The sequence below is a fragment of the Camellia sinensis genome, chromosome 12 (assembly GCF_055761805.1).
Source record: "Camellia sinensis isolate YWXY chromosome 12, ASM5576180v1, whole genome shotgun sequence".
NCBI classification, from domain to species: domain Eukaryota; kingdom Viridiplantae; phylum Streptophyta; class Magnoliopsida; order Ericales; family Theaceae; genus Camellia; species Camellia sinensis.
In genome coordinates this window covers 50,481,337-50,625,515 of record NC_138972.1, presented here as the reverse complement: position 1 = coordinate 50,625,515, position 144,179 = coordinate 50,481,337, and the positions used below count along the sequence as shown (strand labels likewise).

Here is a 144,179-nt window from a genome sequence, read left to right as displayed (position 1 = left end):
TTGAAGGAACATTCGGTCTACGCAAGCAAAACATGCGGTCTACGCAGGTAATGAATTGAATGAACATGCGGTCTACGCAAGCAAAACATGCGGTCTATGCAAGTAATGAAATTGAATGAACATGCGGTCTACGCAAGCAAAACATGAGGTCTACACAGGTAATGAATTGAATGAACATGCGGTCTACGCAAGCAAAACATGCGGTCTACGCAGGTAATGAATTGAATGAACATGCGGTCTACGCAAGCAAAACATGCAGTCTACGCAAGTAATGAATTGAACGAACATGCGGTCTACGCAAGTAATGAAATTAATATGCGGTCTACGCAAGTAATGAAATTATCATGCAGTCTATGCAAGTAATGAAATTAACATGCGGTCTACGCAAATAATGAAATTGATTACAAACATGCGGTCTACGTAAGCAATGAAATGAATAGATATGCAAAATGCAATGAGATGAGCAAAACAGCGCGATGCGTTAGACAACGCGAATGCACAAAACAGTGCCATGGTTTGACATGCACAAGACAGTACGATCGACTTGAAATGCACAAAACAGTGCGATTGACTTGAAATGCACAAAACAGTGCGATTGACTTGAAATGCACAAAACAGTGCGATTGATTTGAAATGCACAAAATAGTGCGATGATATGCGATACACATGGGGCAACTTTTGAGCTTTTGTAAAAGCTAAAAGGATATAAAAAGGATACACCTTGCACGAATTCGAGTGCCACGCATGGAAGACACGATTCGAGGTCACAACGGAGGCCGGTTGAGCGTCGGAAATGCACTGTTTTGCACTGTTTTGAGCACTAAAGGCCCTGGACCCCACACATAACTCAAACAATGGTGTAGGAGGCTCCAAAATCACTGTAGAAGACCACCGGATGTCCACCGGCCATCAAAATGAGTCACCGGCCGTCCACCGGCCATCATTCAATTCCATCGGCACAATATTCTGCCAGCCGGCACAAAATGTTGCCGACCAGCAAAAAGTTCCTGAGTCGGGGCAGATTCGACATTTCACCATGGGTGTTTTAAAATAGGGTTTCTAAACCCTATTTCTCACTTCCTCCTTCGCCGAAATTCCACACCCTCTCTCTCTAGAGTGTTTTCCTCTCTTCTTTTCCCCGTTTCTTCACGTTCTACGCCCGTTTCGTCGTCGGATTCGCGATTTTCATCGCGTTTCGGACATTTTCAACCGAACAAATCTTTGTTTCGGTGCCTCTTTTGCCGTTCCCACCTTTTTGGGGTTTGTTCCCCTCGCTTTCCTCTTGATTTTCGTACCCTTTTCACATCCCGCCCTTTTCGGCCATTTTCGACCTTCTCGGGGGTTGACTTTTCGGTTGACTTTCCATATTCTAGCCCGGTTTTCCTCCCTCCGGCTATTTTCTCATCATTCTTGACATGGTGGATGACATTCCACGTGGTGGGACTCCCCCGGATCATGAGATGGATCCCGGGGTCGAGCTCCTACCTCTGAGCGAGCGCCCGTTCGACCCGGCGACCTACCGGCCGGCGATTCATGTGCTACCTCCTGACGGACTTCGCCAGTTTCGGAGCTTCGAGAGGCACGTGCCACCCGAGCTATTACTGCGTAAGCCTACCTCCCACCTGTCCTTTGGCGCTTCCGAGGTAACTCTCTTTTCTCTACTTTACTTTCTGCAATGTAGGATACAAAACTGTCGTAGCTAGTTGTGCCCTTTAACTGCTTTAGCTCAGATACCCTGTATACTGTAGTTGATTGTAAACATTCGTACAACTGATACCTGCTTGAGACTGACACATGCATACACACTGCACTAGCCCTGAATCACCCAAACACACTGTATTTCACTGCATACACACTGGTACCCAGCATTTGCTTGAGTCTGAAAATAAGCACACATGCTATACTGTACTGAACCACCCAAACACGCTGACGCATCACACGTTGTAGTTCACTGTAAGCACACCGGCACCCGGTATTTGCTTGAATCTTTTAAACTTACACACATGCTATATCTGCTCTAAACCACCCGAACACGCTGACGCATCACACGTTGTAGTTCACTGTAAGCACACCGCACCCGGTATTTGCTTGAATCTGCCGAACTTGCACACATGCTACATCTGCTCTGAACCACCCGAACACGCTGACGCATCACACGCTGTAGTTCACTGTAGGCTTCTTAGAACTGCATTTTGACTGTTGCCTTGCAATTGTTGTTTTTTTTTTTGTTTGTTTACAGGAGGATTCCCAGACCATTCGTGGGTATGGGAACACCGGCGCCCGGAACTGGTATGCCGAGCTTCCCGATGCGGTCCGTCGCATCATGGACCAGGCGGGCTTCGGTGCTTTCTGCAGGGGACTATCCAGGCTCACGACTTGCAGGCCCTTGCTCGCCGCTCTAGTGGAGAGGTGGTGGGACACCACCGACTCGTTCCATTTGTTTGCGACGGGAGACATGACGATGACTCCCTATGATTTCTCGATGCTCACAGGCATCGGGGTAGGGGGTGATCCGATCCCCTTTGATACTGACATGGACCAGTGGACTGCCGCTCAGATCTATCTGCTTGGTGAGGTGCCACCTCTCGCGCGTCCTGGCTACGTCCGATATTCCTGGTTCGAGGTGCAGTTCAGGGTCCAGCCCACCCTTGTTGATGCAGCCCCGATGACTCCGGAGGCCGCGGAGAGATACGCACGCGGCTTCCTCATGTTCTTGTTTGGGACGACCATTTTCGCCGACCGGGCGAACACCGTGCCTCTCAGCCTGCTCAGCGCACTGGTAGACGTCAGAGACATCTTGCATTACGACTGGGGTGGCGCCGCTCTGGCCACTCTCTACGGATATATGAGCTCAGCTTCCCGCAGTAGCGGACAGTTGCTCGGGGGCTATTGGCGTGTTTGGGAGGTACATTTCTTTTTCTGCCTTTCATTCCTGTCCTATATTTTCTGTACTCTGTACACTGCACACACTGTAGTCTGCTTTATACTTGTTGTATACTGTTCACACAGCACACACATACTCTGCTTTACACTGACTGTACACTGCTCACACTGCACACTCTGCATAATACACTGCACAACACATGGCTCTGCTATTTCTGCTTTTATTCTATATTCTGCTTTATCTGATAAATGCACTGGTATTTACCTTGCAGTTGTGGGTTTATGCCTACTTTCCTAGGCTCGCTCCCGTACCGGAGGCGGAGACTCCTCTGGTCGTCCCTTTTTCGCGTCGCTTTGACGAGAGATGCACCCGGAGGCCGCGAGAGACATTTAGCTTCTTCCGCCGCTTCTTCGACACCATCACCCCTACCGAGGTATGTTTTATTTCAGAATTTATCTAAGCTTTGCTTTTCACTGCGTACTTCAATAGCGATAGATAACAAACTGTATGTCACTTTCAGATCACTTGGCAGCCTTGGGCTCCGTTGTCGGCGACGATTCGGGACCGATTTGCCGGTGCTGAGGAGACCTCGTGTTTCCGGATCTTACTAGAGGGCCCGGTCTGTCGGGCTTGCTACCTGGGTGAGTGTTTCCTACGCCAGACCCTAGGGTTACCGGAGTAGATAGTCCCAGTTCACCCTCCTGAGGATATGAGGGAGACCGAGAGGCTCACTACCGAGCAGATGGCCGATTATACTATCGGCTGGGAGGCGACCCGCTTCAGAGGCATCGGCGACTACAGAGAGTACGTGCAGACGTATATTATGCGGTCTCTGAGCGGCGGCCATCGAGCTGAGGGAGCCAGGCCCGTGGCGCCAGCAGTTAAGGCAAGAGCGGGAGCTGGAGCAGAAGCTTCGAGGAGGGCTCGAGTCCGTGGCAGGGGCGGAGTTCAGGGAGGACGGGGGACCGGTTGGCCTGTTCTGCCCACTTCAATAACTTTCTGAGGGCAGGGTGGGGCAACCTATCAGATCCCCTCCGCCCCTCCGCCGGCTGATCACGAGTTTGTTGGTGTCCCCGACTTGCCTCCAGTATGTATTACTGCATTTTTGTACAGTCATTTCATTTCAGTTTATTTGATATTCCACAGAATATTGATGCATCTGATACTTTTGTAGGCTTCTTCTGAGTACACCCGGCAGTCATTGGAGATGAATGCCTCCATGATGGGGATGCTACAGCGGACCTTTGATCTCCTGGCCCTCTACAGCATTCCGGTATGTTCTTCTGATCACGGCCTCAAATCACTCACAAGCTGATTCACGTAATCCGATGCACGGCACGACACCTGATACACTGATCTCACAGCGTGTGATACACTGCATACACTCCATTCTACACTGTACTCTGCACTGATAAACTGCCCATGGCATTCATACATTGTACTCATACACTGCATTCTGCATTGATAGATTGTTCACGGCATTCACACACTGTACTCATACACTGCATTCTGCACTGATAAACTGTCCACAGTATACTGATGCATTTGCCTTTTATGTACTTTTTCAGCCTCCCTTCCAGATTCCCGTAGTAGGAGGTGCTCCAGCTGGACCTTCCGTCCCCGCCCGAGGGAGAGATGAGGAGGGCAGAGTATTCTCCCGCACCAAGGCGGGGCACACTCATGTCAGGAGTAGTTCGCGGGCTCCCGTTCCTGATGATGACGATGATGATGATGACGAGTCGGAGGCGGAGGCAGAGTCGGAGGCGGAGTCATCGGAGGAGGAGACCGGAGGCGACACTAGCTCGGGCTCTAATGACGATGCTGATGATGCTCCTGGACCTTCGTCCAGGAAGAGGACTAGGACAGACCGATAGCCCTCAGAGTCGCTTGACATGGATACAGATTTTTGTTGTTTTTTCCTCTTTCTTGTACTTTTCCTTTTTGTTGGTAGTTAGGATACTCTGTACTGCCGCAGGCAGATTTTTGTTTTCCAAAACTTGTGTATTTGAAAAAGATAGATAATGAAATGAACAAACTTTTTTGCCTAAAAGGTGTTACATTTACATATCTCATGCATTGCATCGTATCACACCATATTACACCTCGATGTGAATGGAATTGACCTGTTGTCTGAAAAATTGAGCACTTGCACGGTAATAATCAGATAACTAAACAGCCAACAGCAAAATAACCCAAGCAACCCACTGCCTGATTCCGGACACACAGCCCTTACTCTACTGGGGATTAATCTGCATACAGCCCGTAACACAGCATTTGGTTCATTTTGCACACAGCAAACTTTAAACACAACAGCCCAATCTGACAAGACGGCCTTCAAAGGTGAAACCGGCTAGGGTTGAAACATGCTCAGATGCCCTAAATTTTCCCTTCCTTCTTTTGGTTCGCCCAGATGTAGAGAATGGCACAGCATTCTGAGCATAAACGATTTTTGAACTTAAATAAGGGTTTTCAACCGGGGTATCGAGCCTACAACTGAACACAGTGGGGAGGACTCAAACAAAAGGGTACACGACCTAAAACACAATGAGACACGCTCGGGAGAAACCTAGGACAAAGGTTGAGGTAAACAAAACAAAAGACACGACACACAGGCGCGTTGAACGAATACGGGGGACCTCAGATCACGAGGAGCCAATTTCTCTGGGTATTGTTTCCCACCCTTTCTGATTTGTGATTCTCCCATCACTCGACCCTCAAGCTCGGTTTTTCCTCTCAAAACCCTTTTTCTTACTTTTCTCTCAACTTACACCTCTCTATTCTTTATTCTCTCATTTTTCGTCCCTCCCCAGGGTGATTAATGAATGAATAGGAAGGTGTGGGTTCACGCCAGATGCCATTAGCTCACAGCTATTTCTTCTGGTGGGTAGAGTGCCCTCCTGGCAAGCATGTTGACGACGGGGGGGAGATAGGACTCCTGGCTCAACTGTGCCCTTAGTTCATCAATTTGACCAGTTTTTGTTTTTGCTTTCTACTAAAACAGTTTTGATCAAGATGAGAGTCGGATTAACGTACTTGTTCGATTTTTGATTTGAAAATCATGCAAGTCAGGCTATAAGCACTGAAAATTTTCCTTTTTGGGTCCAAGAAAATGGTCCAGTTTTGGAAAGTGGAATAGTTTTTGAGAAAATAGTCAACCTCAGTAAAAATTTTCAAAAACTATTTTTGCAAACGGCTGATGCTCAACGAGCATGGAACTTACTCTTTGAGATGTGCAACCTCGGATCGGAGGCAATGGAAAATTGCCCCTGGCTTGAAGAACGCCGCATGGCAACGGAAAGTTGCCCCTGGTTTGAATGGCGGCTCACGACGACTCGTGGCAACGGAAAGTTGCCCTTTGTTTGGATGGTGCCGCAGCAGTCCGCAAACAGTCTTCATTGGCGGTGGTCGAGCTCTTGGACAAAGAGATGACGAAGACAGTCACAACAAATATATGGACACAGTCGCCTTGGAGGGTGTTGGTGACTAGACTTTGGGATGAAATCGGAACCATTGCATGGACTGAGACGCTATGAAAGCGTTGGGGGCTGGACTTCATGATGAAGTTGCCTACGTATTCCAAACATGGGAATCAAGCCTTACGTAGTTCCGGTTAAGGTACACTCGGGGATTTTAACCTTCACTTTTCAGGCTCTAACTTTTGCCAAGGTGCCCGATGCGGGTTTTCGACCTCGCGAGCTTCTTTTTATTTTCTCATTTTTTGTTCATTTCTTTTTCTTTTCTTTTCCGCATTTTTTTTTCTTTTCTTTTCTTTTCTTTATTTTTATTTTTTGCTTTTATGTATTTTTCTCTTGCTCTAACTTTTGCCTAGGTCGCCCTTCCGGGTTTTCGGCCCAGCGAGCCTCTCAAAGGGTAAAAGTGTAACAAGTCCATGCCAAATAGTTTTTGAAGTTGAAGCCTCTCTGTGTCTTAGGAGAACGGCTGTTGCAATGATTTGCAGAAGAATCCATCCCGGTCGCTCCACGAGCTTCTTCCGGCGAGATCTAATCCTTCTGATTCGGCTTTGGTGCCCCTTGATCGAGGCCTGCTTCTGATCTGGCCATACAGACCTGGCATGACGTTTGACCGTTGAACTTGCTGAACGGGTTCAAGGTTCAAAACGGACGGGTTGAATCTTGAGGCTGAGAGCGATCTTAGGCTGCACAATCTCAAGAGCGGTTCCACACAGGTCTTCACAGGGCCGTGTAAAACATTTGTTTTTGAAAGTTTTTAAGAAAGCGACGAATCGCTCGCACCGAAGATAGTGTGGAACCAATCTGGATCAAGCCAGGGTCCTTCCCAGTACTCACGCTGACAAGTATGGTTTCATTCATTAAAGGCTTAGCATGCTTCTCTTTCTCTCAAAATAATCAAAATTTTGCAAAACCCGAGGAATTCCTTCCTCTTTGTTTTTATCACCGCGGTGTTCAAAAGGTTTTTGAAAAAAAACTCAGGTTAATGCAATGAGTTTAGCGCACAGGAGAGTAGGCGAGATGTACTGTCAGTCCATTCAAGTCCTCTGGCACAACTAACTTATACTGGGAGCAGGCATGAAAATGAGATAGCCACAACTGTTTCATTCAGATTTGTTGGTATAACTGGCCCCTCGGCAGGAATAGACTCAAAAACAAAAACGGGTAATTACAAAACAAAACGGTGTTCGAGGCAACAACCCCGGAATCACCTGGTATTCTATACAAAGGGGACTGACTCGATACAACAAGACAGACCCTTAAGCAAAAAGACTGACTCAAGACAAAGAGACAGACTCAAAACAACAGACTGACTCGATACCCAAGCCAGAATTTACAAAACTCGGTTTCACCGATGCTCAAAAATGCGTGCCAGACGCCACATCCAGAAATATACCGAATGCCACCCGCAGGTGGTTCACCTTCTGACTACATACTTGCAGTATCTGTGTCCTCAAAATCCAGCAACTGGGTGGTAACGGACTTGGCTAAGGTGGGCGGGAGGATAACCTCGTTGTCGATCAAATCTTGCACCTCATGACGGAGGCGGAAACAATTGTCAGTAGCATGGCCTGTCTGCTGGTGGTACGCGCAGTACTGAGCAGCATCATGCGTGGCAGGGAGATTCTTCGGGAGTGGCCGAGGCTCCAAGGGTTTAAGGTGTCCCCTCTCGGCAAGGATCTGAAGTGCCTTGGACAAAGGCATGTAAAGAGCATGAAAGACCCTGCGCCCTCGAGGCAGGTTTTTTGAAGTCTGAGCGCTCTTACTAGACGCACAAGCAAAAGGGTCGGCAGGCGCCACCTTAGCTTTCTGATCCTTTCCCGGTGCAGGGCTGGGAATAGGAGGAACTGTTCTGGCATGACGGGGCCTATCCCGATTTTCTGACTGACTTGAACTCCCCTCAGGTGGAGTGGGGAAAGCATCCTCCACAGTTTTTGCCACAACTGCGGATATCTGTTGCTTGTTCATCCCCCCGGCTTTCAAAGCCTCGACTGCCCGTAGCAGTTGTTCAATAGGATCGGTATCTGCCTTTACTTTGTCTTTTCCTCTGGCCTCAGCCTGATCGAGGGTTTGGGTTGATGCTGATATGTCATTACCATAGCTGGAGGCCATCTCCGGTTGGCTAAGTTCAATCACAATGCGCCCCAACAACGGGGGCTCCTGGGGTACAAAACTCCCGGCATACGGTGCGGCTGGAGGTGAAGCTGACATTCCGTAGGCGAGATCCGCCACAGACCTCTGGAGATCACCTATCATCCCCATTAATTCAAATGTAGTAGGCTCGCGAGCCTGGTATAGCTGGGGGGCCCAGACTGGGTGCGCAACAGGCGACCTGGGTGGATGTGACATATCAATGTTAGCCTCACTTTGCAGGGTGATCCCTTGATCTAATGCAGCTGTCATAACCACGATCTCTTCTGAATTTTGCGTCGTCATAGGCCCTGCTTCAGCAAAGGGGAACGTTAGCTATTCTGTTCCAATTCTCTGAACTCTCTGAACTGAAAGGGAAAACAAGCAGTACTTCAGCCCAAACGGATCAAATACAGGTGTAGCCGAACAACTGCACTCTACTGCTGATCACTGTTCCCCAGAATCACTGCCCCCAAAACTGAACCCTGATACCCGCAGATAACTGATTCTCAATAACACTGATACTGGTGCCCTTGGGCCCGATATTCAAACTTGCAAACTGGTATGTACATTCCTGTAGAGATACACTCTAAAAGCACATAGCAAGTAGAGAGAGCCAAAACACCCCTATGTTGGGGTAGGGTTTCCCTGTCCTATTTTGTCAGGAACTAGGGTTTCACTACGCACACAGCGGTTTCAAACAACCTATAATCGGGTAAGCAACCTGTCCTAGCTTGGAATGGTCACTATGGATCCGAACATACACTAGGTCGAATGGTCGAAAAGGGTGCCCCGGCAAAACCGGGGTTTGTCTTCCCATGCTGTCAGAGCCCATAACCGGTCAGCCTTATGGTCATGCCTTGACAAGACAAGCCTCCGGCAAACCGTTCAGGAATGGCAGATGGCAAACACGGTGTCCTAGGCGCACCAATGCACATGCAATGCAAAGAGACACATAAATGAAGTCAAAACAGGATATCACGAGTTCGAGTCAAGCTCTCTAAAAATCCCCAGCAGAGTCGCCAAAAACTGTAGACGTCCCCGAACGCCCCGGGAGGGTGGGTCCCGTTCCGTTCATTTGGGGTTACTACAGGTCGGACTCTCAAATCGTCACGGTTCTTAATCTTGAACCAAAGAGTCCAAATCCGGCAAATCGTTTTGAGAAAACAGATTTTTTTGAAAAGAAGTGCCAAACATGGACTGCTTCGCCAGATACAGAGTCGCCACCTAAATATTTTTTACGGGGGAATTTAGGAAACCCTGACTCGGTGCCGAAGGCCAGATGTCCGTCATCACCGGAGTTGTCTTGGCTCGGGAGCTAGGGTACGATTGGGGAAGGTCAGCTATGAGCACCCCCTCTCGCCCGATCCGAAGATCGGCCTCTACTAACCGTGATATCCGTTTTTGAAAACGTTATGTGTTCTTATTCCAGTTATTAGCCTAGAATTACTATATTATGCGCACAGCAAACAAGTATAGACTAGATTGCCTAATTTGGAAATAAGCATTGCATATCCGCTTGTTTTGGAAAAATGTTTTGGAATTTGCTACTCGTAAGTAGGCTAAAATACGGATTTCGACGGGTTTTCCCAACTCAAATAATCCAACCTTCACCCACAGGCATTCAAACAGTTTATAACACATAAGCATCTAGCCACATGGTAAGCATACTGTCATGATAGCATTCACACGCATGCGGTATGCTAAAGCATAAATACTTACAATGTACTCCGTGCCAAAACAATAAACTAGTTAGCAAACATGCATGGTCCTAGTTCATGTCAAATTGACTAATGCAACACATGCAAGATGTACTTAGAATAGGCTCGGCTAACCTAAGCATGGCATGTGAAATGCAGTCAATTGATGCACGTATTCAATTTGGAATTGAAGTACAAATGCAGTTAGCGTGATGTACCGAGCCTGATGCATGCAATATAAATGCATGAATGCACGCATGCATAGCATAAGGTACGCTAATTTTAAATATGCCCTAATCTACCATCATAAGCAGGTAAATAAAATGGAAGAAAGAAGTGGGGATTGGAAGACATGCACACACACGCACCCACCCTTATTACAGATTTGCCCTCGCTCGGAGGGGCCGAATAAATATTACAAATAATTAACCTACAAGCTAATTAATTATTACAAATTACCTAATTAGTTAACAAACTAACTAAGCTAGGAAAAACAGTAAAGCGCCTCGAGAAGAGAGCCTAATGCAATGCGTGCTCGGTCCTGCTCGGAAGTGCACCGCCATGCATAGGCTGCCTCTGTTTTCCTTGATATACTCCTCTGGAGGCTGCCAAAACCTCAGGATTGCTTCTCTGGGTACTGGGGAATGCCATCGACTGAGTAGAATGCCCACCGGCAGTGTCATGTGATCACCGGCCATTGGTGAAGCTACCGGCAGAGGGAGGATTGCCGGTCGGCACTTAGCACTGCCGGTCGGCAGAAAGCTCCTGCAGAATCTGCAATTGACAGCAACAGAGGACAAGGCAGAGCATGGCAATACAATTCAAGGCATATATGCACCAATCATGTCCCTTATCATGTTAGTGACTCAAAGGGACATATTCCTTGGTTCTTGGACCATCAATCGCGTATTTCCATGCGTGATGGCCCAAGGGACCAAGTGTGCGCACTTTGATGTCAAATGTAATACAAACCAACAAACCAATGAGACTCAACCTCTATCACAAACATTTCAAGAGGCCAAGCATGCATGCAAGTGAAATGCAATCCTAGGCATGTGAGCTAAGGATGCAACATGGGGATGCGAGATGCACATGCAAGCATGCAAACAAACATGCAAGGTGAGCATGCAAGCAAACAAATAATGGACTTAAACATGATTTGGGCAGCTCTAATAAGGCCCAAAACAGTGGCCAAAGTGACCAAAATAAAGGACCAAATACACATACACACATGCACATGTTAAAGGGCCAACACTTAGGCACAAAAGGGGGAACTCTCAAGCACACTTGAAAGAGGCATAATATAGAATAATGGCATGCAAGGTAAGCATTGAAAATCATGTCAAGATGGTGTCAAACCAAGCAAACAAAATAGACTAAGCATGCAATAAATGGCCCAAGTACTTAAAGCAAGTCAAAGGGGCTTGAACCATGACTAAGTCAACCAAGCCTCACAAGGCTAAGAGGACTTAAAATAGGTTCAAGACAGACCTAGACCATGTAAAAGGGGCCCCTTAGATGGCATCTAAGTGGCTCAAATTCAAAGGCATGTACAATGGTCAAAACATGGAGCATGCAAGACAAGCTTCCAAAGCTTGAAAGAGGTGTCCAAGGCAAAAATATGACCATGTCAAAGGGACTGAAATGACATGTAGGGTGGTTCCAAACCACTGAAATGATGCAAGCAACACATACTACACATTCACATACTTGAAGCATACAAGCTCAAATACAAAGGAGCTATACTACGCATGCCAAGATCAACCCAAACAACTATGGACAGACCTAAAACATGGCAAAATGAGCACAAAACCTTCACAAGGCTAAACCTAAAACATGCTAGAGCAAAGGCTAACAACCTAAGGCATATTAAGGCAATAACAAGGCATTACATGGTAGGTATGCTAAGTATGCATGGTGTACCAAAACCAACACACAACAAGGTTATATCATGGCATAATGAGCATGGAAAATAGCCAAGACATGATCAATACACACTCTAACATGATGCTCCCTCAAGAGGCCAAAAAGGGTCCCTTTCAAGGACAACAAGGAGAGGGGGTGGCCCTCCCCTTTTGGAGACTTCAAGGCACCATCCTTACCACTGAAATCCCTCAAGATTTCAGTGGTGAGGAGGCCCAAACACCAAAGTCTCGGAGCTCACTCAAAATAGCACAAAATGAGGCCTTTCAAGGCCTAAGAGGGGTCAAACACCTCCAAATCACAAAACACTCTAAACAAACTATTTAGAGGGCCTAAAAACAGAACTTTTTTGTATTATACAATAAGCATGAAAACAGCTCTAAGATAGGTAAAAAAGCAATGCAAAAATGGGGAATAAAAGGAAAGTTTCTCACCCTTGTAGATCACCTTCACAAATGATGCTCCAACAGCCCTCTTTGGCTTGAATCCAGCTCCAAAACCTCAAAAACAACCCTCAAGAGGTCTCAGCTCCAAGGGATGGTGTAATGGTGGGTGCTTGTGAGCAAAAGTGAGACAAAACACACACACTAAGGCTAAAATGAGAGAGAGGTATAGAGATAGAATATATATCAAACCCTAAACCTAAAACCAGAGCTCTCACAATGTTTTTCTCTCTTAAGTGTCTAACCCTAAAGCCAAGAGGGGAGGGCTCCTCTTATAGAGGAGCCAATCTTGTAAAGCTTACAAGGTAAGCTAACAAGAAGGCCATCCCTCCATACACGTGTATGGAGGGGAACAAAATGCCAGACAGCTGTATTAAAATATCTGCAAAAGCAGATGAACAGTAGTCGGCTGCTCAAAAATGCCATTTTGACAAAATGGACTGCCGACCGGCAATATACATTGCCGATGGCAACAAAACACCAGCCGGTGGCCTCTGGCCATGGCCGGTGATATGTGGGGATGCCTCACAAGGCATTCCCTGCCCCTCCAAGGCAAAACACAAGTGTTTGGTGCGAAACCAGACACTAAACAGTCGAGTTCGGAGATCCTGAGGCAAGGCGCGTAGCCGAGACCTCCGGGAACTTCAAACGAACACAAACATGGATGATCACCGGGCGTTCAAACGGTGACGTCCAAGTCTTGAGGACGGTCAAAAATGGGGTGTCTACAGTTGCCCTTCTTTGACAGAACTCGAAAGTCATAACAATGACGGGAGTGAATATCAAAGTCCAGAGACGACCCATTTTTGACAAGGCCGAAGACTCAGACAAACATGCAAGACAAACAAGATATGCGCCCGAAGGCAGGGGCAAAATGCAAGAAAATGCACAGAGCCGGACATAACTTATGATCATGCAAAGAAAGCTGTAATGAAGCATAACATGCGACAGTTTTAAGCCAGCATACATCAAACTACACTACAATGCAGAAAAGATGTAAGAGAACTATGTAATTCTCAATACGTCTCACTCGGAGGATACAATACCTGTGCGGCTCGTCTGGTTGCACCAACTTCAAATGAACCGTACATACAATATCGTGCCTGCAAAGAAAACAACTCAGCTGGTACGATGTTATTAGCAACATGCATGATAATGCAAAATGGATGCAAAATGATATGTGATATATACAAAACAATGTATAAACAATGTAAATGAAGATGCAATGTAATTGAAACAATGCAAACTATATGCAAAGCATTTGAACCATGATCCAATCACGAGCGGTTCGAGACCACACCTATGTCAAATAGATTGATGGAGGTAACGAGTCCGTCTACCATAGAACGGTCCACTGAACTATGAGTAATGTAGACGGATAGAAGAACAAGTATTGGGGGGGGGAATGACATACGTGGGGAAACGACCCGCTGGAGAAAGGACAACGATCCTAATGCTGGATGCGACAATTACACTACAATGTAATGTATGATGAAAATGCTGGGGAAATGGCAATGGATATGGCGCGCGGGCCAAACCAAATCTTGCCTAGGCAAGGCATGTACGCATACAAGCCATGTTTAACATAGAACGGTCTACTGAACTATGCTTCGACACGAGAAGTATGGGCACATACCAGACCAAGCTCAACATGGAAAGGCGCAAGCCATAGATGGAAGGTGATGCAATGAATGCATGCAATCTACAATGCAATGGATATGGCGCGCGGGCCAAACCAAATCTTTGCCTAGGAAAGGCATGTACACAAACAAGCCATGCCTAACACAGAAAAGGTGCCGCAACCCTCAAACCAACATACCAACGTGGAATAGGCGCGTACACATGCAGAACTGTGCTTTAACGTGAAAAGTAAGGGCACATACCAGACCAAGCTCAACCTGGAAGGGCGCAAGCCATAGGCGGAAGGTGATGCAATGAATGCATGCAAACTACAATGCAATATCTACAAATATGCAATGGAATGGAAATTTACAAAAATGCATGACAATGCAGTATGATGCGATCTACTGGGGAAAATGCAAGGGATGCATGTAAGCTATCATGGAAATGCATGACAATGCATGTTTATTTTCTACAATGCAACATTATCCATGTATGCATGACAATGCACTACTTACAATGGATGCCTGACAAGGCATTATGATGCAACGGTTATGATCGCAGCTTTCCCTATCTTACCAACAGGGCGATATACTAGGTTGGTTCAGTATCCAGAACTGAGGCGCGGACATACCGCCTCAATTTATGGGGCTTCCATATAGATTTCAAGCCGATGATACACCCCTGGGTATTTAAACCAGACTTTAGTCTCGGAACTCCCGAACCTTTGCGTTCTAGGCATAAGCCGTTCGAACTCTAGTTTCCACCGTCCCAGTTGGTCTTCTAGGAACTCACCACAAACATAGGCATGTGGCTTTACCAGACCACCGAAAGTCATTTGGGCACGACAAACACTGAAGGACTTGCACCTTCAGAGGATTTAGGGTCTCCTAGACCGTACGTATTTAAGGTCTCGCCAGACCATGGTGTAATACCTGTGCGGTTCGTCTGGTTGCACCAGCCTCAAATGAACCGTACATACAATATCATGCCTGAAAAAAAATAAACTTCACAGGTACAATGCATATTGATGTATTTGAAAATGCGTGACAACGCAAAGTAAGTGGGAAGTTATAACAATGTTGTGAAAGCACAGACATGTAAGTGGAGCACGCGGTCTACGCAGGCAACAAAATTGATCATAAACATGCGGTCTACGCAGGTAATGAAATTGAACATAAGCATGCGGTCTACGCAAGAAGAACATGCGGTCTACGCTAGTAATGAAATTGAACATAAGAATGCGGTCTACGCAAGCAACACATGCGGTCTACGCAAGTAATAAATTTTGAACAAACATGCGGTCTACGCAAGCAAAACATGCGGTCTACGCAAGTAATGAAATTGAACGAACATGCGGTCTACGCAAGCAAAACATGCGGTCTACGCAAGTACTGAATTGAATGAACATGCGGTCTACGCAAGCAAAACATGCGGTCTACGCAAGTAATGAATTGAATGAACATGTGGTCTACGCAAGCAAAACATGCGGTCTACGCAAGTAATGAATTGAAGGAACATGCGGTCTACGCAAGCAAAACATGCGGTCTACGCAGGTAATGAATTGAATGAACATGCGGTCTACACAAGCAAAACATGCGGTCTACGCAAGTAATGAAATTGAATGAACATGCGGTCTACGCAAGCAAAACATGCGGTCTACGCAAGTAATGAATTGAAGGAACATTCGGTCTACGCAAGCAAAACATGCGGTCTACGCAGGTAATGAATTGAATGAACATGCGGTCTACGCAAGCAAAACATGCGGTCTATGCAAGTAATGAAATTGAATGAACATGCGGTCTACGCAAGCAAAACATGAGGTCTACACAGGTAATGAATTGAATGAACATGCGGTCTACGCAAGCAAAACATGCGGTCTACGCAGGTAATGAATTGAATGAACATGCGGTCTACGCAAGCAAAACATGCAGTCTACGCAAGTAATGAATTGAACGAACATGCGGTCTACGCAAGTAATGAAATTAATATGCGGTCTACGCAAGTAATGAAATTATCATGCAGTCTATGCAAGTAATGAAATTAACATGCGGTCTACGCAAGTAATGAAATTGATTACAAACATGCGGTCTACGTAAGCAATGAAATGAATAGATATGCAAAATGCAATGAGATGAGCAAAACAGCGCGATGCGTTAGACAACGCGAATGCACAAAACAGTGCCATGGTTTGACATGCACAAGACAGTACGATCGACTTGAAATGCACAAAACAGTGCGATTGACTTGAAATGCACAAAACAGTGCGATTGACTTGAAATGCACAAAACAGTGCGATTGATTTGAAATGCACAAAATAGTGCGATGATATGCGATACACATGGGGCAACTTTTGAGCTTTTGTAAAAGCTAAAAGGATATAAAAAGGATACACCTTGCACGAATTCGAGTGCCACGCATGGAAGACACGATTCGAGGTCACAACGGAGGCCGGTTGAGCGTCGGAAATGCACTGTTTTGCACTGTTTTGAGCACTAAAGGCCCTGGACCCCACACATAACTCAAACAATGGTGTAGGAGGCTCCAAAATCACTGTAGAAGACCACCGGATGTCCACCGGCCATCAAAATGAGTCACCGGCCGTCCACCGGCCATCATTCAATTCCATCGGCACAATATTCTGCCAGCCGGCACAAAATGTTGCCGACCAGCAAAAAGTGTTTTCCTCTCTTCTTTTCCCCGTTTCTTCACGTTCTACGCCCGTTTCGTCGTCGGATTCGCGATTTTCATCGCGTTTCGGACATTTTCAACCGAACAAATCTTTGTTTCGGTGCCTCTTTTGCCGTTCCCACCTTTTTGGGGTTTGTTCCCCTCGCTTTCCTCTTGATTTTCGTACCCTTTTCACATCCCGCCCTTTTCGGCCATTTTCGACCTTCTCGGGGGTTGACTTTTCGGTTGACTTTCCATATTCTAGCCCGGTTTTCCTCCCTCCGGCTATTTTCTCATCATTCTTGACATGGTGGATGACATTCCACGCGGTGGGACTCCCCCGGATCATGAGATGGATCCCGGGGTCGAGCTCCTACCTCTGAGCGAGCGCCCGTTCGACCCGGCGACCTACCGGCCGGCGATTCATGTGCTACCTCCTGACGGACTTCGCCAGTTTCGGAGCTTCGAGAGGCACGTGCCACCCGAGCTATTACTGCGTAAGCCTACCTCCCACCTGTCCTTTGGCGCTTCCGAGGTAACTCTCTTTTCTCTACTTTACTTTCTGCAATGTAGGATACAAAACTGTCGTAGCTAGTTGTGCCCTTTAACTGCTTTAGCTCAGATACCCTGTATACTGTAGTTGATTGTAAACATTCGTACAACTGATACCTGCTTGAGACTGACACATGCATACACACTGCACTAGCCCTGAATCACCCAAACACACTGTATTTCACTGCATACACACTGGTACCCAGCATTTGCTTGAGTCTGAAAATAAGCACACATGCTATACTGTACTGAACCACCCAAACACGCTGACGCATCACACGTTGTAGTTCACTGTAAGCACACCGGCACCCGGTATTTGCTTGAATCTTTTAAACTTACACACATGCTATATCTGCTCTAAACCACCCGAACACGCTGACGCATCACACGTTGTAGTTCACTGTAAGCACACCGGCACCCGGTATTTGCTTGAATCTGCCGAACTTGCACACATGCTACATCTGCTCTGAACCACCCGAACACGCTGACGCATCACACGCTGTAGTTCACTGTAGGCTTCTTAGAACTGCATTTTGACTGTTGCCTTGCAATTGTTGTTTTTTTTTTTGTTTGTTTACAGGAGGATTCCCAGACCATTCGTGGGTATGGGAACACCGGCGCCCGGAACTGGTATGCCGAGCTTCCCGATGCGGTCCGTCGCATCATGGACCAGGCGGGCTTCGGTGCTTTCTGCAGGGGACTATCCAGGCTCACGACTTGCAGGCCCTTGCTCGCCGCTCTAGTGGAGAGGTGGTGGGACACCACCGACTCGTTCCATTTGTTTGCGACGGGAGACATGACGATGACTCCCTATGATTTCTCGATGCTCACAGGCATCGGGGTAGGGGGTGATCCGATCCCCTTTGATACTGACATGGACCAGTGGACTGCCGCTCAGATCTATCTGCTTGGTGAGGTGCCACCTCTCGCGCGTCCTGGCTACGTCCGATATTCCTGGTTCGAGGTGCAGTTCAGGGTCCAGCCCACCCTTGTTGATGCAGCCCCGATGACTCCGGAGGCCGCGGAGAGATACGCACGCGGCTTCCTCATGTTCTTGTTTGGGACGACCATTTTCGCCGACCGGGCGAACACCGTGCCTCTCAGCCTGCTCAGCGCACTGGTAGACGTCAGAGACATCTTGCATTACGACTGGGGTGGCGCCGCTCTGGCCACTCTCTACGGATATATGAGCTCAGCTTCCCGCAGTAGCGGACAGTTGCTCGGGGGCTATTGGCGTGTTTGGGAGGTACATTTCTTTTTCTGCCTTTCATTCCTGTCCTATATTTTCTGTACTCTGTACACTGCACACACTGTAGTCTGCTTTATACTTGTTGTATACTGTTCACACGGCACACACATACTCTGCTTTACACTGACTGTACACTGCTCACACTGCACACTCTACATAATACACTGCACAACACATGGCTCTGCTATTTCTGCTTTTATTCTATATTCTGCTTTATCTGATAAATGCACTGGTATTTACCTTGCAGTTGTGGGTTTATGCCTACTTTCCTAGGCTCGCTCCCGTACCGGAGGCGGAGACTCCTCTGGTCGTCCCTTTTTCGCGTCGCTTTGACGAGAGATGCACCCGGAGGCCGCGAGAGACATTTAGCTTCTTCCGCCGCTTCTTCGACACCATCACCCCTACCGAGGTATGTTTTATTTCAGAATTTATCTAAGCTTTGCTTTTCACTGCGTACTTCAATAGCGATAGATAACAAACTGTATGTCACTTTCAGATCACTTGGCAGCCTTGGGCTCCGTTGTCGGCGACGATTCGGGACCGATTTGCCGGTGCTGAGGAGACCTCGTGTTTCCGGATCTTACTAGAGGGCCCGGTCTGTCGGGCTTGCTACCTGGGTGAGTGTTTCCTACGCCAGACCCTAGGGTTACCGGAGTAGATAGTCCCAGTTCACCCTCCTGAGGATATGAGGGAGACCGAGAGGCTCACTACCGAGCAGATGGCCGATTATACTATCGGCTGGGAGGCGACCCGCTTCAGAGGCATCGGCGACTACAGAGAGTACGTGCAGACGTATATTATGCGGTCTCTGAGCGGCGGCCATCGAGCTGAGGGAGCCAGGCCCGTGGCGCCAGCAGTTAAGGCAAGAGCGGGAGCTGGAGCAGAAGCTTCGAGGAGGGCTCGAGTCCGTGGCAGGGGCGGAGTTCAGGGAGGACGGGGGACCGGTTGGCCTGTTCTGCCCACTTCAATAACTTTCTGAGGGCAGGGTGGGGCAACCTATCAGATCCCCTCCGCCCCTCCGCCGGCTGATCACGAGTTTGTTGGTGTCCCCGACTTGCCTCCAGTATGTATTACTGCATTTTTGTACAGTCATTTCATTTCAGTTTATTTGATATTCCACAGAATATTGATGCATCTGATACTTTTGTAGGCTTCTTCTGAGTACACCCGGCAGTCATTGGAGATGAATGCCTCCATGATGGGGATGCTACAGCGGACCTTTGATCTCCTGGCCCTCTACAGCATTCCGGTATGTTCTTCTGATCACGGCCTCAAATCACTCACAAGCTGATTCACGTAATCCGATGCACGGCACGACACCTGATACACTGATCTCACAGCATGTGATACACTGCATACACTCCATTCTACACTGTACTCTGCACTGATAAACTGCCCATGGCATTCATACATTGTACTCATACACTGCATTCTGCATTGATAGATTGTTCACGGCATTCACACACTGTACTCATACACTGCATTCTGCACTGATAAACTGTCCACAGTATACTGATGCATTTGCCTTTTATGTACTTTTTCAGCCTCCCTTCCAGATTCCCGTAGTAGGAGGTGCTCCAGCTGGACCTTCCGTCCCCGCCCGAGGAAGAGATGAGGAGGGCAGAGTATTCTCCCGCACCAAGGCGGGGCACACTCATGTCAGGAGTAGTTCGCGGGCTCCCGTTCCTGATGATGACGATGATGATGATGACGAGTCGGAGGCGGAGGCAGAGTCGGAGGCGGAGTCATCGGAGGAGGAGACCGGAGGCGACACTAGCTCGGGCTCTAATGACGATGCTGATGATGCTCCTGGACCTTCGTCCAGGAAGAGGACTAGGACAGACCGATAGCCCTCAGAGTCGCTTGACATGGATACAGATTTTTGTTGTTTTTTCCTCTTTCTTGTACTTTTCCTTTTTGTTGGTAGTTAGGATACTCTGTACTGCCGCAGGCAGATTTTTGTTTTCCAAAACTTGTGTATTTGAAAAAGATAGATAATGAAATGAACAAACTTTTTTGCTTAAAAGGTGTTACATTTACATATCTCATGCATTGCATCGCATCACACCATATTACACCTCGATGTGAATGGAATTGACCTGTTGTCTGAAAAATTGAGCACTTGCACGGTAATAATCAGATAACTAAACAGCCAACAGCAAAATAACCCAAGCAACCCACTGCCTGATTCCGGACACACAGCCCTTACTCTACTGGGGATTAATCTACATACAGCCCGTAACACAGCATTTGGTTCATTTTGCACACAGCAAACTTTAAACACAACAGCCCAATCTGACAAGACGGCCTTCAAAGGTGAAACCGGTTAGGGTTGAAACATGCTCAGATGCCCTAAATTTTCCCTTCCTTCTTTTGGTTCGCCCAGATGTAGAGAATGGCACAGCATTCTGAGCATAAACGATTTTTGAACTTAAATAAGGGTTTTCAACCGGGGTATCGAGCCTACAACTGAACACAGTGGGGAGGACTCAAACAAAAGGGTACACGACCTAAAACACAATGAGACACGCTCGGGAGAAACCTAGGACAAAGGTTGAGGTAAACAAAACAAAAGACACGACACACAGGCGCGTTGAACGAATACGGGGGACCTCAGATCACGAGGAGCCAATTTCTCTGGGTATTGTTTCCCACCCTTTCTGATTTGTGATTCTCCCATCACTCGACCCTCAAGCTCGGTTTTTCCTCTCAAAACCCTTTTTCTTACTTTTCTCTCAACTTACACCTCTCTATTCTTTATTCTCTCATTTTTCGTCCCTCCCCAGGGTGATTAATGAATGAATAGGAAGGTGTGGGTTCACGCCAGATGCCATTAGCTCACAGCTATTTCTTCTGGTGGGTAGAGTGCCCTCCTGGCAAGCATGTTGACGACGGGGGGGAGACAGGACTCCTGGCTCAACTGTGCCCTTAGTTCATCAATTTGACCAGTTTTTGTTTTTGCTTTCTACTAAAACAGTTTTGATCAAGATGAGAGTCGGATTAACGTACTTGTTCGATTTTTGATTTGAAAATCATGCAAGTCAGGCTATAAGCACTGAAAATTTTCCTTTTTGGGTCCAAGAAAATGGTCCAGTTTTGGAAAGTGGAATAGTTTTTGAGAAAATAGTCAACCTCAGTAAAAATTTTCAAAAACTATTTTTGCAAACGGCTGATGTTCAACGAGCATGGAACTTACTCTTTGAGATGTGCAACCTCGGATCGGAGGCAATGGAAAATTGCCCCTGGCTTGAAGAACGCCGCATGGCAACGGAAAGTTGCCCCTGGTTTGAATGGCGGCTCACGACGACTCGTGGCAACGGAAAGTTGCCCTTTGTTTGGATGGTGCCGCAGCAGTCCGCAAACAGTCTTCATTGGCGGTGGTCGAGCTCTTGGACAAAGAGATGACGAAGACAGTCACAACAAATATATGCACACAGTCGCCTTGGAGGGTGTTGGCGACTGGACTTTGGGATGAAATCGGAACCATTGCATGGACTGAGACGCTATGAAAGCGTTGGGGGCTGGACTTCATGATGAAGTTGCCTACGTATCCCAAACATGGGAATCAAGCCTTACGTAGTTCCGGTTAAGGTACACTCGGGGATTTTAACCTTCACTTTTCAGGCTCTAACTTTTGCCAAGGTGCCCGATGCGGGTTTTCGACCTCGCGAGCTTCTTTTTATTTTCTCATTTTTTGTTCATTTCTTTTTCTTTTCTTTTCCGCATTTTTTTTTCTTTTCTTTTCTTTTCTTTATTTTTATTTTTTGCTTTTCTGTATTTTTCTCTTGCTCTAACTTTTGCCTAGGTCGCCCTTCCGGGTTTTCGGCCCAGCGAGCCTCTCAAAGGGTAAAAGTGTAACAAGTCCATGCCAAATAGTTTTTGAAGTTGAAGCCTCTCTGTGTCTTAGGAGAACGGCTGTTGCAATGATTTGCAGAAGAATCCATCCCGGTCGCTCCACGAGCTTCTTCCGGCGAGATCTAATCCTTCTGATTCGGCTTTGGTGCCCCTTGATCGAGGCCTGCTTCTGATCTGGCCATACAGACCTGGCATGACGTTTGACCGTTGAACTTGCTGAACGGGTTCAAGGTTCAAAACGGACGGGTTGAATCTTGAGGCTGAGAGCGATCTTAGGCTGCACAATCTCAAGAGCGGTTCCACACAGGTCTTCACAGGGCCGTGTAAAACATTTGTTTTTGAAAGTTTTTAAGAAAGCGACGAATCGCTCGCACCGAAGATAGTGTGGAACCAATCTGGATCAAGCCAGGGTCCTTCCCAGTACTCACGCTGACAAGTATGGTTTCATTCATTAAAGGCTTAGCATGCTTCTCTTTCTCTCAAAATAATCAAAATTTTGCAAAACCCGAGGAATTCCTTCCTCTTTGTTTTTATCACCGCGGTGTTCAAAAGGTTTTTGAAAAAAAACTCAGGTTAATGCAATGAGTTTAGCGCACAGGAGAGTAGGCGAGATGTACTGTCAGTCCATTCAAGTCCTCTGGCACAACTAACTTATACTGGGAGCAGGCATGAAAATGAGATAGCCACAACTGTTTCATTCAGATTTGTTGGTATAACTGGCCCCTCGGCAGGAATAGACTCAAAAACAAAAACGGGTAATTACAAAACAAAACGATGTTCGAGGCAACAACCCCGGAATCACCTGGTATTCTATACAAAGGGGACTGACTCGATACAACAAGACAGACCCTTAAGCAAAAAGACTGACTCAAGACAAAGAGACAGACTCAAAACAACAGACTGACTCGATACCCAAGCCAGAATTTACAAAACTCGGTTTCACCGATGCTCAAAAATGCGTGCCAGACGCCACATCCAGAAATATACCGAATGCCACCCGCAGGTGGTTCACCTTCTGACTACATACTTGCAGTATCTGTGTCCTCAAAATCCAGCAACTGGGTGGTAACGGACTTGGCTAAGGTGGGCGGGAGGATAACCTCGTTGTCGATCAAATCTTGCACCTCATGACGGAGGCGGAAACAATTGTCAGTAGCATGGCCTGTCTGCTGGTGGTACGCGCAGTACTGAGCAGCATCATGCGTGGCAGGGAGATTCTTCGGGAGTGGCCGAGGCTCCAAGGGTTTAAGGTGTCCCCTCTCGGCAAGGATCTGAAGTGCCTTGGACAAAGGCATGTAAAGAGCATGAAAGACCCTGCGCCCTCGAGGCAGGTTTTTTGAAGTCTGAGCGCTCTTACTAGACGCACAAGCAAAAGGGTCGGCAGGCGCCACCTTAGCTTTCTGATCCTTTCCCGGTGCAGGGCTGGGAATAGGAGGAACTGTTCTGGCATGACGGGGCCTATCCCGATTTTCTGACTGACTTGAACTCCCCTCAGGTGGAGTGGGGAAAGCATCCTCCACAGTTTTTGCCACAACTGCGGATATCTGTTGCTTGTTCATCCCCCCGGCTTTCAAAGCCTCGACTGCCCGTAGCAGTTGTTCAATAGGATCGGTATCTGCCTTTACTTTGTCTTTTCCTCTGGCCTCAGCCTGATCGAGGGTTTGGGTTGATGCTGATATGTCATTACCATAGCTGGAGGCCATCTCCGGTTGGCTAAGTTCAATCACAATGCGCCCCAACAACGGGGGCTCCTGGGGTACAAAACTCCCGGCATACGGTGCGGCTGGAGGTGAAGCTGACATTCCGTAGGCGAGATCCGCCACAGACCTCTGGAGATCACCTATCATCCCCATTAATTCAAATGTAGTAGGCTCGCGAGCCTGGTATAGCTGGGGGGCCCAGACTGGGTGCGCAACAGGCGACCTGGGTGGATGTGACATATCAATGTTAGCCTCACTTTGCAGGGTGATCCCTTGATCTAATGCAGCTGTCATAACCACGATCTCTTCTGAATTTTGCGTCGTCATAGGCCCTGCTTCAGCAAAGGGGAACGTTAGCTATTCTGTTCCAATTCTCTGAACTCTCTGAACTGAAAGGGAAAACAAGCAGTACTTCAGCCCAAACGGATCAAATACAGGTGTAGCCGAACAACTGCACTCTACTGCTGATCACTGTTCCCCAGAATCACTGCCCCCAAAACTGAACCCTGATACCCGCAGATAACTGATTCTCAATAACACTGATACTGGTGCCCTTGGGCCCGATATTCAAACTTGCAAACTGGTATGTACATTCCTGTAGAGATACACTCTAAAAGCACATAGCAAGTAGAGAGAGCCAAAACACCCCTATGTTGGGGTAGGGTTTCCCTGTCCTATTTTGTCAGGAACTAGGGTTTCACTACGCACACAGCGGTTTCAAACAACCTATAATCGGGTAAGCAACCTGTCCTAGCTTGGAATGGTCACTATGGATCCGAACATGCACTAGGTCGAATGGTCGAAAAGGGTGCCCCGGCAAAACCGGGGTTTGTCTTCCCATGCTGTCCGAGCCCATAACCGGTCAGCCTTATGGTCATGCCTTGACAAGACAAGCCTCCGGCAAACCGTTCAGGAATGGCAGATGGCAAACACGGTGTCCTAGGCGCACCAATGCACATGCAATGCAAAGAGACACATAAATGAAGTCAAAACAGGATATCACGAGTTCGAGTCAAGCTCTCTAAAAATCCCCAGCAGAGTCGCCAAAAACTGTAGACGTCCCCGAACGCCCCGGGAGGGTGGGTCCCGTTCCGTTCATTTGGGGTTACTACAGGTCGGACTCTCAAATCGTCACGGTTCTTAATCTTGAACCAAAGAGTCCAAATCCGGCAAATCGTTTTGAGAAAACAGATTTTTTTGAAAAGAAGTGCCAAACATGGACTGCTTCGCCAGATACAGAGTCGCCACCTAAATATTTTTTACGGGGGAATTTAGGAAACCCTGACTCGGTGCCGAAGGCCAGATGTCCGTCATCACCGGAGTTGTCTCGGCTCGGGAGCTAGGGTACGATTGGGGAAGGTCAGCTATGAGCACCCCCTCTCGCCCGATCCGAAGATCGGCCTCTACTAACCGTGATATCCGTTTTTGAAAACGTTATGTGTTCTTATTCCAGTTATTAGCCTAGAATTACTATATTATGCGCACAGCAAACAAGTATAGACTAGATTGCCTAATTTGGAAATAAGCATTGCATATCCGCTTGTTTTGGAAAAATGTTTTGGAATTTGCTACTCGTAAGTAGGCTAAAATACGGATTTCGACGGGTTTTCCCAACTCAAATAATCCAACCTTCACCCACAGGCATTCAAACAGTTTATAACACATAAGCATCTAGCCACATGGTAAGCATACTATCATGATAGCATTCACACGCATGCGGTATGCTAAAGCATAAATACTTACAATGTACTCCGTGCCAAAACAATAAACTAGTTAGCAAACATGCATGGTCCTAGTTCATGTCAAATTGACTAATGCAACACATGCAAGATGTACTTAGAATAGGCTCGGCTAACCTAAGCATGGCATGTGAAATGCAGTCAATTGATGCACGTATTCAATTTGGAATTGAAGTACAAATGCAGTTAGCGTGATGTACCGAGCCTGATGCATGCAATATAAATGCATGAATGCACGCATGCATAGCATAAGGTACGCTAATTTTAAATATGCCCTAATCTACCATCATAAGCAGGTAAATAAAATGGAAGAAAGAAGTGGGGATTGGAAGACATGCACACACACGCACCCACCCTTATTACAGATTTGCCCTCGCTCGGAGGGGCCGAATAAATATTACAAATAATTAACCTACAAGCTAATTAATTATTACAAATTACCTAATTAGTTAACAAACTAACTAAGCTAGGAAAAACAGTAAAGCGCCTCGAGAAGAGAGCCTAATGCAATGCGTGCTCGGTCCTGCTCGGAAGTGCACCGCCATGCATAGGCTGCCTCTGTTTTCCTTGATATACTCCTCTGGAGGCTGCCAAAACCTCAGGATTGCTTCTCTGGGTACTGGGGAATGCCATCGGCTGAGTAGAATGCCCACCGGCAGTGTCATGTGATCACCGGCCATTGGTGAAGCTACCGGCAGAGGGAGGATTGCCGGTCGGCACTTAGCACTGCCGGTCGGCAGAAAGCTCCTGCAGAATCTGCAATTGACAGCAATAGAGGACAAGGCAGAGCATGGCAATACAATTCAAGGCATATATGCACTAATCATGTCCCTTATCATGTTAGTGACTCAAAGGGACATATTCCTTGGTTCTCGGACCATCAATCGCGTATTTTCATGCGTGATGGCCCAAGGGACCAAGTGTGCGCACTTTGATGTCAAATGTAATGCAAACCAACAAACCAATGAGACTCAACCTCTATCACAAACTTTTCAAGAGGCTAAGCATGCATGCAAGTGAAATGCAATCCTAGGCATGTGAGCTAAGGATGCAACATGGGGATGCAAGATGCACACGCAAGCATGCAAACAAACATGCAAGGTGAGCATGCAAGCAAACAAATAATGGACTTAAACATGATTTGGGCAGCTCTAATAAGGCCCAAAACAGTGGCCAAAGTGACCAAAATAAAGGACCAAATACACATACACACATGCACATGTTAAAGGGCCAACACTTAGGCACAAAAGGGGGAACTCTCAAGCACACTTGAAAGAGGCATAATATAGACTAATGGCATGCAAGGTAAGCATTGAAAATCATGTCAAGATGGTGTCAAACCAAGCAAACAAAATAGACTAAGCATGCAATAAATGGCCCAAGTACTTAAAGCAAGTCAAAGGGGCTTGAACCATGACTAAGTCAACCAAGCCTCACAAGGCTAAGAGGACTTAAAATAGGTTCAAGACAGACCTAGACCATGTAAAAGGGGCCCCTTAGATGGCATCTAAGTGGCTCAAATTCAAAGGCATGTACAATGGTCAAAACATGGAGCATGCAAGACAAGCTTCCAAAGCTTCAAAGAGGTGTCCAAGGAAAAAATATGAGCATGTCAAAGGGACTGAAATGACATGTAGGGTGGTTCCAAACCACTGAAATGATGCAAGCAACACATACTACACATTCACATACTTGAAGCATATAAGCTCAAATACAAAGGAGCTATACTACGCATGCCAAGATCAACCCAAACAACTATGGATAGACCTAAAACATGGCAAAATGAGCACAAAACCTTCACAAGGCTAAACCTAAAACATGCTAGAGCAAAGGCTAACAACCTAAGGCATATTAAGGCAATAACAAGGCATTACATGGTAGGTATGCTAAGTATGCATGGTGTACCAAAACCAACACACAACAAGGTTATATCATGGCATAATGAGCATGGAAAACAGCCAAGACATGATCAATACACACTCTAACATGATGCTCCCTCAAGAGGCCAAAAAGGGTCCCTTTCAAGGACAACAAGGAGAGGGGGTGGCCCTCCCCTTTTGGAGACTTCAAGGCACCATCCTTACCACTGAAATCCCTCAAGATTTCAGTGGTGAGGAGGCCCAAACACCAAAGTCTCGGAGCTCACTCAAAATAGCACAAAATGAGGCCTTTCAAGGCCTAAGAGGGGTCAAACACCTCCAAACCACAAAACACTCTAAACAAACTATTTAGAGGGCCTAAAAACAGAACTTTTTTGTATTATACAATAAGCATGAAAACAGCTCTAAGATAGGTAGAAAAGCAATGCAAAAATGGGGAATAAAAGGAAAGTTTCTCACCCTTGTAGATCACCTTCACAAATGATGCTCCAACAGCCCTCTTTGGCTTGAATCCAACTCCAAAACCTCAAAAACAACCCTCAAGAGGTCTCAGCTCCAAGGGATGGTGTAATGGTGGGTGCTTGTGAGCAAAAGTGAGACAAAACACACACACTAAGGCTAAAATGAGAGAGAGGTATAGAGATAGAATATATATCAAACCCTAAACCTAAAACCAAAGCTCTCACAATGTTTTTCTCTCTTAAGTGTCTAACCCTAAAGCCAAGAGGGGAGGGCTCCTCTTATAGAGGAGCCAATCTTGTAAAGCTTACTAGGTAAGCTAACAAGAAGGCCATCCCTCCATACACGTGTATGGAGGGGAACAAAATGCCATACAGCTGTATTAAAATATCTGCAAAAGCAGATGAACAGTAGTCGGCTGCTCAAAAATGCCATTTTGACAAAATGGACTGCCGACCGGCAATATACATTGCCGATGGCAACAAAACACTAGCTGGTGGCCTCTGGCCATGGCCGGTGATATGTGGGGATGCCTCACAAGGCATTCCCTTCCCCTCCAAGGCAAAACACAAGTGTTTGGTGCGAAACCAGACACTAAACAGTCGAGTTCGGAGATCCTGAGGCAAGGCGCGTAGCCGAGACCTCCGGGAACTTCAAACGAACACAAACATGGATGATCACCGGGCGTTCAAACGATGACGTCCAAGTCTTGAGGACGGTCAAAAATGGGGTGTCTACAATGGGTGACTTCAAGATCACGAGTTGTGACGTCAATCTGTGTGTTGTAGGAGTATTGAGCAATGAAAGCCTCAGCCATCTCTTCCCAGTCCTGTTTCACAGAGTTCTCCAATTTTGCATACCACATTGCGACTATCACAGACATGGTTCGACCGAATAGTGACAGCTTCTGGGCTATGGTAGAGCCCATTAGCCTAAGGATATCAGAAAACAGGTGGAGGTGCACCATTGCGTCTCTAGAGCCATCGAAGCGGTCGATATGTGGCATCTTGAACCGGTCCGGCAGAGTCACGGCCGAATCGGTGTATCCATCCTCTATGTCCGAAATGGATTTCACGCCTTGAGCCTTCTTGAACAGCTTTCAAGCTTACTCACTTTTAACACAGTTGGATCCACTTCGAACTCGAAAGGGGCCTCAATTGGGTAGGCATGTGCTTTGGAAGTCTAAGGTGGAGTGGGGTCCACTGGGACATCTGTATTCTCCTGGGCATTAGCGGTAGGGGCAGGAGTCCTTGGTGCAGGAGTTTCTACTGGAGGTGGGTGGGATGCAGAAACTGTTCCTTGTTGTGTTTGTAACTGCTGCTGTTGAAGCCTGGCGATCAGTTCGGCCTGCTGGGCCACGACCTCAGTCTGGCGTGCAGCATCCCGCTGCATGGCCTACATGGTCTCTTGGAGTTGACGCATCGTGTCCTCCATATTAACTGAAAACTGCGGATCTGACTAAACAGGCGTGTATTCCCTTTCTAAGGTGGAAGTAGATATCTCAGCCCAACTGTGCATAGGTGAGGTGGATAATGACCGCTAATCCAGAGACTGTTGAACTGGTGATCTGTGCCTGACTGGCCTTTTTACCCTGCCTCTGGCGAAGGAACACTGATAGCCCTTGAACTGAATCTCTGACTTGACAAAGTCTATCAGCACAAGTCCAATGTACCCGGGGCATGTTGAAGCCTTCTGAAACTATGGTTCCAGGACCACCCTAGCAAAAGAGAAAACACGCAGCATCTCAGCCCAATTTCACCAAAACAGATATGAGCATAGCTTGAATGACTATGCTCTCTACTGAATTCCGTCCAAAATTCTGGCTGTAAACTGATGCCCTCAGGCCTGATACCCAGACTTGCAAACTGATACATGCATTCCTGTAGAGGCACACTCTAAAAGCACATAGCAAGTAAATGAGAGCCAAAACACCTCTATGGAGGGGTAGGGTTTCCCTGTCCTATTTTGTCAGGAGCTAGGGTTTCACTACACACACAGCGGTTTCAAACAACCTACAACCGGATAAGCAACCTGTCGTAGTTTGGAATAGTCACTATGGATTCCGATATGCATTAGGTCGAATGGTCAAAAATGGTGCCCCGGTAAAAATCGGGGTTTGTGTTCCCATTATGGCAGAGCCCGTAACCAATCAGCTTTATGGCACGCGGGCTCCAGCAAACCGTTCAGGAATAACAGATGGTGAACACGGTGTCTTAGGCGCACCAATGTAAATGCAATGAAAAGAGACACATACGTGTAATCAAAACAAGATATCATGAGTTCGAGTCAAGTTCTCTAAATCCCCAGCACAATCGCCAGAAACTGTAGACCGCCCCGAAAACCCCGCTCTCTGCGCCGCGAGGGCGTGAATCGTTTTGTTCTTAGCTACTACAGTTTGGACTCATGTCATGGTTCTGAATCTAATCTCACAAAGTGCAATGTGAGATCGATAAATCACCAAAGAGTCTAAATCCGACAAATCATTTTGGAAAATTGATGTTTATAAAGAAGTGCCAAACATGGACTGCTTTGCCAGATATAGAGTCGCCACCTACATGTTTTATTTTTGAAAAATTTAGGAAACCCTGACTCGTGCCTAAGGCCACGTGTCCATCATCACCAAAGTTGCCTCGGCTCGGGAACTTGGGTACGAGAGGAGAAGGTCATGCAATGAGCACCCCGGCTCGCCCGATCAAAAGATCGGCCTTTACTAACATAATATGTTGTTTTTGAAAACACATGTGTTCTTATTCCGGTTATTAACCTAGAATTACTACGTGATACGCACAGCATAAAAGTATAGACTAGATCGCCTAAGTTGGAACAAAACATTTCATGTTTGTTTGTTTGGAAATGGTTTAGAGTTCCTACTCGCAAGTAGGCTAAGTCGCGGATTTCAATGAATTGTTCCAATTCAAGCAATCCAACCTTCATCCAAAGCCATTCATGCAATTAAACACTTAAGCAGTTAGCCTAATGGCAAGCATGTTAAACATGGCAACATACACATCTCATGCAGTATGCTAAAGCGAAAACACTCACAGTGTACTCCAAGCCAAAACAGAGAACTAGTTAGAAATCATGCATGATCCTAGTTCATGTTAAGATGGCTAATGCAACACATGAAAAAATGCAACTAAGTTAGGCTCGGCTATCTAGAATGTCATGTGAAATGCAACTTGATAACATGCTGTTGAACACGTATTCAAGTAAATGTATTGAAATACAATGCAGTTCGTATGATGCGCCGAGCCCGGTGCATACAAAACAGATGAATGAATGCGCGCATGCAAGCATAAGGATCCTAATCGAAATATGCCCTAAAACTAACCATCGTAAGCGGTTAAGTAAAAGGGAGAAATAAATGGGGGTTGGAAGACATGCATCACACACACACACACGCTTATTACAACAGTTGGCCCTCTCGACGGAGGGTCAGAATAAGAAGCTAACTAGCTAATCTAAGCTAATTAAACTAATTATTACATCACAAAACTAGCTAGCTAACAAGCTAACTAATTAAGCTATTACAACACAAATTGAATAGTTAAACGCATTAACTAATTAAGTACAAAACCAAAACATAAACTAGCTAAGCAAATTAGCTAAGTAAAGCAGTAAAACAGGAGCCTCAAGGCAAGAAGTGTATGCATGCTCGGTCGCCTCGTTGGGAAATCCATCGCGATGCCCTAACTTGCCTCTGTTTGCAATTGTTCTCAGAACCTTGCACAAAACTCCAGAAAGCTTCTAACTCACCTTGGGGACCTGTGGGAGGGCTACCGACCAGTTGTTGGTGTTGCCAACCACCTGCCGACGACTTGCTATTGCTGCAGACCGGAAAAAGTGGTTGGCCAGGTAGTTTCTCTGGTCGGCCGACCAGTTTTGTTGCCATACTTCCAGTTTACTGCAACAGAGAACAAGAAGGGGGCATGGCAATGTATTTGCAATGTATGTGTGCACAACCACCCTCCCTATCATTTCATGATCTCAAGGGAGTGCGGTTCTCGACCCTCGGGCCACCTATCACGCATCTCGATGCATGATGGCCGAGAAGCCAAGACTGCACGAGTCAATGTAAATGAATGCACAAAGAAACACATAAAGCCTTAACCTCTATCATGTATAATCAAAAGGGTCGGCGACCGAGAATTGAGGCACGTTTCACTACTTCAAGTATGAAACGTCCCTCGTTTCTCGTGTTCGGGTTAACACCTAATCCAAACAAATGCGATGCAACTCAAGCATGTAAACATGCAATGCAACTCAAGCATGCAAACATGCAATGCAACATGGCATACACAATGCAAAGAACAACATGGCATACTCAATGCAATGTAACATGGCATACACAATGTAATGTAACATGGCATTCATAATGCAAAGAATATAAGCATGCAAACAACATGCAAACAAACATGCTAAATGGACTTAAACCGAATGTGGATAGACCTCAGCCATGCCCAAAACAATGGCCATAATGATGAAAATGAAGACATGAAATGCAAGACAAAACATGCACATGCATTGGCTCATCAACTAGGCCTAAATGCACAACTCTGAAGAGTGCTCAAGGAGTGACAAATGTGGAAGTGTAACAACACTATATGTACTGAAATAAGGTATGAAATGATGCCAAATCATTCACATGTCACAAATGAAGCATGCTATGCTGTTCAAAACTCAAAGCTAGCAAGGCCAATTGCACTACAGCTATGCAATACATGAACTATATGGCCAATGCAACCCAAAACAATCCTAAAGCATGTCAAAATGATGCTAAAACATGCATGGAGCAAAGCTAAAACAAGCTAGCATGAAGGGTCAAAACATGGATCATGCAAGGGCAATAGGGAGGATTACTCTACACCTACCAAAACCAAGCATGAGATGGCTTCGCCAACAAAAATTAGAGTTATATCATGGCAAAATAACCCCAAAAACACACTGAAATGATAGCTCCCAAGCTTAGGCATGAAGGCATACACAATGGCTCATTCTTAAGGCATAAAGCACAAACTCTCCAATGCATTGAAAGAGTGAAAGATGTGAGTGTATGACCACACTACGTGCACTGAAATCACATATGAAATGATGCTAGATCATGCAAATAGCCCAAGCAACGTATTCTAGTGGCTTAGAGACTCAAGGCTAGTGAGCTAGAATACACTATAGCTATACAAAGCATGGCATGCATGACCAAAACAACACAAATCATAGCTTAATCATGGTAAAACATGAACAAAATCTTCTTGGAGTAAAGACAAAATCATGTTAGAATGATGGTCTAAAGTATGATACACATTAGGCTAGTAAATGGAATTGCACTACAAGTGCAAGGAGCATGCAAGGGGCTATCAAACCAACCCAAAACAGAGTCATGGAAGGCTAAAACAACACCAAAAACAAGCTGAGATGGAGCCAAAACATGCTAGAAAGACATGCTACTTCATGAGGCATACAAAGCTAGTTTGCAAAATTTATACTACAAGTGTATAAAGCATGCAAGGGATGACAAAACCAACCTAAAATAGAGTTATGGCAGGTCTTAAAAGTCACAAAAATGAGCTTAAACAAAGCCACAAAGAAATAAAAACACATGCTCATTTCGTTGGCCATCAACACATGCAAACAAGAGAAGAGGAGAGAGGACTACCCCCTCCTATTTGAGGCCTCAAAACCACATTTCTACCACTAAAAATCCACTGGATTTCAGTTGTTAAAAGGCCAAACAAAGATGGTTTGAAAGGATGTGAAAGATGGCTCAAAAGGCTTTACAAGCCAAGGAACAAAAGGGAGGGAACACCCTCTAGCCAAACAAGACTTAAAACAACACTATCAGGACTAAAAAATAGAGGGAAAAAAAATGTTTTTGTAGTTCAACACCACCCCAAAAACAGTTTACAAATGTGGTAAAACAATCATGCAAAGCAAAGGTTTAAAGGCACAAGTGCTTACCCTTGAAGCACTTTGAAGGACAGCAGCAAAACCAGCCGAAATCAGCCTTTTGGAGCTCCAAATGATCCTCAAAGAACCTCAACCCAATGCTGGTTAAGTTTGGTTAAGGGTGCCTAGGCAAAGGAGAGGTATAGCTTCAAATATGTCTCTTGCATGCACACAAGGTCAAGAGGGAAGGCCAACTAGAGAGAAAAACTGAGATTTAGCTTTGAAATTTCTAGAGAGAGAGAACGTTTTTAGAGAGAGAGGCTCCCAAAATAGCTTCAATCTTCTCCTCTTGCAAAAATGGGAGATATGGCTCATATATAGCAAAAAGCAAGAGTTGGTTCGAAATATCTATTTTTGGAAAAGCTGGAGGGTGTGGAAGACAGGTGGAGAGAAAATATCTTCAAAAAATCTGAGTTTGGGACCTGCAGACCACTTTTGTGGTTGGCCAACCACTTTTCTAGTCAGCCAGCTAGTTTTTCTGGTCGGCAGACAAAATTCTGCTTTCCAGGTCCAACTTCAAATGGCCATAACTCCTTCATCTGGACTCCTTTTCAGGTCATTCTTGTGTCCAAATTGAAGCCCCGGAAGTAAGCTTTCCAATGGTGTAAGACTTGCATTAAAATTACAACTATGAAAAAAGTTATGCCTATTTTGGTGAAGCCGCTCAGTTTCGATCCTTCCCGGATTCATGCCAAACTTCTCCCAAACTAGTTTTCTTCTCTCCTTTCCTCTTTTCTTCAACTCCGAACCCCTAAACAAAGTGTTTTGAAATATTTTTCAATGATTTCATCTCTCTTTCATTAATTTTCACTTTGTCCTTGCTCGGTTTACTGAAAAGCGCAACATTTAACGAAATGCGAGCGCCGGAACATCGTAGGAATTTTAATTCCAAAACATTTTGAAAGAAAGGGTTTCAAGGTCTAAAATCTTTTGATCAAGATTGTTTTGGTCCAAAAGGGGTATGAAGTTGGGATTTGACTCTCTCCTTGCCGAAAAAATTGAACCTTTGCCCTGCACACCTTTCAGCACCAAGTAAACCATTAGAAGTGCCCAAGTCTTAAGGGCAGTCAAAAATGGGGTGTCTACAATGGATTATGAACCTTAGGTGTGTAATCAATGGGAAAATTGGAATAAAAAGTAATGGTTTGGGAATTTTGGATTTTCTTGAAATCCTTGATTTTCTTGAAAACCCTAGGTTGATTCATGATAATAATCAAAGATTTTGCCCAAATTGAAAGTAGAATCATGAAATTGAGAGGTTGAATTATATATACACAAGTTTAATTGAATTTTGGAAATGTTTGAAAATTATGTTAAAAATTAGCGATTGAACCTTGTTATGGGCATTGTAAATCATGCTATAATATGAAATGTTTTGGGGGAAAAGATGTGTTAATGATATGGACAACATAAACTTGGTTATGGAATATTGAAATGGGATTCAAGAATTTATCTTGAACTATGTTGAATTGTAAATAGTATTGTTGAATTAAGTTGTGTTGACTTATGTTGAATTAAGTTGAGTTGACTAATATTGAGTTGAATTGTGTTGAGATATGTGTTGAGAAGTGTGTTGAGTTGAGGATGTCATTTGCGACTTGTGATGAATTTGCGAAATTGCAAATTGTTGTGTAATTTGGTATAAAGAGAATTAAACAAGTTAAGAATGGAATAAATTATATTGTGACCCGATTTCTACGTGTATTATGAATTGTGTAAGGTCAGCTACAAGGGCGAACCAGGCATCTGAATACTGTGAGTAATAACTTTGTAAAGCTATGTTCAGTTTTAAGTATTTTCTGAATGATATAAGATGATCTATTTCTGAAATATTAGTTTCTGTATAAATGAATGGTTGTCCAATGTTTCTGAAATGTATGCGTGGCATTCTTAACTTCAAATGACATCTGTTATCTATTCTGTCACGTCCTAATTATGGGCCAACTGTACGTCTCATGAACCAACTGTTATGGATCCTTATGTATACGTCCCATTTATGGGCCAACTGAATGTCTCATGAGTCAACTGTATCATCTCCGTGCACGTGAGTCAACTGTATGCCTTTATGGTCGTCCCTTTATGGGTCAACTGTATACCTTTATGGCCGTCCCTTTATGGGTCAACTGTATGCCTTTATGGCCGTCCCTTTATGGGCCAACTGTTTCTGCTAGTGCTAATAAATGTACCACGTATGATTAACTGCAAATTCTGATTATGAATATGATTCTGAATATGTATCTGTTAAGAACTATGACTTCTGAACATGATTATAAATTCATTTCTGATAACTACTGAATTATGTTTTCTGTAACTGTTATGGACAACATTCATTAAAACCCCTTTACGTTGTTATTATTCACTAGTCTCCAGCTCGCTGTGTTATTTATGTATGTAGGTGATCAGGCGTGTGACTAGAGCTGCTGCCTATATTCTTTGTTTGTCAGCAAGCCTATGTGCCTTCCGTGTAGGTTCCAAATATGTCTAGTGGTTATGGCTAAGTGCATAAAGTTTAAGTTTTGTTTTCTTGTTTGGTTAAACAAGTTTTCGTTTATTTTGTAAATAAGGCTAAGTCCCTTTTTGTCTAGTCTGTATGTATATGATGACGTAAGGATAATGTGTAGATATGTATATAAAAGTTTAAAATTTTTTTGTCTCATATAAGTCTGCACAGCTCAATGGATGTTGTATATTTGTTATTTGCTTCCGCCAGCCCCTATTATTATATTAATCTGTCTTAGAGGCCTTCGGTAATCTCAGGATTACTGGCCGCTTACGACGCTAAACCCATAGGGGTGGGTTTGGATCCTGACAGAGTGGTTTCAGAGCACGAGTTAATATCTCACACACGTGTCCATTGAGCATTAGATTGTCTAGAATGAATTTAAGTTGGCATGCATCTAACAAGTGAATGTTATGTTGAGCATTCAGAAAAATGTGTATAAGGTTGTTTAATAAACTAAGTATTGAAACTAAAAATACGGAGTTATTGTGAAATTTTGAAAATTGAAAGAGGCCGGGATGTGTTGATTCGATAAGTTTTGTATGAAGACCAAAAGTTAAAGCTATTATGGGACTTTGATGTTATGAGGAAATTATGATTTTTTGACTAAAACTTTGGTGGGCACAAGTGTAATGATTCGTAAGAATATAGTGTTACAAGAGTTAAGGGTTATTTTGACATTTCAATGATTAGGGAAAACTGGAATGTGTTTATTCAATAAGTTTAGTATTGAAGTTAAGAGCTGTTATGGAATTTTAATGCTATAAGGGAAATGCAATTTTCTGGTTGGCACATTAATGAATACGAGTATATTGATTTGTGGGAACGTGGTATTAGAAGGAATTAATGAAATCTTTGATGGAAGTTACGAAAGTTGCGTAGTTGAATGTAAAATTAGACTACGAGAATATTTGAGAAAATTGAGGAATTCAATGATTCAACGAGGTATGTGGAGCTGTGGTGATTGAGAATAAGAAAACTGTTTAGTATGTAAGAAATATATTGATTCAGTGAGGAATCTAATGTGTGAATCATAGAGTCTCATACCTTTGTTGCATGACCTTGAAAGTCCGATTGGAATCGCGTTCGGCCGGCGTAGCTTCAAATTGGAAATTCTCGGTCAACCCTATGGGAATGAATAGGTTGCGCCACCGATGACTTTGTATAATTATTTGACTTATAGTCAAATTTCTGATGTTATACTTTAAGCTAACCAGTTTTATTTCAAGTATTATCCACCTTTGCCTTGTGATCACATAATATGCCTAAGAAGCAGAATGTTAAGTGTTAAGCAAAATTTGGAAAGACAAGTAATTTTAAACAAGATATAAGTGCATTCTCCAAATGTTCGATTTGTTGCAAATATTATAACAGGTTTATTATCGAATTTTAAGAAGCAAACTTCAAATATGGAGAGATGGAACAGCTAACGAAGGATTACTCAGGAATAATAAAATTTTAAAGAGATTCAAGTCGACCAGTCAATTTAAAGATTAACACCTAACCCAATTGATAAGTCAAGGAGTACCTTAAGCATGTGTATGGAATTTTGAGTAGTTATATCATATGTTTTGGTTATGTGAATTTCTCCTACCTAAAGTTTGATAAATTTAGGATTTGTTTACTTAAAACTTGATCAAAATTACTAGAATTAATGAAGTGTGACTAAGGGCTAAACCAATGAAGATTGGCTTATTTAGTATTTGAAAGAGATCAATTTTATTTGCTAAGATTGCATTGTCAACATTAGAAATGAAGTTCACTTCTAGTGTTAGTCAAAAGAGTTAATGCGTAATAGAAAGCAAGATACTATTCTTCGTCGAAGTTGTAAATGTGTATTTCTTAAAGAACCCCATGGAAAAAAACATTTGAATTGACTAATTTGCAAAGGATCGAGAAGGTCAAAGTTTAGTTTTAACAATAATTTGATGAGTATGGAAATAATGAATTGGCTATTGTCTATGCCATTATAGTATTGGCCAACTAAGGAATCAAAGAATGTGTTCGGAAGTTGGTGGTAGAATGTCTAGTAAATGCAAAAAGGTCTTAAGTTAGAATTGACTTCCTATATTTGTTTAATTGATTATGGTAAATTTAGAACTCATCTACTTGGGCATATGGAACTTAATTTGAGGTTATTGAAACAATTGGGATGAGAATGCTTCAATTTGCCAAGACCACTATTGAGCACCCTTTCTACCTGTGAACGAACGTTTGTATAATGATTGATTCAGAACTCATTCTTTTATTTCGACCCATTTGATCATAAATGAGTTTATTATTGGGATTAGTGATATGTAATAAGTGTTTCTTCATTACCCGGAGGATCTATATTATTTGGAAATGCTATACTATGGATTTGACTCAATGCTTTTAATATGGATTATTGGGATGTAATGTTGAGTATGATGAGTGAATATTGGCCATATGCGATTTGTCTTTGACTTTCGGAAGTAAATGACTTTTCTTTTAGAACTAATGGAACAAAACCCCACCCTATTGATTTGTCAATAAGGCTATTGCTGTCAGAAACATTGTGGATTTGAATTTGTTGTTAAGGTTGCATCACATACCCAACCTATTCTGAGGACTTCATATGGGATGTCAATGAAAGAGTAAAACTGCCCCAATATGTCCAATGTGTCACAAGCCTCATAGACAGATATGTCATTGACTTACGGGAGCATGCTTCGGATGTGGAGAAATAGGACATCGGGTGAAAGATTGTCCAAAAATGAAAGGATGTCCCAAGTCACTTACTCAGAATGAAGGTCAGTACTTAATTAAGAGATCAATAAGAATATGTTTAGTTAAAAAAAAATATATCATATTATGTGGGATTGTTGTACCATGAATATGACCCAAAACCCCGATGAATGTGAATGAACCTTCTATCTATTAAGTGAATGTTAATGACACACTTAAGTGAGTTTCCTTTGACTTTCGAGATTAAATATCTTTCTTGGGGGACCAATGGAGTGAATTCTTTCACTTATTTGACTAGATGACTCATGAATTACATGGGAGCAAATATCCAAATCATTGGTCAAAGGATTTGTGGACCAAGAATTCGGGTTAGTTATCGTTGTATCAAATACATAAACCAATTTGAGGACTTCAAGTGGCTATTCACAATAAAATGTTGTGATTTATTTGAAATGAAAGAGTCGAGTCATGAACATCATTGGCATCAATCTCTTGCTATATATGAATTATGACTTACTATCTGTGAGTAACAACCTTGTAAAGATATATTTAATTATATGTATTCTCTAACTGATATGATAAGCTCTATTTTCTGAAATGATATTTTTTGTATAGATGAATGATTGTCCTATTTCTGAAATGTATCGTGGCATCCTTAGCATCATGTGTATCTGTTATCTGTTACCTAGTACTAGGGTTTCACGTGGGTTCCATTCATGGAACTGATTATGCATAATCATCTGTCTGATCTGAATCTGTATCTGTTAAGAACTATGACTTCTGAACATGATTATGAATTCATTTCTGATAACTACTGAATTATGTTTTCTGTAACTGTTATGGACAATATTCATTAAAACCCCTTTATTTTGTTATTATTCACTAGGCTCCAGCTCACTGTATTATTTATGTATGTAGGTGATCAGGCGTGTGACTAGTCCTAGAGCTACTGCCTGGATTCTTTGTTTGTCAGCCAACCTATGTGCCTCCCATGGAGGTTCCAGATATGTCTAGTGGTTATGGCTAAGTGCATAAAGTTTAAGTTTTGTTTTCTTGTTTGGTTAAACAAGTTTTCGTTTATTTTGTAAATAAGGCTAAGTCCCTTTTTGTCTAGTCTATATGTATATGATGATGTAAGGATGATGTGTAGATATGTATATAAAAGTTTAAAATTTTTCTGTCTCATATAAGTCTGCACAGCTCAATGGATGTTGTATATTTGTTATTTGCTTCCGCCAGCCCCTATTATTATATTAATCTGTCTCAGATGCCTTCGGTAATCTCAGGATTATTGGCCGGTTACGACGCTAAACCCATAGGGGCGGGTTTGGGTCATGACACTTTGTAAGTTACAAACCAACACTTACACACCCTCAAGAGCTAAATGTAAGCTCGAAAACACCTCAACAAAAATACCACAAGGTTTGGTTTAGAGTGTATAGGCAAAGAGTAAAGAACTTGCAAGAAAGAGAGAGAGAGAGAGAGAGAGAGAGAGAGAGAGAGAGAGAGAGAGAATTGTAGAAACAGAGAAATATTTTTTGCTCCAAAATTTCTAATCTTTTAAAATGTGAGAAAGGGTCTTCTATTTATAGAAAAACATGAGACTAGCTTAGAAATATCTATACAAACATGTATGGACTGGTGCATGCATCAGTGGAAACAGCTGGCGCAGCTAGCAAAAAGATATGAAAAAACACACAAGTGGCTGGCAGGTCACTAATGGTGGCCGGCAGGCCACATTAATGGCCAGCAGTCCACACTAGTGGCGCTGCAGGTCCTAGGATGTCTGGGCTTGAAAAACTGTTAGTTTGGTCCAAAAACAAGGCAAGAGGCGTATCAGGTTTTGAGGCTCAAAGCTGAGGCACTATGCTAAGGGCTTTGAGCATTTGACAACCATATACAAATTCAACATTGGGTACGCAATCGGTATTGCCCAAGTCGTAAAGGTAGTCAAAAATGGGGTGTCTACAATAACCCGATCTCAAATCAATCTTGGAAAAGCAATAAGACCCCTTCAATTGGTCAAATAAATCATCTATATGAGGTGATGGGTACTTGTTCTTAATAATTACCCAGTTTAGCTTCTGGTAATCAATACACAGTCGTAAGGTGACATCATTTTTATTAGCAAAAATAGTCGGTGCTCCCCAAGGCGATGTAGTAGGTCGAATGAAGCTCTTATCTGACAACTCTTGGAGTTAAATCTTCAACTCACATAACTCGGTGGGTGAAGATCTATACGGTGCCATGGAAATAGGTTCTGTACCAGGCACTAAGTCAATGAAAAAATCAATCTTTTGGTGGGGTGGCAAACTAGTGAGATCTTCGAGAAAGACATCCGGGTATTCACAAACTACCCTTGGCAATTCAACTCGGATCCCATCACTCTCACTACCCAAGAGAGTTGCAAGAAGATAACTAAGCTCACCCCTACCATGAAGGTTATAAACTGGCAATAGGACTATATCAGCTCGGTCTCCCAAAAAATAAAGACAGTCACCACTCGAGGTGCACACCGTAACTCTCTGATGGTAACAATCATCAACAACACGATATGAAGACAACCAGTCCATTTCTAGGATAATGTTGAAACTCGACATGTCTAATAATACAAATGCAAAAGAAAGTCAGCACCCGACAATCTCTATCTCACAACCACGACATCCCTAATCCAAGCCAACCTTACCCTCAACTAGAGACTCTACCCTATGTAGAGACGCTAACTGAGCCACCTCTAATCCCAAAACTAATGTAAATACAGACAAAATTAAAGAATGTGATGCACTATATCAATCAACACATTGGTAATAGAATTGAACAACAAGAAGTTACCTCTCAAAATAGAGGGTGTTGGTAACTGATCCAACGTCGTAATAGCATACACATGCCTCGTATGTCTCCGCTTCAATTGCTCACCCCTCGGAGCATAGGATTGATAAATCGACTGAGCCGAAAAGGCTCCTCTTTGTGGAAAAACCGAAGACTTGTGACCTAACTGGCTACAAGTAATCCCACCCTGACTTCCTATCCCCGAACCAAACTCGGTATAGGAAAACTAGATCTGAACTGTGCTGCCTGGGACTATTGTGGGGTACAATCCCTCTGCCTCTTGTTGTCCCGTGTCTCCCCAAGTACCTCTTTGTCTTCTCTGATTGGAGCCTCTCATCCTCTCCTCCTCAGTATGGATCACAATCTCTAAGTGAGCCGCTGCCTTTACTAGACGACCGTAATCCCTAATTATAGACCTGGCCACCTTGAATAGGAGCTCGATCCTCAGCCTCTTCTCAAACTCCATGCAACGACGTTCCTTCATCGCCATAAGCTTCGGTACAAACCTAGAGAGGCTAGTAAAAGCTGCTTCAAACTCAGCTACAGGTGTGTTCAGTTGCTTAAGCTTCAAGAATTGATCTCTCAAGTTCTCCCTAGTAGTGCAAGGCAAGAACTTGTGCTAGAAGGCATTGACAAAGCTCTCCGAAGTCACTCCAATGCGCCCATGCGCATATTTCCACCATTGATCCGCATATCCCTTTACCTGAAAGGATGCCAAGGTCACTCTCAAGCCGTTGTCCTCGATGCTAAGCATCTCGAACATCTTCACCATCTGTTATAGCCACTTATCTACCTTTAGTGGCTTCTTGGGATCCCCTAAAAACTCATCTGGTTTCGATCAAAAAATTCCGTCTTCAAAAACGATGGCTTGTCTCGGCAACATGGGTCTAGACTTGATTCTCAGCATGAGAATGTCCATGGATTCCCTCAAAGCACTATACATTTTGTAGGCCAAAGAACTCATGGCTTGCTGACTTGGTGGCTCGACTACATTGGCCTGACCAACTCCTTACTCCTGTGCCGAAATTTTAACCGGTAACGGCACCTCCTGCCACCTAGGCCTACCTCGCCTACTACCACTACGTCTATATCTTGACATCTTAATAAAGGTAACACAATAGATTAACACATTTACAAATGTGTCGAAGCTAATTCACTCACGTCCCAATGCGATGGACAACGAATAATTCACTCTACATAAGCACCTAATCACATTAATACAAACAGACTTCCCTTCTAGATAATAACCATCCCGCGACATTGCCAGAGTTCCAGTTAGAAATATCTGTGATCAAGTGCTCTTTTAATATGACTTCTAGAAACTTGTAGACCCAATTAATATCTAAGAAATTAAATCACATACTCACTTAGTCACATAAGCATCTTATCACACAGCATACCAGCTGTACTAAAAAATTATCTAGCAAGAGAACCCATTGAGGTAATAACCACTTCCCACGTTCCCAAAGTATTCATACTTGGTCGCTTTGATACCAAGTTGTAACACCCCAAAATAATTAACATTAGCCCATTACATAACAGTGTTACCATAAATCAACAATCTCATATCTTCTATTGATTATATCTTTTATTGTTACAAAAGATGGCATATGCGATATACATTCACAAATCCTAGATTCTGAATCTATAGCATATTGCATGATACAAGTGTAAAAAGGAAATTAAAATCAAATAAGGAAATGCCCCAATGGCTTACAACTTCCCAAGACGATGCTTGGTTACAACAAAATGAGTTTAAACTCAATACAAGTAAAGCCCAAGGCTTGAGCAAAAATATTTACATCAAGAAACAAAAGTGAAGCCTTAAGCTTCGAGTCCTCTCAAGCTATGTCCTTGGTGGAGGCATATCATCAGCACCTGAAAGTTATTTTCCACATAAGGTGAGCCAAAACCCAGTAGCAATACTCTAACATAGTATATGAATCTTAGCAAAATCATAAGGTGAATGCACGTGCATTCTCTTTTTCAAACATTCCTTGTTTTCCATCTCAAACAATGCAATGCCAGATTATATATCAATTCATGAAAATAATCCTTTTAATACAGAAAACAGCGCAGTGGATCCAAAACACTGGATCTAGGAATATGTCTGCCAGTTGGCTATACAAGCATTACCAAATCCATTTTACCCATGCTAACTGGAAAGATCGGCACCTAACCATGCGGGTTTCTGGACTTTCACCAAGGACACTCAAGCCAACATCATAACCACAACCACACCCCCTAACCAGATTCACCAAGGTATTCACCCATTTTTCTTCAAAACTGATACATTTACAATATTCAACGTATAACGATGCACAATGCACAACAAATCATAAATTGGTTGCAATTCGATCTAATCCTCATATAATGTCTACAACAATTAAGATTATTCTCCTCCAATAGCCCAAAACAGATATTTCTAAACAATAAATTATTTCCAATCAAAAGATACATTTTCATTAATTACTATGAGAGGATATTACATATCCAACTCCACCATTTTCATCAACGTAACCATTATTCCAATTCTCCAATATCCAACATCATTTTTTCATTTTTTTTCTTTCAAATTCCAATTATCCAAAAATTAGGGCAAAGCCCCTTTTCCTTCAAAAGCAATTCTAAGAAAATATTTTCATCATTTCCACACAACTCATTCGTAGCCATACTCCCACAACCTTTTTCAAGAGTCAATTTGGAAAACCCCTTTTTTGATTTCAAACCAAACCCTAGGTTTTACCAAAATTTTCCCAACAAATAACTAGTTTCAAGAGGCAAATAACTAAGCTAAGAATCATAAAAAGTGTTAAGGAAATCCCTACCTCAAAGTAGAAGGCAAGCTAGAATAATGGGTAAAATTTGACAGAGTTGAAAACACCAACTTCTCTAATTATAACGAAGCCCTCAACGTGCTCTAACTTTTACTCCAGTGGGCGAGGGTGAGGAAATGCACAGATTGAGGGTATTTGGTGCAAAAGCTCCAGAACTAGAGAGAGAAAGAGTAGATCTAGGGTTTTAGAGATGTTTAGAGAGAGAAAGGGATGAAAAAGTGACTAAAAGAGATAACCTCGCGGACTGATATACACACAGACTACTCAAGCGCAAGAATGATTGCTTGAGCGACAAACACAATAAGTGACACCGCTCGAGTGACCAAGACCATTGCTCGAGCGCACAATAACCACCTCTCAAAAGTTCGAACCTAAAAGAGTTCGCTCGAGCACAGAAAGAACCGCTCGAATGAAGATGCCAAACTCTCTAAAGTTTTACAGATTGCAAAAGATCGCTCGAGCATAATAATGATCGCTCAAGCGAACTGGCAAAATCTTGGGCAATAACAGTTTGAAAAAGCTAACTCCCAAACCTATTTCAAACACAACCAAAACTCCAAATAGCCAAACTCAATGTGCAATAGGATGGAAAATGAGTTGAACGACAATCTAATACCCTGTTTCTTGGATCCAAAGCAACAAATAGGTTGAGTTTAAACCAGGATCGTTATATCGTGGGACGCATTGGTAATTATGAAATTGAACTTGTTTAGCCTTCTTAACGTATTACCAAGTTAGAATTTTTTAGTTTCGAACGTAAGGACATAATTAGAGGGGAGTGGGAATGACTTAAAACACTTTTCTCTACCAAGGTAGTCCTGTATATGTAACAAGTGATGTTGCGCGTATGTATTGGGGCAGGCCCAAATTAGTGTTTTGGTTTGATGGCCGCACGTGTGGCGGAAAGGGCCCACATGTGTGGCGAGGGAGCGAGTTCTTTTGGTTTGTTATTGCAGCAATCTACACGTGCGGCCAAAGGTGCAACACGTGCAGAAGGGGGTCATTACATGTGTGGCCAAGCATGCCCCTGCCCCAAATTTTGTGCATTTTTTCACAAAATTGATTCCCCACGCTAATTTTTATTCACTTTTTCATCTCTCTCTCTCTCTTTGTTTCTCTCCTTCACCTTCTTTATTCATCTTTTCTCCTACCTCTCTCTACACGCCGCCACTAACCCTCACTAAACCCATTATCCAACCAAATCCATTGAGTTTTAGATAGTGTAATGCCCCAAAAATAAGAACCCCTGATAAACTTAGATATACGTAATATTGAGCTTCTAGATAACCCGTCCATCTTTCATGATATTCAAAAGAAGTCTTACAAAAGAGATCACATGCGGATATACATTCATAACCATACGATATGAATCTATAACATGAAATAGAAGAGTGTTTAAAATAACTTAAATACAAAATAATGCCCTAATGGCTACAAGTTCCAAGGCTTTGCCCGATTACAACAAAAATGGTTCTTAAGAACTTGTACATATTAGCCCTTGCTTTGCACAACAAAACAAAGAAAAGTTTGAGCCTTGTGCTCCCCGAAAGTTCCTCTATGCCATCACCTCGACGGAGGCACACCATCATCACCTGAAAATGATTTCCACTAAGGGATGAGCTCAAGGCTCAACAGAGATAATCTAAATAAAGTGCATGAACCTTAACAATACCATGAGGTGTAATGCATATGTTATACAATGCTAATTATACATTTTTTTCTTTGGAGGTTCACATGCCATTCACTTCTTTTTTTAATAAGCAACATCAAAATTCAAGATTGTTTAATAAATTCTTGGGCAATAAAATACAATATTGGAAATCCCCAGGCAAGATGTCTGCAATGTAGGCCCCTCGAGGTACTACCAAAACCCACTTTACTTGCTTCTAACCGGAAGGAACGTGGCAACCTATCCCGTGGTGTTTTCGGACTTTCACCGTGGACCTTCAGGCCATCTTAATTCTCAAACTACATCCCCTACTGGATTTCACTAAGCATTTACCCCATTTTCAATACCTATTCAAATATTCTTAATGAATTCATTGAAAATCAATATTTCTCAAATCCAATGCGGGGGTTAGCGTATGAAATTATGCAATGCTCAATGCCATGCATGAATTTGTAAATATTTCAATTTACTTAGTTCGCATGTGAGTTCTACAACAATCAACTCAACCCTCCACTGGTTGCTGAAACAATTATTTCTATACAAAATATAAATTTCAAGAGACGAATATACTCACAATCCCATGTCTTCAATAAATTCAACGAGTAACAATCATATGTTCAACCTCATCTTTCTTCACTTGATCAAAATCATAATGTTTCTTTCAAAGAGTCCTTCCACCACTTTTCTTTTCAAATTCAATAATTTAGCAAGAATTTCCCTAATGTTCAAAATATCATGTGTTTTTCCATTACATTTCTCAACATCTCAAAAACTCCAACAATCTAGGATTTTCTCAAGATTAGGGGTGTCTCAATTTTGAAGATAAATTTCCCAAAACCCATGTTCTATGTAACATGTAAGGTCAAAAATTTGAAAACATTAGGAAATCATAGGAATTACCCTTTTTTTTCTACATAGATGATACTTTATCAAAACTCTAATTTCATTAATTGGTAAACTACCAAAATAGCATATAATAAACCTAAATAACATGCACAATGTTTAGAAAATCCCTCCCTCAAATTCTAGAAGAGAGAGAAGAGAAAAGCCCCAAAATCAACGATGTTGAAATTCGATCTTCACAACACAAAGTTTAGCTCTAAATGAGCTCTCCAAGATTTCCCAAAGAACTAGGGTCAAGAAATCAATGGATTTTCCTAGATCAAAAGAATAAATGGAGTTTTGTAGTGGTATGTAGAGAGGGAAAAGAGAAAAGAGGAAAGGATGAGATGTAGAGAGATATATGAAAAGTGAAGAAAATGGGGATTTGACATCAGATTTGATGAGGAAAGGCAGGAGTTCATCCGCACGTGCAGGCCCCATTTCCGCACATGCAGTAATCCATTATTCACGAGTGGTGACTCTGGGCCACTAGAGCGGATCCTCTCAGGAACCCAGTCATCAGCCCTTTACTTCTGCATATGTGAGCCCAATGGCCACACTTGTGAAACTTGCACCACACATGGGGTTCTCACCTCTGCACGTACGGAAAGACCCACCTAGAAATCGACCCTACTTGACACAATCTGCAAGTGCAGGATCCTCCAACCACATGTACGAAAATGCCTGAAACCCAAAAATGTATCCGAGGCATTTTCTCACTCTCTGGTTCCTCTCCTATGCCCAAAAATTGAAGACTATAACTCAAGAATAATTTGAACACCGAGGACAAGTTCAGGAATGATGATAGAGACATCACTCGACCCTTAATTTTTTAGGAAACAAAAAAGTAGTTCAGAGTTGGGATAATAAAACCAAACAAATATAATTCAGTTGACTAGGAGACTCGAGGCATCACAGATAGTAGTTCTTAAGGCTAAATCGATGAGCTTGATGAGGGCTACATTTCAACTGACTGAATCGACTACCCGACAGATTCACGTTTTTGGGTCTTTTCTTCATCTTCCTTTCTAATCTTCAAGGTAGGGATTCCTTAAAGTTGTGTATATGTTTTGGCTTTATTATATGTTAATTTAAGGATTAAAGATGTTTGAAAGATTAGGGTTCTGACTATATATGTATATAAGCACAAATTTAAGCAAAAACTTTCAAATCTTTGTCAAATCTTGAAATTGATTTCTTTGTGGATGACTCATGATCATTAATTTGAGAAAATTATATTTTTAAGAGAAATTCCTAGTTTTTCTAAAACCCTAGGAAGGTGTAAATGTTGAAATTGAGATTGTGTTGATGAAATTCATGAAATTCTTAGAGAGTTATTAATATTGGGTATTGAGACGGATGAGGTTATGGCTTTGGCAAATTACGCCATCTTGGAATTGTTGACAAAATGTTAATTATGCTCTCTATGTGTATTGCCTATTTTGGAATATTGAGCTAGAGATAATTGTTTACCAATCGGTGGAGGGTTGTATTGATGTGTTGTACAAATTGTATATGAACTAGGTAAATTGAAACCCTTACAAAGTCATATATACCATTTAGCATCACATGATTCCACGACTTCAACATTTATCACATTTGAGAAGTGCATTGAGATTTTGATACATTGTGAGCTTTTGAAAATTGTTGAAAATGATTGAAATTTATTGAGAAATGGGATAAATGCCCTAGTGAATCCGGTTAGAGGGCGTAGTTGTTAGGAATTAAGATGGTTTTAGGTCCATAGTGAAAGTCCTAAAATATGCACGGAGTAGATCCCAATTTCCTTCTAGTTAAGAGCTGGTAAAGCAATTTTGGTAGTGCTTAATGAGACTACTTGCAAACAAGTAAGGATTACCAGAGTCGCATTTACTGCCCTTCTTTTTTATCGAAATGCATGATTGATTGGTTGTAACGCCCAAAAAATATAAATATCGAACTACACTTTATATTTCTCATTAAACATATGAAAGCCTAATCAATCTTAGTCATTCGATATTAAAAACATATCCAAAATTGTGTTTCATTCACAAATGTCCTTTAAATTTTACAAAATAGCATCACATGCATTAATACATTCATTAATCCTAGAACATGAATCTATAACATGTGATCTATAAGGAACAACAAGAAACATTTCCAAAACTTTGCTTGGTTACAACAAAAGTGGGCCATAAGCCCTAGGCTATACAAAAAAGAGAATAAAACAAAGACGAACTTTAAGCTCCAAGATCCTCCCAAACTATCACCTTAGCGTAGGCACTCCATCAACATCTGAAATTTGTTTCCATGTAGGGTGAGCATAAAGCCCAGTAGAGATAACTCAATAAAATGTATGATGTTTAACAATGACATATGGTGAGATGCATATGAAATGCCATGCTCAAAACATGAGTTTTTCCCTTTTTGAAACAATACCATGCAAGAGTTCCAAAACCATATTCCAACATATCTCTTCAAAATAGAACACAAAGCAATGAATATAACATTCTTAATCCCTAGGCTGGTGTTTGCAAGTAGGCTCTCAAGGCACTGCCCAATAACCACTTTACTGGCTCCTAATCGAAAGGAACTTGATACCTACATTTTGCATGATTTCAAACTTTCACCATGGAGCTAAAGCCAAATTAATTATCCATAACCAAACCCCCTAATTGGATTCACCATGGTATTCAACCATTTTTTTCAAAACAAAATCATTTCCGAGATACAAAATATAAAGTTCAAAAATCCATGATATGATCAATGAGATGCATGATTTGTAAATAGTTCAATTGCCTAAATCTTATGCAATTTCTATCACACGGCAATGCCATCCTCTCCCTGATAACCAAAACAGTTATCTCTAATACAAATTAAAGAGTAATAACAATGATATAATCCAACATAATATCAATATCTCTGAAAACATCAAGCTTTCCCCAAAGTCACAACATCACTTTGCTTTTATAAAAATCGAGGCTTCTTTCTCAAAACTCCATTTTCTTCCAAAAACCATATCACGAGGTAACCACATGAATTTCAAATTGAACAAAAGCAAAGCTAAAGAGAGATTTTTATTTTATGCACTAATCCATAGATTAATCAAACCCTAGCTTTATCAAATCTTTTGTTTAACAAAATAACACATAGGAAAGCTACAGAGCATACAAGTCATCAAGAAATTCCCTACCTCAAACCAAAAAGGAAGAAAGGAGAAAATTCCCAAAAGTCGAAAAACCAAAATGGGTAAATCTGAAGATCTAGTGTGAAAAGTTAGAGTTTAAAGAGAAAGATAGTGACTCCCGAAGTAGAGAGAGAGAGAGAGAGAGAGAGAGAGAGAGAGAGAGGGAAATGAGGAAAAAGTGAGGAAAAAGATGGGTGAAGGGTTTATTTATAATCTAGGTCAATTGTGGGATATTTTTCCTAAAGTCAACCAAAAGAATAAGCCAAAACCCCCTAGAAGTAGGGCCCAAATCATAGAGGGATTTTTGAAATTTACTGTCAAGTGGGCCCAAATCACAGAGGGATTTCTGAAATTTACTGTCAAGTGTCGACACTAAGCGCAGGGATGTCGACACCTTAAAGCAGTGAACCCTAGAGTTTGCACCAAGCAGGGTGTTGACACCAAAAGCCTTAGTGTTGACACCAGAAAGTAGTAGTGTACCAAAGAGAAACAGGACAGATAATGTCGACAACCAAAAAGGGTAGTGTTGACACTAGAAAACAGAATTGACATGGCAGCGCCCAACTCTCATAGTGTTGACACCAGGAAGAGGTGGTATCGACATTCAAAAACAGAACCAAAAGGGAAAGAAAGTAAGAAGAGTAGGCGTCAACCTCAAGAAGCTAGTGTCGACACCCAGAATAGAAATTCTAGGTTCCTAAGGCACTTTCTAACAAATCTAAGTGCGGAAGAACAATCTTAACAAGTTTAAATTGGATTTCCTTTCCCAGATACAACAATACACCCACTCCAAGATCCTAAAAAGAAAAGTGATGAAATTAAATACATTTTCAACTAGCTTAAAGAATATAAGTGTTACATTGGTTATGGTTTTGAAGAAGTGCATGGCTAGAGATTTTGTAACAACCTGTTTTGAGTGACCGCTCAAGCGGTCAATTGGTCGCTCGAGCGGATAAGCAAAGCTCCCAGTATCTTGCTTGTTTGTAGGAGAGACCACTTGAGCAGTATAATGGTTAATCGAGCGTAGATGTCAAGCTTTTAGTATTTTCACTATAGCTCTGGAAAACTTCTGAGACCTTGCGTTTATCGCTCGAGGGGTGGATAATTCGCTCAAGTGGTCTGCTTGTATTGTGTGCATCGCTTGAGCGATGGAAGCTCACTCGAGTAGTCTGTTCGGGATAGCAGTTTTAAATTTCGATCTAAACACTTTTTGGGCTCACTTTTTCACACTTTTTCACTCTTTAACACCCATTTCTAAAAACACTAGCTCTTAAACACTAGATTTCATCTATTTTTAGCTACAATCCATCCTTGCCCTTTCATTAAAGTCGCTAATCTCATCAAGAGCTACATTTTTAACCAATTGGATCATGTTGTTTTGGAAGCTCATTCCTTGGGTCTTTACCTCTTCATTCATAACTTTTGAGGTAAGAATATCTTTACTCTTGTATATCTATAATTTGATTTAAAATGTGTATTAATCTTATGGTATGGATGTATGATTTGGAATGGGTGATATTTATATATATATATATATATATATTTGGACATTAATGGTGATAGTGAGTTTTGTCTAAAATTGGTGAAAGATTTGATTATTTACTAATGAAAGATAATGTAAAAAACATGAATCAAGGAAAATGAAAGAATGGAAAAAAAAAAAAAAAAAGCCCTAATTTTCTTGTGAAACCCTACTTTTTGTTCATGGGTCTTGGTTAGTAGTTGAAGAGCAATTAGTGGGTAGAGTGGAGACATATTGAAATCCATGTTATTTTGATAAAGATTGAGTTTTGGATGACTTACTCGTTGTGTGATATGGTATTACCCAAGCGAGGAAATTGAGGTGCCTACTTGCCTGGTCGTGTGACGATGACAAATGTGGGAATGTTTTGAGGTGTGAGGACGACAAATGTGGAAGAGTTGAGGTGCCCACTAGCCATCCATGCGAGGATAGAGAAATGTGGAATTAAGTGAAAGGTTGTGCATTGTAATATGAACTTGTTGTGTTTATAGGTAAAAGGTCATGGTCATGCATATTTTAAATCAAATGTTTATATACTTGGTTAAATATATTCTCTACTGGGTAATTGCTCATTCCTATCTAATAATTTTGAAGACTTAGAAAGCAATAACTATCCCAATGAAATAGAAGTGGTCCAACCTTTAGTTGTTGCTAAGGACATGATGTATATGGAATATGATATTTCCAATGTTTTTACCTTCTTTTGGGGCGAAGAGTCCTTTTGTTCTTTTGAAACTTTGATCTAGAAACTTGTAAGCCGTAAGGCACTTGTTATAATTTTCTATAACTTTTTGAACTGTAAGGATTTCTGTCACGACCCAAACCCGCCCCTAGAGCTTTAGACTGTGACTAGCCATTATTCCCAGATTACCTGGCCTCAAAGACAAACAATCAATCGATAATTATTAACGAGGCTTAGCAAAAGCAATAATAAAATAAAGATAAGTGCATTGAGTAGTGCATACATGGCAAATTTCATAAATATTTAAAACCTCACTCTTTATACATACGTATACAATCAACAAACTTAAACATTGTACAACTCCCACAACTTAACAAAAACTCCCAAATAACAAAATAAAACCAAACAAAGAAAATGGGTAGACAAAGCTTGGGTCCGCTTGAATCCAAGTACACCACATCACGAAGGCACTTCAAAAATGGCTTCACAAGAGGGTGGACTCCTGAGGCATCTCTAAACTTGGTGTTCCACTTGCTCACCTACATATATATAAGGGAGATAGGTGAGGTAAAGCCCAGTGAGTAATATCATAATAAAGGGGTGTAGACACCCCATTTTTGACTGTCCTCAAGACTTGGTTGTGCTTGCAGGTACATCCAGCCATAAGTTTGATTGCTCGTCGAGTGCTCGACTTTTGCGGCGGAACGTCACAGGTTTGAGCTTTCCAAACCCTGTATCCTTTCTGCCCCATTTTTGGACCATGTGTTGGTCCTTCCAACATGTTTCTCATGGTGCACTACCGGCGATGCATTTGTCCCTGCCTGCCATTGATGAAGCCTGCCGGCCATCAATGAGGCACTGCCGGCCACTACTGATGGCCGGCAGGACACCTTATCTCAGCATATTTCACGCCAGATCTTTTGAGCCAGCTGGTTTTCACTCATCTCTCCTCCATACACGTGTACGGAGGTATGAAGCTCTTTTCAAGCTTGTTTAACAAGCTTTGCATTGCCTTCTTCTATATAAGCAGAGGCCCCTCCTTCATTTCAGAGGTTCAGAATTTTGAGGTTTGAGATATACATTTAGCTTTGTATCTATATCTCTCTTTTGTTCTTGTTTTGTGCCTTAAAAGTGTCATTTTGTCTCACTTTTACACATAAACACACACTCAAACACCATACTCTTGGAGCTGAGGTCTCTTGAGGTTGTTCTTAAAGCTTTTGGATCAAAAAGGATGCTAGAGTTGCAGCCTTGAAGGTGGTCATCAAGGGTGAGAAACTAACCTTTTAAACCCCCATTCTTGCTTAAGATTTTGAACCTATTTGCATGCTATTTTGAACTTAACTTCCTACTGCAAAAAGTTCTATTTTTGTGTGCTTAAGATCTTTGTTTAAGGTCACTTTTGTGTTGGGGGTTGTTTACCCCCTCTTAGGCCTTGTTTGGCCTTACTTTTGTGCCTTCTTTTTAAGCCTTTGGGATCACCTTGTTTTCTCCTTCTCACCACTGAAACTCAGAGGAATTTTAGTGGTGGGAAAGGTGTTTTGAGGTCCCAAATGGGAGAGGGTCATCCCCTCTCCTTGTGTCTTCGATACTTGTCTTGAATGCCTCATGTGTGAGCATGTTTGTTACGTTTATGTTGGCCATATCTTAGCATGTATTTGGGGTTATTTTGCTATGGCATACCTTTGTTTTTACTTGGTTTTGTCACTCCATGCATGCATAATACACTTGTAGTGTAAATCTCATAAACTAGCTTTGTATGCCTTAAGAAGTAGCATGTCATTCTAGCTTGATTTAAGTCCATTCCAGCATGTTTTTAGTGATTTTTTGCCATGTCATACCTTTGATTAGGTTTGGTTTGGTTGACCCTCGCATGCTCCTTGCACTTGTAGTGCATTTCCATGAAATAGCCTAACATGCATCATGCTTTGACATGTCATTCTAGCATGTTTTTGGCTTAACTTCAAGAAGCTTTTGTCCATGTTTTAACATGCTTTAGCTCTAATTTTGGTTGTTTTGGTCATGCATGACTTGCTTTGTATAGCCATGGTTCAATTTAGCATGTTAGCTTTGTGTATCAAGTCCACTAGCATCCATTGCTTGGCCTATTTCAATGATTTGGCATCATTTGTAATGTGATTTCAGTCCATGTTTCATGTCCATGCACTTGCATCTTTCACTTATTCAATGTGTTGGAGGGTTTGCCCCCTTTATGCCTTAACATGGGTCATTGCGTATGCCTTCATGCCTACGCTTGCGAGCTATCATTTCAATGTGTTTTGGGGGTTATTTTTCCATGATATAACTCTGATTTTTATTGGTTAAGTCATCCCACGCTTGGTCTTAATAGGTGTAGTGTAATCCACCTTATTTACCTTGTATGCATCATGCCTTATGCCCCTCATGCTAGCTTGTTTTGGCTTACTTCCATGCATGTTTTAGTATCACTTTAACATGTTTTAGGATTGTTTTAGGTTGCCTTTGCCATATTGCTTCATGCTTTGTATAGCTGTAGTACAATTGGCCTTGCTAGCTTTATGTTTTGATGACTCATGCATGCTATCTTTGAGCTATTTATATGATTTGGCATCATATAATACTTCATTTCAGAGCTTATAGCATGACTATATTCCCACTTCTTTCATGTTTTAAATGCCTTTGAGTATTGTGCGTTGTTGCCTTGTTTATGGGTTAGCTTGTATGCTTGCATGCCTAGGTCTTTAAGCCTCCATCTTAGCATGTTTCAGTCATTGTTTTGACCTATTTCAAAGCATTCCATGTTTGGCACTTCTTTATAAAAATCAATTTTTTAAAACGATTTGCCGGATTTGGACTCTTTAGTGATTTATCGATTTTGCACTGCACTTTGCGAGACTAGATTCAAAACCGTGACATTGAGTCTGAACTGTAGTAGTAGTCCAATAAACAAAACGGATCTCGCGCCCATTTCGCGCGTGGGGCCGTGGCGTTCGGGCACGTCTATAGTTTCTGGCGACTCTGATGGGGATTTAGAGAACTTGACTCGAACTCATGATATCTTGTTTTGACTACACTTATGTGTCTCTTTGCATTGCATTTGCATTGGTGCACCTAGGACACCGTGTTTGCCGTATGCTATTCCTAAATGGTTTGCCAGAGGCTTGTTTGGAAAAGCACGCCATAAGGCTGATCGGTTGCGAGCTCTACCACGGCGGGAACACAAACCCCAGTTTTTACCCGCGCACCCCTTTTGACCATTCGACCTAGTGCATATCGGAAACTATAGTGACTATTCCAAGCTAGGACAGGTTGCTTACCCAATTATTGGTTGTTTGAAATCGCTACATGCGTAATGAAACCCTAGTTTTTGACGAAACTAGGACAGAGAAACCCTACCCCAACATAGGGGTGTTTTGGCTCTCATTTACTTGCTATGTACTTTTAGAGTGTGCCTCTACAGGAATGCATGTATCAGTTTGCAAGTCTTGGTATCAGGCCTGAGGGCATCAGTATTTTGGGGGAATCAGTTTACAGGCAGAATTCAGTAATGAGTGCAGTCATTCAGCTATGTTCATGTCTGCATTGGTGAAATTGGGCTGAGATGTTGTCTGTTTTCTCTTTTGCAAGGTAGGTCTTGGAACCGTAGCTTCAGAAGGCTCCAATATTCCCCAAGGTTCATTAGATTTATGTAGATAGACTTTGTTAGGTCAGAGATTTAGTTCAAGAGCAGCCAGTATTTTCCTTCGCTGAGGCAAGGCAGAGAAAGGCCAGTCAAGGCTCATCGGTTCATCTGATCCGTTAGTCACCAGTCACATCACCTCTGTTCAGTTCAGCAGACTCGTGATGACGCAGAATTCAGAAGAAATTATGGTCATGGCAGCAGCATTAAACTAGGGAATCGCCATGCAAGGTGCGATCGATGTTGATATGCAATGCCCGTCTAGGTCACCTGCCGCACATCCAATCTGGAAACCCCAATCATTTCAAGCTCATGAGCCCACCACTTTTGAGCTGATGGGAATGATCGGCGATCTTCAGAGATCTGTGGCTGATCTAGCCTTCGGAATGTCGGCTCCGCCATTGATCATATCACATGCCAAGAACTTCATGCCAGAAGAGCCTCCACTATTGGGGCGAATTGTATTTGAACTCAGCCAACCTGAAGCCATCCCAAGTTCTGGCAATGACATGTCGACAACAACAGGGCTTCGCACTGATGTAGCAACCCAAACCTTCGACCAAGCTGAGGCGAGTGGTAAGAACAAGGTGGAGGCAGACACTGATCCCTATGAACAACTCCTGCAGGCTGTTGAGGCTTTGAAAGCCGGGGGACTGAACAAACAGCAGGTGCTTGCAGTTGCTACAGAAACTGTGGATGACACTTTTGTTACTCAGAACGAGGGCAATTCGAGCCAAGGGAAAAATCAGGAGAAGGGCCGTCATACCAAAACTGTTCCTTCCAACCCTAATTCTGCATTCGGGAAAGATCAACAAGCCAAGCCAAGCCTGCCGATCCCTTTTCTAGTGCACCCAGCAAAAATCCACAAACCTCGAAGTATTTACCCTGAGGTTGCAAGGTCTTCCATGCCCTCTATATGCATTTGTCCAGGGCTCTCCAAATTAGGGGCATCTCAAACCCCATAAGCCTCGGCCTCTCCCTAGTCATCTTCCATCTGGTCATGACGCTACCCAGTACTGTGCGTACCATCAGCAAACTAGTCATAGCACCGACAATTGCTTTCATCTTCGCCACGAAGTACAGGATTTGTTTGACAACGGGGTCGTCCTCCCACCTAGCTCAGCAATGTCTATCGTCACTGGGTCGGTGAACTTGGAGGATAGTGCAAGTATGTGATCGGGGGATGAACCACCTATGGGCGGCACTCAGTTTACTGCGGATGTGGCGTTTGGCACGCACTATTCTGAGAATTTGCGAATGCTAGTTTTTGTACTTTCTGACTTGGGTATTGAGTCAGTTCTGTTGTTTTGTTTTGAGTCTGTCTCTTTTGTTTTGAGTCAATCTTTTTGATTAGGGTCTGTCTTGTTGTATTGAGTCAGTTCTGTTATTTTGTTTTGAGTCTGTCTCGTTTGTTTTGAGTCAATCTTTTTGATTAGGGTCTGTCTTGTTGTATCGAGTCAGTCTTGTTGTACAGAAGTCGGGTGATTCCGGGGGTGTTACCTCGAACATCACTATTTTGTTTTGTGTTTGTCTTTTCGCTTTCTTTTGAGTCTGCTTTTGACTTGGAGCCAGCTGTGCCAACAGATCTGAATGAAACAGCAGTAATTTTCACACTTTGTGTTTGCTTCTGCCTTGGAGCCAGTTCAGCCAGAGATTTGCATGAAACGGCAGTACATTCCACCTGCTCTTTTGTGCCTTGAAATTATTGCATTGACCTAAGTTTTTCAAAACTTTTTTTGCACATTGTGATGAAAACAAAGAGGAAGGAATTCCTCTGGATTTGTGAAAATTTGATCAATTGAGAGAAAGAGAGGCGTGACAAGCCCTTAATGAATGAGATCATGTTTGTTAATGTGAGTACTGAGAAGGATCTTGGCTTAATCCAGATTGGTTCTGCACTGTCTTCAACGCGAGCGATTTGTCGCTTTCTTAAAAGATTTCAAAAAAATATTTTGCGCGGTCCTGCGAAGACCTGTGTGGAATCGCTCTTGAGATTGTGCAGCCTATGATCGCTCTCAACCCCGAGACTCGACCCCTGGCTTTTCAGACCTTGAACTTAGATTCAGAATGTTCAACGGTCAACCACAATGTAAGGCCCGTGTCGCCGGATCAGAAGCAGCCCATGAACTAGGGGCGAGAAGATCAGATACTGTCAAAAGAAGCTTTGCAAAGCTAGATCAGGAGCACCCCTCGAACTAGGGGCAAGAGATGTCAGATTATGCTCGAAGAGTCAAAGATGAAGGTTGGCAAGAATGCCAAATCCCAGAAGGGAGGAAAGAAGAAAGTATTACTGAAGGACAATTGAGTTCCTATCCACAACACTGGGGGCAATTCAGACCCCATTGGATGGACTTCTACATCATCAGCGAACAGCAGCCATTCTTCTGGATTCAGATGGCTTCGAGATCCTAAAACCATTTGACATGGACAAAGCTACACTTTTACCCTTGAGAGGCTCGCTGGGCCGAGAACCCGGAAGGGCGACCAAGGCAAAAGTTAGAGCAAATAAAAAAAAAAGAAAAAAGCTAAAAATGAAAAAATGAAGAAAAAGAAATGAAAAATTCTGAAAAGAAATGAGAAAAGATGAAAAGAATTGAAAACAAAGAAAAAACAAAGCTCGCAAGGTTGAAAACCCAGAAGGGCGGCCTTAGCAAAAGTTAAAGAGTAAAAGGAGAGGTTAAATACCCGAGTGTACCTTAACCTGAACTATGTAAGGCTTGATTCCCATCTTTGGGATACGTAGGCAACTTCATTTTGAAGTCCAGCCACAAACACTTCCAAATCGACTGTGTCCATATAATGGTTTTGATCATCTTTGCCTTCTCTGTATTCGAGAGTTCGGTTGTGATCATTACTCTGAGGACTGATTACAATGCGCAGCGCTGCCATTCAGACAAGGGGTAACTTTCTGTTGCCGTGCAGTGCCATTTAGACAAGGGGCAATTTTCCATTATTTTGGATCTGAGGTTGTGCATCTCAAGAGTAGGTTCCATGCTCGTTGAGCGGTAGCCATTTGTAAAAATAGTTTTTGAGAATTTTTACTAAGGTTGACTAATTTTCTCAAAAATTATTCCATCTTTTCCAAAACTGGACCATTTCTTGGACCCAAAAAAGGAAAATTTTCAATGCTCATAACCTAACTTCCATGATTTTCAAAATCAAAAAGTTGAACAAGTGTGTTAATCTAACTCTCATATTGGTCAAAATTGTTTTAGTAGAAAGCCAAAACAAAAAATGGTCAAAATGATGAACTAGGGGCACAGTTGAGTCAGGCTTCCTGTCTTTCCCCCATTGTCAACATACTTGCCAAGAAGGGCACTTTACCTACCAGAGAGGGCACAGTTGAAGCTGTCAGTAAAGGGCTGAAAGCTCTCTTATCCTCCAAGCAGCGAGGTATCAAGCCAAGTACGAAGTACGAAATGGAATGGATCAAGATACTCCACTCCCTCATCCGGGGCATCGACTAGACATCACCAGAAGAAATAGCCATGAGCTGATAATGTTGGGCATGAACCCACAACTTCCTGTTTATACATCAACCACCCAGGGGAGGGATAAAAAATTAGAGAGATTGAAGAATAAAGAGATGTGCGCTGAGAGAAAAAGTGAGAAAAAAGCTTTTTTAGAAAAAAAAAGAGCCTGAGGGCCGAGTGATGTGAGAATCACGAATAAGAAAGGGCGGGAAATAATACTCGAAGAAACTGGCTCCTCACAAACCGAGAGGTCTCTCATCTTTGTAATACGTCTGAGTGTCATGTTTGTTGTGTTGTTTGTCTCGATTCTTGTTTTGAGTCGTTTCGAGTGTTACTCGATGTGTTTAGGTTGTTTACCTTTTGTTTTTCTTTGTTGAGTCGTTCTGACTGTGGTCAGTTGTAGGCTCAATACCCGGTTGAGAACCCTTTTCTCGTTTCAATTTCAAAAATGAATCGTTTTGTGCTCAGAGTGCTGTGCCATTCTCCACATTTGTGCAAAACAGAATTTGTTTTTTCATAAACCGTAGGGTTCAACCTAAGTCATGTGAGAACAGTAAAACCAGGACCTATCTGAAGCTATATGGGTTCTGGACTGCGAAGCAAAAGAAAAGACGAAAAATTTGGAGCATCTGAGTGTGTTTCAACTTCTGCAAGTTCCGTCACTACATCCCGTGCATTCAGAATGAGCCGTATGTTCAAAATGAGCTGTGTGTCCAGATTGAGCAGTATGCTGTTATGGGCTGTGTGTTCAGAGTAAACGGAGTACTGTGTTATGAGCTGTATGTTCAGAATAAACAGTTTCCTATATGAGCTGTGTGTTCAAAATGACCAGAATACTGTGTTATGGGCTGTGTGTTCAAAGAAACAGAGTACTGTGTTGCAGGCTGTGTTCAGAATGAGCAGTGTGCTGTATGGGCTGTGTGTTCAAAATGAACCGAACATTGTGTCAACTGTTTCAATGCCAGAATGGCGATTAGAAGCACTCTCTCTGAGTACCATTCCCCGCCAAAGGTACCTTGGTTGTGTTTGCGATGAGTTCCTAGGAGATCAACTACGACGGTGAAAACTAGAGTTCAAATGGCTGATGCCTAGAATAGAAAGGTTTTGAATTTCTGAGACTAAAGTCTGGTTTGAATTCCCAGGGGTGTATCCCCGGCTTGAAATCTGTATAGAAGCCCCATAGGTTGAGGTATCAAGTTTGTGCCTCGGTCCTGGATACTGAACCAACCTAATCTGTCACCCCATTGAAGAATAGGGAAAGTTGTGAGTATAATCAGGAAGAAAAGCAGCATACGTGGTTTCCCAGCAGACGTTGCTCCTTGTCAGCATTTCAGGACCTTTATACTGTGAGTTGAAGATATGTGTTTGAAGAACCCAGAAGGGGGGATCCCCGTCAGAGTAGAGCGGTTTATCGCCACTCACCCCGTGAGGTACTTTCTAGAGCGCCGCTATGTTTGTTTATTGCATTCCTTAAACATCACGCATTGCATTGCATTGTACCTATCTAGTTTCTTTCTCGTTTGTGCACGGTATTGTATGTACTGTCCATTCAGAGACATTCCGGTTCAGTTTGACTGATACCTTTCTCCTCTCGCATTTGGCATGCGTTTGGATCTATCTTCCTCCTCTCGCGTTTGGCGCGCGTTTGGATACCTTTCTCCTCTCGCATTTGGTGCGCGTTTGGATACCTTTCCTCTCTTGCGTGTGATACGTTGAGAGGTTTACCTTTCTTCTCTTGCGTGTGATACGCTGAGAAGTTTACCTTTCCTCTCTCGCGTGTGATACGCTGAGAGGTTTACCTTTCTTCTCTTGTGTGTGATACGTTGAGAAGTTTACCTTTCCTCTCTCATGTGTGATACGCTGAGAGGTTTACCTTTCTTCTCTCGCGTGTGATATGCTGAGAAGTTTACCTTTCCTCTCTTGCGTGTGATACGCTAAGAGGTTTACCTTTCTTCTCTTGCGTGTGATACCCTGAGAAGTTTACCTTTCTTCTCTTGCGTGTGATACGCTGAGAAGTTTACCCTTTCCTCTTTCGCGTGTGACACGCTGAGAGATTTTCTTTCCCCTCTTGCGTGTGATACGCTGAGAGATTTTCCCTTTCCCCTCTCGCGTGTGATACGCTGTGAGGTGTGCCTTTCCTCTTGTTGCATTGTTATGCACACTTTTTTTCTTTCTGAAACACAGGGATACATCCCTATGTTTCTCTTTCTTTCCGGAACACGAGGATATGTCCCTATGTTACCTTCTTTTTCCAAAACATGGGGATACGTCCCTATGTTTCTCCCTCTTATTTTGAAACACCAGGATACGTCCCTATGTTTCTCCTTCTTGCCGAAACGCGAGGATATGTCCCTATGCTTCACCTTCTGTCCTTTTCCTCACACGATTTCAGCGTGTTTGGAATTTATCACAGGTTGCGTTGTGTACGCACCTAATTGTTTGTTTTGAACCTCCTCTCACGTTTTCAGTGTGGTTTGAGTGTCCCCTTCCTCACACGATTTCAGCATGTTTGGAATTTTTTTTTGGACCTCCTCTCACAATTTCAGCGTGGTTTGAGTGTCCCATTCCTCACACGATTTCAGCGTGTTTGGAATTTAACTCAGGTTGCATCATGCACGCTCCTGATTGTTTGTTTTGGACCTCCTCTCACGATTTCAGCGTGTTTAGAATTTGTTTTTGGACCTCCTCTCACGATTTCAGCGTGGTTTGAGTGTCCCATTCCTCACACGATTTCAGCGTGTTTGGAATTTGACTTAGGTTGCGTCGTTCACACTCTTGATTGTTTGTTTTGGACCTCCTCTCACGATTTCAGCGTAGTTTGAGTGTCCCATTCCTCACACGATTTTAGCGTGTTTGGAATTTGACTCAGGTTGCGTCGTTCACGCTCCTGATTGTTTGTTTTTGGACCTCCTCTCACGATTTCAGCGTGTTTGGAATTTGACTCAGGTTGCGTCGTTAACGCTCCTGATTGTTTGTTTTGGACCTCCTCTCACGATTTCAGTGTGGTTTGAGTGTCCCATTCCTCACACGATTTCAGCGAGTTTGGAATTTGACTCAGGTTGCGTCGTGCACGCTCTTGATTGTTTGTTTTTCCTCTTCTCATAATTCTAGCATGGTCGGAGTATGTAACACTATTTTGCGCATCGCACTGTTTGTGTACCTTACTTGCATTGTGCATGCATTTTATTGCGCTATTTTGCGCATCGCACTGTTTTGTGCACCTTACTTGCATTGTGCATGCATTTTATCACGCTATTTTGCGCATCGCACTATTTTGTGCACCTTACTTGCATTGTGCATGCATTTTATCGCGCTATTTTGCGCATCGCGCTATTTTTTGCGCCTTACTTGCATTGTGCATGCATTTTGTCGCGCTATTTTGTGCATCGCACTGTTTTGTGCACCTTACTTGCATTGTGCATACATTTTATCGCACTATTTTGCGCATCGCACTATTTTGTGCACCTTACTTGCATTGTGCATGCATTTTAGCATGCTATTTTGCGCATCGCACTGTTTTGTGCACCTTACTTACATTGTGCATGCATTTTATCGCATTATTTTACGCATCGCACTGTTTTGTGCACCTTACTTGCATTGTGCATGCATTTTATCGTGCTATTTTGCGCATCGCACTGTTTTGTGCACCTTACTTGTATCATGCATGCATTTTATCACGCTATTTTGCGCATCGCACTATTTTGTGCATTTTACTTGCATCGTGCATGCATTTTATCGCGTTATTTTGCACATCGCACTATTTTGTGCATTTTACTTGCATCGTGCATGCATTTTATCGCGCTATTTTGCACATCGCACAATTTTGTGCACCTTCATTCGCGCTATCTTGCGCACCTTACCTGCACTTGTTAGTGCATTGCATTGTTTTGCACCTATATAACTTGTACTGTCATGCACACATCTTTAACTTGCGTTGTTACGCATGTTACTTGCATTGTTTTGCACCTCATCTTTAACTTGCGCTGTTATGCACGTTACTTGCATTATTTTGCACCTCATCTTTAACTTGCACTGTTATGCACGTTACTTGCGCTGCCACGCACACATCTTTAACTTGCGCTGTTACGCACGTTACTTGCGCTGTCACGCACACATCTTTAACTTGCGCTGTTACGCATGTTACTTGTATTGTTTTGCATCTCATCTTTAACTTGCGCTATTACGCACGTTACTTGCGTTGTCACGCACACATCTGTATCTTGCGCTGTTACGCACGTTACTTGCGCTGTCACGCACACATCTCTATCTTGCGTTGTTACGCACGTTACTTATGCTGTCACGCACACATCTCTATCTTGCGCTAGTACACACGTTACTTGCATGGCTATGCCCATCTTTAACTTGCGCTGTCACGCACGTTCTACTTGCATTGTTATGTGCATCTTTACTTGCGTTGTCATGCACATTCTACTTGCATTGTTATGCACATTTCTCTCGCATTGTTATGCACCCCCGTTACTCGCATTGTCACGCACATTCTACTTGCATTGTTATGCTTGTTTTACCCGCATTGTTATGCGTCACACTTAGGTTGCGTTGTCATACACCTCTCCACTCGCGTTGTCACACACTTTTCACTTCCATTGCTATGCATGTTTCTAACGATATTATACCTGTTGAGTTTCTTTCTTTTACTAGCACGATATTGTATGTACAGTTCATTTGAAGCTGGCGCGACCAGATGAACCGGACGGTATTGTATGTACTCCGTGTGAGATGTAGCGAGAATTGTATAATTCTCTTACATCTGTTTTGCATGTAATGTAGTTTGATTTGTATTCACATGTTTAAAACTATTGCATTTATTTTGCATAAATGCATCATTATAGCTTTCTTTGCATAATCATAAGTTATGCTCTTGTATCATGCATCTCATTTGCATTTTGCCCCAGCCTACGGGCGCATCTCCACATGGTTATATTGAATGTTTGCCTGAGTCTTCGGCCTTGTCAAAAATGGGTCGTCTCTGGGCTTTGACATTCACTCCCGTCACTTTGTGACTTTCGAGTTCTGTCAAAGAGGGGCAGCTATAGACACCCCATTTTTGACCGTCCTCAAGACTTGGTTGTGCTTGCAGGTACATCCAGCCATAAGTTCGATTGCTCGTCGAGTGCTCGACTTTCATGGCGGAACGTCACAGGTTTGAGCTTTCCAAACCCTGTATCCTTTCTGCCCCATTTTTGGACCATGTGTTGGTCCTTTTAGCATGTTTCTCATGGTGCACTGCCGGCCACTCTCTGCCACTGCCGGCCATGCATTTGTCCCTACCTGCCATTGATGAAGCATGTCGGCCATCAATGAGGCACTGCCAACCACTACTGATGACTGGCAGGACACCTTGTCTCAGCAGATTTCACGCCAGATCTTTTGAGCTAGCTGGTTTTCACTCATCTCTCCTCCAGACACGTGTATGGAGGGATGAAGCTCTTTTCCAGCTTGTTTCACAAGCTTTGTATTGCCTTCTTCTATATAAGGAGAGGCTCCTCCTTCATTTCAGAGGTTCAGAATTTTGAGGTTTGAGATATATATATATATAGCTTTGTATCTATATCTCTCTTTTGTTCTTGTTTTGTGCCTTAAAAGTGTCATTTTGTCTCACTTTTACACATAAACACACACTCAAACACCATACTCTTGGAGCTGAGGTCCCTTGAGGTTGTTTTTAAAGCTTTTGAATCAAAAAGGGTGCTGGAGCTGATGCCTTGACGGTGGTCATCAAGGGTGAGAAACTAACCTTTTAAACCCCCATTCTTGCTTAAGATTTTGAACCTATTTGAATGCTATTTTGCACTTAACTTCCTACTACAAAAGTTCTATTTTTGTGTGCTTAAGATCTTTGTTTAAGGTCACTTTTGTGTTGGGGGTTGTTTACCCCCTCTTAGGCCTTGTCTGGCCTTGCTTTTGTGCCTTCTTTTTAAGCCTTTGGGACCACCTTGTTTTGTCCTTCCCACCACTGAAACTCAAAGGAATTTTAGTGGTGGGAAAGGTGTTTTAAGGTCCCAAATGGGAGAGGGTCATCCCCTCTCCTTGTGTCTTCGATACTTGTCTTGAATGCCTCATGTATGACATGTTTGTTAAGTTTATGTTGGCCATATCTTAGCATGTATTTGGGGTTATTTTTCTGTGGCATACCTCTATTTTTACTTGGTTTTGTCACTCCATGCATACATAATACACTTGTAGTGTAAATCTCATAAACTAGCTTTGTATGCCTCAAGAAGTAGCATGTCATTCTAGCTTGATTTGAGTCCATTCCAGCATGTTTTTAGTGATGTTTTACCATGTCATACCTCTGATTAGGTTTGGTTTGGTTGGCCCTTGCATGCTCCTTGCACTTGTAGTGCATTTCCATGAAATAGCCCAGCATGCATCATGCTTTGACATGTCATTTTAGCATGTTTTTGGCTTAACTTCAAGAAGTTTTTGTCCATATTTTAACATGCTTTATCTCTAATTTTGGTTGTTTTGGTCATGCATGACTTGCTTTGTATAGCCATGGTTCAATTTAGCTTGTTAGCTTTGTGTATCAAGTCCACTAGCATGCATTGCTTGGCCTATTTCAATAATTTGGCATCATTTGTAATGTGATTTCAGTCCATGTTTCATGTCCATGTACTTGCATCTTTCACTTATTTAATGCGTTGGAGGGTTTGCCCCTTTTATGTCTTAACATGGGTCATTGCGTATGGCTTCATGCCTACGCTTGCGAGCTATCATTTCAATGTGTTTTTTGGGGTTATTTTTCCATGATATAACTCTGATTTTTATTGGTTAAGTCATCCCATGCTTGGTCTTAATAGGTGTAGTGTAATCCACCTTATTTACCTTGTATGCATCATGCCTTATGCCCCTCATGCTAGCTTGTTTTGGCTTACTTCCATGCATGTTTTAGTATCACTTTAACATGTTTTAGGATTGTTTTAGGTTGCCTTTGCCATATTGCTTCATGCTTTGTATAGCTGTAGTACAATTGGCCTTGCTAGCTTTATGTTTTGATGACTCATGCATGCTATCTTTGAGCTATTTAGATGATTTGGCATCATATAATACTTCATTTCAGAGCTTATAGCATGACTATATTCCCACTTCTTTCATGTTTTAAATGCCTTTGAGTATTGTGCATTGTTGCCTTGTTTATGGGTTAGCTTGTATGCTTGCATGCCTAGGTCTTTGAGCCTCCATCTTAGCATGTTTCGGTCATTGTTTTGACCTATTTCAAAGCAGTCCATGTTTGGCACTTCTTTATAAAAATCAATTTTCCAAAATGATTTGTCGGATTTGGACTCTTTGGTGATTTATCGATTTTGCATTGCACTTTGCGAGACTCGATTCAGAACCGTGACATTGAGTCCGAACTGTAGTAGTAGTCCAATGAACAAAACGGATCTCGCGCCAATTTCGCACAAGGGTTTAAATGAATGAAGTCCCAAACATTACAAATCATGCTTTGCATTTTCAAATATCGAATAACGAAATCAAATCGAACATGTATCGTATCAAACACAGTAAGCAAATGTCATACAAGATCCATCCATTAGCTTTACAAAGAGGCCCGAAGGCCTAATCAAAGGGACCATAAGGTCAAGCAAAAAGACCACAAGGGTCTAAACAAAGGAACCGTAAAGGTCTAGCAAAGGGACCACAAGGGTCATCCATCAGAGATCTCCGTAATTTGAATAGCAAAGGGCCATGGTATTGTTTCCCCCAAGTAAGGGCCTCACTAAGGATGTCATGACTACTTTTATAAAAATGGACATTCATTCATTCTTATAAAATAGCATTTCAAAATAACATTCAAGTCATGAATTAAAATACTTTCAAACATATATTTATAAAGATACTACTCACAGTGGGATGGTACAGGTATTATGCTTTGGGTGACCACCTACACAGAACACATGACAAAAACACACGTTGAAATATTTGTACTAAACAACATCATGTCCTTATTTATTTTCCTTAAGTGTGTTTGTAATCTATTCCTTCATTAATGATGCCCCAACAATGCTTAAGGATGCTAAATAGAACATGAGGATGAATATGTGCACATGAGAGTGCTTTTCAAAAGTTGCTGAAAATAGAGTGTTCGGTCGAGTGTATCTTCGGTCACTCGAGCAGTGTAGTTTGACTGCAAGAGTACTGGATGGTGCTAAAGTGGGCTCGAGCCACAACTCGGTCACTCAAGGCAAGTGTAATGCAAATCTAGGGTTTGTTCGAGCGCACACTTGGTCGCTCGAGCTAGCTGTAAAGGTCTGCAAAAATGCTAGGAGCACACAAAGTGTGCTCGAGTGACGATTCCATCGCTCGAGTGAAGTGGTTGAATTTTGGATTTTCCATAATTAAATTTTGAGTTCCGAAGCATGAGTTTCACACCCAAAGGCTTGCATGGTTAGTAGAAACATGAAGAAAAACTCTATAACTCTTAGATACATGGTCATTTTCAAACCATAGCTTCAAAATCTCTTTCAATTTTCAAAACCATTCTAAAAAACTTCATGATTTCACCATGCATGTATGAATTCAATTCCTTTCCTTTCAAAACAAGATTATATGAGATGGTGAGTGTGAAAATTATGAAGACTCTTCAAAATAACAAATATAACTTCATGCAAGAAAGGACTTTGTAAAGAATCAAGCCTAAGGATGATGATATATGCAAGCATGTCCCAATTTAACCCATTTTTACTAAATTCAAAGTGATTCTAACCATTCTTTTTCAATTTCATCTTATTAATCCTATTTACATTATGAACTCAACTTTTATGAGGATTATTTACAAGAATTATGGTTGTAATTCATACCTAGAGCTTGAATTTGAGTGTTGCAAGTCTAAATCTTTCAATTCCTTTTCAATCTCTACAATTCTTTCTCTTCCTCCCTTTAAACTTGAGCTCTCAACTCTCTCTACAACTTTTAAGCCAAATTTGATGAAGAAAAATGAGTTTAATTAAGCATAGTTTGTATATATAGGCTAGATTATGTTAGGCTAATTGAGTAGGATTAAGGCTAGTTAATCGAACTTAAGTCTAATTAATCCTAATCAATTCTACTTAGTTTATTCTAATTATTTTGATTTGAATCAAATTTTAATGAGAAATAGAACTTTTGGGATTGAACTTGCAGTTGTCTTGGTATATTGTGTATATATATAATGTCATGTTAGAATTATTTTATTTTGAATTATTTGGGGCCGTTACAAATTGGTATCAGAGCTAACCGGGTCAAATACTTGGAGCTTGTGGGACATGACTTATGCCATAATGGATCTATTATGTTGGGGTGGGACGTTAGTACCTTACATGTTAATACGTTTGCGTACATGTGTGACTATGTGAGTCTGGGGTCAAGCTTCTAGGATACAACTGGTGTCCATAATATTCATTGAAGTCCCTTTGGAAAGGCACCTGATCAATGCCTCTTCCACTTGGAAATCTTTGAGCGTCATGGAATGAGTTGGTATCTTAGCAGGGTGATCCATAGGTGTTCTACTTGCTTATGTGTCTGTGTTTGGAGCGAGATTAAGACTTATTAGGGAGTAGAGTGCGAGGTGATGAACTAATATGTAGATTTTGAGTTAATCTTTCTTTACATCTACTTTTATATGGAATGTCTAAACATGGTAGAGGCCGTGGTAGACCCTATCGAGGCGACCGGGACATTTCGGTCCAACCTGAGACCACCCATCAGGAAGAAAGGGTGGGTCAAAATAATATGGTTGCTCCACCGACCCAAGATGCTATGGGGACGCTAGCCCAAGTGATAGCCAGGGCTCTTAGAGAATCTATGGATATTCTTAGAGCCGAGCAAACGGCTAGGACTATAGAAGGAGAGTCTAGGGCCTCCTTTCTGAAAATTGAGTTCTTTTGCTCTAATCCTTCCGAATTTCATGAAAGCATCGAACCATAGGCTGATGAATGGTTAGATCAATTTACCAAGTCTTTTGAAATCTTAGACATTCATGAGAGTGACCTCCCGGTAACACTTGCCACCTATCAGCTGAAAGGGGACATAGGCCAATGGTGGATGTATGCCAAGGGCCGAGTCAAGCATACTTGGGAGGCGTTTTCTCATACCTTTCAGGAGAAATACTTTCCTTCTACCGCAAGGAAGCATCTAAGGTGGGAATTTTAGGAGCTTGACCAATTTGATTCTATAGTGCAGAGTTTGAGGCCACTTTTACTAACATATCTCGTTTTGCACCTGACCTTGTAGCGACTGAAGATATTTGGTGTCTAAAGTTTAAGAAAAGGTTGAGGCCGTGGATTTTGATGAAAGTGATGGGAAACATGATCTGGGATTATGATAGATTAGTGGAGTCCGCCGCACATATAGAAGTAATGTTGGAGGCCAAAGAAAAGCGGTGACGACTTAAGAGACAAGGGTTTTTAGAGTCTCAGTGAGACACTAGATCATCCAAAAAGTCAAGGGGCTCTTCTCATTTTTAGTCACCATCACTACAAGTCATGTCATCGACTCTTATGCCAGGGAAGATTACGAATTATATGGGACAAAGTGGGATTACTTGTTATTGGTGTGGTGAGCAAGGGCATAAATCCATTGCATGTCCAAGAAGGGGCAGCCAACAACATCACACTTTGACTCGTTCTCAGAACCAGACATCGGATGGAGGTCAATCACCCATCTACTATCAGTGTGGTTAGTCTGGTCATATGAAGAGGTTTTGTCCACAGATTGCCAAGACAGCTAGTGCTTTAGGGTTCTAATCAATGGGAGGTTATAGACACCCCATTTTGACCACTCTTAAGATTTGGGCGCTTCACTCTGAACACTTGATGATGAAATGTTACGCTATGTAATCATTCGAATCTTCAGCAAAAGGATTTGGTTTCAAGCTTTAAAACCTAAACCTTGTACCACCTTTGGACCAAAACCTTATGTTTTCTAGCCTGACCACTTAGAGAACAGCTGGCCAATAGATGGCTGGCAAGCCATTTTCATTTGGTCGGTCGTACACCCTCTTGGTCGGCCGGCCATATTTAGCGAAAGTAGATATTTTGCAGCAGCCAGCTGCTCCCATGCACATGCTTTGGACCAGCTGTCTCTTTTGTAGATATTTCCGATGTGAGAAGTTGAAAGTCTATAAATCCAACACCCCTCTCATGGTTTGGGGTTAAAAAAAATCTCTAAAAGCCTAAAGCTTCTCCAACACACTTCTCTCATCTCTTGCAATATAGATACACAATAGATACACCATATAAGCTTGAACTTGAAGCTTTTTGTTGAGATTTTAAACACATTTTCAGATACTTGAGAGTGCTTAGATTGTGGTTTGTGAACTAAGAAGATCATCCTCTCTTTCAAGAGGTGAACTTTGAATCTTTTTATCATCTTTTCTCTATCTTTCTCTTGTTTTTACATACTGTTTTCAGAGTATTTTGAGGCCTGAAATATGTGATTTAAAGTCAAAAAAAAGAGGAGGGGTTAGCCACCTTTCCTTAGGCTTGTTGGCTAGATAAAACCTCTTGGTTTTCTTCTATTTTTGCTCACTTTTTCACCTCCTAAATTAAATTTTCAGCATTGTTTTTATGCTATTTGAATGTGATCATTTATGATTTGAATACTCTAGTTGTGTTGTTGTAAGCCCTCCCAGATTTGGCATGTTTAGGACATAGCGGCCAATCCGTTTGAGTTGATTGTTTTACTTATAAATTTCTTGCTTTCATATTATTGTTGTCTACCTTGAAACTAGGTAGTAGCTTTTGTGCTCAAAGTGTTGAAAAACTTTCTTATCGATCATTTTCGAAACATGGAAATGGATATCTCATCCTTGTTCCATGAAAAAGAGGAGTTGTCAACAACTTTGGCGAGTTGTGTGTTTAAGCTTTGATAGATAGCTTGTTTCTTGTTTTGATGCCTTACTTGCTTTGCTACTCATAGATAGCCCTTTATCGAGAAGTATTGAAAACTCTCTATGAGTAGGGGGATGAGTTGACAACACTTTTTGAGTTGTTACTATTTTTCATTTTAGTTGCTCCATAATCATCACATACTAGCTTGTGATGTTTGATGGTTTATAAAGCATGTCAACTTGATGTTTGATGGTTTATAAAGCTTGTCAACCTCTTCCTTGAATAAATTCATGATAGGAAGGAGGTAACCTTTTTTTGTGTTTAGCTAAGTCTTCTCCTACTGGTTTTATGATCATTATACAACAACTTTGCTATGGTTGATGATTTGGGAAGCAATCCTACTCCCTCCTTGAAAATCCTCATGATAGGAGGGAGCAGGGAGGATGAACAGCTTTTGGAAACACTCTGTTTTGCTCTGTTCCAGTTCTGTTGTGGCAAGGTATTCCTCAAAAATAGTGGTCGGCCGACCATTATTCCGTACGGCCGACCACCTGATCAGGTCGGCCAGCTAAGCATGCTCTACGATAGTGGTGATTTTCCAGCAAAACAGAGTAGATTTTGAGGCCAAAACAGAACTACTTTCTGACTGCTAACAACGCAACTTCTAACAGCAAACAGAAAGGTTTCCAGAGGATGTTCTCGCTTGTGCACACGCGATTCGCCGCTCATTCAAGTCCATTAGATTAGTAGCTTTGATATTCATATTTTGTAATAATTAGTTAGTAATTAATTAATTAGTTCATTCATCGGTGTTTGTAATAATTAGTAGATTAGGTCATTTGGACCTTCTTGTGCGAGGGAAAACTTATAATATTTGTATGTCTTCCAACCCCCATTTTTTTCTCCTTTTTAGTTACATGCTTACCGTGGTTGCATATAGTATCATGTTTTCATTTCATATCATTACCATGCTTTGTATCCATTTTTTCATGCATTAAGGTTCGGTTCATCATTATTGAATATCATTGTCATTTCATACTTACTTGAATACGTGCGTTACCGCATGCTTTAAGTTGATCCATGTGACATGTTAAAAAGCCGAACCTGGTAATTGCATTCTTGTATGTATTACATTAGTCACTTTGCATATTAGGAGCATGCATTTTTCTAATTATATTCTTCTTTTTGGCTTGCCTCAGTTGAGTACTACGTGAACATTTTTGCTTTAGCATATTACATGTGTGTTTGTGTTGCCATGCCAAGCATACTACCATGAGGCTACGTGCTTATTTGAAATACCTCTTTGAATGCTTGTGCATGAAGGCTATTTCGCTTAAGTTGGAATGACTTTGATTATTTTACATATGAGCTAGCTTTTTCTCCAAGTTGCACATATTTAAAACACTTTTCAAAAACGCATGAAATCAAAGCATTCCAAAGTAAGTGACGTGGTCTATACTTGTTTGCTTTACATAGTAACGTTAGTATATTAATAATCAAAACATGAGCATATAATGTCTATAAAAATCACATCATGATTAGTAGAGGCCAATCTTTGATCGGGTGAGTGGGGTGCTCAATTCATGAGGTTTCCCTCTCATACCTAAGTTCCAAAGCCAAGACACTTTGGTTATGACAGACAAGTGGTCTTTGGCATGAGTCACGAGTTTCTTAAATTTCCTAAAAATATTTAGGTGGCGACTCTGAAATATGACAATGCAGTCCATTTTTTGCATCTCTGATGATTAATGGATTTTCTAGGATTTGTCGGATTTGGACTATAACGCCCCAAAAAGAATCCAACATAAAACTAATACATCAACCCACGTCCACTAAACAATCATAACAATACTCCAATCATTTTACTATCAGTCAATAAGATTTACACAAAAGTCCCACATACGAATTATACATTCAATGATATAGAAATACATGAATCTATAGCATGTAGAGCATCATGTTCCAAAAATAATAAAATGCCCTCATGGGCTTACAATTCCAAGGCTTAAGCCCAGTTACACAAAAGTGGCCTCTCGAACCCATACATGAATAGCCCTTGGCTAGCAAAATAAAGGGGTACTTACGTGTAGATCCTAATAAGTGGACTTATTGTCAAATAGGTCCTATGAAAAAAAGTTGTCATAAAAAATGGTCACAAACTGTAAGTTTTAGTGACAATTTATAAAAATTATGACCAAAAAAAGTCACTAATTGTCAACTTTTAGCGACATATATAAAAAATTGTCACAAAAAAAATTATTTTTAGCGATAATTTTACTAAGACTTATTTTCAATAGAACTTGATGGGAATTAAGTCCAACAATTAGAACCTATTGGTAGTATACCCCAAAATAAATTACAAAACAGAGTTATTACTCTTCACAACATATTCACGCCCTCAACTTGGCAGAATCACCACGTCTTTTCCTGCACCAAAATCCCATAGGGGTGAGCATAAAGCCCAGTAAAGAATCCTTACAAATTATATACAGTTATGTAAATTTCCAATGTTAATGCAAATGCCATGCTATACCATTTAAAGAGAATTTCATTTGCATGCTCTTTTGAAAATTACCATGTTTCAATAATAACTTGGAATCTCAACAATTCCGATACTCCCAATTTTAATAGGGGCGGTAAATACGACTCAGGTAATCTCTAGGTTGGTGTCTACAAGTAGGCTCAACTAGCACTACCAAAACCCTACTTTACCGGTTGCTAACCGGAAGGAAAGTGGTACCTCCTCCGCGCGTGTTTTCGGTCTTTCACCCCAGATACTCAGGCCAACTTATCAATTGCATCTACACTCCCTATCTGGACTTACCAACATATTTACCCCATAACATTTCGATAGTTCTCATTCAAAATATTATTTTCTCAATGTAACGTTTCCAACTCAATTCAAGATGTGCAATAATGATAATAAATTGAATGAGTATATGATTCAATAATTAATATCTCATAACACTTCTCCATTTCTCCACCCTCCAATGCCATTTCACACAAAAATAACGATATGCTCAACTGATGCTATCAACACATAGCAATAACTTCTCATCATGCACAATTCTTAGCATTTTAGTCTCTTCAAGACTATGTGTAATTTTTCAAACATCAATTTCCAAGATTTCAGTTCTCATAAGCCATGGTACTCAACAATTATCATCTCACAATTATACATGTTCATGCATTTAACAATAGTTTGAAAGTAAATCCTCAACTCTCATATATCAAGAAGATTACCATTTTTCTTACCATATTATGAAATCTACACTCATTCATTCTTTTAACACAAGAAAAGAAATAATTCCATAGGCTTTTCCATATTTTCTAAAAAAATCCCCAATTTCTAGGGTTCTTCATTAAAACCAAAACATTTTCCCATTTCCTTGGTGAAGCCCCACCAAAATCATCTTTCTTAAGTTAATGAAAGAGAAACCCTCAAGCATTTACAAAAAGTTGAGATATAAACCCTCTTTTAAAAATAAAAAATAAAAATCTCTGCATTTTGAGCCACAAAAACAAAGCAATGTCATAACTTCAAGAAAACCCTTAAAAATACAACATCATAGCAAAACATGTATATATAACTCAAGGAAATCCCTACCTCATGGTTAAAGAAGAAAAGGAGATGAAACCCTAGAATTGATGGTGTTGAAAAGAGATCTCCACTGCACACAATGTAGCTCTTAAGGAGTTCTTAATCTTTGATGAAGGAGCTATGGTTGAATCACAAATGGATGGAAGAAGATCAAGGGCTTTGATCTTGTTTTGAGGTAGAAGTATAGAGAGAAGGGAGAGCAATATATTTTTTTAGAGAGAGAGAGATACATAAAAAGTGATACATACAGCCAAAAAGAGAAAAAAAAATAGAGTCCCTCAAATCCAGGCCTGTCCGCACGTGTGGCACTTGCCCCTACACATGCAGCTCTGATCCCCGCACATGCGGCTACCTTCGCACCTCCCCTTCCGTACCTGCAATTTAGGCAGTGTCCATCCTCCCAAAACTCACCCTTTCCCGCACGTGCGGCCTCATCCCCCCCGGTACGTGTGGCCCCACCCCGCACGTTCGGCCCAAGGCCCACACTTGCGGCCTTGGCCCAGCAGCCTAGAATTTTCTGGTTCGACCCCCGGGCACTCCGGACTTGACCGTTCATCCTCCGAAACAAGTGAAATTCAACACCAAACAAAAACAAGGAACAAGAATTTTATTTGAGGAAAAACTTCTGGATATCACAAACCCAAGGAAGACACAAGTGAAGTGAAGTAAAATGAAACCGGTCATCACAACCTCCTCACCATAGGAAATTTCTTCCCCGAAATTTAAACCAACGAATCAAACGAAGAATTCTATCAATTATGACTATGCTATCAAAATTCCAAATCGCAACATCGACATTCCACTAATATTTACCATTCTCATTATCATCATGACATCAAGACAACGATTGCTTACAATGGACCTTTGAAATGGAGCATTTTTAACAAAACATCATTCCTTCACAGTGTCATGCTTAGATTAACAATTTACACAACAACATATGATCAACAATTTAACATTTTTTCCCTTCAACACTAGGAAACGTTACAAATCAAAATAACTAAGCCTTGTCAAATAAATCCGGACACTTGGAGTGGACCTCCACTTCCCGTTCCCAAGTTGCCTCCTTAATCCCATAGTGCCTCCACAACACCTTCACTAATGGTATAGTTTTGCCTTGTAGCACTTGCTCTTGGGTATCTAAGGTTTGAACTGGTCGCTCTTCGTAAGTGGCATCGTCATCTACTTTCAAATCAACCCAATCTAGCACATGAGAAAGGTCGGGTTCGTACTTCCTAAGCATAGACACATGAAACACATTGTGAACCCCCGAAAGTTGTGGCGGTAAAGCTAACCAATATGCCACTTAACCAATTCTCTCCAATTTCTCGAAAGGCCTAATAAACCTCGGAGACAACTTTCCATTCTTGCCAAACCTCATTAAACCCCGCCTAAGTGAGATCTTAAGGAAAACATGGTCACCTACTTTGAAAGACAAAGGTCGTCTCCTCTTATCAGCATAACTTTTTTGTTGGCTTTGGGCTGTAGCTAACCTCTTCTGAATGAGAACAACTTTCTCAGTTGTCTCCCTAACAATTTCCGGACCCAACAACGGTGCCTCCCCTACCTCGGCCCAACAAACTGGCGATCTACATGGTCGGCCATACAAGGCCTCAAACGGTGCCATATCAATGCCAGCTTGATAACTGTTATTGTAGGCAAATTCAATCAACGGTAAATGCCTTTCCCAAGACCCCTTGAAATCTAGGACACAAGCTCTAAGCATGTCCTCTAAAATTTGAATGGTACGTTTCGACTGGCCATCGGTTTGAGGGTGGTAAGCGGTGCTAAAAGTTAGCTTAGTTCCCAATGCCTCTTGAAGGCCCTGCCACAACCGGGCAGTAAAACAATGATCCTTATTCGACACGATGGTTACCAGAACCCCATGAAGTCGAACTATCTCTCTAACGTACAACTCTGCTAAGTGCTCAACTGAGTCACCGGTATGCATTGGAATGAAGTGCGTAGACTTGGTCAACCTATCAACAATTACCCAAATGGCATCATTGCCCCGCTACGTTCTAGGAAGCCCAACTACGAAATCCATGGTTACGTGCTCCCATTTCCACTCGGCTATTGGTAAGGATTGTAACAAATCCACTGGTCTTTGGTGCTCGGCCTTCACTTGCTAACAAGTAAGGCACTTCGACACGAAGGATGCGACATCCCGCTTCATATCTCTCCACCAAAACTAACGGCTAAGGTCACGATACATTTTTTGTGCCTCCCAGATATACCGCAAGGCGTGAGTGATGGAACTCCTGAAGCACTTCCTCTCTACAAGATTCAGGTACAAACAAATGGTCTAGGTAACGTACACTCTGATCCGAGTGAATGTTCAAACCTTTCTCTTCCTTCCCATTGGAGATTCTATCATGAATTAACTCTAGTTCACGATCTCCTTGTTGTGCCTCTACAACTTTGCTAATTAAGACAGGTTGAGCACTCAAAGTAAACAATGTTGCACCCTCTTCGAACTCACCCAAGTGCAATTCAAACTTGCCGATTTCACCCAACATAACCTAAATGATAGTGTAACTCAAAGTCATAATCCTCCAAAAACTCCATCCACCTCCGTTGATGCAAATTCAAGTCCTTTGGGGAAAACAAATATTTTAGACTCTTATGATCGGAGAAAACCTCAAACTTCTCGCCATATAAATAATGCCTCCAAATTTTCAAGGCAAACACTACTACTACTAACTCCAAGTCGTGGGTAGGGTAATTCTTCTCATGAGTTTTCAACTGCCGTGAACCGTAGGCTACAACCCTTCCCCCTTGCATCAAAACACAACCAAGCCCATCCCGAGACGCATCACAATAGATGATATAGCCCAAACCTCTTTTCAGAATCATCAACACCGGTGCGGTAGTCAGCCTAGTCTTGAGCTCTTGGAAAGAATTTTCACAAGCCTCACTCCACACAAACTTAACCCCCTTTCTAGTCAATCTAGTCAAAGGTGCGGCTAGTCTAGAGAAATCCCTCACAAAACACCGATAGTACCCCCGCCAATCCCAAGAAACTCTAGATCTCAAAAACATTTCTAGGTTACTCCCAACCTTGTATAGAATCTATCTTTGAAGAATCTACGGTTACTCCCTCTCTTGACACCACATGACCCAAAAACATCACCTCGGTGAGCCAAAACTCGTATTTCTCAAATTTGGCATACAATTGATGCTTCCTAAGCAAACCAAGCACTACCCTCAAGTGAGCCTCGTGTTCGTCCTCAGAAGTCGAATAAATTAGGATGTCATCCACAAAGACGACCACAAAATGGTCTAAGTATGCCCTAAAAATTCAGTTCATCAAATCCATAAAGGAAGTCGTGCATTTGTCAACCCAAATGGTATTATAAGGAACTCATAGTGGCCATAACACGTACAAAAGGCCGTTTTCTGGATGTCCTCCTCCCGGACTCTCAACTGATGATACCTTGACCTCAAATATATCTTTAAAAAGCAACAAGACCCTCTAAGTTCATCAAACAAGTCATCTATTTTGGATAAAGGGTATTTGTTCTTGACGGTAACTCGATTCAACTTGCGGTAATCGATGCACAACCGCAACGACCCATCCTTCTTCTTTGCAAAGAGAGCCGGTGCTCTCCAAAGCGATGTGCAGGGTGAATGAAACCCTTGTCTAAAAGCTCTTGGAGTTGAATCTTCTACTCATGCAACTTCGCAGGTGGAAATCTGTACGACGCCATGGAAATTGGTGCCATTCCAAGCACTAAGTCAATGGTGAACTCAATCTCCCGGTTGGATGGCAAACTAGTAAGATCCTCGGGAAACACATCCGGGTACTCACAAACTACCCTTGGCAACTCAACACAAGTCCTACCACTCTCGCTATCCAAAAGAGTAGTGAGAAGGCCATTAAGCTCGTTTCTACTACGAGGGTCAAAAATTGGCAACAAGACCCTATTAACCCGGTCTCCCAGAAAGTAAAAACAATCACCACTCGAGGTGCACACTGTGACCCTCTGGCAAAAACAATCAATCACTGCTCGATACGAAGACAACCAATCCATGCCTAAGATGACATCAAAACTCGACATGTCTAGCAACACAAAAGCAAACGAGAGTCGAAGCCCAGCAACCTCTATCTCACAACCACGACACCCCCAGTCTAAGTCAACTATACCCCCAACTGGTGATTCTACTCTTAGCGGAGATGCTAACCGTGCCACATCTAACCCCAATGTAGACGCCAATGCGGCAGATATGAATGAATGGGATGCACCTGTATTTATCAACACATTAGCCAAAGAATTACACACAACAAAAATACCTCTCACAACTGAGGATCCCGGCAACTGCTCTGGTGCGGTAACAGCATACACGCGCCCCTGTGGCCTCTGATCAACATGCTCATCTCTCGGAGCGAAGGCCTACTGTACTGACTGAGCCGAAGCGGCTCCCTGATTCACTCGCAAACTCTGAACTGAGTGAGCCTGCTAGTGGCTCTGAGTCTGCCTCGACCCCGATGCGCCAGATGCGCCTCCTATTTGCGGGAAAACTCTCTTCATGTGCCCTAACTAACCGCACTGATAGCAAGTAGACCCCTACCCCCTACTCTGAGATTGACTCTTAGATCGGTTAAGTGGTGGTGGTGGCAACATCTGCTGTCCTTCTCCCTTCTGTGGACATGCAAAGGCCTTGTGACCCGGTTGGCCACATTTGAAACAAGAAAACCCACTCGGTGCGCTCTTTCCCAGGCTCGCACTAGGCAAAGAAAAAGTGGATCTAGACTGCTGCGGCTGGGACTGGGATGAAAAAGTGTTTCTGCTCTTCTTGTTGGGCCTATAGTCTCCCTATGACTCTTGGCCCCTAGACCTTGAACTCCGAAGTCTGTCCTCCTCGGCCTCCATGATAATCTCTACATGCGCGGCTACCTCCACAAGACGGTCATAATTTCGGATCATGTTCCCGGCAACCTTGAACAAGATCTTGGTTCTAAGTTTCTTCTCAAACTCAATGCAACAGCTCTCTTCTGTTGCTACCAACTCCGGTAAAAACTGGGATAAACTAGAAAAGGCCGCTTCAAACTCGGCCACGAACATATTAAGTTGCTTAAGGCCTTGGAATTCCTACCTCAACCTCTCCCTAGCAGTGGGAGGTAGGTACTTGTCTTGGAAAGCCACCACAAATGCTTCCCATGTTGGTTCTTTTCGGCCCTTGACATACTTCCACCATTGGTCCGCGTCCCCCTTGAGGTAGTAACTCGCAAGAGTCACTCTAAGCTCACTGTCCTCAATGTGAAGCATCTTGAAAGTCTTCACGGTTTGTTCGAGCCATTCATCCGCTTTCTTAGGCTCGGGGCCACCATGGAACTCATCAGGCTTGGTCCGCAAAAACTCTCTCTTGAGGAAACTTGCCCTTGTCTCTCCGGCGTTGTCCTTAGCTTGGTTCTCCGCCCTTAGTATATTCATAGACTCCCTCAAGGCCCCCTCTATTTCTCGGGCTAGGGCCCCCATTGCGGCTTGACCCGCTTGCCCCGGTATCTCAGCCTACCCCACTTGCTCGGCCATATTAGCTTGGCCTAACCCCTCTTCTTGCACCGGAACCTTATGGACTAATACTCCATGCACACCCAGGTGACCCCTACCACGCCTTCCACCTCTACCTTCACGAGACTGACCCCTTCCTGACATCCTAATTGAGAATCAAGATAAACAATTTAGCACATAATTCCAAATGTGCTCGCAACCTGCCTCACATGTTACACTACAACAATTATATATATATATATATATATTCAACCACACAAACAATTTAATTCACTCCACATAAGCACTTAGTCACGTAAGCACATACGGACTATCCTTTTGTGATGAGATTCGTCCCACGAAAAACAAAGAATTCTTAGTAGAACGAGTATTAATCAGGTACCCTTCTAATAAGACCTCAAGGAATTTAATAGGCGCAAATAACATTCCAAAACTCCAATCCCATACCCATATAGTCACATAAGCATGTTATCACATAATCATGAAATACAAGACACGTCCCCATTATGGTTTAACAACCACTCCCAGCGAGCCCCAAGTATTCAAACCCGGTAGCTCTAATACCAAGTTGTAATGCCCCAAAAATAATCCAACATAAAACTAATACATCAACCCACGTCCACTAAATAATCATAACAATACTCCAATCATTATACTATCAGTCAATAAGATTTATACAAAAGTCTCACATGCGAATTATACATTCAATGATATAGAAATACATGAACCTATAGCATGCAGAGCATCATGTTCCAAAAATAATAAAATGCCCTCATGCGCTTACCATTTCTAAGGTTTAAGCCCGGTTACACAAAAGTGGCCTCTCGGACGCATACATAAATAGCCCTTGGCTAGCAAAATAAATTACAAAACAGAGTTATTACTCTTCACAACATATCCACGCCCTCAACTTGGCGGGATCACCACGTCTTTTCCTACACCAAAATCCCATAGGAGTGAGTATAAAGCCCACTAGAGAATCCTTACAAAGTATATACAGTTATGCAAATTTCTAATGTTAAATGCAAATGCCATGCTATACCATTTAAAGAGAATTTCATTTACATGTTCTTTCGAAAATTACCATGTTTCAATAATAACTTGGAATCTCAACAATTTTGATACTTCCAATTTTATTCAATAGGGGCGGTAAATATGACTCAGGTAATCCCTAGGTTAGTGTCTGCAAGTAGGCTCAACTAGCACTACCAAAACCCCACTTTACCGGTTGCTAACCGAAAGGGAAGTGGTACCTCCTCCGCACGTGTTTTCGGTCTTTCACCCTGGACACTCAGGCCAACTTATCAATTTCATCTACACTCCCTATCCGAACTTACCAACATATTTACGCCATAACATTGCGATAGTTCTCATTCAAAATATTATTTTCTCAATATAACGTTTCTAACTCAATTCAAGACGCTCAATAATGATAATAAATTGAATGAGTGTATGATGTAATAATTAATATCTCATAACACTTATCCATTTCTCCTCTCTCCAAGGCCATTTCACACAAAAATAACCATATGCTCAACCGATGCTATCAACACATAGCAATAACTTCTCATCATGCACAATTCTTAGCATTTTAGTCTCTTCAAGACTATGTGTAATTTTTCAAACATTAATTTCCAAGATTTCAGTTCTCATAATCCATGGTACTCAACAATTATCATCTCACAATTATACATGTTCATGCATTTAACAATAGTTTGAAAGTAAATCCTCATCTTTGATATATCAAGAAGATTACCATTTTTCTTACCATATTATGAAATCTACACTCACTTATTCTTTTAACACAAGAAAAGAAATAATTCCATAGGCTTTTCCATATTTTCTAAAACCCCCCAATTTCTAGGGTTCTTCATTAAAACCAAAACATTTCCCCATTTCCTTGGTGAAACCCCACCAAAATCATCTTTCTTAAGTTAATGAAAGAGAAACCCTCAAGCATTTACAAAAAGTTGAGATATAAACCCACTTTTAAAAAAAATCTCTACATTTTGAACCACAAAATCAAAGCAATGTAATAACTTCAAGAAGACCCTTAAAAATACAACATCATGGCAAAACATATATATATAACTCAAGGAAATCCCTACCTCAAGGTTAAAGAAGAAAAGGAGATAAAACCCTAGAATTGATGGTGTTAAAAAGAGATGTCCACCGCACACAATGTAGCTCTTGAGGAGTTCTTAGTCTTTGATGAAGGAGCTATGGTTCAATCTCAAATGGATGGAAGAAGATCAAGGGTTTTGATTTTGTTTTGAGGTAGAAGTATAGAGCGAAGGGAGAGCAATATTTTTTTTTTTTTTTTGAGAGAGAGATACATAAAAAGTGATACGCACAGCCAAAAAGAGAAGAAAAAACAAAGCCCCTGGGATCCAGGCCTGTCCGCACGTGTGGCATTTGCCCCCACACGTGCGGAGCATGCCTCCCGCATGTGCGGCTGCCTCCGCACTTCGCCCTCCGCACCTGTAATTTAGGCAGTGTGCATCTTCCCAAAACTCACCATTCTCCACACGTACAGCCTCACCCCCCCTCACCCTCCCCCCTCCCCCCCCCCGGCGCACGTGCAGCCCTGGCTCAACAGCCCAAAATTTTCTGGTTCGATCCCCGGGCACTCCGGACTTGACCGTGCATCCTCCGAAACAAGTGAAATTCATCACCGAACAAAAACAAGGAACAAGAATTTTATTTGAGGAAAAACTTCCAGATATCACAAACCCAAGGAAGACACAAGTGAAGTGAAGTAAAATGAAACCGGTCATCACAACTCATTCATTTTTATGTTTCACATTGCACTTGTGAAATCAGATTTAGAACCATGGGAGTCTGAACTGTAGTGCTATCATACTCGGGGGGACTAAACCCCTCCGATTAGTATGAAAAACTAGCTACAGAGGTTTTCAATCAGGACCAAATTAGAGGCAGACTCTTCAACCATTTCAGTGTAGACAGGCATCTGTAGCAATACATAGGGCCACTTCCGTATAGTCAGTGCAACAGGCCTAGAATCAGAGGGGTGATCAGAGTGAGCAGAAAGCCCAAAGGTGAGTCTATGCTGTTATTGCATCCGAACATCATCTGGGCCGTCAGTAATGCGAGGTACATATCTTATCTACAATATTTGGGCAAATGTGTTGATAGATACATGAGCATCTCAGTCATTCAGAGGATCTGCATTTGCATCCATGTTGGGGTTAGAGATTGAACAACTAGAGTCTTCGCTTATGGTAGAGTCATTAATTGGGGGTAAGGTTATCTTGAATCGAGGATGTCATGGGTATGTGATTGAAGTTGCTGATCATTGACTTCCTTTCAATTTGGTGTTATTAGATATGTCGGGTTTTGATGTCATCATCAGCATGGACTAATTGTTATCTTACTGTGCCATCATAGATTGCCATCATGGGAGAGTTACTGTATACATGTCAAGAGATAGGACTGATAGATTTTTTCTGCCATTAAATGACTCTCGTGGTTGAGGTGAATTTAGTTCTCTTCTTGGACTTTCATGAATGATGCGAATGGTAGAGTCCGAGGGGTATTTCATAGAGTGGTTCATGAGTATTCTAATGTCTTTCTGGAGGACCTCACCGAATTACCACCTCACCGTGAGACCAAATTACCACTTCGCCGTGAGGTCGAGTTTTCTATAGACTTGGTGTCCTACACGACACCCATCTTCATGTCGCCATATAGATTTACGCTGATCGAATTGCTCATTTTGAAGGAGCAATTGCAAGAGTTACTAGACAAGGTCTTTATACGACCTAATACCTTGCCATGGGGAGCACCGACTCTCTTTGCTAAGAAAAAGGATGGTTCATTGTGGTTATATATCGATTACCACAAGTTAAATAGGGATACAGTTAAGAATAAATATCTGTTACCTAGAAGAGATGACCTATTTGATCAACTCAAGGGTTCCCGATGTTTCTTAAAGATAGATGTAAGATCGGGTTATCATCAGTTACGGGTGAAGGAGGATATATACTGAAAATAGCCTTTCGTACATGATATGGCCACAATAAGTTTCTTGTAATCCCTTTTGGCTTGATTAATGCCCTTGCTACTTTTATGGACTTGATGAATTGAGGCTTCCATGAATATCTCGATAAATTTGTAGTATTCTTCGTAGATGACATCCTTATCTACTCACCTTTCGAGGAGGAGCAAGCGAGACACCTCCGTATTGTTTTATAGTTGCTTAGGGAGCATCGATTATATGCTAAGTATGAGAAGTGTGAATTTTGCTTTCTGATGTGAAGTTCTTAGGCCATGTAGTTTTTGGGGATGGAACCACAATGGATTCTTAAAAAATAGAGGCCATATAAAATTGGGAACGACCAAGGAATGCCTTTAGCTTTTTGGGTCTAGCCATTTATAGACGATTTTTGTGAGAGATTTTTCTACTCTAGCTTCTCCGTTGACTAGGTTAACTAGAAAAGACATGAAAATAGTTTTGTCAAACCCCAAATTTTATTATCTGGAAACATTACAAAAGCCTTTAATTTAAGTCCTTTTTACCCAATACATTTATATATACAAGTGACCATTACACTTGAGCAGCAGAAAAGTGTTCTCTCTCGAATGAATACAACAATATTACATGCCAAGATTTATATTGAAATTCACATAATAATTAATTACATAAGAAAACGCTCATAACTTCTACAACACAAGTAGCACCTCTCATTTCCACTTTGTACAATCAACACACATAAAAGGTAGATTGACTCCTCAAATTATCAAATCCGATCTTTCTGACTCTGTCCCTGAAATGGTTAAAACACATGGGATGAACAAATATGTCCAATAGGAATCTTCAATGATTCTTAACAATAAGATCTATAGATATATGTGATCATGAATGCTAGATAATGATACATATATAATTAGTGTGTACTTTTCATACCCAAAATACAATACACATGGTTAACACCTTTTCCGAAAAATAATCCATGAAAAACATTTCAAAGGAAACTCATTCTTTTATTTCCATATCATTCTAGTATAGTTTAAAAGAAAAAAAATTCTTCGTAAGGATCCCTTATTAATATTACCTTGAGTTCTAAGTATAGAAACCATTCATTCTATTATAATTCACGACAAACCATCACCCTAATATAGTCCACATAAAATGATTCAACTCAACTCCATCTGCTTAACTTTACACAATTAAAGTATTGATTTCTAATTATCACAATCACACGTATAGATCTCATTATCATCATTTCGCAAAAATCCAAATAGAAACCGGCTCCATTAGCAAGCCACATCATCACACCCCACGTTTTTCTAGGCGCTACTCTGGAAGGAATACAGAACCTCAATTAAGCGCCACGCTTTACCAGTCACGAGCTGGAAGGAATATGGAACCTCATGCTTTACCGATCACAAGCCGGAAGGAAAGCGAAACCTTAACATATCTCAACAGACCACACGCTTTACTAAGCACTACTCCAAAAGGAATACGGAACATCTATTAAGCGCCACACTTTACCGATCACAAGCCGAAAGGAAACGGACCCTTATTCCAATGTCGTCACCCATCAATTCATCTTGTTATTTATTGTTACAAATCAGGCAAAACCAATAACATAATTCATTACTTCCATTACACACTAATTCGACAACACATCCATCTTAAGCATAAAGATTTTATCTTTAGAAACAATTATCATGTGAGTTCCATTTCAGTATTTACTTCTCCACATTATCATCAAGTCTTTATATTCAATTACACAACACAATGATTATCATATATATTACCATTATTTATTGATTTAATTTCCAATATTAATTTCTTCAACATAATCCTCCTATACTATAATCATTTTCCACAACAACTAATCATCATTATTATTAACACTCATCTTAACCAAACATAAACTTAATTTCATGAATCTAATGTCAATTAAAATATTCCTCATTTCAAAAATCAATTCCACAACTAGGGTTGGGCATAAATTAGGGCTTTTCACTTTGAGGCACAAAACCAAGTTCTAACTACTTAAAACTTCCTTAATCCACTTTAATCTCACATTTAAGTTCCCTATTTTGGAAGCCCTAACTTTCTTTACATGCTTTTGTGAAAATCTCCTCAAGATGAGGTTTTTATGCAATAGAAATCTACCACCTAGCTATCTATAAGAAAATATTAAAGAGAAGCAAAGAAAATCCCTACAGTAAGCAAGAAGAGAAGAAACCTAAAATTTCAACTCCAACGAAAATACGATATGCTTGGATGTGTAGAAAGCCCTCGACATGCTCTTCGTTTTTATATAAGGAACATGGGGCAGAAAATGAAAGAAAAGAGATGAAAACCAAGCTTGAAAGCTTGAAACCCATAACAATGGTGGAAAGGAGGAAGAAGAGAGAGAAGGAGCAAGAGAGAATAAAAAATATAAAAAAAGTGGACCAAAGGTGACTTTTAAATGTGCTGAATTTAGACACTTCGCTTGAGTGACTAATCCTTCGCTCGAACGAACAATACAAACTTCCGTAAGTTCAAACCAGATAAGGCAGACCGCTCGGGCGACCACTCTTGCAGTCAAGCGAACATCAACAACTCTCAGAATCTCAGACCTACAAAAGTATTGGACGCTTCGTGAGACTGCTGGAGTGACAAGTCCATCACTTGAGCGATGAGAAAAGAAAAAAAAATTGGAGTGCTACAAGTTTGGAGTGAGGCATGCGAGAAATCTTTCCTTGAATTGAAGTCTAGATTGACTATTGCACCAATCTTGATTATTCCAGAGTGAAAGTTGGGTTACACTATCTATTGTGATGCTTCTAAAGAAGGTTTGGGGTGTGTTTTAATTCAAGAGGATAGGGTTGTGGCATATGGTTCACATCAATTGAAAACTCATGAGAAGATCTACCCAACTCACAACCTAGAGGTAACAACAGTCATCTTTGCTTTAAAACTTTGAAGGCACTACCTATATGGGGAGAAATTTGACATGTTTTCAGATCATAAAATCCTTAAATATTTATTCTCTCAAAAAGATTTGAACTTATGTCAAAGAAAGTGGACGGAGTTTATGGAAAATTACGACTTTGAATTGCATTATCATCCGAGAAAGGCCAATGTAGTAGCAAATCCCTCGAGTAGAAAATCTGTACCATTACTAGTATGGCTATTAGAGAGTGGGAGATGTTGGGTGATTTGGGTGAGTTTGACTTGCATCTTGGCGAGTCTCTTGAGTATGCCACCTTATTTATAGTTCTTGCACAACCAACACTTGTCACACGGGTTATAGAAGCTCAACAGGGTGATCTAGAAGTAGGGGTAATCTGAAGCAACATCTCCAAAGGACAAGAAGAGAAAGGGTTGAAGGTACATTCCGATTCGCGTGTTCAGTTTTTAGAACAACTCTTTGTACCAGAATCCTATAGGGATGAAGTTCTATGGAAATTCCATCATTCACACTTTGCGATACTTCCGGGAGGCACAAAAATGTATCGTGACCTTAGTCGTCAATTTTGGTGGAAGGGTATGAAGCGAGATATAGCGTTATTTGTGTCTAAGTATCTAACTTGCCAACAAGTCAAAGTGGAATATCAAAAGTCAGCTAGGTTATTACAATCCTTACTTATAGCTGAGTGAAAGTGCGAGCACATCACTATAGACTTTGTTTCGGGCCTTCCTAGAACACATAGGGTTAATGATGCGGTTTGGGTTGTCGCGGATTGACTAAGTTGGCTCATTCTCGGGCTATGTGCATGGGGAGTTCGGTTGATTCCTTAGCTGAGCTTTACGTTAGAGAGATTTTCAGACATCATGGCATTTTGATGAGCACTGTCTTAGATAGAGACCCTCATTTTACTGCACAGTTGTGGCAGAGTTTGCAAAATGTTATGGGTACTAAATTGACCTTTAGTACTGCTTATCACCCTCAAATCGACTAGCAGACTGAACACACCATCCAGATCTTGGAAGATATGTTGAGGGCATGTGTGTTAGATTTTAAGGGTTCTTGGGAAAGGCATTTGCCTTTAGCAAAGTTTGACTACAATAATAGTTATTAGGCTAGCATCAGGATGGCACCTTTTAAAGCCTTGTATGGGCATCTGTGTAGATCACCTGTGTATTGGATCGAGGTAGGAGATTCACTCATGCTTGGACCCCAATTTGTCCTTTGAGACCACCGAGAAAGTGGCTCTTATTATAAAGAAGTTAATCACGGCTTAAAGTTGACAGAAGAGGCCCTTTTGATATTATAGAACGGGTGGGAGAAGTAGCTTATCGTCTTGTCTTACCACCACAACTCTCCGGGGTACACAATGTATTTCACATTTCCATGCTTCATAAGTATGAACCCAATCCTTCTCATGTTTTGGATTGGACAAGTCTAGAAGTAGATGAAAATGGCACCTATGAAGAGAGACTAGTAAAGATCTTGGATTTTGAGAGCAAGTTTTAAGAGGTAAAATTATTCCCTTAGTGAAAGTGTTGTGGCACCACTACAGGGTGGAAGAATCTACTTGGGAGCAAGATGTTAAGGTTCGTGAGAAATATTTTTAAATGATGTGTAATTTGGATGATTTGTTATTTTCCTGAGCATTATGTATTTCGACTTGTGGAGGGGATGTGATGAAAAAGTGTTATTTTCATAAAAGCTTGAACTTTTCATCTCATTATATGAATTGTGATTTGATTTTGTTCTCCCTTGATGATATTATGCATGTTGCGACGGTTATTAATATGACGTTAGTCTTCCTTGGGATTGTTCGTGTTGTTTTTAGTAGGAATCATGAATTTTTGGGGACGAAATTCTTTAATGGAGGTAGAATGTAACAACCTATTTTGAGTGACTGCTTGAGCGGTCAATTGCTCGCTCGAGCGGATAAGCAGAGTTCCCAGTATCTTGCTTGTTTGAAGGCGAGACCGCTCAAGTGGTACAATGGTCGCTCGAGCGTAGATATCGAGCTTCCAGTATTTTCGATATAGCCCTACAAAACTTCTAAGACCTTGTTTTTACCTCTTGAGTAGTGGATAGTTCACTCGAGCAATTTGCTTGTATTGTGTGTATCGCTCAATCGATTGGAAAGTTCACTCGAGCGGTCTATTCGGGATAGCAATTTTAAATTTCAATCTAAACACTTTTTGGGCTCACTTTTTCACACTCCTCTCTCTAACAACCATTTTTGAAAACCCTAGCTTCTAAACACCAGATTTCATCTATTTTTAGCTAAAATCCATCCTTGCTCCTTCATTAAAGTCGCTAATCTCATCAAGAGCTACATTTTTAACCAATTGGATCTCATTGTTTTGGAAGTTCTTTCCTTGGGTCTTCACCTCTTCTCCCATAACTTTTGATGTAGGAATATCTTTACCCTTGTATATCTATATTTTGGTTTAAATGTGTGTTAATCTTATGGTACGGATGTATGATTTGGAATGGGTGATATATATATATATATATATATGGACATTAATGGTGATAGCGAGTTTTGTCTAAAATTGGTGAAAGATTTGATAATTTAATAATGAAAGATAATGTAAAAGCATGAATCAACGAAAATGAAAGAATGGAAGGAAAAGCCCTAATTTTCTTGTAAAACTCTACTTGTTCATGGGTCTTGGTTGGTAATTGAAGAGAAATTAGTGGGTAGATTGAAGACATCTTGAAATCCCTTTTATTTTGATAAAGATTGAGTTTAGGATGATTTACTCATTGTGTGATATGGTATTATCCGCGTGGGGAAATTGAGCTGCCTATTTGCCTGATTGTGTGAGGACGACAAATGTGGGAATGTTTTGAGGTGTCCACGTGCCTGATCGTGTGAAGACGACAAATGTGGAAGAGTTGAGGTGCCCACTGGCCATCCATGTGAGGATAGAGAAATGTGGAATTAAGTGAAAGTTTGTGCATTGTAATATGAACTTGGGAAATTAGTAATGGTCATGCATATTGTGAATCAAATGTTTATATGTCTGGTTTAATATATTCTCTACTGGGCAATTGCTCATTCATATCTAACAACTTTCAGGACTTGGAGAGCAGCTACTATGAAATAGAAGTGGTCCAACCTTTTGTTGTTGCTAAGGACATAATGTATATGGAATATGATACTTCCAATGTTTTTACTTTGTTTTGGGCTAAGAGCTCTTTTGTTCTTTTGAAACTTTGATCTAGAAACTTGTAAGCCGTAAGGCACTTGTTACAATTTTCTCTAACTTTTTGAATTGTAAGGATTTCCATGTAATTTGTAACTCTTAATCTATAGTTCAATAAGAAAGAGAACTTTTGGGATTGATCTTGTAGTTGTCTTGGTATATTGTGCATATATATAGCACCGTGTTAGAATTATTTTACTTTGAATTATTTGGGGGTGTTACAGGTTTCAAAATAAAAACTTAAATTTGGGCATGGCATCTCAGTTGCATTCACCCTATGATATTGTTAAACTGATACATTTCATTAAGTTACTCTCTATTGGACGCCAATGCTCATCCCTTCTCTAGAAACCATTTCAAGTGTCAACAGCGTGCCTCCACCAAAATAAAAACTTATATTTGGGCATGGCATCTCATTTGCGTCTACCCTATGATATTGTTAAACTAATGCACTTCATTAACTTACTCTTTATTGGGCACCAATGCTCATCCCTTTTTTGGAAACCATTTTAGGTGTTAACAGCATGCTTTCACCAAGGTGAACGCTTTGAAGGATTTTGGAGCTTAAGGCTTGTTTGTTTGCTATGATTTTGTATAGCCATTTGGCTTCTATGTTTTGGGATTTGAAATCTACTTTGATGTAACTGGCAAGATCTAGGGAACTTGTAGCCATTATGGGATTTTATTGTATTCATTTCAGTGTTGTAGCACTCCTGAATTTGTTTTTCTTTTTCTCATCACTTGAGCGATGGACTGGTCACTTGAGCGGTCTGGTGAAGCTTCCAGTTCTTTTGCAAGTCTGAAATTCTAGGAGTTGTTGATGTTCACTCAAGAAGAGTGGTCACTCGAGCGGTCTGCCTTATGTGGTTTGAGCTTCTAGGAGTTCGTATTGTTTGCTCGAGTGAAGGATTGGTCGCTCGAGCAAAGTGTCCGAATTCAGCACATTTAAAAGTCACTTTTGGTCCACTTTTTCTTTATTCTCTCTTGCTCCTTCTCTATCTTCTTCCTCATTTCCACCATTGTTGTGGGTTTCAAGCTTTTGGGCTTGGTTTTCATCTCTTTTATTTCATTTTCTAACCCGTGTCCCTTATATAAAAACGAAAGAGTACGCTGAGGGCTTTCTATTTATTCAAGCGAATCGCATTTTCGTTGTAGTTGAAGTTTCGAGATTTTCCTCTTCTTGCTTAAGGTAGGGATTTTCTTTGCTTCTCATTAATAAACTCTCATAGATAGGTGGATGGTAAATTTCTATTGCATAAAAACCTCATCTTAAGGAGATTTTTATAAACACATGTAAAGGAAGTTAGGGTTTTCAATTTATGGAGATTAAATGTGAAATTGAGAAGGATGATGAAAATGTTGAGTAGTTAAAATATGGTTAAAAGCTCTAAAATTTAGTTTAACCCTAGTTATGGATTTACTTTAAATATGAGAAATTTCCTTAATTAACTTTAATTTCATGAAATTGAGAGTATGGTTGGAATAAATTAGTACTTGTAATGAGATTAAATTTGTTGCTAGAATAATAATAGGATATGAAGGTTGTGCTTGGAAAATTAAAATCTAGAAATTTAATTAATAAAACTTGAGAAGTGTATGAAAATAATTGTGTTGTATAATTGAATATTAAAATTTGATGTTAATGTGGAGAAGTGATGAGAGAAATGGAACACAAGAATTCTGATTGTTTCTAAAAGATAACCTTTATGCTTATGGTGGATGTGTTGTTAGATTAATTTGTGATGGAAAATAATGAATGGTGTTGTTGGCCTTGTCGGAATTGTAATAATAAATAACATGATGAAATGATGGATGGTGATATTAGAATAAGGGTCTGTTTCCTTTTGGCTTGTAACTGGTAAAGCTTAGCGCTCAATAGAGGCTCTGCTTTCCTTCTGAATAGCGCCCGGAGAAGCGTGTGGTCTATTGAGACATGTAGAGGTTCCGCATTCTTTCCGGCTCGTGACCGGTAAAGCGTGAGGTTCTGCATTCCTTCTGGCCCGTGATCGGTAAAGCGTGGCGCTTGACAGAGGTTCCACATTCCTTCCAGAGTAGCTCCTAGAAAAGCGTGTAGGGTGTTGATGTGGCTTGGTAATGAAGCCGGCTTCAATTTGGACTTGTATGAAATAATTATAATTGGACTTATGGGAAATAATCACAATGGGATTCGTACGTGTCCTGAAGATAATTGGAAATTAGTGATTTAATTGTGTAAGGTTGAACAAGTAGAATTGAGCTGATTTGTTGTAAAGTGGATTAATATAGGGTGATGACTTGTTGTAAGCTATAGTAGAATGAATGGTTTCTATATCTGAACCTCTATGTAACGTTAACAAGAGACGCTTGAGAAAAACTTAAGAAAACTATACTAAAATGATACGAAAGTAAAACGAAGAGTTTTCTTAGAAAGTTTTCATGAATTTTTATGAGGGAGGTACTACCTATGTGTATTGTATTTTGAGTATAAATGACACATTATTTATTTATGTATCATCATTTAGCATTCACGATTGCATGTATCTACAGACTATATTGTTGAGAATCATTGAAGATTCCTACTGGACCCATTTTCAGGAACGAAGTCAGAAACACTGGTTTGAAGATTTAAGGAGTTATTTTCTTTTATATGGCAAAGTGTAAATGAGAGATGTTTATTGTGATGTGAGATTTATGAGTGTTTTTTCATTTAATTATTTATTATGAGTATTTCAATATAAACCTTGGCATGTATTATTGTTGTATTTATTTGAGAGAGAACAATATTTCTATTACTCAAGTGTAATGGGTATTTGTATTCATAAATGTATTGAATAAATGAACTTGAATTAAAGATTTTGGTAATGTTTGCAAAAAATAAATTTTGAGGCATGGTAAGTGTTATCTCTTAAAAATCATATGCTATAAATTTAAGTCTTAGAAATTGTGGATGTATTAATACATGTGGTTCCCTCTTATAAATCTCAAATGAAAGTTTGAAATAAAATGCAAGGTTGGAGTATAATTGCGATCGAAGAATTTTTATGAATAATTATTGCTTCCGCAGGTTAGTTTTAGAGTGGGGATTGAATAGTAATGATGGCTTATATTCAATGAGTCAGCTTTAATATTTTGGTTCATGCGCCCAGTTTTAGAAATTTGAATTTTTTTTTTTTGTTTTACATATTTTTTTTAAATTTTAGTCAAAAGTTTTAATATTTTATATTTTATATTTTAGATGCACTTAATCTAAATATATTTAAAAAAATATAATATTTATGGAATTTTTTAAAACAAATTTTATCAAATACAAAAATAAAAATAAAAATTCAATATATTTTCATAATTTTATGTATTTATTAAATTTTTTTAGCAATAATTTCACAAATATTTTACTTTTTAAGTGTATTTAAGTTATGTGTATCTATAAAGTAAAATATTTACTCAAAATATTAGAAAAATCACTAAAAATATAAAAAACACGAAAAATAAAAATTTAATTTTTAAAAAGTAATCAAAACCAAAAAAGGTGAATGGTTGTAATCAATTAGATCAAATTGAAGCAAAGTAAGAAATTCAATATCAAAATTGAACCAATTAAAATTATATGGATCAAGATGACACAAGGATTAAAATGTAAGGGCTATTGGTGTAATTTACCCTTTTGAAAATCAATAGAAGTTATTACTTGACGTATGAATATTATGTGACTTAATAAAACCAAAAAAAAAAAAAAATGTTTAAAATTTTAGGTAGATTATGAAACTATTCTTAAAGTAAATTGTAAAAACTCTTCATCTTTTTAATACTAATCGTGGTCGAACAATCTGTCCAATTGCAAATAGTTTGATCAAAAACAAAAGGGCAAATTACAAACACTCCCCTCGAGATTTGGTAAAAATATAATTTTTCCTCTGAAATTTGAGAAATTACAAATTGCTCCCTGAGGGTCAAATTTTCATAATAAATTAGAGGAAATTAGGAGGGAATCTGTATAAAATAAAAACCTCAAGGGACAATTTGTTATGGAAATATAAACCTCAGGGAGCGGGATGTAATTTCTCAAACCTCAGGGAGGAATCTATATTTTCACCAAACCTCGAGGGAGGTGTTTGTAATTTGCCCAAAACAAAAACAAAAAAAAATTCAGGCCTAAACCAGAGTACTTATCCATGAGTTAGGCCTTGAACAATAAAATTGTTTGACATAATTTCAAACTAAAATTTGAGCAAAAAACTTAAACTTGAGTGCTAAACCGATTAAATCTGTACTTACTATTCTACATAGCAAAACATTGTTTTATCTTTTAAGTTGATAGTTTCAACTCATTTTACTCATAATTTTGAATTTATGAAATATTAATGTACACATGACTCTTTATTATTGGCTCTTTAATTAATATAACAATATTTTTAAAATCACTCGAGTCATGGTTTCATCACACACAAACACGAAAATAAATTTGTTCATACACTTTTGATTGGTCCAAATATGTGGACACCATGCCCAAAAGTTGTAATGTCTACATCCAAATAACAGGCTTCACCCTTTCTTACCAATCAAAATGTGCGTATTGTCCACACATTCTTTGAGTGTATGAACAAAATTGAACTCCATGCACACACATACTTCCTATTATATAAAGCAAAATGTTATTGAGTCATTGAAGCTCAAAATTTCAATGCAAATTTATCAAATTATAAAAATACCTGTCGTAAAGGTGTTGGTTTTGATCAATAAGATAATATTTTTCGCACATTTAAGTTCTACAAGTTAGATCTAAATACGAACTTAAAAAATTGAAAACAACTTGAATTATTAAGCTCTATTGTTAGAATCACGCAATTCGTGCTTCGAACAGGTTGGTAGAATCGGAAATGGCACAAAATCGACTGCGAATCGATGAATCGCAATATGAATTGACTGGATCGTTGAATCACGCAATTCTGATTCTCAATGGTCGACCCAGATTTTTCTCGTACCCAATTGGTAAAAATTGATTTATGGCCCATTTGTTTTGTTTTTTTTTTCACTAGATGATGGATCGACTGGTATTCTAAGACCAAATGACACTTGAACATCCAAGACCCATTGTCTGTATTTACTTCCAAAAGACAAAACCCATAGAAAAAATATTGTTTTGTCCTTCTCTTTGCTTCTGATGCTTGCTCTATCATTGTTTGGTGGCCCCTCTTCAACTTTTTGCTTCGTTCGATGGTGCTTCTTAGGTCTTCAACTTGCAAAACTTTATTAAAGTGTGGTCTTCTTGGGTCTTTAACTTTGAGCTACAAGACACAGCTACTGACAGACAAGCTTTATGGTATTTTAAATTACTATTGACTTCAAACTTTTCTATTACTTTATTGTTGTGTATTGTAGTATTATTGGAGCTGTTGTTTGTTGTGTTTTTGGTCATATAAAATCAATATTTTTTTTTTGACGGATAAGAAAAATATGAAAGGAAAAAAAAAACATGGGAAACAAGATCCGATATGGGATCATTGTACCCATGTCAAAGATGACAATAGAATGCATTTGAAATGTAATTATTGTGGAAAAGATTACTCAGGTGGGGGTGATTCGAATGAAAAATCATTTACCGAGAACTTATGATAATGTTGGTGCATATAGTCAAGTTTCTGAAGATATTATGAATATGTTTTCACAAATGTCAAGTGGAAAAAACAAAGACAATGTTATAGATATTGACTGTTTTGAAGAAAAAAATGTTAAGGGGAAAAGTAAGGGGGGGCAATGGATGCATATATCACAAAGGAGAGGGCAAAGCAACAAACTTTGAATCAAATGGTAAAGCAAAGGGAGCCCGTGATTAGAGATATTTGTAAAATCATTTATAGGCATGCATTGGCTTTCAATTTAATGAAAATCCCGTTGTTTAAAAAGATGTTGAAGTTGGTTGGTGAGTATAGTGTGGGATTGAAACCACCTATTTACCATGAAATGAGAGTATCTTTCTTGAAAAAAGAGGTTCATCATGTGAAAACAAGTTTAGAAGTGTATAGGAAGGGATGGAAAAAGACGGTTGCACTATAATGTCCGATGAATGGACCAATCGAAAGTCTCGCTCTCCTACTAATTTCCATGTTAATAGTCCAAGTGGAACGGTATTTATTAAATCAATAGACACCTCCGTTGCAATTAAAAATTCTGTGAAATTATTTGAGATGCTTGATGTCACGACCACATTCTGCCCCTAATAGAATGATGCCGTGATGGCCAGTAATCCGAGAATATCAAAGGCCAACTTACAAAGATTCACACAACAAAGTATACATATGGGGCATACAAGTGCGAAGCAATAATTTAACCCTAATTAATCCGTAAGAGTTGTGCATAGATTAAATGAAATGACATACATATTAACATGGTTTTACAACTTGGATACAAAAGTAAAATAAACTTAATATTACATCTTGATCAAAAGGCTTCTCAAGCCCAAACATACAAAAGAAATGAACTGCAAGCTACTAAGCATAATCTTCAAGATGAATACAAAAGTATAAAACAAAACCTATCTTTCAACAAAGCTTAGGTGACATCCTCTTCTTGATCATCACCTACATATATATATATATATATATATATAAGGGAGAGAGGTGGGATGAGAACTTAGTGAATGATATAAGTAATAAAGGTTTGAATGAATGGCAACATAGATTTTATCAAAACAATACATATCATAGCTTGTAACAAAACAAAGGATGAATCGAGTTCATCAATTAAAGGCTTTCAAAGATTCTTGGGATGTTTCCTAACATCTACATAATACAAAGGATGACATTCATTGAGAAAACAAAAGAATAACTCATCCGGAATCAATTAGACAAGCACACCTGTCGGTGGCAAAAAAGATATCTAAGCAAAGGTACTAGTTGCATTAAAGTCCCCTAGCATTAAAGACCTTTCAAGAATGTTATCAAAACAAACATAATACTTGGTACAAAAACTAAGGGATAATCATTCGTGTTTGATCAAATATTTTTCCAAAACAAAGCAAAGCTTTTATCAAAACATTATAACATAACTTTATTAAAAATACCACTCATAATAGCTCTTTAGATGTAGGGCCTAAGGCAAGGATCCAAGACCTACAAATACATGACAAAGTCCACTAAATGCAGTTCAAGAAGACAAGAAGAGATGCTAAAAGATGGTTATTCAATGCACTCTCAAAACAAGTTTCAAATGAGTAAAATGATCTTGACATTTCTTTCTAAATCAAAGTCAAGACAAAGCAAAACATGTGTTGGGAGTTAAATCAATGTTTTTCTTCTTGGAAAAGCATGTTGGGTACAAACCAGGTCTCGGAATGGATGAATAGGTCTTGGCCGAGATGTGGGCCGCTCGCCCGGGATGCTACAAAATGCCGGCAAAGATGTTCAGTGGCCGACCTAGGTGTGCATGCAAGATAGACTAAGGTGCAAGTGATCATACAAGATAGGCCAAGATGAGATGCAATGCTTGGCCTAGGTGTGAGGTCTGGACAATAGTGGGTCTCGGTGACCACACTTAAGGAAATAGTGAAATTTGGAAATCTAGGTTTCCTCTTGAAGAACATGAAGAAAATGAATGCTAAAATCATGATTTCTTATTCAAAATCTGAAATTTCATGATATGCGTTCAAAAAGGTGGACTTGGGTACCTATACTTGATGATTTCAAGAAAACAAACACAAAAACATGGAACTTGATACAAACTTTTGGATCAAAACAAAGCTTTTCTTCAAGAACATAAAAGCATCACTTTCTCTCTCTAAAACAAAACTTTAAATCAATGCATGGCTCATGAATGATGCTGGATCATGCAATGTGATTAGATTAACATAAAGAACAGCAATAGTAGATCAAGAATCTAACCTCAAAACACAAATCCAATGGTTCAAACTCTAATAATCATGTTTGGAAAGTCTAACTCTCTCACTCTAAGAACTTCTTCCTAGAGTTTCTCTCTCTACAAGGCAAAGTTATGGCAAATGATATGGGTTTCTCAACTGCTAACTGACTTAAACCACTACTAGGACATGTGGCATTACCATGTCAAGTCTCCTCAAAAAAGTGCCAGGATGAAAAGGCAAGAGTAGGTCAAAGTGCACACAACAAACAAGGTGGCATGGGCACTTTGACAAGACAAGGATCCTGGATCAAAACATAGGCTTCGGGCAGGTAAGGTTTTCTTGATCTTAGCTAGGAAAGGTGACACTTGACCTAGGTGTGACACACCTCGGCCTAGGTTGTACAAGTCAAGGAAAAAGATTGCTAGGTGTTGACTAAGGTGCACAACAAAGCTGCAAGGTTCAAGGATCAAAGATCTCGGATGTCTAGATGATACACATCTGGACCTAGATGATACACATCTCGGCTTAGGTGACGCACACCTCGGCCTAGATAATGCACATCTTGGCCAAGATGCAAGGGTGAAGGTAGAGGTCAACCAAGATGGTTCTAAGATGATCCTACGTGTTGCCGCACAACGGCCTTGGTGTAAGAGGTTTAAAGGTGTGACCTAAGCATGAGGTAGCAAAGATAGATGGCCTATTATACTTAGGCAAAACACAATAGCACAAAGCAAGACAGGAACCTTTACTTAGGCAAAGTATCAAAATCTACAGATGCAAGTTTAACAAACCAAAACCATGTAAATTCATATGAGCATGGCTAAGACAAGAATACGGGTTGTCATAGTCTACCCCCTTAAAGAAGTTTGGTCCCCAAACTTAAGTTACCTTACCCCAAAAATGACTCCAGATAGCAGGTTATCATCTCATTTTCCATTTCCCATGTAGCATCCTTGCCATAATGGTCCTTCCATTCAATTTTCACCATCGATATCGACTTATTCCTCAACTGTTTCACTTGCCTATCCATAATTCATATCAGCTTCTCCTCGTAACCTAAGTATTCATTAACCACAATCCTGAAATGATCAATCACAAGTGCTGGATCCCAAATATACTTCCTTAACATCAAAACGAGAAACACATTGTGGACTTAACTTAATTCTGGTGGCAAAGCAAGTCGGTAGGCAACAGGGTTAATGCTCTTAAGAATTTCAAATGGCCCGATGTAACGAGGTGCAAACATACCTTTCTTCCCAAACCTTGAAACTTCTTTCATCGGTGAAACTTTCAACAATAAATGACCTTCAACTTCAAACTCTAGCTCTCTTTTTCTTTGGTCTGTATAACTCTTTTGTCACCTCTGAGCAATTTTGATCCTTGGTTGAATGAGCTTAATCTTCTCGGTTGTCACTTGAACTATCTTGAGACCAATCAATACGTTATCCCCTACTTCGGTCTAACAAGTTATTGATCTAAACTTTCTCCTACACAAAGCTTCATACGGCACCATGCCAATGGAAGTTTGGAAACTATTGTTGTAAGCAAATTCTACTAATGACAAATGTAATTCCCAACTTCCCTTGAAGTCCAATACACATAACATGAGCATATCTTCAAGTGTCTGAATCATTCTCTCTATTTGCCCATTGGTTTGAGGATGGAAAGTTGTGCTAAATCTCAACTCGATTCCCAAAGCTTTTTGTAAACTCTGCCAAAATCTAGAAACAAATTTCGGATCTCGGTCTAGCACAATAGACATCGGCACCCCATAAAGTCTAACAATCTCATTCATATACAATAAAGCAAGTCGGTCGGCATTAAATGTAGTCTTAATAGGAAGAAAGTATTTTCACTTAGTTAATCCATCAACTATAACCCAAATCGAATCCATACCTTTTTGTATCCTCGACAAACCCATAACAAAATCCATGGAGATGTGTTTCCATTTCCACTCGGGAGTTGACAAAGGTTGAAGAAGTCTGGTTGGTCTTTGATGTCCTGCTTTCACTTGTTGACAATATAAACATTGTGATACAAACTTGGCTATTTCTCTTTTCATATTCGGCCACCAAAATGTTTACTTCACATCTTGGTAAATCTTGTTATTTCCTAGATGAACAGCAAATATAGAACTATAAGCTTCCTGCAAAATTCTCCTTTTTAACTCTGGCATGTCGGCCACATACAATCTTCCCTCAAATTTTAATAATTGATTATTAATGGTGTATCCTGATCTCGGCCTTGTGGTAATCTCATCAAATAACTTCTTGAAAAATTCATCCTCCATCTGTCTTGTCTTTACTTCCTCAATAATTGTTGGCTCTACTGAAATCATTGCTAAAATTCCCTGATCCGCAAAGTACAATATCAACTCTAGGTCTTGCAAATCCCAAATAATGTTCTTCTGCTCTGTTAGTAAGCATGCTAAACTCCCTGCAGATTTTCTACTTAACGCGCCAGCCATTGAGTTAACTTTATCTAGGTGATATTGATCTGCATGTCGTGGTGTCTCATATTCAAATCTTTTTAGGTGAACAAATACTTCAAACTCTTGTGATCTGTGAAAATTTTACAAGAAGCTCCATACAAGTAATGACGCCAAATTTTTAAAGAAAATACCACGACTACTAATTCTAGATCATGGGTAGATTAATTCTTTTCATGAGGTTTCAACTGGCGCGATGCATATGTTATAACCTTACCCCCTTGCATCAATACACAACCTAAACCCTTATATGAAGCATCACTATAAATTTGAAATTCCTCATTACTTGATGGTAGTACAAGAATTGGTGCTATGACTAACCTTGTCTTTAGCTCCTGGAAAGCTAATTCTCTATCCTCAGTCCATTCATATGCCACTCCTTTCTGAGTCAACTATGTCAATGGTACTACAATCTTTGAGAAGTCCTTTACAAACTTTCTGTAATAATTTTCCAAACCCAAAAAACTATGAACCTCAGACACATTAGTCGGTCTCGACCAACTCACAATGGCTTCAATTGTGCTAGGATCAATAGAAATACCCTCTTCATTAATCACATGACCCAAAAATGAAATATTAGAAAGCCAAAACTCACTTACTAAGCTTAGCATACAATTTTCTATCTCTCAAAATTTGTAAGGCAAGTCTTAAATGATTCTGATGTGCATCTCTACTATTGGAATAGATCAATATATCGTCAATGAAAGCAACTACAAACTCATCTAAATATGACTTAAAGACCCTGTTAATCAAATCCATAAATGTAGCAGGAGCATTGGTTACTTCAAAAGGTATTACTAAGAATTTGTAGTGGCCATACCTTGTCTGAAAAACAGTCTTCTCAGTATCCTCGGCTTTAACCTTGAGTTGATGGTAGCTCGATTTGAGGCCAATGTTAGAAAAGACTCGTGCTCCCTATAACTGATCAAACAAATCATCAATCCTCAGCAATGGATATTTATTCTTAATGGTTACCTTATCAGTTCTCGGTAATCAATACAAAGGCGAAGTGTGCCATCCTTTTTCTTAACAAATAGAACTGGTGCTCCCCAAGGTGAAGTGCTTGGCCTAATAAAACCCTTCTCCAACAACTCTTGTAATTGAACTTTTAACTCCTTAAGCTCAGCTAGGGCCATCATATAGGGTGTTTTGGAAATAGGTTGTGTTCTTTGTATAACATCAACAATAAGTTCTATCTCCCTATCCACCAAATGGCCAGGCAAATCATTCGGAAAAACATCAAAAAATTCATTAACAACTGGGATATCATGCAATTCAATATTTCCATTCAAACTACTTAGTACACTACACAAATAACCTTGACATCATTTTTGGATCAACTTATAAGCTTTCATGGATGAAATCAAGTAAGGTGGGGATACTACTCATTTACCTTAAAATGTGACCTCAGCTTGGTGCGAGGGTTTTAACGTGACACTTTTAGAAACAGAATTAATGGATGCATGATTTATTACTAACCAATCCATTCCCAATATAACATCAAAATGAGTCATGCTCAACGGCATCAAATCAACTAATAATTCAACATTCTCAATCATAATAACACATGCTCTATAAATGGATACAACAATCATAGTTATTCCAGATGGAGTGGACATAGATAATAAATAGTCAAGGGGTTCTAGTTCTCTATCTAACTTCTTGGAAAACTTAACAGATACAAATGAATGTGTAGAACCCGAATCAATCAATATATATACATCTTGAGTGCAAATAGGAAGTATACTTGACACTATTGTCTCGGTGTTTTGAGTGTTCCCTGGCACTAATGCAAAGACTCTGCCCTGCCTCATCTGTCCTTTCCCGACATTATCTTTCTATGTAGAACCCGAGGTGCTCTTATTTTTCTTACCATCCTTAGCCTTTGCCTTGGGACAGTCCTGAACATGATGACCCATCTCACCGCACTCAAACACATGCTCCAGATGCCCGTTGAAAAACTCCCCAATGTTGTTTCCCGCAACTTGTGCATGTCGGCCTAGTACCACTTTCCTTATTCGAGTTGCTTGAACTGCCCACATTCATTTTTTTCTTGGCATTAAAATGGTGCTTGGTGGTTATCATAATTCTGCCACTTTTTCTGACTCTCTCCTGAACTCTGATATCTATTCAAGTTAGCTTCTACCAAGATGGCTTTATCCAATACCCCGGCATAAGTCAGCATGTTGAGCATATTAACTCGGTCTTGTATCGGTCCACGAAGCCAACTCTCAAACTTCCTAGCTTTTCTGTATTCGGTATTGACCGTGTGAGGTGCATACCTAGCCAACTTGGTGAAAATACAATCATATTCAGCTATTGTTCTGTTACCCTTTATCAGAGTTTGGAATTCTATGGTCTTGCAATCTCGAACACTAAGCGGAAAACACTTGTTATAAAATAACTCCAAAAATCTAGCCCATGTCAAGCCCATATTACCTTATCAGATCATCATCCACCACCTATGAGCATCGTCGACCAATGTGAATGCTACCAATGACACCTTCTAGGTGTCGGTACTAGAGAAGATTTCAAATAACTTCTCCATTTCAAGAACCCACGCTTCTACCTTCAACGGCTCTATACCCCTATGGAACCTTAGCAGATTCATTTTCTTAAATTCTTTGATCAAAGTTAGAGTGTCGTCCCTATATAAAGCTGGTTGTGGAGGCATTTGTGGTACTGGAGGAGGTGGAGGTGGAATTGCATTTTAGCCGTTTGTCTGCTCGGCATGAGTAGAGGTGGTACTAGTGTTATGTTGTCTTACTTGCATCAACTCATGAGTCGAACCTTCTACTAACCTTTCTAATCTGTCCAACCTGTCCTCAGAGTAATCTCGTCTAATTGGAGGTCTTCCCCTTCTCTTGATGCTAAGAGTATGCGAAACGTGACTTTAAAACAAGATGAACAAATACGCAAGTAGCAAATAAGCATGCTGAAATAATGTACACCTTGTCAAATAGCAAGCAATATGATGCAATCCTAACATCATTCTCAAGGAAACCCTATGCTCTTTTGGACCAAGAGTGTGTGAATAACGTACTATATGGAACTTGTATTTTGATACCAATCTGTCACGACCCCATTCTGCCCAAAATAGAATGATATCGTGATGGCCAGTAATCTGAGATTACCGAAGGCCAACTTACAAAGATTCACGCAACAGAGTATACATATAGGGCATACAAGTGTAGAAGTAATAATTTAAATCTAATTAGTCCACAATAGCCGTGCATAGATTAAATGAAATGACATGTATATTAACATGGTTTTACAACTTGGATACAAAAGTAAAATAAACTTAATATTACATCTTAATCAAAAGGCTTCTCAAGCCCAAACATACAAAAGAAATGAACTGCAAACTACTAAGCATAATCTTCAAGATGAATACAAAAGTATAAAACAAAACCTATCTTTCAACAAAGCTTCAGTGACATCCCCTTCTTGATCATCACCTACATATATATATATATATATATATATTTAAGGGAGAGGGGTGGGTTGAAAACTTAGTGAATGATATAAGTAATAAACGTTTGAATGAATGATAACACAGATTTTATCAAAACAATACATGTCATAGCTTGTAACAAAACAAAGGATGAACCGAGTCCATCAATTAAAGGCTTTCAAAGCTTCTTGGGATGTTTCCTAACATCTACATAATATAAAGGATGACATTCATTGAGAAAACAAAAGAATAACTCACCCGGAATCAATAAGACAAGCCCACCCGTCGATGGCAAAAAAGATATCTCAAACAAAGGTATTAGTTGCATTAAAGTCCCCTAGTACTAAAGACCTTTCAAGAATGTTATCAAAACAAACATAATACTTGGTACAAAAACTAAGGGATAATCATTCGTGTTTGATGAAATACTTTTCCAAAACAAAGCAAAGTTTTTATCAAAACATTATAACATAACTTTATTAAAAATATCACTCATAATAGCTCTTCAGATGTAGGGCCTACGGCAAGGATCCAAGACCTACAAATACATGGCAAAGTCCACTGAATCCATTTCAAGAAGACAAGAAGAGATGCTCAAAGGTGGTTATGCAATGCACTCTCAAAACAAGCTTCAAATGTGTGATAACCCTGTCCCGTGTTATGTTAATTAATCTTAATTATGATTGTGATTATGTGTCTAATATGATTTTGAGTGTCATTTATATGACTATATGTGTTTCTGAATTTCTATCTATTCACCGTAGGAAAATCTGTTTGATTCTTTGCTGTAAAAATTTAATTGAAGGCCGTAGAGTTGTCAGAAAGTAGAATTAACTGGGTTTTTACGATTAGCATGATTTTTAGAGCCTACGGCAAAATTTAATTAGAAATTGATTTGGATCAAAATAATTAGATCGAATTGATTAATTAAGCACTAATACTTAGCTATAATCAAATTGATTAAGACAAGCATATATAAAGAGCCAACTACACTTATACTCACCTTTTGTGAGCTCGAAATTCTGGATATACAGTCTAGAGAGAGAGAGGGCCAGTTCTAGTGAGAGAGGAAGAGGAAAAATTGTAGAATTGTCTCAAACCTTGAGGATTTGGAAGGCTAGGCTCAAGAACTAGCTAGGAATTGGGAGATTGGAGCTCCTAGGTGAGTAATTGAACTCAACATCATGAATTTAAGTTCATAATTGCATGAATTCTATCATGTTATGTGACCAAGAACAAGAATTGAGTTCATGATGATGATTTTGAAATCAATATAACCATGCATGTAGGGAGTTGCCATGAAATTGTATAATCAAGCATGTAACATATCAAATATGAGAAATTGAGTACTAGATCATACATGCAAGCATGGTTTTTGTTAAGCTCCATGAGCATGAACATCATCTGTACCATTTGAAATGGAATTTGAGTCAATAAATTACATGCATGCATAATTCATGAAGATGTGTCACTTGATTTCATGAACTTTGAAGAACTTGAAATGGCTTTTGGAAATTTGGGAGATGAACCATAATTTTTTTGTCAATTAGGTTTGAATTACCCATGTTTTCATACTAGGCAATGTTTTCCCCATGTTTTGGTATCAAATTGCAAGTTTTGGAGCCTTTGGGGTTAAGTTTGAAGCTTAAATAGAATTCTAGGAAACCCAGAATTTGACCTGTTCGCTCGAGCGAGGAAAGTCTCGCTCGAGCATGAAAATTTGACTCCCAGAAGTTTTGCAAAAATTTGTACTATCGCTCGAGCGACAAAGTGTACGCTCGAACAAACCCTGTTTTATAAGACCTCTCGCTCGAGCGTCAGAAATATCGCTCGAGTGTAAAATACGTGCAACCAGTACTTTTTGCAGACCAAAGGGGTCCGCTCGAGCGGCGAGCCCTATTTTAGAAATTTTGAAAGGTTGTTTTATGTTCCTTTTTCCGTTCTCTTTCATTTCTAAGCACTCTTAGGCATGCATTGAACATTATAAATGAGTTAAAAGGATAAGAAAGAGGCCTAAGAGAAGTAGATAAAATTAAGAACGGGTTGAATCGTTTGTGACCCAATATGTTATGTAATGTGTAGGGTCAAGCGCAAGGACAAATCCACCGGCGGAACACTGTGAGTAATATCTTAGTGAGAATGTATAGAAGTATTCTACCTTTTAAATGGTTACTTATGTCTGAGTTTACAGATTTGTTAATTTGAATCGACTATTCGTTATGCCAACGATTAAAAAAGGCCATTTGATATAGATGATTGGGCCAAAGGCCGTTTGACATGAATGATTGCGCCAAAGGCCGTTTGATATAGATGATTGGGCCAAAGACCGTTTGACACGAGCGAATGGGCCTAAGGCCGTTTGATATGCCTGATATGCCTATTACGAATCTTCATTCATGTAACTTCCTTATTTGATATTATTCACTGGGCTTTCGCTCACTTTCATTCATGTGTATGTAGGTGAGCAAAGAGACGTCCAAACCCAGCCTCAGTGAAGATCATGAGAGGAATTCATGTTTTTGAGGAGTCAGCCCTAATGTCTCACGCACGAGACTTTGTTTTTGTCCTTTTGTTCTTTTGTTTACTCTTATACTATTTTGATGAACACATTGGATCACCCATGTGTATATGTTTTTGTTTGGCTAACTGTATATCTGAAAGTCCCTAGATGTATATGAGATGTTAAATCTATTTGTATGTATGGATTATTATAAAATGCTTTTGAAATAAGTTTACTATGCCATGTAAGCACAGCCCATTGGACAAAATATTTGAGTTTGCTTCCATTTGGCCCCTTTATTTCTATTGAAACAAGTTTAATCAAGTTCGAGGCCGTAGGTAATCTCATGATTATTGGCCGGTTATGACCTTAATGCACAGGGACGGGGTTCGGGTCATGACAAAAGGAGTAAAATAGATATCGACATTTCTTTCCAAAACCAAGTCAAGACAAAGCAAAACATGTGTTGGGAGTTAAATCAATGTTTTTCTTCTTGGAAACGCATGTTGGGTACAAACCAGGTCTCAGAATGGATGCACAGAGTTGAACTGGGTCAAAAAGACCTAGTTGAGTGAACTCATGAGGTCTTGGCCGAGATGTGGGCTGCCCGCCCGAGATGCTACAAAATGCTAGCAAAGATGTGCAGTGGTCAACCTAGGTGTGCATGCAAGATAGACTAAGGTGCCAGTGATCATGCGAGGCAGGCCAAGGTGAGATGCAATGCTTGGCTTAGGTGGGAGGTCTAGACAAGAGTGGGTCTTAGTGACCACACTTAGGGAAATAGTGAAATCTGGAAATCTGGGTTTCCTCTTGAAAAACATAAAGGACATGAACATGAATGCTAAAATCATGATTTCTTATTCAAAATCTGAGATCATGATATGAGTTCAAAAACATGGACCTAGGTAGCCATACTTGACAATTTCAAGAAAACAAACACAAAAACATGGAACTTGATACAAACTTTTGGATCAAAACAAAGCTTTTCTTCAAGAACATAAGAACATCACTTACTATCTCTAAAACAAAACTTTAAAACAATGCATGGCTCATTAATCATGCTGGATCATTCAACGTGATTAGATTAACATAAAGAACAACAAGAGTAGATCAAGAATCTAACCTCAAAACACAAATCCAATGGTTCAAACTCTAATAATCAAGCTTGGAAAGTCTAGCTCTCTCACTCTATGAATTTCACCCTAGAGCTTCTCTCTCTACAAGGCAAAGATATGGCAAATGATATGGGTTTCTCAACTGCTAACTAACTTAAACCACTACTGGGACATGTGGCATCACCAAGTCAAGTCTCCTAAAAAAGGTGCCAGGATGAAAAGACAAGATTATACTTGATGACATTGTAAATCAAATTGGGAAAGAAAATATGGTTCAAGTGGTAACTTATAGTGTATCGGCCTATGTGGGTGCAAGTAAATTATTGGAAGAGAAGATGACTAAATTGTTTTGGTCCCCATGTGCGGCACATTGCCTTGGCTTAATGTTAAGTGACATAGGTGAGTTGACGGTTTTCAAAGATACAATAACTAAAGCCAAAGAAATTGTTGTGTACATTTATAGGCATGATTGGATGCTTGATTTGTTCAAAAAAATTTACAAAGAATAGGAAGTTGACAAGACCCATAGTTACTAGATTTACCGTTGCCTTCCTTACTTTAAAAATTTTCCAAGATAGAAAGCTCCAACTTAGAGGTATGTTTGCATCAAAAGAGAGGGCTAAAAGCACCTATTCTACATCTGTTAATGCAAAAAAGGCACAAGGAACAATCTTGGGAGATTCTAGATTTTGGAGAGCAATGAAGTACTGCTTGAAGTACATGCTCCCTTTGGTGAAAATTTTGAGGCTTGTGGATGGTGATGCACAGCCGACAATGGGATTTATTTATGAAGCTATGGATAGTAAGAATGAAAAAATTGGTTCAAACTTCAACCATGTGAGGGGTAGATATAAGTGCATCTGGGAAATTATTGATACTAGATGGGATTTACAACTCCATGTAAGTTTTTTACTCTTTTTGTCTAATTATTTGTGTGACTTATTTACAAAATGTGTAATGAAATTTATTTATGAAGTTATTTTTCTTTCTAGGTTTCATTACCAACAAAACTTCACTACGGATACGGAGGTGAAAATTGTTTTCTTTAGAACCATTGAGAGGATGTACCAGGATATAGAGGATAGAGTGAAAGTTGATAAGCAATTAGAAAAGTTGAAGAAGGCCGAGGGTATATTTCGTATGGGCATGGCCATCTTGACAAGCAAAAAGAAGCAACCCAGTAAATTTTGATTATGAAATTGTATATTTATTTACAATTTCGCAATAATTATGTTGGCATGTATTATTCTCTAATATCTTTTTATTATTTTATTGTGGGTGTTTGGGAAGTGGCTATTTTTTAGGCTATTTGGCTATTTTAATTTTTGTGTTTGGAAATATGGGATGAATTTTTTCTGTTGTTGTTGTATTGAAAATTATGTTTGAAATGATTGTGTTATGCAAAATGACCAAAGTGCCCTACAAAAAAAATTGTAGTCAATGTCGTGGCAGTTAGTACACTGCCACCGCCTAGTTTGCCTTTTTGTGACAAAAATGTATTACACAATTATTTTTTTCTAATAAATGAAAAAAAGTACATGTTAGGTTTTAAAAAAAAATAGACATATTTGTAAGCAATTCGTATATTAATTAATACACCAACTAATGTCATGACATTATTACTTACTCTACTCATTATTGAAATTATAAATACCAAAAAATCTCTAAAATTTGTACTAATCAACTGTGAGTACACTTATTACTATACGAATTTCTGAAGTTAGCAGCATTGGATTGTAAGATAGTTCACTTGTAATTTTTCAAAATTAGCACTTCTCCAAAAAAGACAAACTTCTTTGAAATTTGACTTTTACTTGAACAAACTTTGAATTAAATTAAATTACAAAGTTGGTCAACATTTACAATCTAATTACAAAATGTAGCACTGACCAAAAATTGTGAAATTTATTCACATTTCAATTGTCATTACAATAATTATACATTGAAATGAAATTTGTATGGAATGTCCCTATTACTATTCGAAAATTACAAGTTAACTTATCAAATTCGAATGTTTGTCCGAAATGTGATAATGAATTTTTAATAATTACGAATGCAAATAACATATACGTACCGAACTAATGAAAAAAAAAAATTGTACACTAATTACCATGCATGAAAAAAAATTCCAATTTCCTTTTTGAAATTTGACTTGGCATCAAATTGGCACAGTGCAGTAGGTTCACATTGTAAAGGGCTTTGAATTTCATTTGTAAAACATAAGAATTCAAAATAACGACAACTGTGTACGAAATGTAAATTTTACTATTCCTGCATGTACGAGTTCAAGTAAATTATAAATGTGATAGAAAATTCGTTTACAAAAGGAAAAAATAAGAAATACAAACATTTCCAAGTTTGTTACACACTTGACTTCCCATTCCAAAGTTGACGCATTTACATGTTGTAGCTCGACTTTTCTTGATCCTTTCGGAAGATGATAAGCCCTACAGTTCGGACTCCCGTGGTTCTGAATATGATTCCACAAGTGCAATGTGAAATAGATAAACACAAAAGAGTCCAAATCCGACAAATCTTTTGGAAAATCAATTTGAATCAAAAATGCCAAAAATAGACTGCTTTGCCAGATTACAGTGTCGCCACCTAAATAATTTTAGAAAATTTAGGAAACTCGAAACTCGTGCCAAAGGTCACGTGTTTGTCATCACTAAAAGTGTCTCGGCTCAGGAACTTAGGTACGAGAGAGGAAGGTCATGAATTGAGCACCCTACTCGCCCGATCAAAGATCGACCTCTACTAATCATGATGTGATTCTTATTTACATTATATACACTTGTTCCGATTTATTAGGCTAACCTTACTATGTGACACGCACACAAGTATAGACTAATTTGCAAAAAATAGAACACTTTGATTTCATGTTTGTTTAAAAATTGGTTTGAATATGTACCACTTGAAAAAGTGATCTCATATGTACATTCATCGAAAACATTCCAATTCAAGCAATTAGCCTTCATCCACAGGCATCCAAACAAATATATCACGTAAGCACTTAGCCTCATAGAAAACATGGTTGACATGGCAACACTAACAGTCATGCAATATGCTAAAGCAATAAAAGCTCACCTAGTACCCCGAGGCAAGCCAAAAGAAACAAAAGAGTTAGAAAAAATCCATGATCCTACGGATGCAAAATCACTAATGCAACACATGCGATATGTAACTAATAGGCTCGGCTACTAATTATGACACGTGAATCAATTTGATAGCATGCAGTTTAAGCAGATATTCAAAGAATGTAAACAATAATAATACTTTGTTAGAATGATGAACCGAGCTTCATGCATGCAAGACAAGTGGATGCAAACATGAGAGATGCTGAAAGAAACATGATGTGCTAAACTGACCGTCATAAGCGAGTAAATAAAAGGGAGAAAGACATGGGGTTGGAAGACATACACATTACTACAATTGTTCCCTCACGCAGGAGCGTCCGAATAAACTAACTATACTAAGCAAATTAACTACGAATTAACTAACTATTACAAACCAAATAAACTAACTATGCTAGCTAGTTATTACAACATCACAATGAATTAACTAATTAATTATTCTAAATTGGAACTAACTAATTACTTGCCCTAATTAATTAATTTACAAAATAGAACTAATTAATTAGTTACAACACTAATACATGAATAATTAAGCTAAGTACTCTAACTACTCAGCCTTAGGAAGTGAGGAATGCTCATGCATGCATGCTGATTTCCACCCGAAAAGCCCACTGTTCTGCTGCCACAATGCCTCTGTTGCACAGTTAGAACATTTTCCTTTTTTTTCACCTCAGCCTCTGCTCTGTTCTGCTAGAAAAGGAAATTGCCTGGTTTGACAAAAGTGGTCGGCAAGCCAGAAATGGTGGCTGGCCGGCCGGCCGGCCACTAAAAGTAACATGTCATTCAATAAAAGTGGTCTGCCGGCCACTAAAGCCTGGTTCCTCCTACTGTAACAGAGAGCAAACAGAGCACAAACAGAGTATTCTCAGTGGATGTTTGTCCACTCTGCCTCTCCTCATCATCAAATAGCTCAAAAGAAGGGTAGGCTTGATTCGCAAGCCATCAATCGACGCAATTTCATTACGTGGTAACTTATGAACCAAGGGACACAATTTCAATAAATGGTAAGGAAAGACCAACAAAACCTCCTCCTTATCATGGATTGATCAAGAGAAGTGGTTGACCTTGGAAACTTGAACCATTTCATCACTAGCAAGTATCAAATGCCCAAGTTTCCATGTGTTCAATTAACGTCCGATTGAACACCAAAACAATTATTATCTTGCATCACTTTTAGTCTCAATTTTAATTACTCAATTTTAATTACCATCCATTCTTTAATCAATTAAGTCCAATGATGAGCTTTAAGTCCTCTAATGGAGAGAAATATCAAACCAAATGTTGTTTTAGGCATGAGAGAGGTGTCATGCCATTGGTAATCAACTTCAAAGGGATTAAACCATAAAGCATAACAATCCCATCTCAAGCTTAAACAACACAACCGGTTTGAAACAACTCTCAAGACCACAGGAGAAGGCAAGGAATGAGAGAAATGCAGAGGTGGTTAGAGATGAACACAAATATGAAAAACACTAAATAAATACTATCAACTCAAATAGGTTGGTGTCTAAGGCATAAAACACTAAACCTATGAGGACTATTACATTACAAGCATACAAAACAAAGCATGAATGAAGCTAACTCATAAAAACAATCCTGAAACAATCCTAAATCAGTCACAAAAGGTGCTAGAAGTAAGACACAAATAGCTAAAACAACAAGCTAAAATATTAAGGGTTTAAACTAGCACACAAACACAAGGAGGGGAGGCTAACCCCTCCATTTTTAGGACCTCAAAACATGATTTTTGCCTCTGAAAATCAGTGGTAAAAAACCCCCAAAAAAAAGTGGATAACAAGGTGGGAAACATAAGGGCAAAAGCCTATGAAGCAAGGGTCAAGGAAGGGTGTTTCACCCCTCTACCTTAATGGCTTTAAAACACAAGTTTCAGCCCAATATTTCAGTGCAAAAATAGTAGAAAGAATGGCAAACAAATAAGGAAAACAAGTCAAGAATTAGACCTCTTGAAGAGAGATACCCTTTTTGAGCTACAAACCAATGATCTCACACCCTCAAGAGCTAAATGCAAGCTCAAGAACACTTCAGCTATGAACTTTCAAGGTTTGGTTTTGAGTGTATAGGCAAAGAGTGAAGAACTTGCAAGCAAGAGAGAGAGAATTGTAGAGAGAGAAAAATATTTTTGCTCCCAAATTTTCTAAACTCTTAATACATGAGAGGGGGTCCTCTATATATAGAAAAACATGAGACTCCCTCAGAAATATCTATACAGACACATATAGGCTGGTGCATGCACTTGTGGAAATAGCTAGCACAATTGGCAAAAAGATCTTAGAAAATACACAAGTGGCTGGGAGGCCACAAAAATGGCTAGGAGGCCACCCAAATGGCCGGCAGTCCACACTAGTAGGTCTGCAGGTCCCAGGATGTTTAGGCTTGAACAACTGTTGTCTTGGTCCAAAAACAAAGTAAGAGGTGTGTAGGGTTTTGAGGCTCAAAGCTGAGGCATTCTGCTGAGAGCTTCGAGCATTTGACAAGCATATACAAATTCATCATTGGGTGCACAATCGGTGGCGCCCAAGTCATAAGGTCGGTCAAAAATGAGGTGTCTACAGTTGTCCCTCTTTGACAGAACTCAAAGTCATAAAATGACATGAGTGAATGTCAAAGCCCGAAGACGACCCATTTTAACAAGGCCGTAAGACTTGGGCAAACAATCAAGACATAAACTAAATTGGTTGCGCTCACAAGCTGCCTACATATCCCTTTGTAAGGAATCAAACCAGCGTAGTTCAGGGGCAGGATACAAATAATATACACAAAGAAATACTCTTTGAAAGCTGGACTCACACGCTTCGCGAAGCTGGCTATTTTGAAAACTCATGATCATGCAAGATGATACAATCAGCAATAACGGAAGCAATAACAAGATAACAACATTTGAATGAGCTTCAAGTTTAAAATCAAAACAGGTTCCATGCAAAAAGAACAACAACACACTCTGACCACACGAAATCAAGTGACGAGGAAAGAAAACACCGCGCAAGGTTGTGTTTCTCGTGTCTTGAGATACTGAGGAACGAAAACTACTCAGGGTCGCGTTTCACGCGTCCCAAGATCAAAACCGCTATGGTTGTTTCACGTGTCCTGAGATACTCTACTCACGCTGCAATCGTGAGAAGAGGAGAAAAACCACTCAGGGTCGCATTTCATGCGTCCTGAGATAAGAGCAAAGCCGCTCAAGGTCGCGTTTCATGCGTCCTGGGAAAACTCGACTAACGCTGAAATCGTAAGAAGAGGAGAGGAAACCGCTCAGGGTCGTGTTTCACGCATCTTGAGATACTCTAAATACAGTGAAATAGTGAGAAGAGGAGAGAAAAACCGCTCAGGGTCGTGTTTCACGCGTCCTGAGATATTCTAATCACGCTAAAATTGTGAGAAGAGGAAAGGAAACCGCTAAGGGTCGCGTTTCACGCATCCTGAGATAAGAGAAAAACCGCTCAAGGTCATATTTCACGCGTCCTGAGAAAACTCGACTCACGCTGAAATCGTGGGAAGAGAAGAGGAACCGCTCAGGGTCGCGTTTTATGTGTCCTGAAGTACTCTAATCACGCTGAAATCATGGGAAGTGAAAAGGAAACCGCTCCGGGTCGCGTTTCACGCGTCCTGAGATAAGAGCAAAACCGCTCAGCGTCGCGTTTCACATGTCTTGAGATAAGAACAAAATATGCAAAGAGGAATGAGATTGCGCGATAGATGCACCAAGTGAACGTGTGCGACAGATGCCCCAAGTGAACGTGTGCAATAGATGCAAAAAGTGAGCAAGTGCGATAGTTGCACAAAGTGACCAAGTGCGATAAATGCACAAAACGAGCAAGTGCGATAGATGCACAAAGTAAGCAAGTGCAATAGATGCACAAATTAAGCAAGTGCGACAGATGCACAAAGTGTGAAATCAAGACAGTGACAACGCATATTCCTTGCAAGATTATAAACAACCAACATGCTATTAATTGAAAGCATTTTCTATGCAAACGAAATACATCAAAAGCATGTGAGAGCACATGTTTGTATGCAAAAACATAACAAATATGTAAATTGACAAAACGAACAAGAGAGATGTTTAGCAACAATCCCCAACTTACCTCTCGGAGACTTTGCAAAATACACAAAAAGGATACACCTTATTCACCTTTCAAATTGGGGCACGTCCACGCGCTGAAGTATAGCGGATCTTGGAACAACGCATTTACACAGCTTCAAGCTCCTCAAAGATCAATTTGGACCTAGAAGGGAACCTCCTACACACTACAGGGAAAAAGGGGAACAAAATTAGTACTAGGCCACTAATAGAGCACTACAAGCCACAAATGAGTCTGCCGGCCATTATTAGTGCCCTACTGGCCACTGGTGTAATTTCAAGGGCAGATTTATCCTTTTGCTTTGGGTTTGCTTTAAAACACAACTACACCTCACTTTTCGCACACCCACACACCTGAAATCTTCCTTCCTCTCTCTCTAGGTGCTTCCTCTCTCTAGATCTGTGCTTTATACGCGTTTTCCAACGCCCTACGCAAACTTTATTCGCAAAAACCCTTTGATCCTCTACACTTTGAACCGATCAAATTTTGTTTTCATCGCTTTTCTTGAGTTTTCACCACTTTAGGCTTGTTCCCCTCAAGTTTCTCTCGGGTTTTGTGAACTTTTCCAGATTTTGACTTTTTCTCTCATTTTCTCTCTCATAGGGTTGACCTTTTCCAAGTTTTCTCTCTTTTCATATTTTTCTTCACTCATCCACTTTCTAGATTGCGAACGATATTCCTCATGATGACACTCCTCCTGAGGTTATACCTACACTTTCACCCCCAATTGAGCTCAAGGAGCCGGTGGTTGCCGAGGCCGGCGGGGCGGTAGAGGACATTGATGCTAACTTCGAGGCAGCATTTACTCCCGGGCTTGAGCCTAAGCTACTACCACTGCGAGTGAGACCCTTTGATCCAATCACCTACTATCCTCGCACACACATACTACCGCCTGAAGGCATCAGGCACTTCGGCGATTTTGTTGATGTCGTACCAGAGGAGATTCTGCTGAGGGAGCCGGACTCCCATCTTTCCTACGCTACTGAGGTATGACCCCTGTTTCCATGCTTTCCTGCCTTCTCTTTAACTGTATTTCTTACACTGCTTTTTATCATTATTTTTCATCTGATTCACTCTTTCCTTGCCATAGGAGGACTCTCGCTCTTGCAGGGACTACAGAGTAGCGACGGCCAAGGATTGGTATTACGAGCTCCCTACCGGGGTTCGTGATCTTATTGATGAAGCCTGCTTCGGCTTATTCTGCACCGGGCTCTCACGGCATGTGGCTAGTCGGGCCCTACTCAGAGCACTGGTGGAGAGGTGGTGGGACACTACCAAATCCTGTCACTTTTCTTCCACCGGGGAGATAACGATGACCCTCTACGACTTTATGATGATCACAGGGTTGGGGGTAGGGGGTGATCCGATCCCGCTTGACATGGACATGGGCGAGTGGGAGGTGGCCTGGATTTGTCTTCTTGCAGCGAGCCCACCCTTATACAGGCCAACCATGGTCAAGCACGGCTAGTTCTCCAAGAAGTTCCGCGGAAGTCATCCTGAGACACAGGAGGAGATAGATCAATACGCCCGTGCTTCTTGATGTTTCTCCTCGGTACCACCCTATTTGTGAACAAGTAGAACACCGTGGGGTTGTACTTACTGAGCGCCCTCGTGACCTTGTCCCGGGTCTGATTTTATGATTGGGATGGAGCTGGCCTCACCACCCTCTACAACTATATGAGTTCCACTTCTCGTATAAGGGGAGAGCGGGTTGGAGGCTACTGGAGAGCTTGGGAGGCATGCACTACACCTTTTGATTCTACCACTCATGCTTTTTGCCTTACATTTTCTGCTTTATATCTGTTCAATATATATTCGTGCACTGTGCTTTTTGTTGTACTTTTTGTATCTGTTCATGCCTTTTGCTTTCTGTTTTGCACTTTCTATATCTATTCATGCCTTGGTGACAATACCACTGGCCTTTTCTTGCAGTTGTGGGTTTATGCGTATTTTCCAACTCTTGCTCCCGAGCCAGTGGATGATCTTCCTCCCGTTGTGCCTTATTCGTGATAGTATGACGGCCGGTGTTGGCTCCGGAGCCGCGACGATATGACATTTGCCTTCTACCACTGGTATTTCGATACGGTTGTTGCCCAAAAGGTAATCCAAAATTCATAGTCATTTCTGTTTTCTTCTTAGTATTATTCTGACTCATCTTGAAAACTAGTAGTAACATAACAACTGGTGCATCCTTTGCTTGCAGATCGTCTGGCAGCCTTGGGCGATGATGCTAGCTGGAGTTAGAGATAGTATGCTGGGGCTTGGGGCATCTCTCAGTGTTAGATCTTACTAGAGGGCCTGTAGACGTCCCCGAACGCCCCCGGAGGGATGAGTCCCGTTTTGTTTATTTGGGCTCACTACAGTTCGGACTCTCAAATTGTCACGGTTATTAATCTGAACCAAAGAGTCCAAATCCGGCAAATCGTTTTGAGAAAACAGATTTTTCAAAGAAGTGTCAAACATGGACTGCTTTTCCAGATACAGAGTCGCCACCTAAATGTTTTATTTTGAAAAATTTAGGAAACCCTGACTCGTTGCCTAAGGCCACGTGTCCGTCATCACCAAAGTTGCCTCGGCTCGGGAACTTGGGTACGATTGGGGAAGGTCACTTCGTGAGCACCCCCACTCGCCCGATCAAAGATCGGCCTCTACTAACCATGATATCTAATTTTGAAAACATTATGCATTCTTATTCCGGTTATTAGCCTAGATTTACTATGTGATGCGCACAGCATACAAGTATAGACTGGATCGCCTGAATTGGAACAAAACATTTCATGTTTGTTTATTTTGAAAATGATTTGATGGTGTTACCCGCAAGTAGGCTAAGACGTGGATTTGCCACCCTCGGGTGGGCTTTAGAAAACATGATTTTGCCACTATCTAGTGGGCTTAAAACTCACAATTGATGATTTGTTCCAATCCAAATAACACAACCTTCACCCACAGGCATTCAAGCAGTTATATCACATAAGCAATTAGCCTCATGGTAAGCATGCTATCATGGCATTCACTCACACGCATGCAAGGATGCTAAAGCATAAAAACTTACCGAATACTCCAAACCAAAACAGAAGCTAGGTTAGAAATCCTATGCATGATCCTAACTATACAGAAATGCCTAATTCAACACATGCAAAAATGCAACTATAGCAGGCTCGGCTATTCTAAACATAGCATATGAAATGCTACAGCTAACATGTATTCAACTCGGAATTGAAAATACAAAGCAGTTAGTATGATGCGCCGAGCCCGGTGCATGCAATACAGATGAATGAATGCAAACATGCTATCATACTGTATGCTAATTGAAACATGCCTTAATCTAACCATCATAAGCGGGTAAATAAAAGGGAGAAAGACGTAGGGTTGGAAGACATACATCACACACACACACACTTATTGCAGTTGTGCCCTCGCTCGGAGGGTCTGAATAAATAATACAGTCCCAAATAAATAATTACAGTCCAAATATGTACAAAACCCTAATTAATTAACAAATTAAATTAGGAAAGCAATAAATTGGCATGCAAGCCAGGGACTGCCTCAACTCTGCTCCGGATGATGAAGGATGCATGCTCGGGTTGCATTTGTCGAAAAATCCTCTACGATGCCCCGGTTTGCCTCTGTTTGCAATTGTTCTCGGGATACGTGCCAAGCTCCGGAAGGCTGTCGATTTCTGATTTGCTGCAACAGAGATCAACAAAAGGGGCATGGCAAAGTATTTTCACATATGTATGCATGACTACTCTTCAGGGAGTGTAGTCCTCGATCCTCGTGTCACCAATCACGCATCTCGATGCATGATGACCGAGGAGTCGAATTGCATGACTTAATATGAAATGAATGCACATATGGACACAACAAAGCCTAGACTCCATCATGGATAATCCGGAGTGTCGGCGACCGGGAATTGAGACACGTTCCGTCACTCGGAGTACGAAACGTACCCGTTTCCCGTGCTTGGGCTAACTCTTATCCCAAGCACTATGCAATATACATGACATGCATGAATGCAATCCTAACATGCAACCTAGCATACACAATGCTACGAAATGGCATACGCAATGCTCGATGTAACATGGCATACACAATGCTCTAACATACAACCTAGCATACGCAATGCTTATGAAATGAAATGGCATACACAATGCACAATGGACTTACACCAATCATGAGTGGACCTCAGCCACACTCACATCAGTAGCCATTAGATGAAAATGAGACTCTCGAAGTACGCGCACACATGCACGCAAACCGAGGACCGAACCTAAGGCAACAAATGCCACTCTACCAAAGCATAGCAAGGCACGAAACATGGTATGCAAACATGCAAATATCAGTGCTGAACTATGATACAAAACAGCCCCGAAACATGGAAACATGGCATCCGATGCATGGAATGGTCCCGAAACACAACACTAGGCACATGGAATGACCTATAGCTATACAAAACATGCATTATTTGACCATGAAGCATGAAGACAGAAGCAAGATAGTCCCAAAACATGCATATCTCCAGTTTATAACAAGTCCCAAAAATGAACACAAATAGGGCTAATTTATCATGCAAAAATGGCCCTAAAAGGGAGATTGAACACAAGGGACAGCAGCCGGCCCCAAATGGCAAAGAGCCCTTCAACAAAGTTGAAGAGGGGCACAAAACAAGACACTTTACAGTTTACATCAAGCCACGAAAATAATCACAGATAAGGCCAAACTATCATGCAAGAAAAGGCCTAAAAGAGGGGTAAAGGGACAAGTGATAGCTGCTGGACTCAAACAGAGGAGAGCCCTTCAACAAAGTTGAAGAGGGGCTCAAAACAAGACATTTCACAGTTTATGGCAAAGTCCAAAACAGCTCACAAATAAGCCTAAAATACTATACAAAAATTGGCCTAAAAGAGAGATAAAGAAGCAAGTGATAGTAAGAGACCTCAAACAGAGGAGAGCCCTTCAACAATGTTGAAGAGGGGCTCAAAAAACGTTATTTTACAGTTTACATCAAGTCTCGAAAGTAATCACAAGTAGGCCCAAAATATCATGCAAGAAAAAGGCCTAAAAGAGGGATAAAGAAGCAAGTGATGGCTGCTGGCCTCAAACAGAGGAGAGTCCTTCAACAAAGTTGAAGAGGGGCTCAAAACAAGACATTTCACAGTTTATGGAAAAGTCCAAAACAGCTCACAAATAAGCCTAAAATACTATGCAAAAATTGGCCTAAAAGAGAGATAAAGAAGCAAGTGATAGTAAGAGACCTCAAACAGAGGAGAGCCCTTCAAAAATGTTGAAGAGGGGCTCAAAAAAAGTTATTTTATAGTTTACATCAAGTCTCAAAAGTAATCACAAGTAGGCCCAAAATATCATGCAAGAAAAAGGCCTAAAAGAGGGATAAAGAAGCAAGTGATGGCTGCTGGCCTCAAACAGAGGAGAGCCCTTCAACAAAGTTGAAGAGGGGCTCAAAACAAGACATTTTACAGTTTATGGAAAAGTCTAAAACAGATCACAAATAACCCTAAAATATCATGCAAAAACAAAGCCTAAAAGAGAGTTAAAGAGGCAAGTGATAGCTGGAGACCTCAAACAGCAAGAGGTCCTTGATCAAACATGAAAAGGAGCTCAAAATATGGCTATTTACAGTTTGGGTCGGAGCCCAAAAATGCTTGCAACTATGGCTTGTAAATGAACCAAGAAAAGACTAGAAAATGGAAGAAAGGGACTCACCCTTGAAGACCAAACTTCAGCAGCTCTTTGGACCAAATTTCTGAGCTCTCAACCTCTTCAAAGCAGTCCCAAAATGCTGGAATAGAGGATGGAGGTCTTGTGCTATGGGTTGATGTGTAAATGGCCAAGAACCAAGGGTGTGTTGAGGCTTGGAAGAGAAGGAGAGGGAGAATTGTGTGCAAAAGCTCTAAAACAAGTTTTTGTAACCCTTGAAATGGTGGAAAGGTGCTGGTCTTATAGAGGGAGAGAGGCAAGGAAAGGGGGGGAAAATCAAATTCAAATTTCTCCCCCAAAAGACCCCCCCTCGGATACAGGATCTGGGGGGAAACAGAGGGTACAGCTAGAAGGAACCAGGTGAGAGGATTCTGGCCGACCAGGTTCAGAAGGTTCAGGGAGCCGACCGGCCACCTCCCCTGGTCGGCCGACCAGGGGTCAAAAGGGTCAAGCACAATTTCTGGTCGGCCTACCCAGGAAGGTGGCCTCCCAGATGAGCACAACACAACCCTGTAGAGAAAAACCAGAAACAGTGACCCAGGAGAGAGAAAAGCTAGCTTTTTAGAGGGGTTCAAAAGGGTCAAGGACAATTGCTGGTCGGCCACCAAATATTGGTGGCCTCCCAAGTGTGTACAACACAAATATGGGGTTTAGGGCTGAAGAAAGTGGCCCCGGGGTGGTCAACATTAGCTTTTTAGTGAGAAAAACAGGCGACGGAGGGTGATGAAGCAATAAAGTTGGTTTTTCAGAACAATTGCTAGCCTCCCACCCTCCTACAAGCTTCCTAACCATGAACTTAAGGTCTTCACCAAAAATGAACCAAAACCGATGCAAAACAGAGGTTCGGGGGACCAAAACGCGCGGCCTAGGGCCCCGAAAATGGGCTGTTAAGCACCGGAGGTGGCGTTTGACCACGAAGTTGGTTTCTCGGGCCATAGTGTCCCTCAAAAGGGAGGAAATAAGTTGCATACCAAAATCGGAGCAAACGGAGGTGGTTAGGGGGTCCCGAACCGAGGCACACGACTGTCGACTCCGAAAAATCGAAAATCAGGCTCCAAACGGAAAAAATGGCCTACGACCACGAAACGTAGCCTACGGCCACTGAGAGATGATCTACGAGACCTCTCTCTCCCTTCGGGAAGAGAAAACAAAGAAAACAGGACCTGGTTCGCAAACCGAGGAAAAGCACAAAAGAGCCCCGAGGTCCGGAGGCAAGGCTCGCAGCCGAGACTCTGAAACTCCTGAACGAGCACGATATGCAATATCACTGAGCGCTCAATCAGTGACGTCTGAGTCTTAAGGTCGGTCAAAAATGGGGTGTCTACAGGGCCCAGCCTGCTGCACCTAGTTCTTGAGTGAGCGGTTGTAAGCCAGACCGTAGGCTTGCCTGATCTGGTTATTCCCATGCCACCCCCAACGTCCATGAGGATAGCAGATAGCCTCCCAGTCGAGGTGGTTATTCAGTTCATGGTGGGACTAGATACTGACTTCTTCAGAGTGGAGGGCGATTATACGACTTTCATCTAGACTTATCTCATACCGCCCTTGACCAGAGTTCGCACGGGTGAGGCAGCAGGTGCTCCCTTGGCGAGTGAGGCTACTCAGGGGGCCGAGGCCAGTATCGGAGGGACCCCTCCCATTATGCAGATTGCCGATTGGCCAGTGATTCGTACTATACTTACATGCTAGCGGCCGACCAGGACAACCTACCAAATTCTGATCAAGTTGGCAAAGGCAAGGCAAGGGTAGTTCAAAGCTCGAGGCGCATATCAGGTATGGACCACATTTCACAGCCCACAGCCCACACTTTCCTTTGCAGAACTGATTATTCAAGATATTGATCATTCGAATACACTTGCAGGAACCCATAGAGTATACAGAGGGCCTTCTCGAGTTGGTTGCTTCTCTGATTGACATGGTGCAGAGGAGACAGACGCTGCTTGGTCTCCATGGTATTCAGGTATTTCCCCTATTTCGGCATGCATTTCACTACTAACTTTGTTGTGCATCACACCATCATATTTCCACTGATAGTCTTCCCCAAACTGCACTGATACTCTGCATTGGCACACTGTACTCATACTGTATCTGGTTTCTGCATACGCTCATTTTGCATACTACATCTTGCAATAATACACATACTATATCTAATATGTCAACACCTATTTTTTAGATTCCATCTATACCGAGGGTACCAGCGGCAGCAATAGCGGCAGCACTAGCACCGGAAATACCTCCCCCAACAACAAAGAGGAGAGAGAGAGAGAAAGAGAGAGAGACAAGCCCCAGCACGTGGCCAAGTTGAGCGCTGCAGTCGAGGCAGGGACGGGTGCTCGGGGCCGGAGCAGTCCCTCGGAGCCCATTTTGAGTGACAATGATGTCGAGACTAGCGACTCCAAGGAGGCAGTGAGCTGACATTCTAAATCATCATGATGATGCTGGCTCTAAGGCAAGGAGCGGAGATGATGATATCGGCTCTGGCTCAGAGTCCGGTTCTTATAGTGGTGCTGACGAAGACAAGGCCCCTGAGTCCCCTCTAAGGAAGAGGACAAAGACGGCCTCTCGAGCTTAAGATGACCAGCACCGATTTTGTACTTTTTGCTTAGTTTCTTTTATTTTTGGTAATTAAACACATGTATAGCTTCAACTAGGCTTTACTTTCGCTTTTGAAAACTTGCACTCGTTTTCGTAAAAAAAACTATGATCCGGTGAAGACCCTACAGTTTTATGAAAAGAGTTATGGTTTTTGCATCATGAGTATCACACTTGCACAATGAAAATGGAGTTGAATTTGAAACCGAAAATGCTTGCATTGGAATGATGTTCTTAATCGGATAATGAGCCGACCAATGACCAAAAATACAAAATACAACTCAATTAACCAAAAACAAAGTAAAAACACAACTATGCACACTTGCTAAAACCAAAAGACTTAAAACAATACCGCACAACACAAAGATCAAAACAAAACCAGACTGCCAAAGCTGTCAGGCCCACAAGTGGACGGCTGGCCACTAATGCAAGGATTTACCAGATGGTTGACAGTTGGCCTCCACTCATAGCCCTATCTTCTATAAAAGGTCCTCCTTCGTGATTTCTTCTCTAGAACCTCATTTTAGCAGCTGTTTCTTCCACAAATAGAGACATTTCTTGTCGAGAAGCTCATGGATTGGATAGCCACTTTAAACGGCGCGAAAAAGGTAAATTTTCGGGGTTTCGACATAAACGCGCTTTTTCTACTGAGCCGTACTCTACTTTGTTTTCCATTACTCCATGTCCCGGTCTGATGCTGGGACCCAATCACACATGTCTTTCACTTCAGAGCATAAGAAATGTGTCCGATCCTTGAAGAATTTCAGGCACTTGTGCAATCCCGGCTTGATAAGGAAATCATGCCTCAATCCTATTTTGGCCATACCCGAGCTTTGGGACGGATGTGTGGGCTTACTTTGCACGAAGCTCGATCTTTGGCCCCCGACGAAGGCCAGACATACCCAGCTTGATTCATCGATTTTCTGACATCAGAGATAGAGGCGACCTCCTCTGGGAAGGCTTTCGGCAACATGCCCTCTGTTTATGTATGCTTGCACACTACCTTCTTGCCCTTAGTTGCGACGGAGCCAATATCAAGTTGATTGAGGTAGCCTAACACTTGAAAGAAAGTAAGAGTTGTAACGGTTTGGCCTTGGTCGAGACCCTGATGGATTTAGACCCTTTTCATCGGCGAAAGACCACTAGGTTTGCGGGGAGCCCACTAATACTTCAGCTATTGTTTCCTACCCTTTCTTATTTATATTCTCATATCGCTCAGCTCTCATGCCCTATTTTTCTCTCAAATCCTTTTCTTTACTTTTCTCTCTACGCACATCTCTCTATTCTTTAATCTCTCTTATTTTTTATCCCTCCCCAGATATGGCTCATGGATAAGCTGAAAGTGGTGGACCCTTTCCCTGAGTATTCAGCTCGAGCTTGCTTCTTTCGTCAACGACTAGTGAACTTTCCTAATGAGGGATGGTGGTGGAACTAGATGTGCAACAGATCTTCAGCAGACATAGCTTGGCGTTGCCTCTGGCTTGATTTGGCCGAAATGAGTTATAACATGACCCGTCAATCTGGCATACAGTTGATTGGCTTTACACACTGCATGTTCTACTTCCCCTTCTAGTTCAAACGCTAGCTTGGGCATAATCAGACACGCCTAGATGAGAGGATAGAATACCCAGCTTCATTCCCAATTTAGGATTCAACCCTGACCCGGTACCTCACTGCTCCCCTGCCCTTAGTTTCAGCTATGCCCTTTCCAGTGAGTGATTGGCTTGGCTCGAGAAGGAGGCACAAGTTGGGCCAACTTTAGCTGCAGAAGCTTTCGCAAGCACGAGCAGAGAACGCGGGAGCACCTGACTCATCTATGCCCCTAGTTTATTGCTTTGACTTTTGTTTTCAAGTTTTATGATGTAAAAGCAACTTTGATTTGCATCGGAGAGTTGAAAAATGTACTTGATGTTGAAATCAACGAAATTAAAGTTGTGAGCACTAAAAAATTTCTTTTTGGTCCCAAAATGGTCTAAGTTGTAAAGGTAAAATTTGAGAAAAATCAACTTTTATTAAAACTTTTCAAAACCATTTTCGAAAATGATCACCACCTAACACACACAGAATCGATCCTCAAGATGTACAACCCCAAATCAAAAGATCATAAGTGCCCTGATTGCATACCACTACTGCTCTACATTGTACACCAGGTCTTCTTCCCAAAATGTAGATCACAACCAAGCTCATAGATAACGAACAAAGATAACCTGATCAGACAAATGGACAAGACAGTTGAGTTGGAGATGGTTACGGCCGAACTTTAGGATGAAGTTGCCTACGTATCCCAAAGATAGAAATTAAGCCTTACATAGTTCGGTTCAGGTTCACTCAAGTATTAACTCTCTCCTTTTGCGCTCTAACTTTTTCCAAAGTCGCCCTTTAGGGTTTTCAACCTTGCGAGCTTAGTTTTTCTTTATTTCTAATTTTTCAATGCTCTAACTTTTACCTAGGTCACCCTTTCGGGTTTTCGGGCTAGCAAGTCTCTCAGGGGTAATATTTCTTCAACTAGTCCATGTTGATCGGTTGTGAAAACTCCAAGCCATCTAGGTCCATGAGAATAATTGCCCCTCCTAAACAGATTGATTTGATGATGTAGGGACCAGTCCAATTGGGTTTGAACTTGCCCCTAGGGTCATGGATGGGAGCTCAGTTGTCCTTGAGCACCATGTCTCCTTCCTTGAGATTCCTAGACTTAACGTTTTTGTTAAAAGCCCTGGCAATCCTGCGTTGATAGCCCTGAACGTGATACAACACCCTCAATCTTCTTTCATCAAACAATATTAATTCCTCAAACCTGCTCTATTGCCAATCTGCCTCCGCTATCTGACACTCAGCCATAATCCGCAGCGATGGCACTTCGATTTCAATTGGCAGAACGGCCTCCATCCCATATACTAACGAATAAGGGGTTGCCATAGTGGTTGTTCGAATTGACGTTCTGTAGCCCCAAAGTGCAAATGGCAGTTTATCCGACCAGTCCCTGTATGTTTCCACCATCTTCCGCAAGATGTTCTTGATATTCTTGTTAACGACTTTAACAGCTCCATTGGTTTGTGGTCTGTATGTGGATGACTTATAGAAAGCTACATTATATTTCTCAAGCAGATCCACCACTTTTTTCTTGAAGTGCGAGCCGTTATCTGATATGATCTTATTTGGAACTCCATACCGGCAGATGATGTTGTTTTTGATAAACTTGGCCACATGTGACGCCTTCAACACCTCATAGAACTGAGCTTCCACCCACTTCATGAAATAGTCAATCGCCACCAAAATGAACTCATGCCCATTCGACCATTTCGGCGAGACTGCACCAATAACATCAATTTCCCAGACTGAGAAAGGCCATGGCGAAGTTATGTTGTGCAGCTTTGACAACGGAATATTCATGCGATTGGAATGGATTTGACATTTATGGCATTGCCGTACAAAACCAATTCAATCCTCATCCATAGTAGACCAATAATAGCCTTGTCTAAGGATCTTCCGGGCTAACATCACACCATTCATATGCCCCTCGTACTCTCCTCTGTGGATAGCCTCCATAAGGTGCTTTGGTTCCTCTTCTTCCACACACAACTTGTGCATTCCCATATGACCTCTTTTGTACAGTTTACCCCTACAAATGATGAACTGGACAGCCAAACGCCGTATACCCTATTTGTCTTTAGCATTTGCTTCCAGTGGGTATGTTTCCTTTTCCAAGAAGTTCCAAATATCGTAGTACTAAGGGTTTTTATCTTACACTTCATCTATCGCGGCAATGGTCTCATAGGCCGGCGTGTATTTCTATTCAATGATGATCGGACGCATTCAGATTCCAAGTGGGATGTCTACCATAGAAGATAGAGTTGCTAAAGCATCAGCGAACCGGTTGTTCTCCCTTAATAAGTGTGTAAATGTTAGTTTTCAAACCTCAGAATCAGCATATCTAGGGTCTGATGGTAAGCCTTTATCTTCGCTTCTTTGACTTGCCAATCTATGTTTGCTTGAGAAACAACCAAGTTCGAGTCCCCAATGACGTCCAACCTTATTACCCTTAGTTCTGGGGGCAGCTTCTACACTAGCGATACATGCTTCATATTGTGCCTCGTTGTTGGACACTTTGAACTTGAGTTTGAAGGCGAGGGATATATGAGAATCATCAGGTGCTATCAGCAACACACCTATCCCATAACCATATTGATTAGACGCTCCGTCAAAGTACATCGTCCATGTTTCCTCTTCCAAGTACAAAATGTCTTCATCTAGGAACAAGTATTCTACTGCCTCATCTCCTTCTACTGGGTGGTCCGCCAGGAATTCTGCCACGGCTCTTCCCTTGACCAACTTCCAGGTGACATATTTGAGATCAAATTCGGATAGGAGAAGCAACCAATGGGCTAGCCTACCTGTAAGCGCTGGTTTCTCAAAGAGATATTTGATGGGATCTAATCTCGAAACCAAAATTACAGAGTGAGCTAACAAGTAGTGCCTTAACTTCCTGGTAGCCCATATCAAGGCTAGGCAAGCTTTCTCCAAAGAAGTGTAGCGGGTCTTGTAGTCTAACATTTTCTTGCTCAAGTAGTAGATGGCCTTCTCCACCCTATCTTCAGATTCCTGAGCGAGCATGCACCCCATGGTTGAGTCTATTACTGACAAGTACAGAATCAAAGGTTTTCTCGGCTTTAGTGGCGACAACACAGGTGAATTCTGGAAGTATTATTCGACCTTCTCAAAGGCAAACTGACATCGATCATCCCATCAGAATTTATTTCCTTTCTTTAGGAGACCAAATAGTTGTTCACAAGTCAAGGTTAATTTAGATATGAACCGTCTTATGAATTGCACTTTACCCAGAAAGCCATGCACCTCATTTTCAGTCCTTGGTGGTGGCATTTCTAAGATGGCCTTGATTTTGGAATGTGATTAAAAATCCCAACATTTTCTCTTCTGTCACCCCAAAGGTGCACTTATGTGGATTCAACCTCAATTTGTATTCGCTGGTCTGTTGAAAGAATTTCTCCAGTGCAGTGTAGTGGCCCTCTCGTTCTTTGGACTTGACAATCATGTTTTCCACATACACTTCGACTTCTTTGTGAATCGTGTCGTGCAAAATAGTGGTCGCAGCCCTCTGATAGGTAACCCTAGCATTTTTCAATCCAAATGGCATAACTCGATAGTAGTAGGTACCCCACGGGGTAACGAATGCGGTCTTCTCTCTATCCCTGGGTGCCATCAGAATCTGGTTATACCCGAAAAATCCATCCATAAATGATAGTAGTGCATGGCCCGCAGTGAAATCTACCAACTCATTAATATGCGGCAAAGGAAAGTCATCCTTTGGACTGGCTCTATTCAAATCCCGAAAGTCTACACACACCCAAATTCTGCCATCCTTCTTTGGCACTGGGACAATGTTGGCCAACCAAGTCGGATACTCAGATACTAACAAGAAACCTGCCTCGATCTGCTTGGTGACCTTTTCCTTAATTTTCAGTGCCCAATCCAGACGAATTCTACGCAGCGTCTACTTGACTAGTCTGGCCTCAGGGTCATGAGGGATCTGGTGCTGTACAATCTCAGGATCAATTCCAGGCATGTCTTCGTAGGACCACGTGAAAACATCTTTGAAATCTTTTAATAAAATGATTAAACGCTCACGTTCCTCTGAAGACAACGTGGACCCGATCTAGACCAAGCGTGGATTCTCTCAATACCCACATAATTTCATCAGCACAGGGTTTAACATACCTCTCATCCTCTCGATTAATCAAATTTTTCAAAGCTAGAGGAATTTCTTCCTCTTTATTTTCTTTAAAATTCTAAAAATCTTGGTCAATGAAATAAATAAGCGGTACCGAGAAGTACTCAAAATCGGCAACGTTCTCATTCAAAAGTTTCAACTCCTCAGTTACAACCGACTCAAAAGCAAAAGAAAAAGAGGACCTCGACAGGACTTTGGCATCCAGGTTACCACCCCCAGAAATGCCAGACTCAAACTTCCCAGACTGACTTGAATCTGATTCCGACTCCATAGACTCAGTGGAATCAGATTCTGGCTCATCACACGCTTTAGAACTGGAAAGAAAGCCTTTCTCCAGTTGCCAAGTAAGATGTGGTGCCTCTGATGCATCCAGAATTCTAGCAGCTGGGTCGACCCCCAGTTCTTCCCCGATCATGGAGACAGTAAAGTTATCCCCTAAATTCTCTAGGTCAGTCGCGGGATTTGTAAGGAAATTAGCCAGTGCTACCCCTACTCTAGGCTCGCTGTTATCCATCTTCTATGCTTTGGTTAGCTTTGTTGTTTGGTTCAGCCCTTCCTCATCACTGTTCTGCAGCTGCAGATCAAAGAAGATCTCAAACCTAGGGATACGTTGTTTAGAGGAATTTACCCAAGGCTCCGGAAAGCCACAAAAAAAGAAATCCTCTCCCTCCAGAACTAAACGGCCATTCAGCATCCCTTGGATTGGCCTGTGGATGAGCTCATACTACTTTCCAGCTATCTTGGCTTCGGCTCAGCCCCTCATTTGTTTTCCTTTTCTGATCCAATCCTCTTTGGTGGGCACATAGCCTAGTCCAAAAGGTATGCGGGTTGTGAGGCACCTCTGTCATTGTTGTAACACCTTTCCAACCACTCTTTCCAAGCCCCATTCCTTGAATGTGCCGCAGCTTGTTCATGAAATAGAAGGACTGGGCACTAACATACATGCCTTCATTCGCGACCAGTATGGTCTGCACAACTCAGGCCTCAACCAGAGTGAAGCCTGAAAGGAACACATCTTCATCTCCATGGTTGATCTCTAGTATCAGCGTAGTCACCTCAAGAGGTGGATGGATGGATGCATTTCCAACAACAGTGGCCACTCCTCCCTCATGGGGATACTTCAACATCTGATGGAGGGTGGAAGAAACAGCCTTCAAACGATGTATCCAAGGCCTTCCCAACAGCAGGTTAAAGAGCTGGTACATCTAGGACGTGAAACTTGACCTCCTGCTCTGACGGGCCCACTTGAACTTGCACCGTCACTGTGTGACCTCTCTACTTGTATTGTCGTACGCCCGTATCATCTGGGCTATAGGAATAAAGTATGCCAGTTTGAGGCCAACTGCATAAGCAGTATGGCAGGACAAACATTAATAGCAGAACCAGTGTCTACCAACACCACTAGCACCCACTTCTCCCTACATTTGACAGAAATGTGCAATAGTTTGTTATGGACCGTCCCTTTCGAGGGTAACTCTTTATCAGCGAAAGTGAGCATTGGTGTGGCACCTCTTGAAAAGACCAATCCCGCATGTTGCTCGGGTGTAATGTCAATGGACAATTTAGCCTTGTCCATTGCCAATAACACTACCTGCCGGTGCACTTATCAGGCCATGAGAAGACCCCAGATAGAGATATCAGCTTGGATTTTCTTGAGCTGCTTCAACACCAACTCCTCTTCTAGTTGTTTCTCATTTTGTTTTTCAGCCTCTTTATCTTTTCCAGACGTCTGTGCTTCATCCAAGTGCGGCGACTTAAAATACCGTCCACTTCTTATCAGATGGTCTGTCTCTTCAGCATACCATATGTTATCTGGAGCGTAGCCGCCCCAGTTTTCATTAATATAGGCCAGATGTAGGTCATCATCATCCCACCACTCACCCTCAACAGTTGAGAAACATTTGTTTGGCTCCACCTAAAACATCTTTACGGCACAAATATCCCCCTCAAGGCGATATACGGTTGCGATTTTCAAGTCATCGACTTTTTCTTTCTCAAACTGCATCAGCGCAGCTTCTTGTTCAGCATTTATAGTGTTCACAATACCCACTTCCTAGGTTGTACTCTTTGGTAATTTTTCCTTTTCATCAGCCTTCCCGGCCACTGTGATTACCTCTGCTTCCTTTCCCTCTGGTCTCATCTCGGTTTCTTCCTCTTCATCTGGCTCATCACTCAGCCATCCGGTATTATTAGTTGATCCGTTCAAGTCAAATCACCCAATCTACACATCTCCCTGATCATGTTTATCAAAGAACTGTAGGTTGTCTAAGGCCTCTTCGAGGTTTTTCAAATCATCCAACCCTTGGCTCGGGCCATCATCTCTGACCACATTGATGCCTACCGAGATTGGCAGCACCACTTTAGGCTTGATGTGATTGGTCGGCACAATGTAACAACTTGGATAATACACCCTTTTAGATAAGTCCTCGGGACACTCTGGCAACAGACTAGTACCCTCCTTCGAAATCGACCTCCCTTCTACTGCAAGTGTCATCACCACAGGATTAGGTTGAGGTGTGGATGTGTCCATCATGCACAGATATGTGCCTTTGGGAATGAACAACGTCGGTCTTCGTAGATGGGAATGGGTAATCTATACGCTGGGGTCATTGGGGGTGGCCAGCGTATGGATCAAGTTAAGATTGGGTAAAGGGACTTGATTGTGGGCCAGAAGGGGGTTTGCAGTTACATTTGGTTTCTAAGGTGGTGCGCTCACCTTGTTGTCAATGAGATCTTGAATCTCATGACGCAATCGGAAGCACTACTCAGTATCATGACCATGCTGTTGGTGAAAAGCACAGTACTTTGTAGGGTTGTGTTTGGGTGGGAGAGGATCCAGCAATGGGCGAGGTTCTAAGTGTTTGATGCGCCCTTTTTTGAGTAGCACCTGCATGGCTTTGGTCAGAGTCATCTACAATTGGTTAAAAGTCCTCTGGGGTCGGGTAGGTCTAGACGATCTTTGTGGGCCTGCATGGGCGACGGGGTCGGCAATTTTGGTCGTGGTGACAACACTTACATTCGATGGCCTTGCAGTTATGCTACCACTGGCAGCATTGGAACTGCAAACAAATGGCCTTTTGGCTGGCTCATTCTACTTAGTAATAAGGCCCTACTTCATAGCATCCTCAATTTGCACCCCTATCTCATGGAGTTCGGTGAACGTAAACAAAGGTAGGAAAATTATCTTCTGCAGCAACTTGCCATGTAGATTCCAGACAACCATCCTTATCTGATCTTTCTTGGAAGTCCTCATGGTCATCATTAAGGATTTAGCTCTCCATCGTGTCACAAATTCAAAGAAACCTTCCTTCGGCTGTTAGCGTGTTGCCTTGACATCACGGGTTATGACCACAATCTGTGTGTTATAAGAGTACTGAGCAATGAAGGCCCCGGCTATCTCCTCTCAATTTTGTTTGACAGAATCTTCCTACTTGGCATACCAAATGGCTGCTATACCAGACATGGTGCGAACAAAGAGAGATAGCTTCTGCAGTCTAGTTTTGCCCATCGGCCGCAAGATATTTGAAAACAATCACAGGTGAACCATTGGATCCCCAAAGCCGTCGAAACGGTCGATGTGCTTCATTTTAAACCGATCTCGCAATGTAACTGCAAAATCAATGTACCCATCTTCTATGTCTGGGATGGTGTTAACCCCTTGCGCTCTTTTAAATAGTTTCTCCAGTTTATTGACCTTAAGCACAGTTGGGTCAACCTCAAACTCGAATGGAGCCTCAGTCTGATACACTGAGGCTTTAAATGCTTGTACTAGGATTGGCTCTACCGGATTGCCCTAGTTTTCTTGAGCCTTGGCAGTATGAGCAGTGGCTCTAGGTGCTGGGATAGCTACGAGGGACACATAAGATGCAGAGGCCGCAACCAGCGGTGATTGCTATTGTTGTAGTCTAGTTATAACCTCAGCCTGACAGGCTGTGACTTCGGCCTGACGGGCCGCATCTTGCTGTAGTGTTTGAACTGTCTGTTGTAACTAGAATATTAATTCCTCCATATTGGTCGGGGGATATTGTGTCATTTGAACAGGTGACCGGTCTTGAACTGGACTGGAAATAGACAACCATTCTCGAGTTGGACTAGACACAGGTGAGCTGAGTGGTGATTTGCTGTAAAAATCGGAGTGGTGAATTTTGTCTAACCCTCCTCCAGCTTGTAACCGGTGAGAGCGATGTAAACATGGGCTGTCCCCGAACAAGATCCCCGACTTTACAAAGTCTTCTAACTCAGGTCCAGAGTACTTGGAGGATATCCGAAGTTTCTGAAGCAATGGTTTTAAACTACCTAGCAAAAGAAATAAAGCAAAAGAGCAGCAATCAGAAACTGGAAATCACCTCAGCTAAGATGTTTATTAACACAGACAGGATCAAAGCTGTAGGATTGTACTTCACACTGAATTCTGCCCCCAAAATAGATACCACAGTGCAACTAATATGCACATTCCTATACATTTTCACTGTAAAGCGCATACCAGTTAAAGAGAGCCAAAGCATCATGTCCCAATTTGGAACAGTCTCTATGGCTTCATTATATGCAACTAGGCCAAATGGTCAAATGGATACCTTAGCAAGGCTACCTAATATACCTCTCACACCTAACACCGAGAAGTGAAAGAATGATCAAACAGTACAGCAGTAATCCAGATCCAGGGGTTGTGTTCCCAACATGGCAGAGCCCACGACTGGTCAGCCTTTTGGCAAGCTTTTGGGCAAGCCTCCGGCAAACCGTCTATGAATAGCAGTCGGCAAACACAGTCACTTAAGCGCACCAATGCAAATGCAATACGAAGAACATATTAGTATAGATAAAAAATTCACATCATAAAGTTTGGGTCAAGATCTCTACTTTCTCCAGCAGAGTCACTAGAAACTGTAGCTTGACTTTTCATGATCCTTTTGAAAGATTATAAACCCTATAGTTCGGACTCCTGTGGTTCTGAATCTGATTCCACAAGTACAATGTGAAATAGATAAACACAAAAGAGTCCAAATCCGGCAATTCTTTAGAAAAATCAATTTTAAATCAAAAATGCCAAAAATAGACTGCTTTACCATATTACAGAGTCGTCACCTAAATATTTTTGAAAAATTTACGAAACTTGAGGCTCGTGCCAAAAGCCAGGTGTCTGTCATCACCAAGAGTGTCTCGGCTCGGGAACTTAGATATGAGAGGGGAAGGTCATGAATTGAGCACCCCACTCGCCCAATCAAAGATCGGTCTCTACTAATCATGATGTGATTCTTATTCACATTATATGCTCTTGTTTTGATTTATTAGGCTAACCTTACTATGTGACGCGCACACAAGTATAGACTGATTTGCAAAAATTGGAACACTTTGATTTCATGTTTGTTTGAAAATTGGTTTGAATATGTACCACTTGAAAAAGTGGTCTCATATGTATATTCATCGAAAACATTTCAATTCAAGAAATTAGCCTTCATCCACGGGCATCCAAATAGATATATCACGTAAGCACTTGGCCTCATGGAAAACATGCTTGCCATGGCAACACTAACACTCATGCAATATGCTAAAGCAATAAAAGCTCACCTAGTACCCTGAGGCGAGCCAAAAGAAACAAAAGAGTTAGAAGAAATGCATCATCCTATGGATGCAAAATGACTAATGCAACACATGTGATATGTAACTAATAGGCTCGGCTACTAATTATAACATGTGAATCAATTTGATAGCATGCGGTTTAAGCACGTGTTCAAAGAATGTAAGCAATAACAATGTTTTGTTAGAATCATGAACCAAGCTTCATGCATGCAAGACAAGTGGATGCAAACATGAGAAATGCTAAAAGAAACATGATGTGCTAAACTAACCATCATAAGCGAGTAAATAAAACAAAGAAAGACGTTGGGTTGGAAGACATATACGTTATTACAATTGTGCCCTCGCGCAGGAGGGTCTGAATAAACTAACTATGCTAAGCTAATTAACTATGAATTAACTAACTATTACAAACCAAATAAACTAACTATGCTAGCTAGTTATTACAACATCACAATGAATTAACTAACTATTCTAAATTGGAACAAACTAATTAATTACACTAATTAATTAATTTACAAATAAGAACTAACTAATTAGTTACAACACTAATACATGAATAATTAAGTTAAGTACTTTAACTACTCAGCCCCCGAAAGTGAGGAATGCTCATGCATGAAGACTTATTTCCACCCTAAAAGCCCACTGTTTTACTGCCAGAATGCCTCTGTTTCATAGTTAGAACATTTCACTATTTTTCACCTCAGCCTCTACTCTATTCTGCTAGAAAAAGACACTGCCTGGTTTGACAAAAGTGGCTAGCAGACCAGAAGTGGTGGCCGGCCACTAAAGCCTGGTTCCTCCTGCTACAACAGAGAGCAAACAAAGTACAAACGAAGTATTCTCGTGGGATGTTTGTCTACCCTGCCTCTCCTTATCATCAAACAGCTCAAAGGAATGATAGGTTTGATTCGTAAGCCATCAATCGATGCAATTTTATTATGTGATGACTTATGAACCAATGGACACAATTTCATTAAATGGTAAGCAAAGACCAACAAAACCTCCTCCCTATCATGAACTGATCAAGGGAAGTGGTTGACCTTGGAAACTTGAACCATTTCATTACTAGCAAGTATCAAATGACCCAAGTTTCTATATGTTCAATTAACGTCCAATTGAACACCAAAACAATTATTATCTTACATCACTTTTAGTCCCAATTTTAATTACTCCATTTTAATTACCATCTATTCTTTAATCAATTAAGTCCAATGATGAGCTTTAAGTCCTCTAATGGAGAGAAGTGTTAAACCAAATGTTGTTTTAGGCATAGGAGAGTTGTCATGCGGTTGGTAATGAACTTCAAAAAGGATTAAACCATTAAGCATAACAATCTCATCTCAAGCTTAAACAACACAATCGATTTGAAACAACTCTCAAGGCCACAAGAGAAGCCAAGGAATGAGAGAAGTACAGAGGTGGTTAGAGATAAACACAAACATGGAAAGCACTAAATAAATACTATTAACTCAAATAGGTTGGTGTCTAAGGCCTAAAACACCAAACCTATGAGGACTATTACACTACAAGCATGCAAAACAAAGCATGAATGAAGATAACTCATAAAAACAGTCCTAAATCAGGCACAAAAGGTGCTGGGAGTAAGACACAAATAGCTAAAACAACAAGCTAAAATATAGAGGGTTTAAACTAACACACAAACACAAGGAAGGGAGGCTAACCCCTCCATTTTTAGGGCTTCAAAACATGATTTTACCTCTGAAAATCAGTGGTAAAAAACCCCCAAAAAAAGTTGATAACAAGGTGGAAAACACAAAGGCAAAAAAGCCTATGAAGCAAGGGTCAAGGAAAGGTAATTCACCCCTCTACCCTTAATGGCTTTAAACCACAACTTTTAGCCCAATATTTCAGTGTAAAAACAGTGCAAAAATAGTAGAAAGGATGGCAAAATAAATAAGGAAAACAAGTCAAGAATTATACGTCTTGAAAAGGGATACCCTTTTTGAGCTACAAACCAATGATCTCACATCCTCAAGAGCTAAATGCAAGCTCAAGACACTTCAGCTATGAACTCTCAAGGTTTGGTTTTGAGCGTATAGGCAAAGAGTGAAGAACTTGCAAGCAAGAGAGAGAGAATTGTAGAGAGAGAAAAATATTTTTGCTCCCAAATTTTCTAACCTCTCAATATATGAGAAGGGGTCCTCTATATATAGAAAAACATGAGACTCCCTCAGATATATCTATACAGACACATGTAGGTTGGTGCATGCATCTATGGAAACAGTTGGCACAGTTGGCAAAAAGATCTCAGAAAACACACAAGTGACTGGCAAGCCATACAAATGGCCGACAGTCCACACTAGTGGGTCTGCAGGTCCTAGGATGTTTAGGCTTAAACAACTGTTGTCTTGGTCCAAAAACAAGGCAAGAGGTGTGTAGGGTTTTGAGGCTCAAAGCTGAGGCATTCTGCTAAGAGCTTCGAGCATTTGACAAGCATATACAAATTCATTATTGGGTGCACAATCGGTGGTGCCCAAGTTGTAAGGTCGGTCAAAAATGGGGTGTCTACACATGTTTATCAGAATTGCATATAAAATATGAGGTTCACTTATGCAAATTAGGAATTACAACAACATAAAACAATAGAACAATATTGTTCCCCATAATTTAAGTCCGCAACAATTTGTTCCAATTTTTACAACGAATGTGTGTCCACAATTACAAGTCATGGTACGTGTCTCAAATGATGACATCATACAACCAATTCCCACACTCTAACAGTTATTTCATAGTAGTCCTTGATTTCATATGTGAAATAAATGGTTGCGGATACGAACACAAACTCTCCCCATATCCACATCTGTGTCCCCAACCATGAGGCCATTGTCCATATTTTCCCATCCATCTTTCGCGGCGGGCATTTCATTCAGAACTGACGAACATCTGACATGTTCATTGTGGGTGTTAGCAACTCTCTCGTGTCTACAGATGAAATTGTGTAACGTCATTAACGCACCAACCAATGGCACTTGCACAGAAGCAAAGTCATAGTCCGACATGTTTTTCAGGAACTTCCACCACGATTTTCACACTTTAAATCTCCTTTCCACCACACTCCTCAATGATGCATGCACCTCATTAAACAATTCTCTTGCATTATCAGGTCGTCCATATTCCTGGAACCGTGCTTGGTGATACCGAGACCCTTTGAATGGTGCCAAACACCCCTTCTTGTTTGGATATCCCACATCCACAAGGTAATATTTTCCTATATTTATTAATTCAGTTATACGTTCAACAGATATAATTATTAACTAGTACTCAATATCTACTATGTTACCTTCATGTGGGTGTAGGAACGGTGCGTGTTTGTTTTCAATTATTTTCTTGAAGATGCGATTGCCATGCATGATTCCTTCCCAACCACAAGATATGAAAATGAAGCACATGTCGAAGTCGCATACTGCTAGAATATTTTGGGTTGGATACCCTTTGCGACAATAATATGTGCCCGTGTCATGAGTAGGCAACACGGCTTGTACATGAGTTCCATCCAATGCACCAATACAATGTTTCGAGGGTACAGTACAAAACACACAAGGGTAATACACACCACATAACTTAAACTACAATTGGTAGCGATAACTGAAGTGCTAACCTTGAACGGTACGTATTTGCCTCTGGACTGCAAATGTAGATGTGTATTATTTTGATCTCTAGTGTCGCTTACAATGCTCTTCTGTGAAAAAGTTCATTGCGTCCAACACTACATGGAAATGTTGCGACACAGTTTCTGCTGAGCGTTGAAAATGTTCCTGTATGTTTCGATTAGTGTAGTCGTCCAACATGTGGATGAACGTCGCAACACTTTCTTCAATGTGTAATCCATGGGGTCTTCTAGGTACCCATAAACCGAAATCGCTTCGTAATGTATCACACAACGTTTGAAACACATACAGCTGCATATGCAAATTTTGTTCACACCTACCTAAGTGGCCATCAAATAATTCTTGAATCCACGCACGACCAGTCAAAGTGGAAGTCCGACATAGGATCTTCTCCATGTACTTCACGTAATATTCCATTGCACGTTGCGCTGCGTCAACGATTACACTATTCTATAGGTCTTCATATTCTTCAGCGATTTCAATGATGTCAACGTCATTATTTCGATGGTTGCTACATTGGCCTTTCCACATGTCTCAATTGTTACAGCCTACAATGCACACAACACACACATCAATTGTGAAGAACTAAACTAAGCACATGTAAAAAATAACAAAGAAAAAAGATACGACACCCATGCATACATCCACATCAGTACAAATTAAGAAAGGACTAATCCATTCCATAAAGTTCAACCATTACAGGTGACATTTCTAAACATACAACAAAAACCATGCTTCCATGATGCTTAAAAGAGATTAGGTGGTAGCGTTCGCATGGATTCAAGCACAACACAAAAGTTAACCAACAGTAATTAAAACAAAGTTAAAAAAAAAAAAAAAAAAAAAAAAAGATAACAACACACGAGTCCATAATCCTGGTCCCATTTTTTCCAAACGAACCAAACCCAACTACTCACATCCCTTTTGAAGCCTTCAATGCGGCAAGCCACCTGACCACATTCTTGTCATCTGACATGCATATCAGTATCTCTCGATAATCTGCATCCTATAATGTAATGCAAGAAAAATGGAATAGGGGCGTACTGATCAAGTCGGGTATAGCCATAATCCTCTATACACAAGCCTCAATGCCATACTTCTGCAATGCATCAGTTTTGTGCCTCATCGTCAGGTGCTTCTGTGACTGAACCACCTAACAGAGATGGTTGAAACTGTCCACAAGAATTGATGCTCCACTGGAGATCTTCTTCGAGTTTCCACTTGTAGTACCCCTTTCTTCCTCTTGCCCCCTGGTCTACCTCATCAACATGTACGGTGGGGGTGTGTGAAGGCGAGTTGAAGGCTGGTCTGTACGACTCAGTAAATGGCTGTAACCCAGGAGAGTCCATTGAATCAAATTCACCGTCGCCAATGTCTGCAGCTTCCTCATTGGGGGTCCAATGATGTTTCCCAGTCACAGTTGCACCTGTGAATACTTCGCGCATTATAGTGTTCCTGGTTTAGACCCGACCCGTTGATATTTTGAATTCGGATTTCTTTTGTCTTGATTAGATATTTATACCGTGTTTCTCTTTATTTCTCATTGAGTTTGAGTATTGGAGTGTCTTGGTTGTGTTTGGAACAGATTGGTTGCTAGTTGGTTCGCATTATTTTCATCCAGAATTTGATCTTTTCGCTTGAGCGAAGCTTCTTGCGTTTAAGCAAGCTTTGTGAGCTCTTAGTACTTTTGTAGGCCTGCAGAGATATTGCGGAGTTAGTGTTCTTCGCTCTAGCTAGACTCCTTGCACTTGAGCGACGATCTTCTGTCTGTAAAACTTCTGGGAATGTGTATTTTGCGCTGCAACAAAGCTTCTTACACTCGAGCGAAACAACTTATTGTGTCTCTTGCGCTCAAGTGAGCTATGCGTATATCAGTTCGTAAAAAGGTCATTTTGTATCAGTTTTTCATATCTCTCTCCCTCAAAAACATTTCAAAACCCTAAGTTAAGACACTTTCTCTCTAAAACTCACTCTCTCTCTACAAATACACCAAGATCTACCCATTTCTTCACCCTACTCCCTTTGTTAAAAAGGTAGAGCTCACTTAGAGCTTCATTTTGATCTGAACAAAGTTGGATTTCAGCTTTCTTGAGGTCCCTCTACTATCTCCTTGGTCTTCTAACTTCGAGGTAGGGATTCTTCACACTCTTGTATGAGTTTTACCTTAGTTATTTGCTATTTCAAAAGATTATAGTGATTTGGGGGTTTTTGGTAAAACCTAGGGTTTGAAATCAAAATAAAAAAAAAAGGATTTTTCAAATGGTTTCTTGAAAAAGCTTGTGGATATGAAATTGGAGTTGATATATTTTGAAATGAGGTATTTCCTATATTGAAATTGATATTCAAAGAAAAAGGGATTTTGCCCTAAAATGTGAGGGTTCGTTTGGTTTGTATTTCTGAAAAAATTTTGGGAAATTTTCTCTACAAATAAGTTTTTAAAAGTAATCAAACCAAACAAATTTTTCCAAAAAAATTTCTCAAAACTTGTAAACCAAACAAGTTTTCCAAACAAATCTCTCTCACACACACATCAAATCAATCACTTTTTCCAAAACTCTCTCTCAAAATAATTTTCCAAAACATCTTTTGAAAAAAACCAAACCAAACAACTTTTCGTACTTTTTATCTCTAAAACACATCTCTCAAACACAAACCAAACATACCCTGAATGTTTGAGATTGTAAAGAGAAAATGGAATTGATGTTGAGAATTATGAAATTGAAGTAATGTTGATGATGATGATGGCGAAGTTCGATATGTATTGTCACTCCCATCCTGAGATTTTGGAGAAGTGTATCTTTAATGAAATTTATTTATCTATTTAGAAATATCTATTTTGGGCTATCGGTGGAGGATAGCTATGATTATTGTAGAAATTGCATGAGGATTAGGTGAATTGAAACTAATTTCTCATCTTTGTGCACTGAACATTGTTGCTCATTTAATACATTGTATATGTATATGAAATTGAGAAAATGGGTGAATGTTGGAAAGAGATGTGTATCACCAAACTAAGTTGGCATGTTTGTCTAGGGTGAAAGTCCCGAAAAATGTACGTATAAATAGGTGCCGATTCCCACAAACAAAATATCTGTAAAATAGCAATAGTACTGCTTGTATAGACTACATTTACATGGGTGTAATTTGACGGTTTCCCGCGGATGAAATATCCGTGAAAGGTTATACCGGTTTGAGAATTCCCCCATGTTCCTAATGGTAAAGGATATGATTTGAAAATTGTGTTATAAATTGAGCATGGCATGACTTTGAAAAAGAAATGTAAACCATTTTGACATGAGCATTACATATGTCTTTCACCCTTATATCTTTGTTAAGATTCATATATTGTGTTGAATTATTTCTACTGGGTTTAGCTCACCCTATATAGGAAAACCATTTTCAAGTGTTGGTGAAATACCTCCACCAAGGACTTAGCTTGGGAGGACTGGAGCTGAAGGCTCAGTTTTGTTATTTTGTATTTAATGTTTGTACAAGCTTAGGGCTTTATATGTATTAAGCCTAAGACTCACTTTTGATGTAACCAAGCATTGTCTTGGAAATTTGTAGCCTTCAGGGCATTTCCATTATCTGTTTAACTTGTACTTCTTATTTTTGTTGTTGATACATGCTATAGATTCAGGGTTAGGACTTATGAATGTATATTCGCATGTGCCACCTCTTTTGTACAACTGAATTTCATGAAATGGAAGGATATCGTACTCTGATTTATGTTGTTATTTAATTATCATTATAGTTGGTTTATTATAATTATTTCAGAGCATTACACGCATCAAATCTTTAATTATCATTATAGTTGGTTTATTATAATTATTTCAGAGCATTACACGCATCAAATCTTTGTGCTCCAGTGGTTTGGTCTTGAATTTGTAGGCGATTTTGTTCGTCAGCAAATAAAAATGAGAAAACAAATTAATAAAAAATAAGAACAACAAAGTATTGTATTGAAAAATGTAACTGGATTAACAATAACATGGGACAATCAATCAACAATTTATTAACAAGTAAATGTGACATTGCGAGTGATAGAAATATAATCCGTACAATTAATGTAAAGCGTCACATACTGATTTCAGTTTTTCCCACCACTTTGTCGACGCTGTGAACAACCCAATTTCCCTGTCAAACCTAATGCCGGTGACACCCTTACTGTTGTCCATCAACTTGTACCAAGCTTGTCATTCCTTTTCCAAAGCAAGTTGCTTGTTCTTCAACTGTTTCATTTCATGATGTCTACCCGTGCGCCTTGCAAATTTCAATGCAATTTCCCTATACCCTGCTACGGTGATGGTTGTACCTACCCTACGTCCCACTAAGATTTCATCCCTAACACACTCTAAGAAGATTCTTGTGGATGCACTGTCCCATGTTGCTTTGCGTGCATGTTCCAAGTCATGAACAAAACCTTCATGGCCCAATGGGCAAACCTTTTTATTTTTAGACGGTGTACGAGGGGAGGACCATGTTGCAACCATTACACTAATATGAGATGAGGTAGTTTACACATTAGCATGCAGTTGCCGAATAAATGTTGACAATAAACTCAAAACCAATACGTTGTGCAAAATAAAAGAGAGACAACGTATAACAAAACCACTAAGATAATTACTAATAGAAGGTAGCGTTTACATAACACCATGACAATGCATGTACTTGTTATGCACATAGCTTACGTACAAGAATAAATAAAAGTTTTAGCAACGGAGTTTACATACGTGTAGACACCCCATTTTTTACTGCCCTTACGACTTGGGCACCATCGGTTGCACACCTAATGATGAATGTATATGCTTGTTAAGAGCTCGAAGTCCTCAGCAGAATGCCACAATTTTGAGCCTTCAAACCCCACACACCTCTTGCCTTGTTTTGGACTAAAACCCTAACTTTTCAAGCCTGGAAAACCTTGAGGCCTGCCGGCCACCACTATTGGCTACTAGCCACTCTTATTGGTTGTTGACCATTGATGTGGCCTATCAGCCAGATGTAGTGGCCTGCTAGCCACAAGTGTGTTTTGTAGATATTTTTCTGCCAGCTGTCCCAGCTGTTTGCACAGATG

General features: G+C 41.0%; 1 protein-coding gene across 1 annotated transcript; it reads right to left on the bottom strand.

Moving 5' to 3' along the window:
* Positions 1-41,621: 41,621 nt before the first annotated feature.
* LOC145803558 (uncharacterized) lies at positions 41,622-43,024 on the bottom strand. Its single transcript, XM_082896858.1, has 5 exons — positions 42,956-43,024; positions 42,559-42,871; positions 42,256-42,447; positions 42,110-42,169; positions 41,622-42,025 (listed from the first exon to the last, which is right to left on the bottom strand). Exons 1-5 carry the CDS (start codon positions 43,022-43,024, stop codon positions 41,622-41,624), a joined length of 1,038 nt encoding a protein of 345 aa, XP_082752984.1.
* Positions 43,025-144,179: the final 101,155 nt, after the last annotated feature.

What these genes read in the sequence shown, in the direction of transcription:
- LOC145803558 (XM_082896858.1), bottom strand. Translation starts at nt 43,024, where the DNA reads ATGGTGAAGATGTTCGAGATGCTTAGCATCGAGGACAACGGCTTGAGA. An exon ending in CAATCAGAGAAGACAAAGAG is followed by an intron (nt 42,448 to 42,558) that starts GTACTTGGGGAG and finishes GTTCGGGGATAG; the next exon opens with GAAGTCAGGGTGGGATTACT. An exon ending in GGTAGAGTCTCTAGTTGAGG is followed by an intron (nt 42,026 to 42,109) that starts GTAAGGTTGGCT and finishes TTGTATTATTAG; the next exon opens with ACATGTCGAGTTTCAACATT.